The sequence below is a fragment of the Dromiciops gliroides genome, chromosome 3, assembly GCF_019393635.1.
Source record: "Dromiciops gliroides isolate mDroGli1 chromosome 3, mDroGli1.pri, whole genome shotgun sequence".
Taxonomy (NCBI): Eukaryota; Metazoa; Chordata; class Mammalia; order Microbiotheria; family Microbiotheriidae; genus Dromiciops; species Dromiciops gliroides.
Genome location: NC_057863.1, coordinates 256,047,365 through 256,191,543, shown reverse-complemented (window position 1 = coordinate 256,191,543; position 144,179 = coordinate 256,047,365). Strand labels below are relative to the sequence as shown.

General features: G+C 35.0%; 1 long non-coding RNA gene across 2 annotated transcripts; it reads right to left on the bottom strand.

Moving 5' to 3' along the window:
- Nucleotides 1-24,514: 24,514 nt before the first annotated feature.
- On the bottom strand, nucleotides 24,515-140,316 carry LOC122745512. 2 transcript variants are annotated; one of them, XR_006355471.1, is made up of 4 exons: nucleotides 139,987-140,316; nucleotides 135,022-135,063; nucleotides 27,728-27,819; nucleotides 24,515-24,947 (listed from the first exon to the last, which is right to left on the bottom strand). It is a non-coding gene; the product is annotated as an uncharacterized LOC122745512 (long non-coding RNA). The 2 variants fall into 2 exon arrangements; XR_006355470.1 differs by lacking the exon at nucleotides 24,515-24,947 and adding an exon at nucleotides 27,043-27,156.
- Nucleotides 140,317-144,179: the final 3,863 nt, after the last annotated feature.

Here is a 144,179-nt window from a genome sequence, read left to right as displayed (position 1 = left end):
CCAAATATATTGAAACTTCAGTAACAAAATGCAAATCTAACATAAGACTGAGTATGTTTGAATCATACTTTCTTTTAATAACTTATGAAACTCGTCATATGTGTATTTGTTAAACACTTAACAATTTGTGCTATAATACAATCTTCTTCATTAAGTAACAAAAATACTACAATGTGGTTTTAAGGTAATAATTTTAAGATGTCTAGAGGAAATCCAGTTTGATATGTATAAAAGCAGCTGAGGATATGAGACTGGAGGTGAGATCTTAGAATCATCTCTGTATAGAGATGATTATTGAAAACATGGGAGTGGATGAGATAAAATAGCACACAGAGAGAAGAGAAGAGGGTCCAGGAGACAGCCTTAGAAAATACCTATAATTAATGGGCATGACCTTGATGAAGATCTAACAAAGGAGACTGAGAAGGAATGGTCAGATAGGTAGGAGGAGAACCAGGAAAGAACAGTCATGAAAACCTAGAGACTACCAAGAATAGGGTGATCATCAGTGTTAAAGGAAGATAAAAAAGGATGAGGAATGGGAAAAGGCCATTGGATTTGGCAATTAAGATTACAGGGAAGAACATAAAAGCAACAAGATGGAGACCTAGATATTTCTCTGATCATTATGACCTCTAAAACCTCTCCAAGACAGAATGCACCAAAGACAAAGTAACTTCAACCATCTCCATGATCTATGACATCTGGATTCCAAAATAAGGTTAAAAAGACCCCAGGAACTCATGCCAACCCTGAGCTCATCCACACCCCTCCATCATACCCACTTTACCAGCAATGAAGCTGTACCAGTGACCCAAAGACACAACACATGGGTTTGCAGCAAAATACAAACAAAAAAACTTCACACTCCAGTGTCATGGAGCTTCTGGCTCTAGGCTGTGGAAGTTATGTGGAGCACAGCAGCCAGAAAATTATCACAACAGTATTCCATGGGTAGTGTCATGATGGGCAGTGGTCTGTGCTACAAAAGATTTTAGCAGACGAGCAGAATAGAGGGACGGGACAGAATATGTCTCTAGGTTTGAAATAGAAGTCAACATCACACACACACACACACACACACACACACACACCCTTCTCATAGAACCTCAGAGATGCAAACTACAGAAATCAACATGGCAGCTCTTTGCACTGTTGGTGCTGGGCAAGAGAAATAAAAAACACAGAGAAAGGGACAGGACAACATGTGTGAGGGAGTATGAGGCTAGAGGAGGAGGTTGTGCAGCAATCCACTAAGCCTGAAGAAAAGAGTTTAATATCCAACTGAGGCCAATTCTATCCACCCAGAAGTCAGGTGGGGCAGAAACCTAGTGAACCATGAGTTGCCCAGCATGGGAAGAGACTGAGATATTTTAAAATCCAGGCCCAAGGAAAACCATTAAATAGGAGGGAGTCCAAAAGAGAGTAAAAGGGGAAAATAATGGAGAGGAAGGTGACTAAAATTACCATTGATCTCAGGAAGAAGAAAATTAAAGGTCACGAACATAAGCTAATAAATCAACAGGGAAAGTATTAACAACAGAAATATGGTCTTCAGATCTATAAATATTGCAAAACAAGGGAAAATGATTCAACACTTGATGAAACAGAGAACACAGTGACATGTAAGTAAAACATGGAACCAAAATAAGATGTTACCAAGTGGCTCAAAAGAGAAATGAGAATGATGAGAGCAGAATTTATGACAAAAGTAATGAACCTAATAGAAAAACTGGAATCTATGATGGTAAGTCTCATCAAAGAAATATGAGAGAATAATAGATTGGGAATACAAATATATAGAAATAAAGTACAATGTAGAAGAAACAAAAAGCAATAGTGCCAAAATATGCTCACTATCCAAGAAAAATGTATTGATCTTGATGACAGGATTCACAGAGATAATCAAAGTATTTATTGTATATCTCCCAAAAGAACATGACAAGACAAAATGTCTGAGCACCACAATACAAGAAATAATATGAAAGAACTGCCAAGAACTTCTGAAAGCAGATAATCTAAGTGTAAATTAATTTTGCAATTTTAAAGAATATACCAATCAAATTACCAAAGGAATACTTTATAGAACTTAAAAAACAATAGGAAAATTCATTTGGAAAAAAACAAGATCTAGAACATCAAGGGAAATGATGAAAAGTTGGGATAAATGAGGCATAGTACTTCCAGACTTCATATTATATTATAAATCAGCAATTATCAAACCAATCTTGAATTGGGTGAAAAATAGAGATAGATCAATGGAACAGATTAGATGGGATAGTCAGAAACAATGGAACTCAATAACTGTGTTTGATAAAATAGAAAACATAAATTACCTAGGAAACAACTCCCTATTTGATGAAAACTAATGGAAAACTGGAAAGCCCTTTGGCAGAAATTAGGCTTAGACCAACAAATTATATCATATTACACAATGCATTATAAATCTATTTGCAACCTTAATATTAAAAATCTATTTAAATAGCTATAGGCATATATCTTAATATGTAGCTATATATTGATAGAAGCAATTACAAAAGAGAAAATAGATAACTGATTACACAAAACTGAAAAACTTCTGCAGAGATAAAATTAATGCATTTAGGGATAAAAAGGGAGTGATGAGGGTTTGGTATCTAAAATATGTAAATAATTCATATAAATATAAATAAGATATATAAACAAAGGTAGATGATGGATAGATAGGAAGATAGATAGATAGATAGGATAGATAACCATTCCCCAATAGAGAAGTGGTCAAAGGATAAGAACAAACAATTCTCAAAAGAAAAATTGCAAAATATTCACAAACACATGAAAGAAAGCTCTTTCACTAATCATTAATAATGGGAAATCTATATCAAAATAACTCTGATATTTTACCTCAAACTCTGCAAATTGGAAAAAATGACAAAAATAGCAATAATCAATGTTGGAGGGGTTGTGGATTGAAAGGCATGCTAATACATGTTGATGAAGCTGTGAAATTGCATAACCATTAAAAAAAAAGATTATTTGTAACTTTGGAGAGAACAGTGTCAGTTGAATGATGCATCAGACACTTAGTAGCTATATGACCCTGGGCAAGTCATTTAAGTCCTTTCAGCCTCAGTGTCTTCATCTGTAAAATTTTAATAATAGTATCTGCGTCACAAGGATGTTGTGAGATTCTAATGAGATAACATATATACAGTCTGCAAATCTTAGTGTTGTATAAATGCTAGTTATCATCATCAACAATTTTTTGAACAACAATATGGGGCATATGTAGTCTTCAGGGAGGACTAACACTTCTGGTGTGAAGGCTTGCTGAGCCCTTTTCAGGGCTACTTATCCACTGCTAGTGTATGCCTGTCCCCCAGCTCTCACCTGTGGCACCAAGATGCTAGAGCAAGCACAGTGGCCACATCCTAGTAAAACCATCTCAGTAGATGGCTAAACCAGATTGAGGGTAACTGATAAGTCTAAAATCAGTCAGTGAGTTAAAGGGATGTCTACTCCAAGCACATGAAGACTTCTCCCAGCAGAATGGGCAGATGAAAACAATTTGTTTGAACAGCCAAGAAATCGGCTGAAGTAGGCTTTGTGGAGAACTTAGAGCTTGGTCACACATCCAAGATGTCAAGGCCATTCAGTGCATCATAGGCCTTTGCCAGTCTTCCTGTCTTTTGTCCTGACACTGGACTTCAATGACTCTGGAAGAGAGAGAGACCGATGATTTTGTGCAACTCTTCCTCACTTAAATCCAATTCATGTGTAAGTCAAAACCGTATCCTGCAAAAATGAAGGATGAACGTCATCATCATCATAACTAGTATGAAATAACATTTTTCTTGTTATTTTCAGTTGTGTCTGAATTTTTGTAATCCCATTTGGGGTTCTCTTAGCAAAGACACAGAAGTGATTTGCCATTTCCTTCTCCTGCTCATTTTACAGATGAGAAAATTGAGGCAAATAGAGCTAAGTGACTTGCCTAGGATTATACTGCTGTTGTCTGAGGCCAGATTTGAACTCAGGAAGATGAGCTCTCTCCATTGTGCCACCTAGCTGCCCATGAAATACTATAGTCAAAAGTAAGAATATTTTATTCATCTTACTCCAAAGATTGCAAAAATATTTTATAAAGAATATTTCATTGAGGAAAACTGATAGGGACTAGAATAGCAGTTTCACTGGTATAGAGAAACCCCAGTTGTGGAAATTATTTTTATCAATGTAGGTGAGAATCTTCTAAATAATTTATAGTTTAGGTGAATTGTCTCCAGCAGAAGTGTCAAACTCCAGGGCCAAAGCCCCAAACTCAGTAAAACTCCCAAGGCCATAAGAATCAAATTAAAATATAATTAGGAAATGTTTCACAAAAATGAATTAAAATACAATAAAACATAGATAATGTTAATTTGTGGTTTTCTAAGTCAATATTCAACAAAAGGGACCCATTTCTGGATATATGGTACTTAGATTTTTTGTTTGATCATGGATTTCCCACCTTTGTTCCTATGGTGACTCACCATGTTATTGCTGAACTTAGTGCTGTCCAGTGATTCTTAAATTGTCTCTAAGATGTTTCCCAGGTTAGTTTAGATAGTAGGTACCTTACCATTTTATTCAATTATTTTCTATCTTTTGACTTGTTTCTGATGTTTCTTGTTGTCTCATGAAATATTTTCTAGTTAATTGAACACTGCGTTATCGAGTTCCATTTCCCCTCTGATTTTTCCTTGTCTACTCTATTTCATTGATCTGCCTCTCTATTTTTTAATCCAATACTAAATGGTTTTGATGACTACTACTTTGTAATATAATTTTAATTCTAGAAAACCTTTTTACTTTCTCAAACAAATTTTGTTATCATTGAATTAAATACTATGAAGTATTCATTTGATAGTTTGATGGGCATAGCACTAAAGCTCTGGCAGTCTTAGAATTTTTATTACATTGATATAGCAAAACCATGAACTCTGAATATTCCTTAAGTTAAGTTGTTCTTTGTTTCATTAAGTATCACTTTGTAATTGAATCTATACAAGCTTTTTGTGAGCTTGAGTATATTAATCCTCAAATATGTTAAGCATTTTATAATTATTTGGATGGATATTTCCCTTTCAATTATTGCCTTTTGAATTTTGTTATTATTATATACAAAATCCAATTGTTTTTGGATGCTTTCTTTTATAGTTTGCAAAATTTGTTGAATCTATTAGTTTCTTTAATGGTATCTTTGCTGATTCTCTGTATTTTTCTAAGTAAACCATGATGTCATAAGCAAATAAGGAAATAATAGTAGGGAGAATGGGCATCCTTGGTTTACTCTGGTATTTAATGGGAGAGATTCTAGTTCAACTCCATTTCATTTCATATTTGCTTTTTATTTTAGATACTTTTTATGATATTAAAAAATTCCTTCTATGCCTATACTCTATAGCTTTTATATAGCATAAATGAGCATTCCACTTTGTCGAAGGCTTTTTCTTCATCTATCAAAATGATCATGTAGTTTAGATGCTTTTATTTGTTAAAAATATGATTATGTTGATAATTTTCCTAATATTGAATCATACTTGTTTCCTCAGTATAAATCCAGCCTGGTCATATAAAGTAATTTCTTGGATGAATTGCTATTGTTTGTTTGAAAGGGCTTTGTTCAAAATTTGTATTCTATATTCTTTCGTGATACTGATCTCTTGTCTCCCTCTTATGCTTTATTCTTCTCCAGTTCAGGGATTAGGAGCTATATATTTTCTCATGGAATGAGTTTGGTAATTTTGTATTCTCAATTTTGAGAAAAATTTCTTTACTATTGGGGTTAATTGTTCTTTTAAAGTTCAATAGAATTTCAGGAGTTTCTTCTTCCCTTTTCCCCATAATAGGCTGTGATATTTTTTTATACCTGATTCCATTTATTTTTCCCCTGAGATTGGATTAATTAAACTAATTAATTAAAATACGTAATTGATCTATTGTTCAGATATTTTACATTTTTGAAGTTATTCATGTTTTTCATTTGTGTTCTCAATTTTGGTAGCATACAAACAAGCATTAATAGGTTCATCAGAACCTATTTTATTTATTCTGGTTTTTAAATATAATTTCACCTTGTTTGTTTGCTATTATGTTGATTTATTTTTCTATCCTTCTTAATCCAGTTGACTAAAGGTAAATCAATCATATTAGCCCTTTCCAAGAAACAGCTTTTAGCTTTATTGGATATTCTATAGGATTTTGGATATACATTTAAAATACCCTATTTTTGCTCATTTTAACTTTATTTATTTACTTTCTAATTTTTTTGTAAAGCATATTCTGGTTCTAGATCATTTAAACAATAAAATGGTAGACAAAACATTTTCTCTAATCTCTATCACCTTTCAAACCTCTCCAAAAGAGAAATTATATATGAAAAAAATAAGACATCTTCAGCTGTCAACATGTTCTGGGATACTCAGAATCCAAAAGAAAGTTCAACAAAAAACTTCCACAAGTAATGCTGCACTGGTAGATCCAAAGACATTATACAGAGTTATAGCAAAACTGAATCGCAGTCCTCCTTTCCTCTTTCCAGTACTTTGTATCTGGGACTTAAATCTGTGGAAGTTTGTTTGGGTCTTGATAGTTAACCTGGCTAAAACCTGTCAGGAGAAAAAGCCTGCGACATGCTACAATCTGGACACACCATTGCTGTTAAGCTCTGAATTGTTAGTGTGAGGTAAATAGCATTGCAAAGCTCTGAACTTTGAGTGCCAAGCCAGAGCAATGAGGAAGAGAGAGAGTAAAATAGGATACCATGAATGTTTGGGGCTGTGTAGCACTCCACCACTCCTGAAAGGACACAGCTTCCAGATTGGGCTACTTCTAACAACCCAAAATAATTTGGGACAGAGATCTAGGCTGATGAACCTAGAAGAAGACTGAAATGAAGAGACTGAAATGCTTTGGGGTCTAGCTCCCAAGAAAACCACAATTAGAGGGTGATAGAGTCAGAAAAACAGTAATAAAGAAAAAAAACGGTGGAAAAAAGACTAAAATAACCAAAGATTTCAGGAAGAACAAAACTCAAAGATCTTGAACATACAGATAAATCAATAGGAAAATAGCAACAACAGAAGGAATTATGCCATTCAGATCTAGTAAATAATTTCAAGCATCTATGAATCAATACTACAAAAAAAGGAAAATGATCCAATTTGATGAGACAGAGGACCCTGTGGGATTTGAGGAGACTATGTTCCTGGGTGATTTGAAAGAGAAATGAAAATTTTGAGAACAGAATTTATATCCTTCACTGCAAAAATAATGAACAGAATTGAAAAACTGGAAATTTCTTTTCTTTCTTTTATTTTTTAAGTGAGGCAATTGGGGTTAGGTGACTTGCCCAGGGTCACACAGCTAATAAGTGTTAAGTGTCTGAGGCCGGATTTGAACTCAGGTACTCCTGACTCCAGGGCCGGTGCTCTATCCACTGCGCTACCTAGCTGCCCCGAAAACCTGGAATTTTCAATGGCAAGTTTCCCCAAAGAAACAGAAAAGAGAAAAATATGTTGGGAATGTAAACACAAGAAGTGAAGGACAACCTAGAAGAGAAGCAAAAAAATAACATTAAGATAAAATATGTTCACTATACAAGCAAAACATAATGATCTCAAAGACAGGTGATGTAGAGTCAATCCAAGGATCATATGTCTCCCAAAAGAACATGACAGGACAAAAATCCTTAAAAAATAATGAAGGGAATAATAGACTAGTACTACTAAGAACTTCTAAACATAGAAAATGAAATCCAATGGAAAAGAATTCACAGATTTCTTCCAGAAAAGAAGCCCAAGGGTACAAACTCAAAGATTACTAGTTGTTAAATTTAACAATTCAATTTAGAAACAAGTTCTACAAGCCACTGAGAAATAGACCTTCAAATACAAAGGAAAGGACATTTGAATAACCCGACTATTCTGCACCTACTAGAAAAAGGAGGAAATGGAATAATGTGTTCCAAAGCTCAGGATGATATGCAGTTTAAGCATACAGGACAAAAGATGGACATTCAATAGTAAAGAAGAGTTTGAAAAATTTTTTAGAGAGAAAACCAGACCTAAAGGTTGGGGTGCTTCTTGAATACCCTAAACAATAGACATTAAAGAGTGAATAAATGCAACAGATAAGGACTGTAATAGAGTGACAACATAAAGACCAGAAAGAGACTTCTTTCTAAATGTACACAAGGAGAAAGGGGTGAAGACAGAAATCTGGTAGCAGGTCTCAGGGAAGAGGTAGACAAGGGGGATTCACTCTGTTTATGCTTCTTTTGGGGAATTACATTATAATATAGGAGAGCACATAAAAGAGAGGAGAAAAAAAGGAGGATAGAGATGAGTGTGTGGTGCTTTATGGTCAAATCAAGGGGTATCAATGTGGGGAAGGTGACCTCTGTAGTCTCAGAAGGAGAAAAGCCTACAAAGAGAGTGGGTGAAAAAGAGGAAAGATTTTAAAAGGATGAGAAAGGAGGCCTTACTTTGGAATTGAATGGGGGTTCTACTGATGAATGCTCCTAAGAGCTTCCTGAGTGAAGAGAGGTCTGAAGGACTGGTGATTGACAAGTCTACTTGTCCTGGGAGAGGTGGTAGTGGTGGTTTGAGACCCTTGGGGATAACCGGACCTTGGAAGAGTGAGAAAGCATGGCCACAGGGAGCAGATTTGAAGGCAAATGTAGGGGAAAAAAGGATATAAATCAGTGTGTGTGTGTGTGTGTGTGTGTGTGTGTGTGTGTGTGTGGTCCCTTACAATGTGTCAGTTTCTTCTTTGACACCTGTAAGGATTGGCATTGTTTTGAATGTGAGGCACAAGGGGAAAGGAGCAAGCTCTACATAGCAGGAACAGAAAGTGCCTGAGGACAGGCTAGAATGGATACCTTGGAAATTTTGACTGCATTAAATATACAGAGAAAGGAGAGAGAGCAGATAATTATAGGGGTCATAAATCAGAGTATGAGGATCTATGAGATTAAACAGAAAGGAAAGATAGATAATGAAGAGCATGATAAATCATTTTTGGAAAAGGGCACCAAAAAAGAAATTAAAAAACCTAATAAACAGGAGTAGTTGAAGAGGAGCAGAGAAAGGGGAAATCTTCTTGAGTAGTTGAGAAGATAAAAGAGAAGGAATAAACATAAACAGATATATCAAGGAGAAAAAAAGAAACTAATAAATAGAACCCTAAAGGGAAAGTGGCAAAAAACAAGAGGAAGGGGTCAGGTGTGAAGGGAAGAGAGCCAGTAGGAACAGGACTGCCTTAAAAAAGATTAAAGGAAAGTAACTGATGGAACATAATACTGTGTTTACAGAAGCAGAAGAAAAAAATAAAGTTGGAAAAAAAATTAGAGACAGATGGAGGAAAATATAAACCTAACTCATAATTTTAAATGTGAATAGATTAAGCAATCCAATTAAACAAGAGTGACAGACTAGATAAAAAACAAAACCCTACCATCTGTTGCTTACCAGACACACATTTAAAAAACAGACACACAAAGTAAAATTTACTATGCATCAAGTGAATAAATATATATGACTAATACCCTTCCCCAATAGATAAGTGGACAAAGAATATAAACAATCAGTTGTTAAAAGAAGAATTGCATAGTATTCAAAACCACAGGAAAAAATTTCTCCAAATTACTAATAATAAGGGAAATGCAAATGTAGGCATACCACACACATCGTTGGTGGAGCTGTGAAGTAATACAACTATTTTGGAAAGCAAATTTAGGATTATTCAAATAGAGTGCCTAAAATGTTTATATCCTTTGAATCAGAGACTACAGTACTGGGCTTATATCGCAAGGAAAACATCAATAAGAAAGAAAGTCTCCATATACTTTAAAATATTTATGGCAGCACTTTTTATGATAGTTAAGAACTGGAAACAAAGTAGATACATATCAATTGTGGAATGGTGAAACATATTATGGTACATGAAAGTAATGGAATATTACTGTGCTGTAAGAAATGTGGGTAATGAATTTAGAGAAGCATTGGAAAGATCTATATGAATTGATGCAAAGTGAAGTAAGCAGAGTCAAGAAAACAATATACACAATAATTACAACAGTGTACATGGAAAGAACAACACCATACCAAAAAAAAAATCAAAGGTAAATCTAACAAAATTATAAAGGTCAAATGGGATTTGAATAAAGACATTTGAGAAGATACTCCCAAACTACATCTTCTTGGAGGTGGACAGCACATATTCCATGTGTTTCTGGGCTCTTTCAATGTATCGATCAGCTGTGCTCACTCTTTTTTTCCCTCCAAAAATATTATTCATTATATGGGATGGCTCTCTGGAAGGGGGTGGGGGAAGAGTACATGAGATACTATGCTTATGTAAGAAACAACATATCAACAAAACTTTAAAAAGCATATTCTGTTCATTAATGTTCTCCTTTTAAATTTTGTTAATGTTTGACTGTAAGTATATAATTTTCTTTTTCTTTTTCTTTTTTGGTGAGGCAATTGGGATTAAGTGACTTGCCTAGGGTCACACAGCTAGTAAGTGTTAAGTGTCTGAGGCTGGATTTGAACTTAGGTCCTCCTGACTTCAGGGCCAGTTCTCTATCCACTGTGCCACCTAGCTGCCCCAAGTATATAATTTTCAACCATTCACTACTGCTTTTGCTGCATCCTAGAAATTTTGGTATGTTTTTTCAGCATTAGCATTTTCTTTCACGTAATAATTATTTTTATGATTCTTCTTTGGCCTGCTTATTATTTAGAATTTCATTTTAAACCTGCCACGTTGGTCTTTGTCTTTTGTTTATGCTTCCTCATTTGATGATTATTTTTATTTTGTTAGTCTATAAAGATTATGTTTAATCATTTTTCCCTTTTCCCACTTCTTTGAAATTTACCTTTGCCTTAGTACCTGATTATTTTTTGTAAATTTTCATGTGGTGCTGAGAAATACATATTTCCTTTTGAAGTCATATTAAAAAAATACTCCATATCTTCTGGCTCTAGTTTCTTCAGCAATTTGTTCCATTTAAAATTTCCCTTTTTGCCTTCTGTCAGATTTGTTCAAAACTTTTATATGATATTAAAATTTCTAGCCACTATTGTTATGACTTTTTGCCATTTAGTTTATTCTTCCTTTATGAAGATAGATACTAAGGTATTTGAGCATATAAGTTTATAATAATTTGGGTATGTTATCTATGTTCCTTTTCAAAATAGTTTCCCATTTTATCTTTTTTTTTTTACTTTGTAATTTTTTTATTTGTCTGTTTTCTTGACTGCAACCTTTGCTGTTTTTGGATTCACTTGATATATAGTAAAAAAATGTTTTCTAGCCACTAATTTTCATTCTGTGTGCATCTTTGAAATTAGGTGTGTGTTTTTTTTAAATTTTAGGTGTGTCTTTTGTGAGCAACAGACTGTGGGATTGTATTCACTTATACAATCTGCCACTTTTTCATTTTCATGGATTACTTAATACAATTACATTTAAAGGTATGAGTTAGGTTTACATATTTTATTCCATTTTTATTTTCTTTTTTTTTTCCGGGGCAATGAGGGTTAAGTGACTTGCTTATCGCTAATAAGTGTCAAGTGTCTGAGGTCAGATTTGAACTCAGGTCCTTCTGAATCCAGGGTCGATGCTTTATCCACTGTGCCACCTAGCTACCCCCTATTCCATTTTTCTAATTTTTTTCTTAATTGGGATTTCCCCCCCTCTTCTAGAAAGATAGTATTTTATCTCTTCAGTTATTTTATCTTATCTGTTCTAAGACAACTTTACTCCCACAGGTTATCTTCTTTTCACTCTCAAGCCCCAGCTCACATCCCCCTTTCTCCAGTTTTGAGTTTTGTTTAACTCTTTTCTCTTTTGTCTTTTTATTTACTTTTCTAATTTGCCCAGCTTTTTCTCTTTTAGTCAAATAAAATCTTTCTTCTCCTCCTCCCCTTAGATTTCTTTTATTAGTTTTAATTGCATTTTCTGTGCTTTTTTTCTAAAAATTATTTCTTTCCTTTATTTTCTTTATTGTTTCTCTCCCCTTTTTGTCTATTCTGGACTTTTTTTCTTTGATCTTAGCCCTTATTTATTGTTTCTTTTGTCTCGGTATTCTGGATGGAATGAAAATTTCTAAAATACTCTTTTATGCTTCTTCTAAACAGTTTCTGTTATTGCTTTGTAGACCTTCCCTCTGCCCCTACCTTTCTGTTGTCTCACACTCTTAGAAATATAATTTCTTTCAGGAGATAGAAGTATTGTCCCATGATGGGGAAGTGAGCAGAACCAAGAGAACATTGTACACAGAGACAGCAATATTGTTTGATGAAGAACTGTGAATGACTTGACTATTCTCAACAATACAATGATCCAAGACAATCAGAAAAGGATATTGATGAAACATACTATCCACCTTCATAGGAAGAACTGATATTGATAGAACAGACTGAAGCAGGCTATTTTTCACATTCTTTCATTAAGTGACAAATATGATGATGTTTTGCATGATTATATATGTATAAACCATATTGGAGTGTTTAGGGAGGGAGGGAAGGAGGGACAGAGATTGGAACAGAAAAATATAAATATAAATGTTTAACCTGAAAAAAAGAGAAAATCCTGTGTTCTTGATTGTGGAGCTTATTATTGCTACACCTTGCCATTTTTTTTGGTGATAATATTTCCCCAATTTTTTATGCAGTCTTATATATGTCCATGCCTTCCCAATCTTCTGTATGTCATTTGCTTCCAGGAAGTCTTGTTCCCCTTCTCCTGTGGCAGGATTCTGTCTTTGGAAACTCTTTCTTGGTAGTGGTGTCTTTAACACCAAATTATTGCAAGTTATATCCTCTGTAAGGTCTCTCATTTCTCATTATAAAATATTTTTCTCCCTCATGAAACACCCTCCCCATTGAATTATGATTTTCATTTCTCTTTCACCCTGAGTCAATCCTTCTCTTTGAATCCTCACCAATTCTTCTATAAGCCCTTTTATTAAATTACAATAGTTATTTTCCCTTCATTATTAATCATTGACTTGCTTTGGATATATGACATTACCCTCTATCCTTTATGTCTCCTTTCCCCTTTTATGTGCCCTCCCTTCTTCACATTACACTTGTTTCCATGTGATTACTTCTGTTTGATTTCTAATTTCTCCCCTTTCTCTCTGTTTTCTTTGGATTCACTGTTGGTTTTTATTTTGTCTTGTTGTTATTAATCCTATAGAGGATTTTCACTCATTGTTTCCCTTTGTTTACTGGGATAATTAATTTTTTTATGGTATTTCCATGGTCTCAAGTTTTTGCAAAGCAAATAATATGCTCAGATCTGATATTCCTTGTAGGAATGTTTCAAATACCTTTTACTCAGATTTGCAGTGTATTTCACCTTGGGATGCATCTTGAGCTCCCTTGTTCTTCAGCACACATTATTTCATCCTCTCCTATTGTTTCTCATGGGTATAGAATAGTTCTGTGCAATTCAAATTTTCTTTCCTTTTTTTTATTTTGGTAAAAGTCTTTCTCTAGGTTATTTGTAGAATTTGTTGTTTGAAAATGGAATTGTTTTGTTGAATTTAACAACTATGTGTTTTGAAGTTTGCAGCATAGTTTTTTTCCCCCTCTTTAAACTGGCACTTTTTATAGTGTCAAAAGTTCTGGGCAGTTTCCTTGTACTATTTCTTACATTATGATATTGATTTTTTTACTTGTTATGTTCTTCTGGTACTTCTGGGCAAGTCACTTAACCCTGTTTGCCCCAGTTTCCTCATTTGTAAAATGAGCTGCAGAAGGAAATGGCAAGGCATTCCAGTATCTTTGCCAAGAAAATTTCAAATGGGGTCATGAAGAGTTAGACACAACTGAATAACAACAAAAAAATCTAGAGATTATTTTATTTTCATGTTATAGATTTTGCTTTTCTTCTTTCAGATTGTCCTTCACTCCTATTCATTTCTATTCCCAGTCCACTGTTCTGTCCAGAATGCACTACCTACTCATCTCTGCCTAGAAGCTTTGTCTTCCTTCAAGGTTTAACTCATGTGCCATTTTTATGATCCTCCTAGTTGGTATCTTAATTTTCCTCATGCTATATTTGTAGGTATACTGAAATTTTTTCTTGGTCTAACTATAGCACCAAAGGAATCCGACATTGTTAATAGATATGTATAATAATAGGAATGAGCAGTAACGGGTACTTTCTGGGTTTGTATGTTGTTTTTTTTTTTTTTTTGGCTCAAACTCAATTATAGCTAAACCAGATAATTTTTGGAGTATCAGAAAGTAATCTTAAATTGCTTATCTATGACAGAAGGACATGATCTCAGTCCAGAAAAGGGGATTGAAAGAAAGACCTAATATTAGCCTTTGACCACTATGGCTGCTTTTTTTGTTAGCTGGATATGGTGGCTATGGCTATAGAGCTATCACTCCTTAACCTTATCAAAGAGAAATTCTAGCTATTTTTCTGGAGTTTACCCAATGTGAAATGGTTTGAATGTCTCTGAATAAATGAATTCTGATCACAGTATGTATTGGCACTTAAGAATTAGTTGAGGGGCAGCTAGGTGGCGCAGTGGATAGAGCACCGGCCCTGGAACCAGGAGTACCTGAGTTCAAATCCGGCCTCAGACACTTAACACTTACTAGCTATGTGACCCTGGGCAAGTCACTTAACCCCAATTGCCTCACTAAAAAAAAAAAAAGAGAGATTTAGTTGACTAACAATCAGAATAGACTATGGGATCAGTAGATCAGTGTGTCCTGAATGAGGGTGATGGCGGTGTGAGGGAAGAGAAGGGAAAATATCCAAGAGCTGTTGTAGGAAAAAACTGGCAACAGATTGGATACATGAGTAGGGGGGTTGTAAGGGTATAGTATGACATTGATATTGCAAATTCAAGTAACTGGAAGAATGGAAGTGACCTTGATAGCATTAAGAATGAAGAGGGATGAGTTCTAGGGAAAAGGATAATGGGTTATGGTTTGGATATATTGGGTTTGAGATACCTATGAGACATCAAGTTTTAAATTTCCAATAGACACTTTGTGATGAGGAGCTAATACTCAGGAGAGAGATTAGGGTTAGATACATTCACATACACATAATATATACATACATATGTACACACTTATATATGTATGTACACAATCCATACACAGCAGTCATCTGCACAGAATACATACATAGGTATACACATACATATATGTGTGCGTGTATATATATATGTATATATATATATATATGTATGTATGGCAGCCATCTACATGGAAGCGATAATTAAATTCATAGGAACTTATGAAGTCACCAAGTGAGACTATATAAAGAAAAGAGGGTCCTTGGGGGACATTTTAGTAATTGTGACATGGATGAAGAACCAGGAGGCAGAACCAGGAGAAAGCAGTATCATGAAATCCCAGAGAGTAGAGCGTATCCTGAAGGATGTGATCAACAATATCAAATGATTCAGAGAGGTCTAGAAGTATATAGATGGTGAAGAGGCCATTTGATTGGGTAATTAAGAGATTGGTAGGTAACTTTGAGGAGAGTAGTTTCATTTGAATGATGAGTAATGGTGATGAATGATGGCTATTAATGATAGTGAGATCCAAAGAGAGTTTTTAAGAATGGTAGAGACTTGGCATATTTTTAGGCAGAAGGAAAGGATCCAATTGATAGGGAGAGAATGAAGATTAAAGAGAGGGAGGTGATAATATTAGGGGCAGTATGCTGGAGAAGATAGAAGGGGATAGGATTAAGGGTACATGTAGAAAGGTTGGCCCTGGAGAGAATGAGGAGAGAGTGAGGGATTGATTATATGAAGAGGCTATGAGATAAGGAGGAATTGTGAATCTCAATTTTGAGAATAGAACAGAGTCAATTAGAGAGAAGTAAATGTTGTTTGTTATACTAAGCCCCATTGTTTCACTGTAGACCAGAGGGTTATTGGAGTTGAATGCACTTCCTTAACTTCACCTCTTAGAATCCTTTACTTCTCTCAAAACTCAGTTCAAATACCATCTCCTTATAAGATATCTTTCTTGATCCACTGAAATAAACCCTTTCTCCTCCCAAATAAGTTACCTTATACATTTTATGTATATTTTATGACTATATTCTTTCTAACATAGGACACAAATTATCTTAAGGGTAGTGACTATATAATTTTATCTTTGTATCTCTATAGTATGTGTTTGATAAATATTTGTTGATTGAATAAATGAATATTGCATATGCTCTCAGGCATAGGGATTTTTCAGTTGGTTTTATATAACTTTTGTTTTATAACTTTCTCAAAAGGGAAGGCTCACTTAATAGGGGAGGGTTGAAAGGGGGTGAATCTGGAAATGACTAAGCAAAACCAAAAGGCATTATGGTTTTTTTTTTCTAAAAGAGTATAGCTTTTATGTTATCTATTGCTGAGGGCTAGGAAGTAGAAAAAGTATATGAGAATATGAAAAGACCCTACATGTTGTCAATAAAATTTTTTTAACACTGACTTAATTGCAAAAGGTATTGGGACATATCAGAAAATACAATTTTTTTTTTGGCAGGGCAATGGGGCTTAAGTGACTTGCCCAAGGTCACACAGCTAGTAAGTGTCAAGTGTCTGAGGCCAGATTTGAACTCAGGAACTCCTGAATCCAGGGCCGGTGCTTTATCCACTGCACCACCTAGCCACCCCAGAAAATACAATTTTAAAATATGAATTGAGAGAGGCCAAAGGCTAGTAGACTACATAGAAGGCATATATCCATATCTATAGCTATGTCTGTATATATTTATCTCTATATCTATGTCTATATCTATCCACATACATCACAAATACTTTGGGGAAAATTATCAAAGTCTTCAGGAAATCACAGTGACAAATCAGATCACAAAAATAAAGTCAATTATATATATTCATTCATTCATTCATTTATTTATCTATTCATTTATGTATTTATCTATTTATTTATTCATCCATTAATTAATTAATTAATCTATCTATCTATTTATTTTTGTTTTGTTTTGGTTTTTTGTTTTGTTTTGTGGGGCTATGGGGGTTAAGTGACTTGCCCAGGGTCACACAGCTAGTAAGTGTCAAGTGTCTGAGGCAGGAATTGAACTCAGGCACTCCTGAATCCAGGGCTGGTGCTTTACCACTGCACCATCTAGCTGCCCCATCTATCTATTTATTTATTTTGTGGGGCAATGAGGGTTAAGTGACTCACCCAGGGTCACACAGCTAGTAAGTGTCAAGTGTCTGAGGTCAGATTTGAACTCAGGTCCTCCTGAATCCAGGGCCAGTGCTTTATCCACTGCGCCACCTAGCTACCCTGGTCAATTATATTTTAATAAATAAGAGATAACTCCTTATTGGCTTAATAGTCATTCCTGAATCAGCTGAGTATGTATGGTTTGACTAGTGATCTATTAAGGCAAATGAGAAATACATTTTAAGATCCCTTAAGCAATTAGAGTAAAAACCAAACAAATTATTGTTATTGATAAAGTTTCTAGAGAGAGTTTTCAAAAGACCATTTCTCTTTCAAGTGTTGCTGCTACAACATGGAATTTTAGTACCATTTACAAATGTCCTTAGTTTATAAAATCATAAATATTTTGAGGTTGTATTTTTTAAATTTCATTTTTAATTTATGGAAAAAACAAGCATTTCCAGAACAGTACAACAAAAAGATGACTGCATAGGAAATGGTAAATCTACTATATACAACCTCCTATTCCTTTGAAATATACAATGAAATTATCATGTAAATTACTTTTTTTCTCCTCCCTCCCCCACCCTAGAGATGGGTATCTTTAGAAAAAAATAAGTATATGTATGTAAAATTATTCTATATATACTTTAAAAAAATCAGTTCTTTCTATGGATGCAGATAGGATCTTTCTTCATATGTCCTTTATAATTAATTTGGCTATTTATAATAATCAAAATAACATATTCACTCAACGTCCTTCTTAAAACAATTTTGCTGTTACTGTATACAATGTTCTTATGGTACTGATCATTTTGTTCTTCATTATTTCATGCAAGTCTTTCCATGTTTTTCTAGAAATCAATTCTTTATTATTCAACTCAATAGACATTGACCAATCTTTTTTTTTTTTTTTTTGGCGCAGCAATGGGGGTTAAGTGACTTGCCCAGGGTCACACAGCTAGTAAGTGTCAAGTGTCTGAGGACAGATTTGAACTCAGGTCCTCCTGAATCTAGGGCTGGTGCTTTATCCACTGTGCCACCTAGCTGCCCCCCTTCCATGTTTTTCTAAGATCACTGAGCTCATCATTTCTTATAACACAGTAGGGTTCCGTCACAATCACATACCACAACTTGTTCAGCCATTTCCCAGTTGATGGGCATCCCCACAATTTCTAGTTCTTTGCTGCCACAAAGAGAGCTGCTATAAACATTTTAGAACACATATTTCTTTCCCCCAATTATCTTTGGAAATAGGCCAAGTAGTGGTTTTATTGGGTCCAGTGTTATTGGTAGTTTAATAACTCATTTTGCATAATTCCAGATTGCTCTCCAAAATAGTTGGATCAGTTCACAATTCCACCAATAGTGAATTAGTGTCTCAGTTTTCCCACAAACCTTCCAACATTTGTCACTTTCCCCTTCTATCTTATCTTTTAAGAATAATTTAAAAACATAATTCATACTTGGGACAGCCTTATTTAGTTGGCAATTTTGCTCATAAAGATTGTCTTAGGTTTTCAAGAATTTCAAAATAAGTTATACATGAGTAGTCATGGAAAACATTCTCACATTAGCTAGGTTGTGAGAGAAAACAGTAAAAAACCTGCAAAACTTCAGATTGAGGAATTGTCAAAGAGGAAAAAAAAATTAAAAAATGTGTTTCCATCTATTTTTAGATACTATTACTTCTTTCTCTGTAGATGGGTTGCCATTTTCATAAGTCCTTCAGAGTTATATTGGATCATTGCCTTGCTGAAAATTACCACATGCTCCCCAGTTTTTAGGTTAATTTAAAACATTTTAGTTTGTTAGACTCAAATACAAATATATAATGCCCAGTGTCTTAATGAGAATAGTTGAAATAGCATCAAAGGGGAAAACTGGTTTTATAGGAAAACCACTGTAAGTGGAAGGCAGGCAGACATTCCAAGGCATTAAAAATTCAAACTTGAGATAAGTTTTATAGAGAAAAGAAAATATAATCTCCAAAACATCAATGCAAGTCGCTCTTCTCCATTCCCACACTTTTCCTTTCTTTGAGTTATGACTGCCCTATTTTTCTTTTTAAAAAAATTCTTGTATTTCCCTTTTATTGTTTTCCAAAATGCATATAAAAATAATTTTTGATATCAATTTTTTAAAACTTTGTGTTCCAACTTCTGTTCCTCCCTCCCTTCCCACTCCCCACCCACAAGAACTCAAGCAATTCAAAATAAGTTATACATGAGTAGTCGTGGAAAACATTACCACATTAGATAGGTTGTGAGAGAAAACAGTTAAGAAACAAAACTTCAGATTAAGGAATAGTCAAAGAAAAAAATATTTTAAAAATGTGTTTCCATGTGTTTTCAGATACCATCAGTTTTTTCTCTGTAGATGAGTTGCAATTTTTATAAGTCTTTCAGGGTTATATTGGATCATTGCCTTGATGAAAATACCCACATGCTTCCCAGAAAATCATCTTACACTATTGCTATAATTTTGTATACAGGACATTTCACTCTGCTTCAGTTCATGTAGGTTTTTCCAGGTTTTTCTGATAGTATCCTGTTCATCATAACCTGTATATAGTACCTTAAACTTGACAAAGAATTTTCTTCATAATAGCTCAGCAAAATAGGTACCATACATTTTGCCATTATAACCAATCATCATAACTGTTTCCCTCTATCCTATTCCCTTTCCATGATATGTACTCAATTTTCTATCTTCTTTTACCCTATTCCTCCTCAAAAGTATTTTGCTTCTGATTGCCCCCTCCCCCACTCTGCCCTCCCTTCTTTCACCCTTCTCTCCTTATCCTCTTCCCCTCCTACTTTCCTGCAGGGTTCAATAGATTACTCCTCTCAATTGGGTGTGTATGTTATTCCCTCCTTGAGTCCACTCTGATGAGGTTAAGGTCTTTGAGCTAATTCTGTTTTCTAAATTTATCTTCTTTCCTCCCTTCTCAACCCTCCCTATGAAATCAAGCAATTCAATATGTCATACTTATGCAGTTATGCAGAACATCTTCACCTTCCTCAAAAGTGTTTTGCTTTTTACTGCTCTCTCCCCCAATCTGCCCTTCCCTTCTTCACCTCTTCTCCACCTCCCCCCCTTATCTCCCTCCCCTCCCACTTTCCCTCAGGGCAAAAATATATTATTATACCCACTTGAGTATGTATGTAATTCCTTCTTTGAGCCAATTCTGATGATATTAAGGTTCACTCACTCCCCCACTTCTTCCCCCTCTTCCCCTCCCCTCCATAAGCTTTTTTCTTGTTTCCTTCATGTGAACTACCTCTCCCCAGACCATCTCTCCCCTTCCCCCTCACCCAGTCTATTCCTCCTACCCCTTAACCCTATTTGAAAGATGTCATCATGGGTTAGTTAGGTGGCACAGCGGACAAAGCACCAGCCCTGGACCTAGGAGGCCCCGAGCCCAAATCCAGACCCAGACATACGACACCCCACCCTGTTTGCCCCATAAAGAACAAAACACAAATGCTTTACAGATATCATCCCTTCATATTCAATTCATACCTATGTCTTCTGTGAATTCTTTACTGAGAAAATTCTTATGAGTTTGAAGTATTATCTTCTCATGTAGGAATGTAAACAGTTTGATCTTTTAATATCCCTCATGAAATCTTTTTCCTGTTTACTTTTTTCATGCTTCTCCAGGGTCTTATATTTGAAAGTCAAATTTTCTATTCAGTTTAGGTCTTTTCATCATGAATGCCTGAAAGTCCTCTTTTTCATTGAAGTCCCATTTTTTCCTCTGAAAGATTATAATCAGTTTTGCTGGGTTTTTTTCTCTCACTTGGCCTGTTCTCTTGTCTGAAGGTAACCTCAAGACAACTTGCTAGTTAACCAGCCAGCAGAGTGCTGTAGTGGTGTTCAGCTTTGATGAGCCTACACCCCTCCCCCACCTGGGCCTCCTGCTGCTCAAGATTTCTTCCTGGTTCCCTGCTGGGGTGGGATACCTGAATTACTCCTCAGGTCCCATAGAAACCCCTGTGTTTTCCACCCCCCAGGCCAGCCATTCAGCCCTCTCACCTGACAGTAAGCTTAGTTCCAGAAGATTCTGGTACTCTGCCCTATTTTTCTTTAAGTAGATTAAGTAAGAGTTTTTGTTGTTGTTTCTTTTGTTTTATTTTTGGAAATGCAGCAAGATAAATAGAAAACTAGCAGAGGTTATTAGGGTTCTCTGCCTGTGCCCAAATGCCACAGATCTCACCTAGAAAAGCTTGAAAGTTTAGAGTTGTATACAAATAAAGAAGAACACCACCCCTCCCCCAGGACTTCAGATCCTTTCCAGGTAAGTTCCATACTCTAGAGATTATTTCAGTGTTTTTTACAACATAATGCCTTTCCCAAACTTCTCTATAATTCCAAACTTCTTCACATAATCATCAGAATTAGATAAACTTAATTCTTAGCCAATAGTTTTGAAATTTGTACACCAGCAGATTCTAATAAAACAGGAGGATCATTTGTCAGCATGTCACAGAAGGAAATATTTTTCAGACCTAGTTTACATCAGATGGCTTCTGGAGTATTTTCCAAACCTAATTATGGATTTTGTATCTGAGATGTCAGACAGTTTTACTTCAGATAATCAAGTAAATATATCTCAGACTTGGTGAACATTGCACATAAGTTATTCTTATCATTTAAAAATGACACTAAAGCACACTTTATATAAAAAAATATAACAATGTTGAAAACGAGTTTCCAAAATTAATCCACTGATACCAAATTCCTTTGTTGTTATGGCATATCAAGGAATTTGACTAAGCATTCATAATGTGTTATAAGTTGAGTGATTTAGACTATTCTCATGATTCAGGTTCAGGATTAGAATAGACACTTAAGGGACCATTTAACTGTTAACAAAAGGAGGTTTAATTAGCTATAATATAGAAAGGATACTAAAAAAAATTACCATTGATTCATTTGAGTGCAGCTTCTTTCCCTCTGTCTTGGCCATGCTAGTACCATGCTATCAGTCAAGGCTGAAATAGAGCCACTTATGCCTCCTCATGGGCAAGCTTTTTTTCTTAGGCTACCAAGAAGCTGTCAGTGGTATGAGATTTGTTTCTCTGAATCAATTCTGAATAGACAAATATTTTAATACTTTTTAAAAATAAGTTTTTATTGATGTCTTTTGTTTTTTATATCATGATAGATTTCTAGAGTATTCCTCACCATTCTCTTCCCAGAGAGTCATCAAATACAACATATAGTATTTTTAAAGAAAAAGAAGGGAAAAAAATAGCAAAACTCATAAATACATTGAAAAAGTCAGAAAACATGTGCAATGTGTAACAACCATGAACCTTCCACCTCCACAAAGGGGTAGGTTGAGGGAGTCCTTCTTTTTATCTTTTCATTTGAGTCATATTTGACCTTTATTCTTTTGCTACATTCACTTTTGATTTTTTTGGATGTGATTCTTCTTTCTACTTATATTATTTCAGTCATTGTGTATTTTGTTTTAATTATCCTTACTCTGTTTCAGTTTATATAGATCTTGCCATATTTCTCTGTATTTATCACACATATAATTTTTTATGTTATAGTAATACTTCACTGTATTCATGTTTCACAATTTGTTTAGCCTTTGTCCAATCAAAGGCATCTACTTTTGTGGCAAATTCTTTGCTATCACAAAAAGTACTGCTATATTACTAATACTTTCTTCTTGTCAGTGGCTTTTTTGGGGACTAAATTTAGTAATAGAGTCTCTGGGTCGAGGGGTACAGGCATTTTAGTCATTTTATTTGCAAAGAATAATTCCTTAGCTTTCACAGGAGTTGATACACTGAAACTATGGGAAATAGGGGGTTAGGTTTTTGAGACAACCAATTGCTGAATATAATACTTTTCGGTATACAATTCTTTATAACAAAACATTAATTCTGAAAACATGCACTTTTCCTAACACAATAACATGAAATAACTCATAACAAAAAATAAAATGGTAATGTAGAACATTTTTTCTTGCTAGTAATTCCCTAGGATACAGGGACTTTTTGTGTTAATATCTCAAAAAAACCCCAAACCCTTTTATTTCAGACAACATTCCCTTTTCATAATACATAAAATCTACAGTAACACTAATATTGTACAACAAAAAAATCTTACACCAAAGACATTTTTTAATTCGAATCTTACCTTCCACTCTGTCAGATGGTGGTATGAGGGCATCGTACTGTATACTATATTATTGTAAACCTCTCTACCTTGGCTGCCCTCTGAAAACTATGGGTGAGGTTGCTGGGATTTTAGTTGCTACTGCCAGAAAAAGCCAAGATTACTGAGGTCTTGACACGACTTTAGATTCCAAAGGACTTGAACTGCACTTTGAGGGCATAATTGTAACACAAAATTTGAGTTTTAAAGGCAAGCAATGAAAATATAAAGAATGCTCTTTTCTCTACAAAGGTAGGGTGAGCAAAACCAATGAAACACCTAGTAGGATATGAGCTGCTTTACAAACTTGCATGCATTGTACCTCTCATTTATTTCTCTACTGCCCATATCTGTATACATGGTTGCTAATAGGAAAGTGAAAATGAATTTACTAATAAAATTACATGAATGCTTGAAGTTGTGAACATTAAACACAGAAATGCTGAAAAGTGGCTGTAATTCCAAATCGTTTTCCAAAATAGTTGTGCCATTTTATAGCTACAACAATAATGTATTAGAGCCCATATCATTAAACAAATCCTCCAACATTGACTATAGCCATTTTTTGGTAATCTTTGCCAATTTGTATGATGTTAGGTGAAACCTCAGAGTTGTTTTCATGTACAATTCTTATTATTTCTGATTTGGAACATTCTTTCATATAGTTGTTACTTCTTTGTAATTCTACTTTTGAGAAGTGTTTGGTCATAGCCTTTTATTATTTATCTATTGGCTAATTTAATCATATGCACACACACACACACACACACACACACACACACACACATATATATATATATACACGCTTAAATACATGTGGGCAGTTAAGTAATGAAGCAGATAGAGTGCCAAACCTAGAGTAAGGAAGACTCATCTTCATATCTTGGATAGCAGACATTTATCAGAGAAATTTGATACTAAGTTTTTTTTCCTATTCAACCACTTCCTAGGTGCATTAATTTGTGCAGAAGTTCTTCAGTTTCAGGAAATCAAAGATACCTGTATTATCTTTTTATGTCATATTTGATAGAGAATATATCTCACTCATAGAAATGAGAGATATGTATTCTGTTTCCATTCCAATTTTTATACTATCATCTTTAATATTAAGATCATGTATCCAGTTATGATATATTGTGGCATATGGTGTAAAATGTTGGTCTAAGTGTAATTTCTGCCAGACTGCTTTTTACTTTTCCATCAGTTTTTATCAAATAAGGAGTTTTTTCCTAAGTAATTCATGTTTCCCACTATATCAAACACTGATTTATTGAGTTCGCTTGGTAATGTCAAACATTTGTAGTTCATAGAGTGTATCCTGATATAAGCAGACCCTTGGGAAAAAAATGACAGAATATGTAGGACAACCAAGAAATCCTTGACTTCATCTGCTTCTTCGGAAGGAGAGTCACAATTCTTAAATATCTGGGTGATGCCAAACATTTGTCACAGATTGTCTTCTGATTTAAAGCTAAGACAAAGATCAGGCGAAGCATCTGGAACATCAGGGCTATGGCATAGATGATGACATGTTCACTGATCGTCATCTCAGGTAAGGGTAATCTGTAATAATTTGGCCAAGAGTTAATTACTCTTTTATATGTAGTCTCTCCCAATATCATGTCTGAGACCAAGAGTTTATCTCTACTATCACTTACTGAATGTTCTATTGTCCATTGGTGAAGACCTCCCACTATATCAGAGTCCCATTGAGATGTAGAAAACAATCTTTGCCTCTTTAGAGGACTCTACTGAAAGACTTGTCCCTCTTTCCTACAGTGGCTAGGTAGATATTTTCACCTCCCTCCTGTCATTAGATAGCCTTATGTTTCATTTCTCTAATCACTCCATTCAAATAAAGTGTCCCTTGACCACTAGAAATAATGGGAACAAAATTGGAGTACTAAGTATGTGTTTCAAACATATGAACCTAAGGCAAATCATTACTGGAATAAACCAGGATTTCAGTATTCTTTCTTTCCTCTTGGAGTTCTTTCCATATCTCAGCTCTTAATTGGCAGGAATAATTCTTCCTTGAATTTATTTTTACTTCTCTCTGGGGCCATGGATCAAACTTTTCAAAGCTGCTCCTAGAGTGAATCTCAATCTCTCTCTCTCTCTCTCTCTCTCTCTCTCTCTCTCTCTCTCTCTCTCTCTCTCTCTCTCTCTCTCTCTCTCCTGTCTGTCTCTGTCCTTCCATGTGTGGTAGAGAATGTGTCTCTTCTCCCTCAGTTCTACCTTGCACTTCCTCAAATTGACTCTCCAATTGCTGAATGGGGTTTTTCCTACTGGGGGAGTAAGTATGGTCCTATGTAACATAGCTGGTGAGGAAGGGGGAAATATCCCCCTCCTCTCCAGCCTCTAGTATAGGCTCAGGAGGAGTCACACTTTACAAAGGTGATTTTCACCTGAACTGTCTTGAACAGACACATTCTTGAATTGTTAGTCTGCACTTTAATGATTGTCACATTTTTACAATTAGTGTAGCCTAATTATAAGCATTTTACTTTTGGTAATTAGATCCTGAGAAAAAAGTTAATTGTAGATCAATGACCCCTACATAAATTCAAGAATGAAACATATTGACCCTTTTTCCCCCTAAAGGGCCTTTCATACTATGGCAGGGATCAGGGGTGGGATGGTGGTAATGGTGGTGAGAACAATCATGTCCATAAAGCAAGTAAAGACAAAATACATATTTTTACATGGAAGAAATCAGCCATAGGCTGGTTTGGCTGGAACAATGAGTGTGTGTGTGTGTGTGTGTGTGTGTGTGTGTGTGTGTGTGTGTGTAAGGGAGGGATATTTTACATCCTTAGCAACAATTAGTGTAAAAAAAGAAAACCTAGATTTCTTAATAAAGCAATCACTAAAATCTTGGGTATAACCAAGTGTGAACAAATTCTACATATTTCCATTTAATCAATCAATCAAAAGGTGTGAACTAGATATTAATAGATTCTGAGTCAATATGGAAAGATTAAAGTACTAACTAAAATCACTATACTTAATCACAGTACTAAAATCACTGACTGATAGATACCATCCAGGGAAATTTTGGTACTGGTTGAAGGAGCTGAGTTAAACATGCCAGCAAGAGGATTCTATCAAGGGCTTTCTAGCAAAAGCTTCCATTTAACAAACTAGCTTACTGGTGTTTGAAGTAATTGTATAGGGCTGGGGGAGGAGTATGTACTTATAGAAGAGTATGTCTCAGACTTCTGGGGATAATGTTTTGTATGAACTCTTCTTACTATATAATTTCAATAAATATCCATTTCTAAAAGCTAATGAAAATTATGTATAACTAAAAAACTGATCCTTGAATATCTGAATTTCATTAGAAATGTAGTAAACTTTGACGGCCTTCCTTTAAATATTCACCATAAAATGCTGCAGCAAAGAAAGATTTTGAAAATTATTAGGAAGAATTTGGTCAAAAAATGCTTAGAACTTTTCACCAAGCAGAAGATAAAAAATATTTTATGTACAGTTTTGTAAGTTTGAGATACATGAAAGACTCTCAAGATCAAAACAATGTTCAGAATTCTTGCAATAAGTAGGGGTGACTGGAGAAAGAGCAATATCACAAAAATCAGAGAGGACTCAGAGGTTAGATCCCAAGGGGAATGGTTTACCTCTTGGTTCAAGGTATTCTATAGGTCTTCATTCCAAACAGTTGTCTATGGCACAAGAACACATGAGCCCCCACTGATGCACTTACCTTAGTAATTGGTCAGAGGACATAATTCATTCTAAGCAGAGATGTTTACTGGGATTGCAGAAAAATGATCAAACAATTAATTAACAATTAATAAAACATTTTCCCTCAAAGCCTGGGGCACACTCTCCTATAGGGCCATTGGGCAGATCTATATAGTACACCTATTGAGAGGTACACACATAAAGAATATGGTACAAATAACTATGATTTCTGGTACTTATGATCCTTTTCCCATCTCATGGTGCTTTTTTGCTGCTCCCTGTGTGCCTGATGTTTCTGTTGAGCAGGTCATTCAACTGGGTTCCCTAGCCTTGTTCTTCTCTCTAGCTCAAATCCCTATGGGTAGGGATGACCTACTTTTCTTTCTTTCTTTCTTTCTTTCTTTCTTTCTTTCTTTCTTTCTTTCTTTCTTTCTTTCTTTCTTTCTTTCTTTCTTCTTTTTTTTTTTGTGGGGCAATGAGGTAACCCTTGCCCAGGGTCACATAGCCAGTAAGTGTCAAGTGTCTGAGGCCAGATTTTGAACTCAGGTCCTCCTGAATCCAGGGCTGGTGCTTTATCCACTACTCCACCTAGCTGCCCCTGGGAATATCTATCTTATTTGACTTCATCTATTACTCACCTAGAGCCCAATTAGCCATGAATCTCAAGCTTGATTATATCCAGAGAACCATCAGATTGCCTTTTGAAAACATTCCCTCCTGCTATATATCCCTAGGAAAAATCAAACAGTTTTTAGTTCCTTGTATACATAAAATGTGTATATAAATTTAAACTGTCAAGGGTCACAGTGAAACTGACCAATAGTCCATAGAGTACTAGAGAGACCAACTTTCAGCACCAACTGTTAGCATCAACTTTTTTTTTTGGTTCTGCCCTATGCAAAGTTGGCCAATTCTTTTTAAAGTTGATGTTTCTTTATTGTCTGAAAAGCAATTCTATTTATTCCAAGTATGAAGGAAGGAATTGACCATATCCCTTGAAAATTATGTTGCCAGTATTTTTAGTCCTTCCCTTAATATTATTTTTTAAAGGATGGTATCCTGAGAAGCAAAGAGAGGAAACCAGTAATAGCTTTCCTGAGTCCCCTTGAGTTATTAAATAGATACTACCATCCTTGTGTTTAAAGAATTTAATATTCTCAGAGTACCAAATACAACCATGTTAAAATCTAGTCAGAAAAATGCACTGCAAATTTACTTGGATTATCCTCATATTTTTCATTTCAAGATGGAGAATTATCATTTGACTACATAGCATAAGTGACAATGTTTACCTTTATTCTCTCACTGTTCTCATGCTTTCCATGCTTGTTTTGTGGAATCTTTATTTTCCAAACTTAAATCCATTAGATTAGATTTTATCTAATATGATGTTTAACATGAAGTTTTTCACTGGAGCACAAATTATGTAATCAAACAAAAATATCTTTTTAGTCACTGGTAGGCTATTACATTTTAGCCTGTAGTTATGATTTAAATCTGGAAATGAAGAGTCTAAAATGCCGTCTCACTCATTCTATGACTTGTTGCAAATCATTGAATTTCTCAAATTTTTTCAGTTGGAAAATGGTGATGATTACAAACTAAAATTTTGGCATATTAGAGTTATGTCTATCAGACACGATCTAGTGCACACCCCATCTGAAATACAAAATCATTTTACAATGTTACAGTCATTCATTCATTCATTAGGCACTTACTTTGTACTAGGCATTATGCCAAGTACTACTAGGAATACAAGAAAGCAATGGCGGGGGGGGGGGGGAAGCAACAAAAAAGTCCCTGCCATTAAGGAGTAATGGGAAAAACAAAATGGAAATAACTAGGCACATAACTAGGAGGCAAAAGTAGCATGAAATGGTTAGCATTAGAACCTGGGAGGAGGCTTTTTGTGTAAGGTAGGATTTGAGCTGTCTTGAAGGAAGTTAAGGAAATTAAGTGATGGAAACAAGGAAACCCCCAAATTTCAGGCTTATGGGACAATGGGTTCAAAGACTTAGAGGCAATGAGAAAGTGAGTGAGTGTCAGGTTCAAGGAAATGGAAGTAGTCCAGTATAGTTGCTCTGTGGAAGGAAGTAAGAGAACTTGAAGTGTAAGAAGGTGTCAGATTATGAAGGGTTTTAATTGACAAACAGAAAACTTTATATTTGATACTATATGTAATAGGGAGTCACTGAAACTCATTTGGAAGTGCAGAATGGTGACATTTTCAGACATAAGCTTTATACAAAATACTACCTTGGAAGCTTATTAGAGCATATATTGGAGTAGGGAGATAATTGAGATGGGGAAAATAATTAGGTTATTGTTGTAGTATACATGAAAAGTGAAGATGGACTGAATTACAATCGTACCTCTATGAGCAGAGGGGAAGGAATGTATTGGAGTATGTTGTGAAGGTAGACAGGATAAGATTTAGCAATGGATTGGATATGTGGGGTGAATAAGAGTAAGGAATCAAGGTCGTCATTGTGATTGGGGCTGGCTTAGGTGACTGGCATGATTGTGGTCCTTTTTTTTTTTTTTTTAAGAATTTTTACTGCTTTTATTACATTTGACTACTTTTGGTTAGGGTTCATAAGAACACAGCAAAGTGCCATGTATTTTTGGCAGTTACAACACTATATTTAGATGACGAAGTCAAGAAGCAAAAAGTCTTTTTTTCATGTTTTAATTAACATTTTAAAATTTAAGAAACCAATTTTATTTAAAGTTTTGAGTTGCAAATTCTATCCTTCTCTTTAACCCTCCCTTCTTTCCCTCTTCCCTAAAGCAATACACAATCAGATATAGGTTATACATGTACAATTATGTAAAACACTTCCATATTTGTCATTTTAAGAAGACTTGAATAAAAGAAAATAAATGAAAGAAAAAGCGAAAAACAGTATGTTTTAACCTGTATTCAATCAAAATTAGTTCTTCCTCTGGAGGCTGTTGGTAATTTATAGAAAAGTTGGTAATATATAAGATGCTGATGATATATATTGGTTTATTTTGTATCCTGAAACTTTGCTAAAGTTGTTAATAATTTCAAGTAGTTTTTTAGTTGATTCTCTAGAATTTTCTAAGTATAACATCATATCATCTACAGAGTGATAGTTTTGTTTCCCTATTGTCTATACTAAATCTTTTAATTTCTGTTTGTCCTCTTATTGCTATAACTAACATTTTTAGTACAATATTAAATAATAAATGCAATAATGGGCAACCTCGCTTCACCTCTGATTGTACTGGGAAAGCTTCTAGCTTATCACCATTACAGATAATGCTTGCTTATGGTTTTAGATAAGTAGTACTTATCACTTTAAGGTAAGCTCCATTTATCCCTATGTTCACTGGTGTTTTTTAATAGGAGTGGGCGCTGCATTTTGTCAGTCTTTTTCTACATCTATTGAAATAATCACATGATTTCTGCTGGTTTGGTTAATGATATAGTCAATTATATTGATAGGTTTCCTAATATTGAACCAGCCTTGAATTCCTGGTATAAATCCCTTTTGATATAGTGCTGTGATCTCCTTGCTAATATTTTATTTAAAGTTTTTGCATCAATATTCATTAGGGAAATTGTTCTATAATTTTCTTTCTCTATTTTGGCTCTTCCTGATTTGGGTTGCAGCACCATATTTGTCTCATAAAAATAATTTGGTAGTACACCTTCATCCATTTTTCCAAATAGTTCATGTAGTATTGGGATTAATTATTCTTTAAATGTTTGGTAAAATTCATTTGTGAATCCATCCGGTCCCTGGGGACTTTTTCTTAGGAAGTTCATTGATGGTTTGTTCAATTTCTTTTTCTAAGATTGGGTTATTTAAATATTTTCTTTCTTCTTCCGCTAATCTGGGTAATTATATTTTTAAGTATTCATCCATTTCATTTGGATTATCACATTTATTGGCATATAATTGCCAAATAGCTGCTAACAGTTTTCTTAATTTCCTTTTCATTGGTGGTGAATTTACCCCATTAATTTTTGATTGTAGTAATTTGGTTTCTTCTTTCCTTTTAAAAATCAAATTAAACAATGGTTTATCTAGTTAATTTTTTTTCATAAAGCCAGCTTCTAGTTTTATTTATTAGTTCAATGTTTTTTTTTTTACTTTTGATTTTATTAATCTTTCCTTTCATTTTCAGGATTTCCGATTTGGTGTTTAATTGGGAATTTTTAATTTGTTCATTTTCTAGGTTTTTTTTTAGTTTTATTCCTAATTATTTGATCAGCTTTTTCTCTAATTTATTGATATAAACAATTAGAGATATAAAATTTCCCCTAAGGACCACTTCAGCTGCATCCCATAAATTTTGATATAGTCTCATTATTATAATTTTTTTAGTGAAATTACAATTCTTTCTATGATTTGTTCTTTGACCCACTTCTTTTTTTAGGATAAGATTATTTATTTTCCAATTTTAATCTTTCCATTGTCCATTACTGAATGTAATTTTTATTGCATTATGATCTGAAAAGGATGTGTTTATTATTTTTGCTTTTCTGCATTTGGTGGTAAAGTTTTTATGTCCTAATACATCATCAGTTTTTGTATAGGTGACATGTACTGCTGAGAGATAGATATATTCCTTTGTATTCCCATTCAGTTTTCTCTAGAGATCTATCATATCTAACTTTTACAGAATTTTCTTCACTTCCTTGACTTCCTTCTGGTATATTTTTTAGTTAGATTTATCCAATTCTGAGAGGGGAAAGTAAAGGTCCCTCACTAGTATAGTTTTATTATCGATTTCCTTTCATAACTCATTCAACTTCTTAAAAAATTTAGATGCTATACCATTCGGTACATATATGTTAAGTATTGATATGACATCATTGTCTATGGTAATTTTCAGCAAGATATACTTTCCTTCTTTATCTCTTTTAATTAGATCTATTGCTGCTTCTGCTTTGTCTAGAATCATGATTTTTACCTTGCTTTCTTTGCTTCAGCTGAAGCATAATAGATTCTGTAATAGCTGCTTACCTTTACCTTGTGTGTATCTCTCTGCTTCAAATGAGTTTCTTGTAAACAACATTGTAGGATTTTTCTTTTTAATGGGTGAGTTTATCCAATTCACATTCATAGTTATGATAACTAATTCTGTACTTCCCTCCATGCAATTTTTCAATTTTTGTATCCCCCTCTCTCCTGATCACCACTTTCCCCAATATACTCTCCCTTTTATCAGTGCCTCCTCCCCCTGTACTTTTTTGTTTCCTTATAGAGTAAGATGGATTTCTATATCCTACTGTGTATGTTATTCCCTCTTTGAGTCAATTTTGATGAGAGTAAGGTTTGAGCTTTGGCTGCCACCTCTCCACCTTTCCCTCCATTATAATAGCTTTTTCCCCCCACCTTCTTTTTGTAGGATAATTTACTCTATTTGGTTTTCTCCCTCCTTCTTCCAGTGCAATTTACTTCTCACTCCTTTATTTTGTCCCTTTGGGTATCATCCCATCAATGTTACCTTATATCCATGCCCTCTGTCTACATAAACTTCCTCCAATTGCTCTTATAAGTAATAAAGGTTGATATAATCCAGGTGTGGGGTCTGACAAGGCATGATCTGTATTAGGACAAGGAGGCAAGGGAGTAAAGGATGTAGGATTGTGCCAAGTTAAGTTAGTTCACCAAGGGGTTGAGAAAGGGAAGGGAGGAGAGTGTAGCCAGTATAGGGGCTTATGGGCTGAGAAAGAACTGAAGTTCTGGTCATGATGAGGATGAAGAAAAGCATTAACATTAGGGGTCAGAAAGCATAGGGAAAGATGAAATTTTTTTTTAAAAAATCAGATGAAGGGATTTTAGAGTTTAAGAACACAGAAATAGAACATTTATGGGTTGTGGCAAGGTCATCTCTATGTGTAGTTAATGTGGAGTAATTCATCGGATGTAAGTTGAGGGTGAATTAGGTGGCACAATGGACAAAATGCTGGGCCTGGAGTTAGAAGACACAAATTCAAATATGGGCTCCGATACTCACTGGCTATGTAATTCTGGGCAAGTCACTTAACCTTAGTTTGCCCCAGTTTGCTCAACTGTAAAATGGGTATAATAATAGCATCTACCTCCCAAGGTTGTGAAGATGAAATAAGATAATAATTGTAAAAGTGTCTGACACATAGTCTGAAACTATATAAATGTTTATTATTATTATTATTAATTACATCGAGGACTGGGTATGTATATATATATATATATATATATATACATGTATTATTGAGGGAGTATAAATATATTTGTTGAAGTCTCCTGGTATGAGGGCAGGAGATACAGAAAAGAGAATGATTATGAACCAGGTAATGAAATCATGTTGCCTTTGTTCATATTGTTTGACAGAAGAATAAAGTGAATGAAGTAATTAAGTAATCAGTACAGCTGGAATTGTTTCAAATCCAATAAAGTATCAGAGTAATTATTCTTCAAACTCTTGAAACAATACCTTTTTGCACAGAGTTTGACAGCATATTAAAATGATGAAGACTTCCTGATGGTTCAAATGTGCTCCAAGGAAAGCTAGAAGGTTGTACAGTTAACTCCCAGGGTATAATTCTAAACCATACAACCTACTACCTCAACCTGGATGCACACAAATTCCATTGATGATGTAATTTCTTCATTGTATCTTCAGATAGCTCCTTCAAATATTGCTTTTATTGTCTATGCATATTGATATAGTTTGGCAAAATGTAAAATACCATATTAAGTCAATATTTTACCAATAAATAGCTTGGTCCCATGGCTAGAAAAGCCACTTATTTGTGAAATACAGCTAGTGTATTATACAGTCTTATAATATTCTTGCTGAAATTTGAAGACAAATGATTATAGTTCAAGTCAATACCATACTGGATTGAAGGGGGAAAAACTATTGGCAGTCTCATAAATTAAGTTATAGATTAAAAATATTAAAAATATTTAAAGTCTGTGGTTATTGTAGTTATTGACACTGATATGCACATATATGTTTTGCTGGTATGTTTTCTATTAATTCCTTTAAAAATATTTAACATTTTTAACAATTGATAGATATGGCATTAGAATTCAAACATATTTTTCAAATGATTAAAAACTAGTTCTAACATATGTAGACATAATATGAATAACAACAAAATAAAAGAGAATCATTTTTAAATATTCCTCCTCAATTTAATAGGATACCTGGTTTAACAAATTTTTCCCCAAATATCATTAAAAGGATTATACTTTAACCTCTTTGAGATTACCCCACTGACACAGACCCAAAGAGGCGAGCTTGTGAAATCAATTTCACCACAAGATCGGATCTACGGGTTTGTAACAGTTGGCAATATCATACACAATCTCCTTATTAATTGGGAATTTGTTATAAATACTTGATAAAATTATTATAGTTATACTGATTACATAGTTATATTAATTTATCAAATTAAACTATTTAGAAGACCTATGATAACCTAATATAAATCCAAGAATACATGACTTGAATGAGATTACTTATGTCTACATTTCATTTAGTTCAACTGATTTTTTCCAATATAAGGAGTGTACAAATATAAATGCATATTTGTGTAGGCATATATATATATTTGTGTATGTATACATATAAAATAAATATTTGCATAGAATGTTTCTGTTTAAAAAGTAGCAAAGGTTTTGTCATGTCAATAATCAGCAGCTTTAAACGGGAGAAAAAAACACTAAACACAAAATCAAGTAAGATATATATAACTAGGGTAGGAATATTGCTTACAAAGTTATAAGAAAAAGCAAGTTTCAATATAAATTTACTATGTAAGAGTGAGAAGTAGATTGTTCAAGACAAGTATTTTAAGAACTAGCTTCAATTTTATGGACTTGGGAGATACTTTCTCATAAAACTTATTTAGAATTTATTGACAATATAGAACATGAGTTAGTAAAGCTACTGTTGATGTCCTAATAGTCTCACAGTACAAATCTATATCATGATAATTTATTTCAGGAAACAACATATAGGTCATTTTGCACAAAATGTAATATTTTTTCAAATAAATTCCAATAGTATAGGAAAAAAAATTAAAAAGCAATTCATCTATTGATAGTACTTTGCTTGAAACTTAAGAAAATATGTAATCATTTTTATTAAAATACTTAACAAGTAAAATATTGTAATTCTTTTTGGCCAATGGTTTCTTTATTGAACTATGATACTTTTTGGAAATGAAATTTGCTCCCAAAAGGAGTTTTAAAATTATGCTGAGTTCTTTGTAAATGACATATACATGATTTACAAATTTACTAGAACCACCGCCTTTTTACTATAAACACAGTATTCTATATAAACTCTAGCTTTTTGCCTGATCAGCTTAGAAATACTTTTTCTTGTTTCATACTAAATAAATAAAAATTAATTTTCTTAGCAAAGAGTTCCTAAATATTCACTTTTTCTTAGGTATCTGAAGCTAATAATGAATGAGAAAGTACTGCCATTTTAATATCTCTGCAAAACTTAGTGTTTAATAATATCAAAAAGATTTTCCTACTCTTTTGCATATATTTTTATTTTTACCTATATTTTTATTGTTAATTAGGATTAGGGAAAAATCAGCTAAAAATAGAAATAAAAGAAAATTGAGTAGCTGTTACATAGAATAAGTCTAAAGTATAAGGATCCCCTTTTATAAAAAACAGAAAAAGAAACAAAAAAGAAACAAATTATTTTATATTAGTTTTACTTGATAGGAAAAATATGTTTCAACCAGGACAAAATATTGTTTATTTTGTAATATATTTTTTTAAAAACCAAAAAATTCAGTAAGGCTCATGTTGTTGTTTTTTAAAAAGCCATATCATGGATATCCACAATTAACTCAGTAGATTTTTTAAAAAATTGTTTTGTTTTGGTTGAGATCAAGAGAGTGTTTTTTCTTTATTTCTTCAGAACTCTTGTATGTAGCACAAACTGATTTGTTTTTTCTATGGAGCTTACTATTTCTAAGAAAAAAGGCAAATATGTTTGTCTCCTTTTATTATCCTCAGAATTCCAGGCAAAAGAGCATTATGCAAAAGCTACACTAAACATTGCCATAAGCAGGATCTCAAGGGTAGAATGTAGGAGAAACTAGGAAGCTCATCCAGCCTGTGTTGACTTTATAAATGGTGATTGCAGAGGTCTGTGAAGCAAAGAGGTAAAAAGCCAGGATGTCAATTCAATACATTATACTGCAATGAGCAGTTCTAGTGTGTCTTCATTAAATGGCAGGGGTGGGGGTGGGGAGGGCAACTGATTTGTAAGCTATTTGAAGGTTTGCTATTAACAACAAAATAAAGGTTTTAGGAAAAAAAAGAAATACTTTTTTCTCATTCACTTATTATCTCCAAATGTTTTGTTTATATTTTCCTTTTTAAACAGAATTTATCAGACCTGAAAGGACCATTTTTTTTTCGTGGTCTGCCCCCCCCCCCAAAAAAAAAAAAGCCAGAAAAAAAAAGTTGTTCTTCCAAGCTCAGTAGCTTGCTGAGTCTGGCCAAAGTTGAGAATTTTCTGTGCCATGTAAGGGAAAAGGGGAAAAGTCTGAACAGGTCGTGCTTTCCAAGTCTCAGTTGGCAGGATAACAAAATCTCAACTATAAGGTCACATGTTTCTCTGCCAAATGTACACTTCATTCCCATAAACCATTCTGCTGATACTGCAAAGGCAGCTATTGTCTCATTTAGATCCAAAGTTTAGCCTACTCTTCATTGAATTAGCTAAAAAACACATCACCTTTGGGGGCTGGGAGTCACGAAAATATCTACCTGGCAAGCTGCCCACTTTTTCTGCCCATCAATGAGAGCTGGAATTGTGCTGCCCAATATAATTATGCTGTGGAATGTTGAAGTCATCAAAAATTAATCTAAATCTAGAAATGCTTGTTTTATTTATACAATAAACTGTGATTTCTTCTGCTGTTTAAAAATCCTTTCTACTAGATATAGCAATTAAAAGACTGAACATTCCTACTTTGCAGTTTTATTTCATAACATAACTAAATGGATCTCAGATGAAAAGACAATGGAATGCAAATTTTTTGAGTTAAAAGTACAATTCTTACTTCTTTCCACATTAGGATATTGTAATATCCTCTAGGCATTTTTTTATCCTTTCATTTTAAGATTCGAAATCTCTGGTCTCTCCTTTCCTTGCATTTTCCCCCCTGATTTTGTCTGTCCCAAATTTTGTACACAACATCCACTAGCAATAGTAGAGATTCATTATTGCTACAATTTTCATCAAAACAGGCTCCTGAGGGGGGAAAAAGCTTTTCAACTATATGGAAGCCTTCCACTCATTCCTCTTGTAGTTCTCATAACATAACATAGCTGGTATTCAAGTTTTGAAAGCCTGACGAGTTTGGGAAGTGCACTTTTTTCTGTTGCCAAAACAAATAAAAGCACTAAAACTATAGGTTATCTGGCAAACTAAAGAAAACATTGGAATGCAGTAAGCATATATATAGCTTGCTTAAAGAGACAGTTCCTTAATCTATAATACAGAGAAAATGAGATTGCTCACCATTCTCTGTAAGACTCACAATCACAATAATATCTAGGGAAAATAAAATGAATGAATTTACTGAGAAAGAATTTTCTTTTAAAAATAATATTTTATTTTCCCCAATTACATGTTAAAACAATTTTAATAGATATTTTTAAAGTTTTGAATTCCAGATTCTATTCTTCCCTTTAGAGCAAACTCTCCTCTTCCCTGAGACAGTAAACAATCTGACATAGGTTACATGTGTGCGAGCATGTAAAATATTTACATATTAGTCATTTTGTATAAGACAAACAAAAAAGAATAAAAGAAAGTAGAATACGTATGCTTCATTTTCTATTCAGATAATATCAGTTCTTTCTCTGAAGATGGATAGCATGAGTCATCATGAGTCCTTTGGGATTGTTTTTGATCAATGTATTGCTGAGAATAGCTAAGTCATTCACAGTTCTTCATTGAAAAATATTGCTGTTACTGTGTACTGCATTCTCCTAGTTCTGTTCACTTCATTTGGCATTCATTCATGAAAGCCTTTCCAGGTTTTTCTGAAATCATCCTCCTTGTCATTTCTTATAACATAGTGATATTCCATCACAATCATATATCACAACTTGTTTAGCCATTCTCCAATTGATGGGCATCCCCTCAAATTCCAATTTTTAGCCACTGCAAAAGAACTGCTATACATACTTTTATACATATGGATCCTTTGTCCTTTATTTTAAAAAATCTCTTTGGGATATAGGCCTAGCAGTAGTATTGTTGGATCAAAGGGTATGCACAGTTTTATAGCCCTTTATGCATATTTCCAAATTGTTCTCCAGAACGGTTAGATCAGTTCACAACTCTACCAACAGTTCATTAGTGTCCCAGTTTTCCCACATCCCCTCCAATGTTTATCATTTCCTTTTTTTTGTCCTACTAGCCCATCTCATAAGTATGAGGTAGTACCTTAGAGTTTTAAAAATTTGCATTTCTCTAATCAATAGTGATTTAGAGAATTTTTTAAAAATATGACTATAGATAACTTTGATTTCTTCATATGAAAACAGCCTGTTCATATCATTTGATTATTTATTAATTGGGGAATGATTTGTATTCCTATAACTTTGACTCAGTTCTCTATGTATTTGAGAAAAGAGGCCTTTATCAGAGATACTGCAAAAAAAGTTTTCTCCAATTTTCTACTTTCCTTCTAATTTTGGTTGCATTGGTTTTCTTTGTGAGGAAAGTTAAATTTTGTCTAATCAAAATTATCTATTTTACATCTTGTAGTGTTCTCTATATATGGTTTGGTCTTAAATTCTTCCCTTTCCCATAGATCTGACCAATAAACAATTCCATGCTCTCCTAATTTGATTATGGCATCTCCCTTTATGTATAAATCCTTTACCCATTTTTACTTTATTTTAGTATATGGTGTGAGATCTTGGTCTATACCTAGTTTTTGCCCTCCCATTTTACAGTTTTCCTAGCAGTTTTTGTCAAATAATTAGTTTTTGTTCCAAAAGCTTGGACCTTTGGGTTTATCATATACTAGATTACTATGTTCATTTGCTATAATGTATTGTGTACCTAATCTATTCCAGTGATCCGTCTTCTCTTTCTTAGCCAGTACCAAATTGTTTTGATAATTAACACCCTATGATACAATTTGAGATCTGGTATGCCTAGACCACCTTTTTCACATTTTTTAAATTGATTCCCTTGATATTTTTGACCTTTTGTTCTTCCAGATGAATTGTATTATTATTTTATCTGGCTCTATTAAATGATTTTTTTGGTAATTTGATTAATATGGCACTGAACAAATAGATTAATTTAGGTAGAATTGTCATATTTATTATATTGGCTAGGTCTATTATTATTTACCCAATTGTCTGACTTTATTGGTGTAAAAAAGTGTTTTGTAATTGTATTAATGTAGTTCCTGGCTTTATTGTGGCAGGTAGACTCCCAAGTATTTTATATTGTCTACTGTTATTTTCTTTTTGTTTTTGGTGAGGCAGTTGGGGTTAAGTGACTTTCCCAGGGTCACACAGCTAGTAAGTGTTAAGTGTCTGAGGCCGATTTGAACTCAGGTCCTCCTGACTCCAGGGCTGGTGCTCTATCCACTGTGCCACCTAGCTGCCCCATCTGCAGTTATTTTCAATGGAATTTCTTTTTCTATGTCTTGCTACTAGGCTTTGTTGGCAATGTATAGAAATGTTTATGATTTAGGTGGGATTATTTAGTATTGTGAAACTTTGCTGAAGTTAATTATTTCCAGTAGTTTTTCAATTGACTCTTTAGTATACTGTCATATCATCTGCAACAAGTGATAGTTTTGTTTCCTTATTACCTATTCTAATTAAATTTCTTTTTCTTCTCTTATTGCTATGGCTAGGATTTCCAGTACAATATTGAATAATAGTAGTCATAATAGCCATCCTTTTTGATATTAGTAATCTGATTTTCCCCTTTTTAAAAATCAAATTAACCGGGTCATCTAGGTGTGTGACCCTGGGCAAGTCACTTAACCCTCATTGCCCTGCCAAAAAAAATCAAATTAACCAATGGTTTATCTATTTTATTGTTCCCCTCCCTCTAAAACCAGATTTTAATTTTATTTATTAGTTCAATGGTTTTCTTGCTGTCAATTTTATAAATTGCTTCTTTGATTTTCAGGATTTTTAATTTGGTGTTTAATTGGAGATTTTTTATTTGTTCTTTTTTCCAGTTTTTTAAAAGTTTAACATCCAATTCATTGATCTACTCTTTCTCTATTTTATTAATGTAAGCATTTCAAGATATCAAATTTCCCCTAACTACTGCTTTCACGATATCCCATAAATTTTACTATGTTGTCATACTGTTGTAATTTTCTTTATTAAAATCGATTGTTTCTATGTTTTGTACTTGGACCCACTTATTTTTTATGATTAGTTTCCATTTAGTTTTTAATCTTTCTTTCAACTTCCTATTATTGAATGTAATTTTTATAATTGTATTGCCTTATGATCTGAAAAGAATTAATTTAATATTTCTGCTTTTCTGCATTTGGTTGTGAGGGTTTTTATGTCCTAATACATGGTTAATTTTTGTGTACATGCCATATAATGCTGAGAAAAATATTGCTTTCTATTTCCATTTAGTTTTCTTTAGAGTTCTGTTATACCTAACTTTTTCAGAATTTTATTCACCTCCCTAACTTCTTTATTATTTGTTTTTTTAAAATTCATTTTACCTAGTTAAATGAGGAGAATGTTGAGGTCCCCCAAAAGTATATTTTTACTATCTATTTCTTCCTGTAACTCATTCAACTTCTTCAAAAACTTAGATGCTACACGATTTGTTATATATAAATATATATATATATATGTTTAGTATTTATATAACTCCATTGTTTATTGTGTCTTTTAGCAAACTGTAGTTTTCTTCTTCCTCTCTTCTGATTAGATCTAATTTTGCTTTTGCTTTGCCTTGGAGCATGATTGCTACCCCTGCTTTTTTTTTTTTTTTTTACTTTAGCTAAAGCATAATAGATTCTTTTCCAGCTTTTTATCTTTACTCTGTTTGAATATCTGCTTCAAATGTGTTTCTTGTAAACCTATTTTAGGATTCTGGTTTTTAATCCATTCTGCTATGTGTTTCTGTTTTATGGGTGAGTTCATCCCATTCATATTTATAGTTATAACTGTGTACTTTCCTCCATCCTATTGTTTCCTTGTCTATCCCTCTCTCTGTCTCTCACTGTCACCCTTTCCCTCCTGACAAGTGTTTTACTTCTACCCCAATTAACCCTCCCTCCAATAAGTCCTGCCCCCTTCTCTTATCTGTATCCCTTTTTACTTCCTTATAGGGTAAGAGAAAGTTCTATATAGAACTGAATATATATGTTATTCCCTCTTTGAGCCAATTCTCATGAGAGTAAGAGTCAAGTTTTGTCAGCCCCCCATTATAATAATTATTTCATGCTTCTTTTGTGTGAATTTATGCCATTCTATCTCCCCCCTTCTTCTCCCAGTGCAATCTTCTTTCTCACCTCTTTGTTTTTGTAGGTGTGTATCATCTCATCAAAGTCACCTTATATTCTCCTCTATTTACATATACTCCTTTTAATTGCCCTTATAGTAATAAAAGGTTCTTAAGAGTTACAAATATTACCTTGCCATATAGGAATATAAACAGTTGAATCTTATTGAATCTCTTATGGTTCCCCTTTATTTTTTTTAAACATTTTATCTTTCCCTTTGGTCTTGTATTTGAAGATCACATTTTTTAATTCAACTCTGGTTTTTTAATTCAGAATGCTTGAAAGTCCTCTATTTCATTAAATATTCTTTTTTCCCCTGAAGTATATTATACTCAGTTTTGCTGGGCAGGGGATTCTTGGTTATAATCCTCATTTCTTTAGCTTCTGAAATATCACATTCCAAGGCCTCTAGTTCTTTAATGTGGAAGCTACCAAATCCTGTGTAATCCTGACTGTAGCTCCACCATATTTGAATTGCTTCTTTTTGGCTTACAACTTTTTTCCTTGACTGGAGCTCTGGAATTTGGCTATAATGTTCCTGGGAGTTTTCATTTTGGGATCTGTTTCAGGTGGTAATCAATGGATTATTTCAATTTCAATTTTGCCCTCTGGTTTTAGGGTATCAGGTCAGTTTTCCTTGGTAATATCTTGAAAAATATTGTCCAGGTTTCTTTTTTTGATCACAGCTTCCAGGTAGTCCAATAATTCTTAAAGCATCCCCCCTGAATCTATTTTCCAGGTTAGTTTTTTTCCAATGAGAAATTTCACATTTTTTCCTGTTTTTTTGTGATTTCAATTTTGTTTTGTTATATTTTGATGTCTCCTAGAATCATTAGCTTCCATTTCTCAATTCTAATTTTTAAGGAATTATTTTCTTCAGTGAGCTTTTATACCTCATTTTCCATTTGGCCAATTATATTTCTATAGAGTTATTTTCCTCAGCAAATTTTTGTATATCTTTTCCCTAGCTATTGACTCTTTTTTCACTGTTCTTTTTCATTCCTCTCATTTCTTTTCCCAAGTTTTCTTTTACTTCCCTAATTTGCTTTTTTTTTTTTTTTTGGTGATACAATTGCGGTTAAGTGACTTGCCTAAGGTCACACAGCTAGTAAGTGTTAAGTGTCTGAGGCCAGATTTTGAACTCAGGTCCTCCTGACTCCAGGGCTGGTGCTCTATCCACTGCACCACCTAGCTGCCCCTCTAATTTGCTTTTAAAAATTCCTTTTAAGCTCTTTCAGGAGTCTGTTTTGGGTCTGATTTTAAAATTACACTTTTCTTTGAAGCTTCACATGTAGCTATTTTGACACCATTGTCCTCTTCTAAGTTTGTGCTTTGATCTTTTCTGTTACCATAGTAACTTTATAACATAGGTAAGTCCTTTGTTTTTGTTTTGTTCATTTTTTCTGCCTATTTTGTGACTTTCTATTTTTATGTGAGAATTGGGCTCTGCTCATGCAATGTCCCACGCTTTTTGTGCTGGGGCTCAGGGACTTGATGCTGACTTTCACTGGGCCTCAGGGGATAGCTGCTGGCTTGTACTAGAGGAGGGGACTCCATGTTGGCCTCCCATGACTGTGGGGTTTCACTGCTTGCTTGCCCCAGGGTTGGGGCCTTGCTGCTGTGTTGCTATGGAAACAGGGACTATATTTTGCCTAGCCATAGGGGCTGTTTCTCTCTGGCCAGCCTAACAGTTGGGGACTTGCTGCTGGTTGGTCCTAGAGGTGTGGTATCATTGTTGGTCAGCAGTGGGGGCAAGGCCTTGCTGGTGACCTGTGCTGGGGTTGGGGTCATATAGGGTGGGGCTTAGTTGTCCTACACAGACTGCTGGTTTGCCTTGGGCCTGCTGGCTTGCAGAAGGTTGGGATGTTGCTGATGGATTGCCACAGGGCTTGGAGCCTTGCTACAGGTACTGTGTTGTGATGCCTGCTGGTGTTGCTCTAGGACCTTTTCCCCTCCCACCCCAAAGAGACAGATCTTTCTAGAAGTGCCAGTAATCTGCTTCCCAACTCCCAAATCAGTTCTGAGGCAGTTTTCAAGTTGTTTGGAGGGAGATTTTGGAGGGCTTCAGGGATTTCCTGCCTCACTGTGCTATCTTAGCACTGGAAGTCCAGAAATAAGAATTTTCATTCACATTTTTTAGTTGGTAATTTGAACATAATATAATATCAAAGAAAATATTTTTATAAATAAAAATCACCTAAGAAACATAAATTGAATTTTATTTGCCATGGTAAATAACCAGAAGACCATTATAGAAAAAGATTTAAATGACTGAGTGTTTTTATCTTATGGATGAGTAAGATTAATTGCTTATAGATTATGAAATATAAAAACATATGATAAGAATTAAAAAATGAAATGCATCCAAAGATGTCAGGTAAATGATTGTCAATGGACTATGAGCAATTGACTGCCACTATGCTACCTTTTGCTCAGTTTACCAGCTTACATTTAACTAGCACTATAAAGATTGCAAAATAGTTTCTATACATTATCTCTTTAAACATCATGACAAAAATATTATTACCCTTATTTGATTTATTCTTATTTTAAAGATGAAGAAATTCAGAGATGAAATGATTCCAACTTTCCCAGTGTCAAAGAAATCCAAACAAAAAATTTCTTAGGCTAGCTTTCCAGTGCTGGGTGTTGCAATAAAGTTCAACCATAGCATTGGAGAACTAAGGGATGTCCAAAAGAATAACCATGCTTGGCTGTGTGACATGTCTGAGGGAAAAGGCCCACCATTCAGTTAGGGTCTATTCTATTCCCCCATAAGTTTTTTTTTTTTTTGGCAGGGCACTGAGGGTTAAGTGACTTGCCCAGGGTCAAATGGTTAGTTAAGTGTCAAGTGTCTGAGGCTGGATTTGAACTCAGGTCCTCCTGAATCCAAGGCTGGTGCTTTATCTACTGTGCCACCTACTTTTCCTTCCCCCATAAGTTTTTGGTGCAGAGCCTGAGACATGCGGACTGTGAATTGCCTGGCATGAAAGCAGGATAGAAAGGCTTTGAAGTCCAGTCTCTGGGAAATTGCCTTTAAAATTGAGGGAATAAGAAAGTAGTAAGGAGAAATAGGGAAAAGACTGAAATTACCAAAGATCTCAGAAGGAAGAAAAGTCAATTAATGACTTTGATTATAAGCAGATAAGCCAACAGGGAAGGTACTAGTAACAGAAAGAAATATGGTCTCCAGATCATGTAAAAGAGTTCAGATATTTGGGAATAAAGATTGAAAGACAAAGGAAATGTGGATTCCTAAGAAAGCACTCAACCCCAGCAAGATATCTCTAAATGGTTTAAAAGAGAAATAAGTACCATGAAAGCACAAATGACTACTTATATGCCCAAAATAATTATCATAACAGAACTACTTGAATCCATGATGAAAAATCACCCAAAAGAAACAAAAGACAGAATAACTTTCTGTAAATGCAAACACATGGAAGTGAGGGATAATTAGAAAGAAAAGGAGAAAAAAAAGCAAAAACCATTGAATTTAAGGATAGAATGCATAGAAACAACCTAAGGACAAGTAAAAAAAATCTCACTTGTACAATGCAAGAAATAATACCACAAAACTCCCAGGACTTCTATAAACAAACAAACAAACAAACAACAACAACAACAACAAAATAAGGGGCTAATAGAAATAATTCACAGATTTCTTTCAGGGGATGGGAAAAAAAACACAAGAAAAAACCCCCTTTGCTGTAAATTTCAAGAAACATTTACATCTTTTTTTGGGGGGAGGGGCAGGGCAATGAGGGTTAAGTGACTTGCCCAGGGTCACAAAGCTAGTAAGTGTCAAATGTCTGAGGCTGGATTTGAACTCAGGTCCTCCTAAATCCAGGGCTGGTGCTTTATCCACTGCATCACCCAGGACACATTTATATCTAACAATTCCATTGACAACAAATTCTTCAAATGACCAGGAGAAAGACCTTCAGACATAAAGAAAAGGAAATTTTAATAACACAATATTATTTTTCACCTACCAGGAACTGTAGTAGGAAATAAAATAATATGTTGTGAGGAGCAAAAGAAATTAATATGCAACCTTAGCTGACCTATCCTGAAAATCCAAGCTTAGCCATTAATGACAATAGATGGAAATTCAATAAAAAGAGATATTTAAACCATTCCTTGAGAGCAGTTCTGAAGAAATTTTATTTCCCCAAACACCTAAGAAATGAAAAACACAAGGGGAAAAAAATGCAGACTGAGTATAACACAAAACAAAATGAAACTCAGAGACCATTAAGAGGTTTCTTTGTAAATGCAAAAAAGGTAACAAACATTAAATCAGAAATAAAATAATAGTGATAGTAGAGAAAAAAATCTTGAAACAGTATAAATTAAGCCTTGCAACATCCAACCGACAGGGACATCAGTGTATTTTTCAGTACTCAATTAAAGAATAGGAGGTATGGGATGAAAAAGATAGAGGGGAATATTTGATGTACCTTAATCAAGTCAAAGGAAAAAATGAAGGGAAAATAATTCTGTACTCACAAAGAAGAAAGCACATAGGAGAATGGATATGGAGACAAAGGGAGGGATTGCAAAGGGGGAAAAGCAATAGGGAAATCTTTTTTTCAGTGACAAGAGAGCATTCACTCATGAATGCTTCTCTGGGAGAAGAGAAATATTTTACAAATTGAGATCAGGACCCCACAATGTGTATAATTTGCAAGGATTTGTTGCTTAGAAAGACCACTCATCCTGCTTTAGAAGAATGAGAATCAGAGCTCCTGGGGACAACTGACAACAGGAAGAGTGGGAGGGCACTGACCCAGGGAGGTGTTTTCAATGGGGAAATGGGGAAATTTCAATGGGAAAAAAATTACCATGGGGGGCAAGAATCAATAATGAGCAATGCAATCACATAGGAAAATTCTTACCAGGAATTCCTAAAATTCCTACTACTATCCTCTGTATTACCTGCAGCAATTGGTATTTCTAGAAGTGAGGCACAAGAAAAAAGGAGAAAGTGATAATATTTATGACAGTGCTATAGAAAGTGTACCCCCCCGCCCCCGCCCTGAAACCCAAATTGGTATCTAAGAAGCTTTACTTCCATGAAGAATCCAGAGATTAAGAATAAAATAAGTATAAGGGCCTCATATGAATCCAGGAACAAAAGTTTAGTTTAGACAGAAAAGAAAGCTAAATAATGAGAAGATTGAGGAAATCTTTTTATAGAAAAAGACACAGGAAATGCATTTTAAAAGACAAATGAACAAAATAAGTTCAAGGGAGGGGAGGAAGGGAGATTTCACTTGACTACCTAATAGGGAAAAAAAGTGAAAGAATTACACTAGATAAAATAAGAAAGAAAATAATAAAACCTCTCAAATTAGAGAAAGAAGTAACAAATGGGAAGAAGGGTTGGATGATGAGTGGAAAAGTCTGTTGCAATAGAGTTGCCTTAAAATAGATTAAGCTAATATAACTGAAGAGACATAGTAATTGCATTGGTAGGGATGGGGGGGGTAGGGAGAGTCTAATCTGAAAAACCTAATATTAGAGAGAAAAGAATAAAAATAACTCCCAAGTTTAAATGTGAATGGATTAAACAATCCCATAAAATGAAAAAAAAAAGAGGAAGATGGTATAAGAAAACAAAGCTCCACAATCTGTTGCTTAGGAGAAACTCATTAAAAAACAAAGAAATAAAAATAACAATGAGTGGTTGGAAAAATTATTATTCATGAAAGGAATTTTAAAAAGAGTTGCAATCTATATCAGACAAAGCAAAAACAAACATTTAAAAGATAAAAATAGATAAACAATGAAATTATATTATTCTGAAAGGAAACTTGGGTAACAAATAGACATCAATGTTAAACTTATATGCTCCAAATACCTTAGCATCCAAATACATAAAGGAAACATTAAGTGAACTACAGGAAGACATAGATAGCAACACAATGGTGGCAGGTATTGTCAGTGTCCTTCTTTCAGGTTTGGATAAGTCAAACAGAATGACAAATAAAATAAAAATATAGAGCCAAACAAATTGTTGAAGAAACTAAAATTGAAAATTTAATGTTGTCTTCTTAATGTGACTGAAAAAGAATAGTTATCCCTTAATATTTATGGGTCTCACATTCATGGTTTTGGTTACTCATGGACTGACCATAGATAATTAAATGGGAATCTTTGGAGATTTGAAGCATACTGCAGAAAATCACAGATGAAGTATTCATGTAAACAAAGCTAAAAAGTAATAAGTCATAAATGTATAAATAATGTATATTATCAATCTATTTTATAATTTATTAGCATAAGTATACACACACAAATTTATTATAAACAGTTAAATTCTGTTAAAAGTTTCAGTGCACTAAAGAACTGCAGGCTACTCACTCTCTTTGAGAATGCCTCCTCTTTGTTTCTCTACCATCCAGACTCAGTCACATGATTTTCTCCCCTACTGATCTTTGTATTGTTTGCTTTTCATAGAAGGAAATCTGTGAAGCAGTTGCTGCAGTTACTCCTGCAGCTGTGAAGACTGCATAGTATGCCAGATACTAATCTCTCTTGCTTAGAAACGGCAATTTATTTATGGGTGCAGTGTATTATTTTACTTGTTTAGTGTGTTAAATAAATATGATCAGAATTATTAAAAATAAAAGTTTGGTTTTTTACATTTGCAAGGGGTCCTGCACCTCTAACCCTACAAATGTTGAGGGAGGACCATATATGGATTGTCAACATTGCATGGAATTTTAACAAAATTTCAGCATGTATTAAAATATAAAGATATTGCCAACAAATGTAATAGACAGAAATAGTAAATGCATCCCTTGCAGACCAGAAGGCAATAAAAACAACAACTAGTTCAGGGAGCATAAACAAAAGACAAAGACACAAATGGATAATAAACAATAACATCTTAAATAATGTGAGAGTATAAGAACAAATCATGGAAAAAAGATAAATACTTGAAAAATAATGATGAAATAATATACCACGGGCAGCTGGGTGGTGCAGTGGATAGAGCACCAGTCCTGGAGTCAGGAGGACCTGAGTTCAATTCTGGCCTCAGACACTTAACACTTACTAGCTGTGTGACCCTAGGCAAGTCACTTAAACCCAATTGCCTGACCAGAAAAAAAAAAAGAAAAAGAAAAAAAAAGAAATAATATACCAAAATTTCTGGGATGTAGAAATCACTGCTCAGGGTACAAACCATATTCCTACAAAGACACATACACTTATCATCTATCTATCTATCTATCTATCTATCTATCTATCTATCTATCTATCTATCTATCTATCTATCTATCTATCTATCTATCTATCTATCTATCTGCCTACCCATCCATCCATCCATCTAATAAAGAAAAGAATATATATCAGTGGACAAGTAAAAATTTATTAAGTGATTGGCACTATTCTAAGCACTGGGGCAAAAGAGGCAAAAGACAGTCCCTGCCCTAAAAGAGCTTACAATTTAATGGGGGAGACAATAAACAAATATGTACAAATAAACTACAGGATAAATAGGAATAATCAACAGAGGGAAGGCACTAAAATTAAGAGGACTGGGAAAGGCTTCCCATAGAACATAGGATCTTAGTTGGGACTTAAAGGAAGCCAGAGAAACTACTAGGTAGAGATGAGGAGGGAGAACATTTCAGACATCGAGGACAGCCAGAAAGCATGCCTCAAGCCCAAAGACGGAGAGTCTTATTTGTGGAACAGCAAAAAGGCCAATGTCATTGTATTGAAGAATATGTGAAAGGTATAATAAGACTGGAAAGATAGGAAGGAACTAGGTTATAAAAGTCTTAAAAAGCCAAACAGAACATTTTGTATTTGATCTTGAAAGAAATAGGGAGTCACTGAAGTGTATTGAGTAGGGGAGAAACATGTGCTTTAGGAAAATCACTTTGGTGTCTGAATGAATGGATTGGAATGAGGAGAGATTTAAGGCAGGTGGAACCAACAGCAGGATTTTGCAATACTCCAGGCAGGAGGTGATGAGTGCCTGCACTAGAGTTGTAGCAATGTCAGAGTAGAGAAGGGAATGTATTTGAAAGATGTTACAAAGGTGAAATCAACAGGCCTTGGCCACAGATTGGATATGGAAAGTGAAAGATGATGAAGAGTTGAGGACAACACCTAGGCTATGAGCCTGAGAACTAAGAAGATGTTGTTTCCCTCTATAGTAATAAGGAAGGTAAGAAATGGTGGGTTTAGGAAGAAAGATAGTGAGTTCCATTCTGGACATACTGAATTTAAGATGTCTACTGGAATTCAGTTTTAAATGTATTAAAGGCAGTTGGAAATGTGAGATTGGAGGTCAGCAGAGACATTAGGGCAAGAAAAGTAGATTTGAGAATTTTCAGTATAGTTAATGAAGTATATTACTCCATACCAGGAGAAGAGATGAGGGCCCAGGACAGAACCCTGTGAGAAATCCATGGTCAAAGGGCATGATATGGATGGGGAACAAGGAAAAAAGACTGAGAAGGGGATTAAGAGAAGTATGAGGAGAAGCACGAGAGAGTGGTGTCCCAAAAACTTGGAGAGAGTATCAAGGAGGAGAGAGAGAGAACAATCAACAGTATCAAAGATTTCAATTTGTAGTGGACTCAGTCAGAATGGTTGTATGACTTTCTCCACTTTCATTCAGCAGCATGCATATAAAAGAATGAAGGCAGCAAATGGTGGGAGCTATACAAGGCTGAGGTTAGACAGAGAAAAATCAGGAAAATAAGGGAGCTAGTGATTCAAGAGGGAGCAGTGTATAGTTGAATTAGGTCACTGAGAGATCAGGATGGGTGAAAGAGGAAAAGGTGGCTAGTGCTAGGGAGATTACATGGGAGAGAGAATTTAGGGGTCAAGGGACTGGAAATCGTGGTGTGAAGAGTACTTCAGTAAGAGAAGGCAAAGTGGTCAAAAGCCATAGTTCATGATCAGATAAGGAGATTGAAGAATTCTTGAACATGGAGGTGGTACACTTGTGAGGGATGGCAGAGATCATGGTTATGAACATCTTTGTGTGTGGTTGAGGTTGGGTAGAAGGTTATGTTTTGCTAACTGAAGATGTGGGAGTAGAATGGTTAGGGTGCTTGAGGGAGAGTAAATATGTATGATGAAATCCTGTAGTATGAAGGCAGGAGTGGGGTAGAGAGAAAAATTGTGAACCATGTACCAAACCCATTGAGGAAGGAAGGGGAGTGACCTGGAGGTCTGTAGACACCAGCTACTAGGATGCTGATTGCGTGGTAAAGATGAATAACATTCACCTCTTGAAAAAGAAAAAGCCAATAAATAAATTAAACCTAAAATAAGCACAAAAGTGGAGATATGAAAAATTAGAGGAACTAAGCCAGAAACAGAAAAAAAACTATAGAAATGATAAATAAAGCAAAAAGCTAGTACTTTGAAAAGACTATTGAAATTGATCAACTTTTAGCCAATCTGATTAAAAAGGGAGAAAATCAAATAAAAATAGCAAACAAGGAGAAATTACCACAAAACCAGAAGAAATAAAAAGAAAAGCAGAACCTATCTTACCCAGTTATAAACTAACAAAACTGAGGACATAAAAGAAATTAAATACCTTTGAAAATATAAAATACCCAAACTAACAGAAAAGCAAATCAAGATTTTAAATAATCACACACAAAAGAGGGAAAAAGAACTAGTAAATGAAGGACTTGGGGAGAGGTGAACTTCCAGTCTTGATGGATTCACAGGAAAATGTGTAAAACAAAAAAAAAATTAGTAACAATATTGTACAAATTATTCTCAAAAAGAAAGAAGGAAAAGAGCTTACCAGACTCCTATTATGAAACAAATATAGTCCAAATACCTATATATAATACCTAATACCTAAACCAGGGAAGGGAAAAAATGAGAACTATTATCTGAGATCATTAATGAATATTGATTCAAAAATTTCAAATAAAATCCTGTCAAATAGACTAGAGTAACTGATCTAAGAAATCATTGTGATCAAGTTGGATTTATATCATTCAAGATTAGGAAAATAATCAATATAATTGAGCGTACCAAAAATAAAGACACCCAAAATGTTATTATTCTCTCAAAAGATGTGGATAAAGCCTTTGACAAAATACAGCACTCATTTATGCTAAAAAAAAAAACAAAAACAAAACACCCAACAACAACAACCCTATGAAGTATAGGCAAAATGACCTTGCTTAAAATTCAATTTTATATTATTTTTAGTTCTAAATTCACTCCCTTCTGTCTCCCTCACCACGTTGAGAAAACGAGAAAAATAAAACCCATTACAAATATATACAAGCAAAAAAAGTAAATTCCTGCAATTTACTGTATCCAGAAAAAAGAAAGAAAAAAGGAAAAGAAAAAAAGAAAAAAAATACTTCAGTCTGTACCCCGAGCATATCAGCTTTCTATATACAGTTATTTAGAATGTTTCATCATGAATCCTTTGGATTTATTTCTGATCATCATCTTGATCAGAGTTCCTAATTCTTTCAAAATTGTTTAACATAACAACATTGTTATTATTTTAAAATTGTTGTTACTATTTTATAAACTGTTTCCCTGTTTCTGCCCACTGTGTCTTTGGTTTGTATCTCTGAAATAATTACTATTTTTGTTTCTTTGTGCTTCCTACGGAATTTATTTACTATTTGTTCATAACATTTCTGGCACATAATGAATATGAATATCTGCATAGATAAATAGTCCAAAGATAGAACAGTTCTCAAAAGAAGAAAACCAAATTGTTAGCTACTATATGAAAGAATGTTCCAAATCACCAAATCAAGTGCAAATCAAAACATTCTTGAAATTTAACCTCACATAATGCAGATTGTGGGAACAGATGATGGAAATAGTCAATGTTGAAGAGGCTGTGGGATGATAAGCTCATTAGTGTATTGTTGGTGGGACTGTAAATCAATATAACCATATTATAAAGCAATTTAATCTAATGCAAATAATGTGACTAAAATGTTCATATCCTTTGACCCAAAGACAACTACTATACATATTGATAAGAAGAAAGTCACTATATACACCAAAATATTTATAGCAGGACTTTTTGTGGTAGTAAAGAACCGGAAACAAAGGATATCTATTAAAAGGGTAATAGCTAGGGGGGCAGCTAGGTGGTGCAGTGGATAAAGCGCCAGCCCTGCATTACTAGCTGTGTGACCCTGGGCAAGTCACTTAACCCCCATTGCCCCACAAGGATATGAAAAGCTCAAAAATACAGAAAAGGGTAATAGCTAAACAAATCATGCTATATGAATGTACTGGAATATTACTATGCTACAAGAAATAATTAATATAATGTATACAAAGAAGCATAGAAAGACATGAACTGATGAAGAGTGAAGTAAGTTGATGAAGTGTAAAGTAAAAAGGCAGGAAAAATATGCACAATGACTATGACAATATAAATAGAAAGAACAACCACCACAAAATGATCAAAAATGAATATTACAGAATTACAAAGTGTGACTCCAAAGAAGAGATATAAGAAGACAACCCAACTCCCCAATCCTTTGCAGAGGTAGGATTTCCACAGGTATGGGAAATTGCAAATGTTTTTAGACCTCTTAGTATTTTATCTAGTTTGCTAATTTTTTCTCTTCTTCCCTTTATTAAAGTATTATTTGTTTTGTGCTTTTATCATTAACTGCTCTCTTTCAAAATGGTCTTAAAGAGATGGAAGTTACAAAGAACTGCAGCAAGTATCACACAAGATTAGTGGCAACAACCATAAAAAAGTGAAGAGCATGGAAGAAAAATGATATAAACATAAAATCAAGAATAATTTACCTAGTTAAACTGAGTATAATCCTATGAATGAAAATGCACATTTATTCAAATGGATTACTTCCAAGCATTGCTAATGAAAAGATCAGAGATGAGTAAAAACTTTGAATTACAAACAACACAGGAAGAAAGAGAAAAATTAAAAGGGAAAAAAAAACTGAGCAATCAGAAGAGATTTTACAAAGATAAAGTGTTTGAATTCTAATGGGGAGGGGGATGATGTATCCATTTCCTCAGAAATCTAATGTTATTAAGCATCATGGAGGGAGTCATAAGATTGAGAATCTGGGAGTGGTTTTCTTGTTTTGATGATCTTAAAAATAAATGAAAGGGAGAGGTGAAAGAATGCACAGGAAAATAAAAGGGAGGGAATTGGGGTGGTGGTGGACATATTTCAAATAATTGGGTGGAACAGGTATCACTTGAAATGTACTCTCTTACAAAAAGGCCAAAGAAAGGTAGAACACATGAACTATACATATATACACAGAAGTTTGGTGTAGAAATACCATAAATTCAACAGAGGAACAGAAGGGAACATGCAGAAGGGATAGGAAGAATAAGAGGGAAGGTAGACTTAGGGACAAATTAGTCATATGCAAAACATACCCTGAATTGTGATGTGTGGTTGTGAAGAGGGGTTTAATAAGAAAGAAAAGACAAGAACCTGTGATTTGTCTCTCAGTGAAGGGAAGAGAAGAGGGGCCAGGAAGTAGAAGCTGATTATATCAAGCATTCAGCATTTATGCTATTCTTCTCTTCTTCTTTATAAAGAAGGAACATGGAACAGAGAGAAGAAAATGCATTAGAAAAAATGAACATAAATAGCAATTAAAATTGTGAATAGGATGTGATGAAGTCACCTAAAACATAGAATACAGTAGAGTATTATTTTCTTTTTTTCTTTCTTTCTTTCTTTCTTTCTTTCTTTCTTTCTTTCTTTCTTTCTTTCTTTCTTTCTTTCTTTCTTTCTTTCTTTCTTTCTTTCTTTCTTGTGGGGCAATGAGGATTAAGTGACTTGCCCAGGGTCACACAGCTAGTAAGTGTCAAGTGTCTGCAGTCAGATTTGAACTCAGGTCCTCCTGAATCCAGGGCCAGTACTTTATCCACTGTGCCACCTAGCTGCCCCTAGAGTGTTATTTTCAAGAAGTTTACTCTGAAATATAATGAAAAACATTTTTCTGGAGCAAATTATATTATGCAGCTAACTTTAAAAATGGCAGAGATAGCAATCACAATCTCAGACAAAGCAAGAGCTTTGTTCAGATTTTACTAGATCAAAAATGAAAAAGGAAACTGTTAAGATTAAAAGCACCATAGACGGGGGGCAGCTAGGTGGCGCAGTGGATAAAGCACTGGCCCTGGATTCAGGAGTACCTGAGTTCAAATCCGGCCTCAGACACTTGATACTTACTAGCTGTGTGACCCTGGGCAAGTCACTTGACCCCCCTTGCCCCACCAAAAAAAAAAAAAAAGACAAAAAAAAAAAAAGCACCATAGACAATGAATTTATTTCCACATTATTTTATTTAAACTTTGTGTTCCAGGGGGCAGCTAGGTGGTACAGTGGATAAAGCACTGGCCCTGGATTCAGGAGAACCTGAGTTCAAATCCGGCCTCAGACATGACACTTACTAGCTGTGTGACCCTGGGCAAGTCACTTACCCCTCATTGCCCCACAAAACAAACAAAAAAACAAAACAACAACAACAAAAAAACCTTTGTGTTCCAAATTTTCTTCCTTCCTCCCTCAATTCTCCCTAAGAAGTCAAGCAATTCAATATAACTCATACGGGTGCAGTCAAGCAAAACATCTTCACATTAGTCAGTTTGTGAAAGAAAACAGACAAAATAATTTTAGAAAGAGGAACAAATAAAATTATAATTCGATCTGTATTCAGATACCATCAGTTCTTTCTCTGCTGATGGTTTGCACTTTTCATATGTCCTTCTGATAGCATCCTGCTCATCATTTCTTTCACAGTTACTATTGCTAACTGTATTACCATCCATCCTATTCCCTCCCCTTGATATTTACTCTATTTTCTATCTTCTTTCACCCTATCCCTCCTCAAAAGTGTTTTCCTTTTTACTAACCCTTTACTAACCCTTCCCACATTCTTCCCTCTTTTGCCTCTTCCCCCCTTATCCCCTTCTCCTTCCACTTTCCCTCAGGGAAAATATATATTACTATACCCATTTGAGTGTGTATGTTATTCCATCTGTGAGTCAATTTTGATGAGAGTAAGGCTCACTCACTCTCCTGTTCCTTCCCCATCTTCCCCTCCACTCTATAAGCTTTTTCTTGTTTCTTTTATGTGAGCTACTTTATCACCTTCCACCTCTCCCTTTCCCTTTCTTCCAGTGCATTCCTCTTAACCCGTAACTTTATTTGAAAGATATTATCATGGATCAGCTAGGTGACACAGTGGACAAAGCACCAGCCCAGACCCAGGAGACCCCACAAATCTGGCCCCAGACATAAGCAACTCCACCCTGCCTGCCCCACAAAAAACAAGGATAAGGGGGCAGCTAGGTGGTCCAGTAGGTAGAGCACTGGCCCTGGAGTCAGGAGTACCTGAATTCAAATCTGGCCTCAGACACTTAACACTTACTAGCTGTGTGACCCTGGGCAAGTCACTTAACCCCAATTGCCTCACTAAAAACAAACAAACAAACAAAAAAACCCCAAAGATAAAGAAAAAAAATAAATTCTTTACGGATGTCATCCCTTCATAGACAATGAATTTATTTCAATAGTAAATGTAATATGCACCAAGTGATATAACATCTAAATAGTTGAAGAAAAAAGACTAAGCAAATTAAAAAGAGAAATCTATACCAAAACTATTATAATAAAGAACATCAATGTACCCTTCTTCAAATTTAAACAAATATAACCAAAACATTTAGGACTTGAATAGAAATATAATGGAACTCTGGCATTTGTTTAATGGGAATAGAAAGGAGTATGCATATTGTTAGTTCCATGGCAATTAAAAATTGATCACATATTAGGATATGAAAAGCTCAAAAATACAGAAAATCAAAACTATTAAACACATATATATGTGTGTGTAACAGAATGTACATATCTTCATAAATACATACACATATGCACACATTTATGCAGTATACATACATATATACATATTTATATATGTTCAACAATGAGTCACTGAAGAAAAAATAAAGATTAAATAACTTAATGCTAATGAATTTTTGTCAAAGAACAAAAATAGAAAATATAGATTTCTTACAATTACAATAATGACAAATTACCTACTTTGATTTAAAAAATAAACCAAATTGCTAGTTTCAAAACATGAAAAAAATTTACAACAAATTGAAAATGAAATAAAGTCTTTTATTAGAAACAACTTTGCCCAACTATATACAAATAAAATAATTAGTTAAATGATATGCATATGTGCACAAATATAAATGTAAACTCTGTATAGAAAAAGAATATTTAAACAGTTTAATCTTGGGAGAGGGGGTGTGAACAATAAGAACAAATCAACCCAAAGAACAAAATCCCAGGGCCAGATGGATTTATAAGCAAATACTATCAAACATTCAAAGAAAAATTAATCACAATATTATATAAAAATATTGTATAACTAGGAAAAGAAGAGATCAAAACATGTATTCCTATGATACAAATATGGTCTTGGTAGCCAAACCAGGAAGAGTTGAAACAGATGAAAAAACTATAAACCACTATCTCTAATTAAAATTGAAGTAAAAATTACAAATAAAATTTAAGAGAAAAGGCTACAGCCAGGTACTAAGATGAGCATATACTATGATCAAGATGATTTATACCTGAATTCAAAGGTGAATCAATCTCAGGAGAAATATAAACATAATTGACCATTATAATGAGAATAATAAAAATAGTATGATTATATTAATAGATGCAGCAAAACTTGTGACAAAATAAAAGTAACATTTATCTTTTAAAAAATCTCTAGAAAACATGAATGAATGCACCTTCCTTAACATGGTGAGTAGAATCTATCTATAACCAAGAGCCAGTATTATGTGTAATGGGGACAAAATAGAGTCCTTTCCAATAAGATGACATGTTATTTGACTATTTGACATAGTCCTAGTTATAACAAAAACATAATAAAAATAAACAAGCATAGGCAAACAACATTGATCACTTTTTGCATATAATAATATGATGTTCTCAGAGATCCCTTGAGAGTGAAACAATTGAAACAATAACTTTAGTAGAGTTGAAGGATATAAAATAAAAATGCACAAATCATCATCATTTCTGTATATTACCAATAAACCCCAGTAGAAAGAGATAGAATGAAAAATATAATTTATTTTAATTTTTTGCCAATTTCTGCTTTTATTTTTTAAAAAATTTCCCCCAAATTACATGTAAAGTTTTTTTTAGTTCCAAATTTTTCTCCCAATCCTCCCTTCCCTCCTCACTCCCAAAGCCAGCAAGCAATCTTATATAGGTTATATGTTGTAATTATGTTAAACATATTTCCACATTAGTCATGTTATAAGAGAAGAATCAGAACAAAAGGAAAAAATGTAAGAAAGAATAAACAACAACAAAAAGCAACAACAAAAGTGAAAATTGTATGTATCAATCTGTATTTAGCCTCTATAGTTCTTGTTCTGAATGTGGAGAGCATTTTCCAGAGGAATTTCATTTAAAATAACTACAGGCTCTTTAAATCAAGATGCACAAAGGAACTATATAAACATAAATACAAAACACTTTAAGGAAATAAGCACAATCTTAAATAATCAGAGAAATATCAGCTCATGGGTAGGCAGAGCCAATATAATAAAAATCACAATACTACCTAAATAGACTTATTAATTCAATGTCATACAAATGAAAGAATAAAAGAATTACTTTATGGATTTAGAAAAAAGATAGAGCCCTCTGAGAATTAATTTTTAGAAGTGGGAAAGAAGGAAGCCCATTAGTATCAGATCTCAAACTATACTAAAAAGCAGAAATCATAAAAACAATTTTGTATTAGTTAAGGAATCAGTGGGACAGAATAAATACATAATACACAGAAACTAATGAACGCAGTAGACTAGTGCTTCATAAACCTATAGACTTAATATATTAGGGTAAAAGGACACCATTTAACAAACACTCCTGGGAAAACTAGAAAAAAACTTGTAGAAATTAGGTTTAGATCAAGATCTCATATGATATAACAAAATAATCTTAAAATGGGTACATAAAGTGTGACATAAATAATTAGAACTTCTGTTTTATGGGTGAGTTTATGTCATTCACATTCATAGTTATGATTGTTAGTATTTTCCTTCTCCCCCCCCATTTTTTTACCTTGTCCCCTCCTCAAGAATCTATTTTGCTTCTGACTACCATCTCCCTTAATATATTTTCCCTAACTCCACCCCCTTTCTCTTTACTCAGCTAACTCCTACTTCCCTGTTAAGATGAATTTATCTAACCCTCAGTATATATGTTCCTTCCTCCTTGAACCAGTTTAAATGAGTGAGGTTTAAGTGTTGCCCATTCCCCTTCCATTTTCTCCTCCATTATATATTATATCCTCCTTCTTTGTGCATCGAGATAATTTCCTGTATTCTTCCTCTCTCTTCCCTCCTTTTCCAGTGCAGTGCATGTCAAATTCCAACCCCTTTATTTTTTCATAGTGATAGCTGCTAAATCTTCTGTGTCTTGGGCTCCATAATATTTTAATCTAATCAACCAATAAATATTTATTACTATGTGTCAGGTACTATGCTAAGTGCTGGGGATTCAAAAGGAGGCAAAAGACCTGAGAAAAGTTCCTGCCTTTAAAGAGAGAGAGACCACATGAGAGGGATCACATGCAATCAAATATATAAAAAACAAGCTACATATAAAATAAATAGGAAATAATTAAGAGAAGAAAGGCAATAGAATTAAGAAGGGTTGGGAAAAGCTTCTTGCAAAAGATTAGATTTTCTTTTGGACTTGAAGAAACCAAAGAATCTAGTAGGCAGATATAAGGAGAGAGTATTTTAGATATGGGGAACAGCCAGGGAAAATATCTAGAGATGAGAGATGGACAGAAAATAGGACAGTGTCATTGGATCAAAGAATTCATGGCATGAAGTAAGGTCTAAGAAGACTAAAAGTACAAGAGGACTAGGTTATGAAAGGCTTTGAGTGCCAAACAGAATTCTTTCTTTCTGGCTGCTTCCAGGATTTTCTCCTTGACTTGGGAATTCTGGATTTTGACTGTAATATTCCTGGGAGTTTTCATTTTGGAATTCTTTTAGTAGGTAATCAACAGATTCTTTCCATTTCTATTTTGCACTCTAGTTCTAGGATAGTTTACCAGTTTTCCTAAATAAATTCATAAAATATTATATCTAGACTCTTTTTTGTTGTTGTTTATGCCTTTCAGGTAGTCCTGTGATTCTTGAATTTTCTCTCCTCAATCTAATTTTCAGATCAGTTGTTTTTTCTATGAGATAGTTTACATTTCCTTTTCTTTTTCTTTTTAAATTTGATTTTATTGTTTCTTGTTGTCTTATTGAGTCATTAGCTTCCACTTGGACAAATCTAATTTTTAAGGAGTAATTTTCTTCAGTGGTTTTGTACCTCTTACTAAATTGCTAATTCTCTTTTCATAATTTTCTTGCATAACTCTCATTCCCTTTCCCAATTTTTACTTTACTGCTATTGTTTGACTTTTTAAATGATTTTTGCTTTTCTTTTTGACTCTTTAGTTCTTCTAAGAATTCTTGTTCAGTTTGTATTTAATCTGTATTTTTCTGTGAGAGTTTGCATATAGATGTTTTCTAGTTGTTGTCTTCTTTGTTTATATCTTCAACTTCCTTGTCTCCATAGTAGATTTTTGTGGTTAGATCCTTTTGTTGTTTGTCCATTTTCCCAGACTACTTCCTGATTATATGTTAGTTTTGGGTTCCGCTCATTTCTGAGAGAGTGAGTGAATGAATGTCTGGTCTAAGCTTTTGTTTTTTATGTCTTTCTGCTGTTTTCACAGCTTGCTATGTGGGCTTGTATGTGGTATGATCTGGGGAAAGGTCTCTTTACTGTCCTCCTAGCTTGTGCTTTCCAAGTTCTTGGCTCTGTTTGGGTCTCTTTGCTTCTGAGGGGTTCAGTTTCTCTAAGGCTGATGATGCTGGACTTAGTCACAATTAGCCCTCTTGAAAGTTCTGCAGGTTCAGAGCAACTGAACTGCTGGCCCCCTATTGGTTTTGGTTGCCAACTGTGGTTTATTCCATTTCAGGTTTATGAGCAAGGCTCAAAGTTAGAATTGAGATCCCACTTAGCTCTTGGGCTCATAGTCACACTCTGCCCTGTGACTATGATCTAGGATGACATAATAGGTGACAGAGCTGCCAGATGGTACTCTTTTTCGCTCCCAGGGCTAGTACAGGTGGCCCTGGGATCTCTTTCTGCCCAGGAGTTCATTTCCCTTCCTGTTCCTGGGTACTGAGCTTCTTTCCACCACAACCCACTAGCCCTTCAACCTCCCATACTGCTGCTTCACTGTGCTCCTGGTCAGACCCCCACCCCAATATCTGCAGATCTCTCACTCGTCCTAATCTTCCCTGAGCTGGAAAAATGACTTACTCTGATTTTTTTCTTGATTTTCCTAATCAAAATTCAGTTTGGTGCACTTTCTAGGTCATTGTGGAACAAATTTTAGAGGAGCTAAGTCCAAATTTCTACCTCTCATAATGCCAACTTCCCTTACATCTCCTAATTTCTTACCTTGGCTGCACAACCCTGGAATTTCATAGACTTCACTGCCATGCCTCAGGAAGCTCATCATTGAGAAAACACCACCCTTCAGCCTTGGTACTCCACCTCATTGCCACTTTAGGTCCCTCTGATTGGAGTGTGGTGCCATTTACTCTAAAATTTCTATTTAAAGACGGACCTGGGGGCAGCTACGTGGTGCATCGGCACTGGATTCAGGAGGACTTGAGTTCAAATCTGGTCTCAGACACTTGACACTTACTAGCAGTGTGACCCTGGGCAAGTGACTTAACCCTCATTGCTCTTAAAAAAAGAGGGACCTTGGCTCAGAATCTCTCCCCATTTCTCACCTAGCTGTATTACTTTAGTACTGACTTTTTCATTATGTTCCCAATTGTGTACCTTCACCAGGTTTTCTCCTCTCAATCCTACCTCCAGAAGCTTTTCAGCTTCCTTTTGATGCTGTTTCCCCTCATTAGATCATAGGCTTTTTAAGGTCGGAGACTGTATTTTTTTATGTATTTATATCTTTTCCCTCCTAACTCCCACCCCACCCCCTGCATTTAGCAGAGTGCCTACCTGGATGGATATCTATCAGATTACCAGAGTTGACAAAAATGGAAAATAACAAATGTTAGAGTGGTTGCAGGAAAATTGGCATATTAATATATTTTGGTAGGACAGTGCATTGGTGCAGCTATTTTGGAAAGCAATTTGGACTATGACCAAAGAATCATTAAATTATAAAAACACTTTGTCCCAGTAATACTATTTCTAGACCTATTCCTCACACAAGATCAAATAAAAAAGAAAGGATCCATGTAAGTATAAAAATATTTATAGCAATTGTAATGAAAACCTAGAAATCTAGAAACTGAGGGGTACTCATCTGTTGGATAATAGCTTATGCACATTAATGTAATTGTCATGGGGCGCAGAGCACCCCAGAATTTCTCTGGGGCACACCGAGGAATCTTCTCCTTGAGAAACTAAACCAGAGGACAGATAACGCCTAGAGGAACCAAATCAGACTGAGCTAGCTTGGGATTCCTACCCTTCATTCCGGTCTCCCTTATCCTGGGGAGATAAGTTTGGGTGTGGCTTCGGCCTTTGTGTCCTGAAGAGGGATCCGTAGCCACCCCTCACCCAATTCCTCTAGTCACTACTAGTGGGGGATGGTCCTCCACTCCTCACCCAATTCCCCCAGCTACCACCAGTGGGGGATGGTCCACCTTCATTAAAGGAACTTTTCACGGGCAGATGGTCCACCCCCATCAGTCCTCTATAAAAGTACCTTCCGGTCTCCTGTTCGACGAGATTTGGTACCTCTGAGCCATGTGCTTTATGCCAAATCTCCCCATGAAAAGTCTAAGGATTTCTTTCATGGTTTCCCTCCCCCCACCCTTCCCTTCCCTTGCTCCTAAATAAACTATCACCTTGTTCTAACTAAGTTTTGTGTGCAAGAGGGTGTAATTCTTTAAAGAGGAATTCCCAAGAACCCCAACTCCCACCAACCCGTACCCAATTTCCACTATATCATAATGATGAAATATATTATTTCAATGAAAACTGGAAAAACTTGCATGGACAAGTACACAGTGAAGTAGGTAGAATAAGAACAACTTATTCTATAGCAGGATCCCTGTAAAAAATAACTCCAAAAAACTTAAGAACTCTCATCAACACAATGACTATATAGGATTCTGGAGGACTGCAGAAGCATGTCCCCACTTTCTAACAATATGGTATGTGGGGGGGGGCGGAGCCAAGATGGCAGAGAGGAAGCAGCAAGCTGCCTGAGCTCTCCTTCTGTTCCCTCAAAACGAACATTAAATCAAGCCTCTGGACGGATTCTGAAACTACAGAACCTGCAAAGAGACAGAGAGACACAGTCCTCCAACCAGAGATAATTTAGAAGACTTCAGGAAAAGGTCGGTCTGACTCGGGCAAAAGGGAGGCCCAGCGTAGGGCAGCAACCCAGCGCCGAGGGGGTCGGGGCAAGTCAGCAGGAGCTGCGGGCCACAGCCAAACAACTGAGGCCCCTGGAACCTGGTTCAAAAATCTGGTGGCCAAGAAGGACAGTGGAAAAACCTACCTGCACTGGCTGAGAGGGCCATGAAAAGGTCAGGCAGGATCAGACGCTGCCGTCCGGCGCCTGGCTGGCCGAGCACAATCAGACAGGAAGTGCAGGGCAGGGGATCTCCACACACCATAAAGGCCTCAGAGTAAAAACCCGGTCACACAGCACCTATACCCCTGCACAAGAAGCCCAAAACAGGGTCCCTGGTGCCCCCAGAGCAGACCTCAACTTAAAAAATAAATAGATAAGTTGCAATAATGAGTAAGAAGCAAAAAAGAGCCCTCTCCATTGAGAGCTTCTGTATCAATAGGGAAGAAGCCAACACAAACTTAGATGAGGACAATAGCCTCAAATTGCCTACATCTGAAGCCTCACGAGGGAAGGTGAATTGGTCTCAAGAACAAAAAGCCTTCCTGGAAGAGCTCAAAAAGGATTTTAAAAATCAATTGCAAGAGGTAGAAGAAAAAATGGGGAGAGAAATGAAAGCAAAACAAGAAAGCTATGAAAAAAGAATCAGCAGCTTGGAAAAGGAAGCACATAATTTCACTGAAGAAAACAATATGGTATGTGGAATGGGATGCATGTTTTTTGAACATGATTAATTTGGGAATTTGTTTTTGTTTGATTTGTATATTTTTATAAGAGTTTTCTTTTTCTTTTCCTAATAATGGAATGGAAGGGAGAGAAAACTGATTTTTTTCAATATAAATAAATTAATTTAAAATAAAAAACAAGTGACCTTTTTACCAACTTCTCTAAATTTGCCCCATATTCCATTCTCTCCTGTCTTCTTTAGTATATAGCCACCACAAGCATTTTTCTCTCTGATTTTTCTATCTGTTTTTCCTGATTTTTTTTTGGATGAATACAAATGCAGTAAGGCCCCTGAGACTTAAAAAAAGAATTCTCACGTGATACAACTATCCCCTTCAATAATTATCTAGCACCTCTTTTCCTTTCATTAGCCAAATTCCTAGAAAAAATTGTTTATGCTGTCTACATTTCTTCTATCCTTGCTCACTTCTCAACCATCTGTAATCTGTTTTGAAGCTTCATTGTTCAGCAGGGACTGTTCTCTTGAAAGTTAGGAATATTATCCCCAGAGCAAGAAATCCAGCTTTATGGTCTGTCATGAGCTCCAATCCCTTACAGCTTGGCCTTTCCACATTTTAAATTGGTATCTCAGAGCAGCTCAAATCTACCATGCCCAAAACAGAACTCTTTCTTATTCTACCCACCTATCTACTCCTCTAAACTTCTCATTTTTCTTTTGTGGAGGCAAAAAGAGACATGAATATCATCATCTTAAAACTATGTATAATTACATTAACCCCCTGGTAATTCTTTCCTTTTCCCTAGCTCCTATGCTATATAAACCACTGAGCTAAACAAAATTACTTTCTCTTTTCTTCTCTAACTCATTACACAATCATTAGGTAAGCTTCTGCTTCACCTCTAGTCAGCTACATACTTAGACTTTTAAAAAAATTTGTATATGTGTATTTATCTATCAATCTATCATCATCATCCTCTCTCTCTCTCTCTCTCTCTCTCTCTCTCTCTCTCTCTCTCTCTCTCTCTCTCTGCAGTTGTTTATATATAGATTTCACTAAGCTGAACGCTGACAGCATAGGAATGATCACTTCCTGCCATGTCTTGGAATAACAATAAAGCTTCTCTATTATCTAAATTAAATATGAACTGTGGCCCTTTTATCATAACAATTTATGGTGCATCAGGTAGGAAATGCAAAAACATGAACTGAGGATAAAATATGGATCTTGCCTGCCAAGACCATTGATAATCCTGTTTGTGTTTCTGACTTTGATTTTTGTTTCATACTGGTTGATTCCTAGGAGGAGTAGCTTTATAGGCTGAGAGAGACTCTCACCTTGGCAGAACTCCTTTTCATAGTCAGGGCTATGTTCTTATTACCAACATAACTATAGGCTGCACCTCTCATCAGAGTGCCTATCTTCCTGCACAGGGCAAAAATGCAATTGAAAGATGAATGTATGAAATTGACTGTTTCATCAAATTAATGCAAAAGCCTTTCTTTCTAATACTTCAGAGGAAGTTATACTTCAAGTCAAGCCCCAGCTATATCACTGGAAAAAAGGAAAACATTCTCTAAGCACTTTGAAATGGGTTCTAACTCTTCCTCCCAAGCAAGAGAAAACGCCAAACAAGCCTAATGTAGGACAGAGTGCTTTCCAGAACTCCTGGATGGGAAAAAAGGGAGAGTCTCTAAATATGGCATGAATTTCAACAAAGCTGTGTTTCTATGTGATTGTGTATGCTGGTAAAAGTGTTCTTCCATTGTTTACCTGTACCTAATCATGTATAATAAGCTTAGTTCAGTGAGAATAGGAGTTTTTAATTTAGCTGTAGTTAATTTTAAAAGGAATGAGAGTGTTCATGAAAAAGGAATTGAGGTCAATCATCAGCACTTACTTTTTTTTTCCTCCTCTCAGAACAAGCCATCCAAGACATGGCCAAAGCAAATAAATGAGAAAAAAATACCAGAGAATAAAAAGGGAAAATCTCTCCCACTTCTGAGATTTCTTGGTTAAAAGAAGTTAAACTGAGTAAAACTATGATGCAACAAATAAACTCACATAAACGTACCCCACAAACCAGGAATGATCTTTGGAAAATAAACTTGTAAAAAAACCCCAGAAAGCATTTATTTACTTTACATATGAAATCTCATGTTGATATAATTGTAGATTTTCACACCAGGCATGAAGAATTTTAGTATTTGTGGTTAGTCCCAGAAGGGGTAAAAATGCAACTATTTTTGTTATTTTTTTTATTGGCTCATTTTTCTTGCTCTCAAAATTACTAGAAGTTGGTTAATCTAATTCCTTAATTCTGTTTTCTAACTGATGCAACCCATTTTTTTTTTACTGAGCAATTATCTACCAGTCCTTCTTTGAACTAGCTTTAATGGGGAAAGGGGCATGTTTTCTATTTGAAAAAAAATGTTCACTTTATCATTTTAAAGATGTATCTAGGGGGCAGCTAGGTGGCACAGTGGATAAACCACCAGCCCTGGATTCAGGAGGACCTCAGTTCAAATCTGGCCTCAGACACTTGACACTTACTAGCTATGTGACCCTGGGCAAGTCACTTAACCCTCACTGCCCCACAAAAGAGATGTATCTATAAAAATATAAATTGCACATATGAAGAATCTATTCAAAGTGGATACAGATTGATCAAAAAATTGAAGTGGTAGCTTTATGATTGCACTGACAGTATCACCCTGACCTATTAACCCCATTGTTTTGTTTCTCACTTTTTAATGGTACAAATTTCTACCTGTTATGTAATATGCTAGGCATTATATTCCTTGAATAATGTGAAGTTATAAATTGGCTATTCTAAAAGCATTTCTGGTCTATTATCTTGGATCAGAGTTTAAGGGAATTTTTGACTGCATATCTATGGCTGATCTGTAACTTCTAACTCACATCAAGTCAACAAGCAATTTATTAAACACTTTCTATGTGTTAGACACTGTCCTAAGTGCTAGACATACAAGAAAAAAAAAGAAAAAGAGACTGCCAACCAGGAGCTTACATGTTAATGGGGGAGACAACAAATAAAAGGAATATGAATGGGTGGGGCACCTGTGTGGGAGAACGATGGTATAATTCAAAGAACAAAGGATGGCTAGTTCCCTTCCTCAAAATGGAGGTTCTGGAAAAAACTCACCACTGGAATAAGGGCCCTCAAGGGGAAGAGGCAGAGGATAGATGAGGCATATATGTATCTGTCCTTCCAGACTTAGACCTTCTATTCCTAGACTTAAGTTATTGTTATAACACCATTCCACTTCTCCCTCTTCAAATATATTCCTTTATTACAGAAGATGCCTCAAAAATCTTATGATAAATTTCAATGTTGCTATTGTCAACTTGAAAAAAAACCCTCAGGCCAACTAGGTGATCAGTAAATTGAAGCATTTATTCAGCATCAAGGAATTGGAATTCAGGATAACACACTGCCTTATTCAGATAAGGATGCCTGGGGAAGAGGGGAGAAAAGTGTCCTTATAAGCCATAGTTGTGGGAAACAGCAGGAGGGTGTATACTCCAGATACACTGAACAGCTGAACTGCAGGAAGGGGGCATTGATGACCTTGAGGAATTACAAGAATAAGGTTGCAGAACTGTCCTTGGAACTGTACTTGTTCAGGAACAGGGACAGTTAGAAACTGTTGGTTAGAGCAGGATAGGGGCCTAAAGTTTCCTCAGGGTTTGACATTTCCCCCTTCTGTTTAGGGTAGACAAGGATTCCACTCTAGACTAATGAGGTTTTAGGTTAGTTCCAGGTGCTGCTGAACCAGGACAGTGTTAGTAACATAAACCTCAGTATGAGAAGACACCTGTAGGCAATATTTGATTCCCCAAAAGAAGAGCAGGCACATACAAGAAGAGTGAGGAGTTCCTGAAAAGGGGGTGGATAACATTTCCAATGACAAAAGGGAACCAACTAAAAATACCCCACCAATCCTAGGATGGGAGAGCTCAGATTCAACTTTGCAATGGAAAGAAACCTCTGAGCCAAAAATGCCAAATGCCAGATCTTTTCATCAAGGGGTTATAGGTTGGGAGTGACTTTCCCCCAATATTCATTTAATCAGCACATTTCATCTTGAATATCAGATGTTCTACATAGTTATTTGCTCTGGGAGTATCTTTTCTGGGACATTTTGGAATAGGTGATCTCTTTCTCAGGGTAGCTCTGAAGGGGGACTCCTCTTCAGTAGGTTTGCATCTCTGGTGCCATTATCACTTGTAGATCCTTAGATGTTCTTACTACAGTCTTTTGCAAAACAGTTTTCAATACAATTTAGTACAACCTCATAAAATTTTACTTTTCCAATAACCAGTTCATATGGTGAAAACCATATGAACTCAACCTTGTGGGTCTAATAACATTGAACTTAGAACCTATACTTTACTTAAAACTTCAGAGAATTTCAGTTCTTAAATGCCCCCTGCAGTTTTTAGTTTTATCTAACTAAACTTTGTACATGACAATAAGCTAACAAGCTAAAGGAAGAATCTTAAGAAAGTATTTATGAGAAGTTGACTCAAAAAACAAGTCCTTCTGGTTAAAGATTTAATATTGACCAAAGTAGACATATAAGCTTAGGGCTGAGTACTTTTCTAAATTTACATTGACTCCATTATCATTTGGTTTCCTATGATGTAAGTTAGTAAACTTACATTGATACATTTAAGAAATTCAAATACCATTTGAAAAATCAAGAGCTAGATGTTTTAAAATACCATAGCAAGCAGATTTATTAAAACTTTTAAAATTACACATATTCATCTAATCTTGTTGCTTTCTTAAAATTTTACTCAATTTTTTCTTCACAATTATTTAGAAACCCAAATTTTTGAATTTATTCCAATTTTTTTTCCTTTTTGAACTCCAGTTAATTTCAATTCAATCCTCCTCCTTCACCAGGGGAGTAGAGACTAAAATGGATCTAATCCTCACATAAAACATAGGTAATAGAACACTTTTTATAAGAAGATAATTTCTAATACATTAATTAATTCACTTAAAAGTTGCAAATTTTAATTCAATTATAGCAAAAACATACAAATATACTAAGTAATTAGTTCCAAATTTCATACAAAGAATAGTGCATATCAAATGAGTTATCTGTAGTTAAAACATATTGGCACCACAGGCCATGCTCTACAAACAGATTTTAATTCCAGATTAAATAATAGACCTAAATAAATTGTATTTCCCTTTCAGGTAACACAAGATAGTATATGTTATTAATATTTTAGAATGTAATCTTCAGCCAATTTTTCCCTTCATTTTGAAAATTCACTGACACAGCCCTCCCCACCTATTTATAATAAATGAAACAACCTTCTTCTCTATCTTTATTTGATTATTTTTTCCTCTACCTTTAAAATAAATAAATCCGTCATTCCCTCCACATTCCTTGAATCTGGAAACAATTCAAGGATGTAAAGGGAAAGGAAGAATCTTTCAGAAAACTTATATAAGTTCACATTCAGGAAAAGACACACACACAAATTTGATAGCAAAGTGTTTTCCTTATAAATTCTATGCACACAATTCCATTCATGGATTGAGGAATACACAAACATAGGTACAGAAAAACACACAAATAAACCAGCAGTTGTGAGACAGTGGCCCTAATATTAAAAGTTACTTCTCGGGGGCAGCTAGATGGCGCAGTGGATAAGCCCCAGCCCTGGATTCAGGAGTACCTGAGTTCAAGTTCGGCCTCAGACACTTGACACTTACTAGCTGTGTGACCGTGGGCAAGTCACTTTACCCCCATTGCCTGCAAAAAAAAAAAAAATTATAAAAAAAAAAAAGTTACTTCTCCTTGCCTGCTTACCAGATGTCTTCAGAGGCTGTGCTGTCACACCCACCTTCCCCCCAGAGCCTAAAAAATTATTACCCTTTTCCCCCATGTAAGCAAGGGAGCTCTTCTTAAACAAAATTTTAATTCTTTACCCAAGGGAATTTTCACATACTACGTCACACTTAACACAATAGTACTCTAAACATACAAAGACAGACTGAAAGCTGCAGCTTTCTGGCTTCTTGTATATTCAGATCTAAAACTTCCTTTACCAGTCATTCCAAATAACCTTCATTTCACTGAGTTTTTCCTCCTCTATCTCTCACCTCCCAGCCCCTGTATATCCACTGCCAGAAAGGGATGAGGGAAAGGGAGAGAAAGAGAAACTTTTCCTATTCTTTTCCTCTATACCATCCTCTGTCTTCCCCAAAACTATTCCTAGTCACCTCTGTCTTTTATCTAAAAGTTGTTTTATTCTTTGTCCTATGGAAATAAGGTTGATAGCCATTTCAGTGTCTCCCATAATGGCACTGAAAGTTCTCATGTTTGCCTAAGGTATAAATCTTCCATTAAGCAACAAAAACAGCCAGTATATGGAATTTCTTCTCACAGAAGACTGTCAAGGCATAAGTCAGCATGAATTTTCCTAAAGGAAGACTAATTGAGATCCATATTTTTGTTTACCAAAGAAAGAATGCATTATATTGGGAAATCTTTGATGGAGGACTCCATCTTGTCTAGACATGATCTCAAATATAATATTTTATTATCCTGTGCTATTATTGTAGGTACGTGCAGTTGCAACCATATAACTGGTTGCTGTCTAGGAACGTGTACCTGTACCTGTACCTGGAGCTAAATCACCCTCGAATAAATCCTTAAAGAACTCAACCAAAGTGGGAGTTCAGAGATCTGAGAGGGGACTTACTGAAGGACAGTCCAGATCCTGGGCCTTGGATGGACACAGTGGGTCTGTATGGATACCATACTCATAGGGCTGAATTAAAAGTCTGTTCACAGCTAAGTAGGAAATGTAGATGTGGCTAGCTTGGGAGCTGCCTTTGAATGGAAACTTTGGGAGAGGCTTTTTGCTTTTTGATTCCTCACTCTCTTTCACCCTATCCTTTATCCAATCTCTTGCCAAGCCCTATTCTTTCTATTATTTCTTTATGTCTCAGATATGTTCCCGTGTGTCCTCTAATAGTACCACCACTTTGGTTTAGGCCCACATCACCTCATGTTTAGTTTATTGCAATAGCCTGCTGGTTGTTGTTCCTATTCCAAATTCTTCTCCACTCTGCTATCAAATTGATCTCCCTAAAACTAAAATTCGACTATGTCAACCTCCACTCCATTTGATCAATTCCAATAGCTCCTTATTGCCTCCAAATTCAAATATAAAAATCCTGTTTGACCTTTTTAAGTCTCCATAACCTGACCCCTTCCTACCTTACTTCCTACCTCTTACTCTGTTATCCAATGAAACTGGCTTCCTTGTTATTAATTGCAGAAGACATTTCATCCCCTGACTCTTGAATATTTTCATTGGGTGTCATCTGTACCTAGAACAATCTCCCTCCTTAGCTTTGTCTCCTGGATTCTTTGGCTTCTGTCAAGTGTCAGCCAAAGTCCCACTTTTAGCAAAAAGCCTTTCCCAATCCTCCTTAATCTTTATCTTGTTTGTACATAGGTGTTAGCATTTTGTCTCTGCAATTTAACCTGTGAGCACCTTGAGAGCAGGGATTTTTTATTTGCCTTTCTTTGAAATCTCCAGTATTTAGCACAATGGATAGCATGTGATAGGTACTTAATTGACATTTATTGATTTGACTTGATGTACAAAAAAAAGGTAACTATAAGACACACACATATAATGGGACATGGGAGATCACTGGAGGGCTTTATGTTTATCTGCTGAGCATAAGAGGACATATAATTTCCTCATTCTTAAGGTATTGAAAGTCAAAGAAGGCTATGAGAAACTTGGTTAGCTGGTGCTACTACCTTCTCCCTGACCCCAGTGACCTTGAAGGAAAGAGTGATGAGATAAAAGGGAATACAGTACCTAGACTGTGGCATAATTATTCCAACAGCCACACTAGTTATATATAAACTTTTTCTTACTTTCACCTTTGAGTTTTCCTGGGAGAACACTGAACTCTATTGACAGCCTTTGTTCTTCAAGAATCTGGCTGATTTGTTTGCTTGTTTTTGCCACTTTTTGTAAAAGAAATAAATTTCTCCAATCTAATGTTTCTGTTTAATGTCTGATAGCTTGTTTGTGTGTGTGTGTGTGTGTGTGTGTGTGTGTGTGTGTGTGTGTCCTATGGGGTTAAATGCAGTGGATAGAGGTAGGCAAGTGTGCAGCAGATCTGTGGAGAGAGATTAGATGTGGTTGAAGCTGAGCAGTATTTGCTGGCAAAAATATGGAGCCTGGCTAATCAGTAGATAGAAAGATGTATTTTATGTGCATATTTTGTAATTCTCCAAGAGCAAAGAAAAAGATCCTATGAATCAGAACCAAGGAAATCAAGGCACTACGAGAGCCTAAAACAATACATGTTGAGGAAGCAAAGAGAGAGCCAAAGTCCCTTCTTTCCCAAGTCCCAGGAACCTTCTGTCCTTTTCTTCACCCCAGGAAAGTTTAGTGAAATACTTCCCCTGAAGGAGAATCCAAGGGGAAGAACTAGGAAAAAAGTGTAGCATGGTTGCTTCTGGCCATAATCCAGGATTGTTAGATTTTACCTTCCTCAGAGGAGTGAATTGTGGGGTTATTAGGGATTAAGGAGTCTTTCACTGCCATTGACCCAATCCCCTAGTGGCTGCTCCACCCATTTTTAGGCACCCAGTAACTAGCATCTCAATTCCATTTAACATCAACATAGGGTTGATTTTTGCAAAGGGATATTTACTTCAAAGATATAGCAAGGATGACCATACAAACACTTCCTCTGAATATCTTGTGACCTAATCCCTCCTACACCACCCTGTCCCTGGTTGGAGTCATTAAGTTCTCAGTGTGGTTCAGTTACTACATAATATTGGTATCAACAAGTTCTAGTCCAAAACTGGCAGTGTTGGCCTTTGTTGGAGATACTCAAGGACCACATTTGTATTTGGGATTCTTCTGCATAGAGATGGCCAGACAAATAAATTTTTACAATTCTTTGTCATGTGCAATATCTTAGGCTAAGAAACCATCACTCTTGTGCTTTCTGCTGTGGTACAGAAATTCATATTCTATTCTCAGATATCATATTTTAGCCAGTTGTTTATATATCACATACACAAATGTATACAAAACGGTCATTAGCCATGAAGTAGCTATATGAAGAATTTCTTGATTGTTTTGTATACAACAGGTATTTAATATGCAGTTGTGAATTATTTAAGTTGTCAAGTCAACTATCATTTACTAAATGTTTACTATGCTAAGCAAAAAGTCTTCATAGCTTAGTTTTTAATGGAGGAGATATAAAAAATTAGATATGTAGGTAATATATACAGAAGAGATGAAGATGAGACTGGAATGGAAGTCGTTTGGCTTAGAAAGAGCCAGGATATGACACTGTGACACCATTTAAGATAAAGCTAAAGCTCATCTTCTACATATACATGCACATATATAAATACAGATACACAGATACATATGTACATACATACATATATACATATACATACACACACACACACACACACACACACACACACACACACACATATATATATATGTTTTGTCTTTGGCCAAAGACCTGCTGGATGCCCCCAGCTTCACTACAGAGATGTATGCAAGTGAGACTTGAGGGCTCTGGGAATAGATACCAGCAGCTGGGAGGAGATGGCCAAGGACCACGCCCGATGGAGTTCAGTTCTCAGGAGCAGCTTGAGTGCAGCTGAGATGGGCCTCCAAGCCCTGGGAGGAAGAAAAACAAATGAGATGCAGGAACTGAGGGGCAACAGAGAGCGCAGTTTTCTGTTGTCCTCCTTGCGGCAGGAGCTGCGGCTCCCATATCAGACTGCACAGCCATACTGTGGCCTGTGGCTCTTCAAGGCACTGATTCATTGTCATCCACGAGTGGCGGAAGCCTACTATATGTTTTGTGTATTATAGATAGATATAGGGATAGGTATAAATATAGATATATCTCCTTTTAATGACTTTCTTGTTTTGGTGGCATTATTTTCTTGGTTCTTCTTTGACCTATTTAACTGTTCCTCCTTAGATTCCTTTTATGAATCTCCATTTTTAATCCAATCTTTAATTATGGGTGTAAATGAAGACTTTTGGGGGGGGGCTCGTCTCTCTCTACATTCTTTCTAAGTGAACTCATCACCTCCCAAGGGTTTAATAATCATGATTGCAAGATCTATATAACCAGCTCTTTTCAGTTCCAGTGCCAGATCACCAGCTGCCTGTTGGACATGTTGAATTAGATATCTAGTAGGCATCTCAAATTCAACACAAAGGGAACATGATACAATAGATAAACTGCTAGACTTGAAGTCAGGAAAACCTGGGCTCAATTTTCACCTGAAATAGTTACTAGGTTTGACCCTGAGCAAGTCACTTAACCTCTCTGTTACTCAGTTTCCACATCTATAAAATGAAGATGTTGGACTAAATGCCCTATCAGGTCCTTTTCAGCTCTAAATCTATGATTCTATGATCCTGAATCCAAAATTAAACTCATTATCTACAATTATACAAGTTAATAGTTTATTTTTTGAGAGAAATCAAGGGAATGTTTTATGCAAAAATAGGCATGATAAAAGACAAGAATGACAGGGACTTAACAGAAGTGGAAGAGATTAAAAAGAGGTGGCAAGAATATACAAAAGAACCATAAAAGAAAGATCTTAACATCACTGATAACCACTATTGTATGGTTACTGATCTAGAGCCAGGCATCCTGGAGAATGAAGTCAAGTGGGCCTTAGGAAACATTGCTAACAATAAGGCTAGTTGAGGTGATGAAATTCCAGCTGAGTTATTTAAAACCCTAAAAAATGATGTTGTTAATGTGTTGTACTCAATATTACACCAAATCTGTAAAACATAACAGTGGCAATGAGATTGGAAAAGATCAATCTATGTAAATGTCAAGGAATATAAAAATTACTGAATGGTTGTATTCATTTCTCATGCCAGCAAGATTATGCTTAAGATTCTGCAAGCTTGGCTTCAGGAATATGTGAACCAAGAATTAGCAGGCTAGCAGGCTGGTTTTTGAAGAGTCAGAGTCAGAACTAGAGACAAAATTGCCAACATTCATTGGATTTTGGAGAAAGCAAGGGAGTTCCAGAAAAAAAATCTACTCTTGCATCATTGACTATACTAAAGCTTTTGCCTGTGTGTATCACAACAAAATGTGTCAAGTCTCAAAGAGATGGGAACACTAGATCATCTTACTCGTCTCCCGAGGAACCTGTATGTATATCAAAAAGCAACAATTAGAACCAAACATGGAACAAATGATTTATTTAAGATTGGAAAAGGAGTATGACAAATCTGTATATTGTTACCATATATATATATTTGGTGAGGCAATTGGGGTTAAGTGACTTGCCCAGGGTCACACAGCTAGTAAGTGTCAAGTGTCTGAAGTCAGATTTGAACTCAGGTCCTCCTGAATCCAGGGCCAGTGCTCTATCCACTGCACCACCTAGCTGCCCTTTGTCACCTTATATATTAAACTCTATGCAGAGAACGTAATTCAAAATGCCAGGCTGGATGAATCAAAAGCAGGAATTAAGGTTACCAAGAGAAATATCAAAAATCAAAGATGTTTAGATGATTCTACTCTGATGGCAGAAAGTTAAGAATAATTAAGAAGCCTCTTAATGAAGGTGAAACAGGGGAGTATAAAAGCTGGCTTGAAATTTAACATAAAAAACCCCCAAACAAACCACAAATTAAGGTCTTAGCAAATGGTCTCATTATTTCCTGGTAAATCAAGGGAGAAAAAATGGAAACAATGCCAGATTTTATATTCTTGGGCTCAAAGATCATTGTAGATGGTGATGGCAGACATGGAATTAAAAGATGATTGCTCCTTGGAAAGAAAGCTATGGCTATTCTGGATGGCATACTAAAAAACAGAGACAATACTTTGCCCACAAAAGTCCATATAGTCAAAAATGGTTTTTCCAGTAACAATGTATGGCTCTGAGAGTTGTACTACAAGGAAAGTTGAACACTGCAGAATTGACCCCTTTGAAGTGTGGTGTTAAAGAAAACCTTTGAGAGTCCCTTGGATAGCAAGGAGGTAAAATCAGTCAATATTTAAAGACATTAATATAAGCTATTCAATGGAAAGTCAAATACTGAAGCTAAGGCAAATACATTGGCCATGTATTTACTTATATATTGGAGGTTGGTTGTATTTTGATACTGAAGAGGACCAAAATGACATCACTAGGTTGGAATAACTGTGTCCAACTGTGGCTGATCAGACCAATATAAGCATGGAATGTTCTACCACAAGTTGGGCAAAGATAGTCTACATAAACATTTTGAGTGGAAACATCTCCAAATTTGTGCATCTCATGTTTCTTTTGAGCTACTGCAGTTCTACACCACTCATAAAATGCAGTACCTTCTTTGATGTAGGCATACCATGATGGGTGATGCTTTGTCAGTATTTCTCATGTCACACAATCAATATCAAAGTTTTTCAGAGAGACCTTGTGAGTGTCTTTGTATTGCTTTGTCTGACCTCTGTGTGAGTTCATGCTTTGTGTGAGTTCTTTGTAAAACAGTCTTTTAGGCAAATGTAAATGTTGCATTCAAACAATGTGGCCAGCCCATCAAAGTTGCACTCGGCAGTAGAGTTTGGATGCTTGGCAATTTAGCTTGAGAAAGGACCTCAGTATCCACATCTTTCCAGGCAATCTTTAAAATTTTTCTAATATAATTCAAATGGGAGTAATTTGGTTTCCTGGCATGTCACTGGCATACTGTCCAGGTTTCACAGGCATAAAACAATGAGGTCAACACAACAGCTCTGTAGACCTTCAGTTTGGTAGGCATTCTACTACTACATCTCTCCCACACTTTCCTTCAGAAGCTTCCAAACCCTGAACTAGATCTGGCAATACATGTGTCAATATCATTGTCAATCTGTACATCCTTGGAAAGTATACTGCCAAATTAAGTGAACTTATCCACAGCATTCAATATTTCTTCATTTGCTATAAATGATGGTTTTATTTATGGATGGTGTGTTGTTAACCAGTAGAAAATTTCTGGTTTCTTGATGTTGTTTGTTAGACAAAAATTAGCATGAGCAACATAGAATGGATCCATACTTTGTTACATCTTGGCCTCAGAGGCTGCATTAAGTGCATACTCATCTGTAAACAAAAAATAATGTACCAACTCTTACTACACTTTAGCCTATTGTGTCATGTTCCCTTTGTGTTGAATTTGAGATGCCTACTAGATATCTAATTCAACATGTCCAACAGGCAGTTGTAGGCTTTTCAAATTAAATAATTTACCATGAGTGCAGTAGTTGATTTTGATGCCATTTTCATCTTTGTTGAACACATCCGACAACGTTACTGAAAACATCTTGCTAAAATTCATGGGAGGAGGGCAGAGCCAAGATAGTGGAGGAAAGTCAGTGACTTCCCTCAGCTCTCCCCAAACACTTCCAAACACCTTTGGATAATGTCATAAGACAATTTCAAGAGAATCAAAACCCACAAAAGGACAGGTTGAAATAGTTTTCCAGCTAAAGACAACTTAGGTTGGCAGGAAAGGTCTGTTGTACTGGGGTGAGAGTGGGGCCCAGTCCAGCATAGGCCATGCCTACCAGCATATAACAGGTTCCAGCAAACCAGAAACAGGCCTTGGGAACCACTGAATCAGTGGTAGCAGCAGCTGCTTCTGGAATTCTAAGCCTACAGATGGTAAGGGGTTTGAACAATTGTGCAGGAGGAGATTACGGGGTGCTAGCACTGAGGCAGAACTCTGTTACTTTGCCCATACTCAGATCCAGGTTACAATCCTGGGAGGTAGTTGGGGGAAGAGGGGGAGCATTACCACACCAGACCTTATAGCCACAGTAGAGTGGGACCCTTGTCTCAGTTGCAGGCCAGAAAAGAGGGCTTGTGGTCTCTCACAGACCAGAGCACAGGCTAGTGGAGTAGTAAACACATCTCCTTAGATCACACCACCTTGGAAGAACTGAAAACTTACAGGTCCTTAGAATTATCTCTGAAAACATCTGCACAAAAATCCTGAAGCTTGGGACAATATGTCCTCCCCGCTGGAATCAGAGCCCTACTTTAAGAAAGTTAAAATTCAAGAAATAGGCTGGGAAAGAGATCATAAAAAAGGGAAGAGGACCCACAGGTACAAAAATATTTATAGAAGGTCTCTTTGTTGTGGTAAAAAATTGGAAATTGAGGGGATGCCCATCAATTGGGGAATGGCTGAACAAGTTGTAGTATATGAATATCGTACTATAAGAAATGATGAACAGGCAGATTTCAGAAAAACCTGGAAAGACTTAAGTGGACTGATGCTGAATGAAGTGATCAGAACCAGGAGAATACTGTACACAATAACAGCAACATTGTGTGATGATCAGCTATAATAGAATTAGATCTTCTCAGCAATATAATGATCCAAGACAATTCCAAAGGAAAATGTTCTCTACGTCCAGAAAAATACTGTGGAATCTGAATGAAGACTGAACCATACTAATTTTATTTATTTATTTTTCTTTCTTGAGGTTTTTCCCTTTTGTTCTGATTCTTCTTTCACAACATGAGTATTGTGGAAATATGTTTAATATGATTATACATGTATAACCTACATCAGATTGCTATCTTGGGGAGGGCAGAGAATGGAAGGAGGGAGAAAAATTTGGAACTCAAAATCTTGTAAAAACAATTGTTGAAAACTAGCTTTACATGTAACAAGGAAAAAATAAAAATATTTTTAACCTTAAAAAAAGAAAAGAAAAGAAATAGGCTAGGGAAATGAACAAACAACAGAAAAATTCTTATCATAGAAGGTTACTATGGTGAAAAGGAAGATCAAAACACACCCTCAGAAGCAGATAGCAAAGTCAAAACTTTTATATACAAAGCCTCCAAGAAAAATATGGATTAGTCTCAGGCCATGGAGGGGCTCAAAAAGGACTCTGAAAATAAAGTAAGAGAGGTAGAGGAAATAATGGAAGAGAAATGAGAGTGATGTAAGAAAATCAAGAAAAAAAGTCAACTTGGTAAAGGAGACACGAAAAAATACTGAAGAAGATAACACCTTAAAAACATACTAGGCCAAATGGTAAAAGAGGTACAAAAGCCAATGAGAAAAAGAATGCCTTGAAAAGTCAAATCGGCCAAATGGAAAAGGAAGTACAAAATCTCACTAAAGAAAATAACTCCTTAAAAATGAGAATTGAGCAAACAGAAGCTAATGACTTTATGAGAAATCAAGAAACAATAACACAAACCCAAAAGAATGAAAAAATAGAAGTCAATGTGAAATATCCTATTAGAAAAACAACTGGGGGTAGAGCCAAGATGATGGAGGAAAGGCTGTGACTGTCCCACACTCCTGACAAATCCATCCACATACCTCCAAAAATAATGCCATAAGATAACTCCTGGAGCAGCAAAACCCACAGAGTAAGATTATTTTCCAGCCAATGATGACTTAATTAGGTGACTGGGATCATCTATTTAGGGTAAGAGAGGTACTCAGTGCATGGCCCAGATCCAGCCCCAGGCAGGCCATGCCTCCAGAGCCTCAGAAGTATAAAAAAGATAAACAGGAAAAAGAAATTATGAGGGATATTAAAAGGTTAAACTGTTTGCATTCCTACATGGGAAGATAATATTTCTAACTCATAAGAACTTTCTCAGTATTAAGGCAGCTGAAAGAAATATATTTAGACAGAGGGCACAGGTCTGAATTGAATATGAAGGGATGATATCTGTAAAACATTTATTTTTTGTTTATCCTTGCTTTTTGTGGGGCAGGCCGGATGAATTGGCTTATGTCTGGGGCCAAATTTGGGCTCAGGGCCTCCTGGGTCCAGGGCTGGTGTTTGTCCACTGTATCACCTAGCTGACCCATGATGACATCTTTAAAATAAATTTAACGTGTAAGAGGAATTCACTGAAAGAAAGGGAAAGGGAGAGGTGGAAGGTGATAAAGTCGCTCACATAAAAGAAACAAGAAAAAGCTTATAGAGTGGAGGGGAAGATGGGGAAGGAACAGGAGAGTGAGTGAGCCTTACTCTCATCAAAATTGACTCACAGATGGAATAACATACACACTCAAATGGGTATAGTAATATATATTTTCCCTGAGGGAAAGTGGAAGGGGAAGGGGATAAGGGGGGAAGAGGCAAAGGAGGGAAGGGCAGAATGAGGGAGGGGGCAGTAAAAAGCAAAACACTTTTGAGGAAGGATAGGGTGAAAGAAGATAGAAAATAGACTAAATATCAAGGGGAGGGAATAGGATGGATTCAATGAAAAAGAAACCTTTCAGGCATTTTTGATGAAAAGATGAGAGCTGAGTAGAAAATTTCACTTTTGAATACAAGACTTAAGAGCAACATAAAAAGAAAATGATGAGCAGGATGCTCTTAGAACAACTTGAAAAGATTTACATGAGCTGATACAAATAAAATGTACTGTCTACAAAGTAACAACAATGTTGTAGGATGATCAGCTGTAAATGACTTGGCTATTTTCTGCAATATAATGATCCAAGGCAGCTCTGAAGGATTTATGATGAAAAATTCTATACATCCTCAGAGAAAGAACTAATGGTGTTTGAATACAGACTGAAGCATAGTTTAAAATTTTTTTCCTTGAGTTTTTTTACTGTTTTCTTTCACAACATGATTAATATGGAAATGTTTTGCATAACCACACATGAATAATGTACTGAATTGATTGCCTTCTCAAAGGGGGGAGGTTGAGGGAGGAAGGGAGAGAATTTGAAACAGAGTTTTAACAATTAATGTTAAAAATTGTTTTTGCACGTAATTGTGGAAAAATAAAATGCTAAATTAAAAAAATAAAAAGAATGTGAGCACACACATAGCCCTGCTCCACTCTGCTAGTGACTGGAAAAGCTCAAGAGCATCATCCATTATCCAGAATCCAGGCAAGCACACCATTATGGAACTGATGTACAATATTGATGAACTTATCTGGGAATCAAATTTTTGACATAATTTTCAACAAGCCCTCATAACTGATAGTATCAAAGGTCTTGGTGAGATCAATAAACATTGCATATAGACCTGTGTTCTCCTCCTGGCATTTCTTCTGTAGTTGTTGGGTAGCAAGCACCATTATCAACTGTACCTTTGCCCTTTCTGAAGCCACATTGGCTATCAGGTAGAGGACTATCTTTTAGGTGAAGGATTAGCCTATTAAGCAGAACTCTGGAAAGAATCTTGCTGACAGTGACTAATAGAAAGACTCCTCCTATGATTTTCTCAGGACAATCTATTTCCTTTATCTTTATATAGATGAATAATTGAGCTATCCTTGGGAAAAACCTCCTCCTGTTATATAGCTAAGAAAATTTCAGTTAGCTTTTGTATAAACAGTGGACCCCTTGCCTTCTAAATCTCAACTGGAATAGAATCAGCACCAAGCACTTTGCCACATCAGAGGTACATAATGGCTTTCAAAACTTCTTAAGTTGGAAGTTCAACTAGAGAGGGATTGACTTCAACCTGAGATATCTATATCTATATCTAGATATAGATATAGACACACACACACACACACACACACACACACACACACACATATATATATATATATATATATATATATATATATGGTCAATGGCTTCAGCATTGATTGATGAAAATCTGTTGAGAACACTATGAAAGTGTTCGGCCTATCTCTCCAGGATCATATCCTTGTCACCAATCAATATGGCTCCATCAATACTGAGTAATTGAGATGTGCTATAGGTCTTTGGCCCATAAGTAGTCTTTAGGACATAATAAAAGCACTTTGGATGGATACTAACAGTATAAAACTGAATTTCATCTTTCTTCTTACTGAACCAAGCCCTGCTTCTCTCTAAGCTTTCTTTGCACTTTACTTTTGATAGAGTTTAATGCTTCCCTCTTAGAGACAGATGAACGAACCTGCTAATCCAGCTGTGGAATTCTTTTTTTCCCCATTTAGCAGCTTCTGATTTTCCCCATCATTTTCATCAAACCAATCTTGATATTTTCAAGTGTTCTGACCCAGTAAATGAATTTAAATTAAGTTAATTTATTAATCTAATTAATTAAATTAAATTAAGTGTTCTGACCCAGCAAATGCAGTGCATTTGTACACCAAATCTCTAAAAGCTGCCTATTTTTTTCTGTTCCACTGTTGCCAACCATGTATTAGCTCAGCTTTCCCTCCAAGTCAGCAACAAACTGTTCCAGCTCAGAGAAGTCTCTAATATGTTGACCTTAAGCCTTCTGATAGTCATTTTGCTTTGGGGCTGCTGCTTTTGTTGAATGCAAATATTTAGCTTGGAGAAAATGTGTATATGATCAGTCCAGCACTCTGTACCACACTTTGCTGTCTTTACTTATATCCTGTCTGTCTCTTCTCCTTACAATGACATAGTCTATTAAAAGCTAATTTTTAAAAGAAAATAATGCTGATGTTTGCTGCAAGGGTGAAGTTTCATTTTGTTCAGGTAAATGGAAGACACTGTTGGAGATAAAAAGGTTATGAGGTACATAAGTCTTCAGTAATAAGTGACCATTCCTGTTGCTGTTTCCCACTCCTTTCTATGGACTCCCTGCCATGTCTGGTAGTCTGTGCCTACTCTTGCATTAAGGTAATTAAGAATTACAACTTTTTCCTCTTTTGACACGTTGATGATGAGAGTTTCCAGGTCTCCATAAAATTTTTCTTTGACCTCATCAGAATTCATTATGATAGGAGCATACACATTAATGATGGTGGAGTGGAGCTTTCCTGCAAGTGGCAGTTGCATCATCATAAACCTGTCATTTATGCCTTTCAGTAAGCATCCAAGTTTCTTGACTGGATTAGTTTTGATTGCAAAACTTATGCCAGCTTCAAGGCATTCCCTTTCACTATGGCCACTAGAAAAATGTGTATCCAGCTCTGATTTAGGTAGGCCTTATTTCACTCAGGGCTGCTAATTAGATGTGATACCTGCTGAACTGTCTTACAACAAGAACTGTCCATCTTTCAGGTCTACTAGGTTTTGTGTTGCCCCTAAGTGTGAACACTTAGTCTGGTATTATTATGGTGAGCCCCAGGAGTGGGGAGGGGGAGAACACCAACATGCCTGGGGGGCGAATCATTTCAAGTTGGAAAAAAAAACACATCAAAGCTTCTATGCTTGATAAGAAGTATGTTTGAGTATGTGAGTAGCTACTGTATTTCTAGTGTGGGTGAAATAAAGAGATCACATCTCAAAAACAAAAACAAAATAATAGAAAGTAGATCAATGAAACAGAATAAACAAAAATAAATCAGAAATAATCAAACTTACTAATCATCATATAATTGGAGGGTATTAAAGAAAGATGGACACACTATAATAGTGTTTCTAGAGTTATTGATTGGTCAATTATTCAAAAATAATTTGGAGTTATGCAAATAAGATGACTAAAATGTACATATTCTTTTATTCAAAGATTCTACTGCTAGGCATATATACCAAAGAGGTTAATGATTTGCCTTAAGGCAAAGCAGCAAAATATTTATAGCAGAATTTTGATCATGTTGTAGTAGCAAAGAACTGAAAACAAAGTGGAGGCTCATTAATTGGGGAATGGCATGACAGGTTGTAGTACTTGAAGTTAATGGGATATTTTAATAAATTATGGATATCATGAATATAGAGAAAGCATATTAACTGACAAATTAAACTAATCATAAGTGGGAAGACTACATTTATATGTTTAATGTCTACAACATAAATAAAAAGACCATCAAATATAAAATAATCAAAACTGAATGGTGCAAACTTATAAAACCCAAACTTGGTTCTAAAGAAGAGATATGAGAAGATACCTCCCATCCTTTAATTTTTTTTTAGAGGTGGAAGATTATGTATATGGAACACTATAATGACAGACATTTTTGATGTATTGTTAATTTTTTGGCTCTTTTTTGGTTTTTGTTTTAGAGATGGCTCTTTGGGAGAGGGAAGGATACATTGTAAAATGCAATTTACATAAAAATGAAAAATATCTATAAAATGTATTTTAAAAAACTATATAAGTAGGAAAATATCTAGAAGATGCCCTCTAGAAGGCTTAGATCACCTGCCACAGAGTTCATGGGAGGACATACACAAGAATAACACATGATGCAAAGCTATGGATGGATTGCAATTTTCTAAAATGTCTGCAATGTAGCTTCTGACTTTGTCATTTATAAAGCACCTGAAACTCAGATTGCCCAAAACAAAACTCATTATCTTTTACCTCAAACCAAGTCCTTTTCTGAACTTTTCTCTTTTTGTTGAAGGTACTCCCATCCTTTCAGTTATCTCTAGGATCACAACTTCATCCTCATTCTTCACTCTCATTTTCACTCACCCCATATCTTATCATTTCTATTTCCACAATATCTTTCATATATATCACCTTCCCTCCACTTTACACAGTTAACACCTTAGTTCAGTGCCTTAACACCTTTCCATTGGTCTATTGCAATAGACTCCTAATTGGTGTCCCTGCCTCATCTTTTCCCATTTCAATCAATCAACTACCAAGCTGCCAACACAATTACCTGAAGTGCAGTAAGATGTCACCCCACTCACATACTCAGAAAACTCTCATGGTTCCTTACTACCTCAAGAATCAACTAAAATCCCTTTGACATTTAATTTTTTCCACATTTGGCTCCTTCTTTTATTTCCAGTGTTTTTACATTTTATTCCCCTCCAAATGTTCCATGGTCTAGGTATATTCCCCTACATGTTATTCCTGACATACGATGTGTCATCTACGCTCCCTTGGCACCGGCTATTCTCCATACCTGGAATGCTTTCTCTTCCCACATTTTCTCATCAGAATACTTGATTCCTTCAAGATTCAGCTCAAAAAACAAACAAACGAACAAACAACCTCCTATAGTATGCTTATATCAGGATTCTAAGATTCTAGTGCCTTCCCTTCTGTCTCCTCTATATATCTTATACATTCTTATTTATATACATATCATCTTTACCCTTTAGAATATAAGCTCCTTAAGGGCAGAGCTTTTTTTGTCTTTATTATTTACATTGATGTACAGTTACATTAATGCACAGTGCCTGGAGAAAGTGCTTAATAAATGGTTCTTGACATACTGAATGATCTATTGAAGAGTGTTGCACTCCTATGAGATTACAGGCAATCCTAGTTTTATAGTACTAATTATCACATTTTTTTTTCAGGAAAAATAAGTGCATTTTCTTATAGCTGAACATGGAGCAATTTTTTTTCTAGAACTTTAGCCTATTCTCAAAGTAATTATTATTTCAATATCAATGCTCTAATGTCCAAAATAATTCATTTTAGTACATAATGTTTTAAGACCTGTAGTCTTTAGGTAATAACTACAAGTTTGCAGTCATTATAGAAAGAACAACACAACCTTCAAAGAATCAAAATTGTGAATAAATTAAAGAGCAGTGGAAGATGATTAATAGAAAACTACAGTGGAGGATGGGAGTGGCTTGGAGCAGTTGGCAATAGCACTGGAGAGAGAGAGAGAGAGAGAGAGAGAGAGAGAGAGAGAGAGAGAGAGAGAGAGAGAGAGAGAGAGAAAGGAGATTAAAATACACAGAATGGAATAGAAGGAAGTCTAAAGGAAAGTATGGAAAGATGGGAAAATTTTGAAAATAATATGCTGAATTTACTACATATTTGAAAAATAAAGCAAGCTATAAGTAATAGAGTTTAGCTTTTCACATCACCTTTTCTACTTTTTATATAGAAATGCTCCCTTCTTTATTGTTAATTATGTTCAGACATTTAAAAAAATGTAAGTAGATCAGTTTATTACCAATGTTGATTTTATATATATTTATATATGTGTGTATACATGATATGTATATATGTGTGTATATATAATATGTATATACATATGTATCTATGTATTTATCATCTATCTATCTATCATCTATCTAATTTAGAGGAACTTACAACATTTTGGATAGATTTTCTATGAAGAATATATCAGAGTGGTGGAGTGAGGATGGCAGACTAAGAATATTTTTGCCTGGCTCCTTCACAACAACCTAGAAAATTTTCCAGATTGAATACCAATCAAAAAAGTCAAGAAAAAGTCAAAGAGTAATTTTTCCAGCCTAGCACAGCTTAGTAAGACAGACAGAGAGGTATGCAGATAATTGCGATGTGGGCTGACTAGTAATGTAGCATTGTCATAGTGGCAAAAGCAGTGGGACAGGAACAAGCACAGAAAGAGAACCCAGGGGATTTTCAGGTCATGTGGGCTTCAAGATGGAGACCCATGACCTCCCAAACATCTACACAATACCATTTATGTGCCAAAGATAGAGCAACTTCAGCAATCTTCATGGTCTTGACATTCAGAATCTAAAAGGCTAAAAAACCCAAACAAACATGAACTGAAACTCACTCAGCACCCTTATCTCACTTCCTACTGTACCAGAATCTGGTTACCCTAGAAGATGCAAAAATAAGACATAGGTTTACAATAAAATGTACCCTTACACTTTGGTACCCCCTCCATATTTACAGTGCCATGGAGTCCTTGACTCCAGACTAAGGAAATTTTCTTAGACTTCAGAGACCTATTGGCCATAGCCCTCTAAGAGCCAAAGGATGCCAGGGGCTGTAACCCCATAGCCCAAAGAAAAAAAGATCTGAACTTCCAGTGATGAGGCAAAACAGCACTTCATAGCTCTCAACTATAAATGTCAGGGCCAACAACCCTGTAGCCCTAGGACTACAAAGCTCTGAACTGCTGGCACTGTGGTCAGCAAACTCCTACCATAAGCAGAGATTGGAGCCAGGTCAACAACTGTGTAACACAAGCAAGAACCATTATTGGGGCAGACAACCCTGGGGAAGAAAGCACTGCAAAGCATCAAAATGCCAATGCAACACCAAAGACCTAAGGAATAAAGGGAGAAGGACAGAACAGCAGGACAGGATGCCATGTATGTGTGTGGGGGAGAAGTGCAATACTGCACCAAGCCTGGGGGAAGAGCACAGCATAAATCTGGGGCTAGTTCTGGCTCCCCAAAAGTCAATTGTGGCAGAGAACTAGGCTGGTGAACTTGAATAATGAATTACTCAGCACAGGAAGAGACTGAGATGCTTTGAGATCCAACTCCCAAGGAAACCTCAATCAGAGGAGAAAGAATGAGAAAATGAGTGATAGGGAAACTAAGGTTGTGGGGAGAGGGAAAGATGGAAATAACCAAAGATTTCAGGAATAAGGAAACTGAAACACCTTGAACAAAACAGATGACTCAAAGGAAAAACAGTAACAACAGAAGAAAAGATGACCTCTAGATCTAGTAAACAAATTCAAGCATTTATGAATAAATGGTGACAAATAAAAGAAAATGATCAAATACTTCATAAGACAGAGGACCTTGTGCATTATCAGGTGAACGTAGAACCAAAACATGTTGCTCCTGAGCAGTTCAAACGAGAAATGAGAAATATGAGAACAAAACTTATGGCCTGTACAGCAGAAATCATAAGCAGAATAAAAAACAAAGAAATTGGAATCTGCAATGGCAATCCTCACCAAGGAAACAAGAGAGTAATAGGTTGGGAATGCAAGTACACAGAAGTGAAGGACAGAAGAGAAGCAAAAAAAAAATAACATTAAAAGAAATGTTTGATATGCAACAAGATATACTGATCTCAAAGACAAGATGTGTAGAGACAACCTCAAGGTCATAGGTCACCAAGAAGATTATGACAAAACAATCCTGAACACCATTATGAAGGAAACAATAGAACAGAACTGCTCAGAACTTCTGAACATAGAAAATGAAATTCCAAAAGAAAAAATTCCCAGATAACCTCTGGAAAAAAATATACACTGCTACAAACTCTAAGGCAGTTAAATTTAACAATTCAATTCAGAAACAACAAGTTCCACAAACTGTCAGGAGAAGATCTTCAAATACAAGTTAAAGTACATTTGAATAATGCAAAACTATTGTGTACACACTAAATAACATAGTAGGGAATGAAATAACATATCCTGAAGGGCAATAGAATGCAGGATGGAGTCCGGAGTAACCTAGCCTGAAAATCTGAGCTCAACACATGGATTAAAAAAAGAACATTCAATAATAAAGAAGAGTTCAAAATTTTTTTAGAAAAGAACCAGAACTGAAAAGATAATTTACTTCCTGAACATCCAAAACAATAATGCAGGAGGAATGAATAAATGTTGTAGGCAAGGACAGAATCTGCAAAAGAGTTACTGCAGAGAGATCAGAAAGAGACAAGGAAATCGGGTGAAGGTGGAAATACAGTAGAGGTAAAAGAGAAGAAACAGAAAGGGAGCATTATGGACAGAGCCCAGTGATACCTTTTCTACAAGTGAATCAATATTTTTCTTTTTCTTTTTTTTTGTGGGATTATATTACAAAATGATGAAAATGGAGAGGGGAGGAGCAAGATAGAGAGGCATGTGTGATATACTGGGGTCAAATCAAAGGCTAACAATAATGGGAAGGTAATGTCTGTCATCTCAGAAAGAAAAAAGCTATAGGAGAGTGAATGAAAAGTAAAAGAGGATTAAGAAGAGTGGTATGAAAGGAAGGAGACCATCCTATGATGGTTGGAGGAAGTTCCAGTGATGAATGCTCCTATGGATGAAGAGGGATGGTCTGTGAAAAGAGATGTGGGTCTACATTGGGTGTAGCATGGGGGATTTGATTCTTGAAAGATCTGCTCATATGGAGAAAGGGTAGTTGGAACTCTACAGGATAACTGGCAGCTGGGAGAGTGGGAGAGCATGGACACAGGAAGGAGATTTCAGGGTAAATGTGGGGGGAAAAGGTAACCAGAAGAGGGTATAGTTTGCATAATCTAGAACATGAGTGGGGACAGGCCCTACCATTAGGGAGTGTCCTCTCTGATACCTGCATTAATTGACATTGCTCTGGGAGTAAGACATAATGGTAAAGGGCATTCCATGGAGCCAACTCTGTGGCAGAAAACACCTAAAAGGCAGAAAATAAAAGGGATATCTTGGAAGTTTTGATTGCACAAACAATACAGAGAAAATAGAGAGACCAGATGATTATGGGCATCATAATCAGAAAGAGAGTCTGGAGTAGACAGAAAATGAAGAGAATGAGAGAAATTCTTTTTGGAAAGGGGCACAACAATGAACTCAACTACCTGAAGGGAGTGGAGGAAGGGGGAATCCATCTACTTGACTAACTGATAGGAAAAAAGGGGAATAGGAATTATACAACCTGATAAAAGCTGGGAAAAAATAATAAATAGAATCCAAAACTCTTATTGCCTACAAATATGGCCATGGCTCCCCTATCCCAAAAAAACCCTCAATTGATGCTTTCATAACTGTGATCCTATTTCTTTCCTGTCTTTTGTAGCTAAACTCAAAAAGGCCATCTACAAGAGGCACCTCTACTTTCTTCTCATTTTCTTCTGACCCCTTGCATTCTGGCTTCTGACCTTATCATTCCACCAAAATTACTCTCTCCAAAATTATTAATGACCTCTTAGTTGCCAATTTTAATGGCCTTTACTCAGTCCTTATTCTTGATCTCTCTGCAGCTTTGACACTAATGATCATGTTTTTCTCCCTAATGCTCTCTCCTCCCTATGTTTTCAGGACACTACTTCTTCCTGGTTTTCTTCCTATCTATTTTTTTTTGATAGAACAATGAGGGTTAAGTGACTTGCCCAGGGTCTCACAGCTAGTAAGTGTCAAGTGTCTGAGACTGGATTTTATCCACTGCACCACCTAGCTGCCCCCTCCTATTTGTCTACTCCTTTTCTCCCTTCTTTACTAGATTCTCCAGATTATACTCTTGAATTGCAGGTGTTCCTCAGGGTTAAGTCTAGGGTACTCTTCTCTTGAGGCATCTAGGTGGCACAGTGGATAGAGCACTGACCCTGAAGTTGGGAGAACCTGAGTCCAAATCTGCCCTCAGATACTTACTAGCTGTGTTACCCTGGGCAAGTCACTTAACCTCAATTACCTTAAACATCCAGGGCCATCACCAGTTGTCCAGATAATATATCTTGCCACAGGACCTAGATGGCTCTGGAGGAGAGAGGGAGGCTGGTGACTTTGTATAGCTCTTCTTCATTTAAATCCAGTTCATTGCAAGTCCTGATATCTGTCATGGTCCTCTTCAAGAATGAAGGACAAACAACAGCAACACTTCTCTTACTCCTTTATACTACTTCACTTAGTGATATCAGTTTCCATGGAATTAATTATTGTCTCTATGTTAGTGATTCTCAAACCTACCTTTCCTGCCTCAATCTCTCTGCTGACCTCTAATATTACGTCTCCAACTGCCTTTTGGACACCTTGAAGTGAATGCCCAGTATGTATCTTAAACTGAATATGTCCAAAAGTAGAACCAAGATGGTGGAGGAAACGCAGGAAGTTGCCTGAATTCTCCCAAATTTCCCTTAAAACAACTTTAAATCATACATCAAAATGAATTCTGGAACAACAGAACCAAGAAAAGGATGGGGAAAAACAATTTTCTAGCCCAAGATAATTTAGAAGGACTATAGGACAGATTTTTCTCACTTGAATAAAAAGGGAGCACAGCCTAGTGCAAATGGTGCCCAAGAAACCTAGCAGGAGGTCCTTAGGCCCAGCACAGACTGGCAACCTATAGGCCTGTGGTCCCAGCTCAGTAGACCAGTGGTACTTCAGGTTACCTGGTAGGCCTCCAGTCCTGCCACAGAAGGCTAGTGGCCAGGCCTATCAGGTCAATGTGCAGCAAGCAAGTCATCAAGAATGGAGCCTCTGGCCCAGGAAGCCAGTGGCCAGATGCCATGGCCCCTGGTCCAAGAAGCTTGAAATAGCTACCCCTGTACTCCAGGAGCAAAACTCAACTTTAAAAGTCACAAAATAGGCTGGGAAATGAACAAAAAACCCAATCAAACAAACAAAGCCCTAACCATAGAAAGCTACTATGGTGACAGGGAATACCAAAACTCAAACTCAGAAGAGGACAACAATGTCTAAACGTCTACATTCAAAGCCTCAAAGAGAAATATGAATTGGTCTTAGGCCAAAAAGACGTCTTGGAAGAGCTAAAAAAAGTTTTTTAAAAAACCATTAAGAGAAAGAGAAGAAAAATTGGGGAAAGGAATGAGATTTATATAAGAGAATCATAAAAAAAATCAACACCTAGGTAAAGGAAGCACAAAAAATGAAAAAAAATGTACAAAAATTCACTGAAGAAAACAACTCATTAAAAATTAGAACTGGCTAAATGGAGAAGGAGATAAAAAAGCTAAGTGAAGAAAATCATTCCTTAAAAATTAGAAGTGGGTAAATGGAAGCTAATGACTCTGAGGATGTCAAGGGAATCAATGAAAAAATGTGAAGGAAGGTAGTCTAGCCATACCGGATTTCAAACTGTATTACCAACTGGTAATTATAATATATGTATGTATGTATGTGTACATATATATACACACACACACACACACACACACACACACACACACACACACACATTACTGGCTAAGAAATAGTGGTGGATCAGTGGAATAGATAAGGTACACATTACATTATAGCAAATGACCATAGTAATTTAGTATACAATAAACCCTAAGAGCCAAGATTTTGGAGCAAAAATGAATTATTTGATAAAAACAGCTGGGTAAACTGAAAACATATGGCAGAAGCTAGGTATAGATCAACATCTCACACTTTATACCAAGATAAGGTCAAAATGGGTACAGGCAATACCATAAGCAACTAGGAAAGCATAGGGTACTTTATTTGTTAGATCTATGGATAAGGGAAGAATTTAGGATCAAACAAGATATAAAGAACATTACAAGATGGTAAATAGACAATTTTTATCATATACAATTAAAAAAGTTTTTGCACAAATAAAACCAATGCAATCAAAATTAAAAGGAAAGCTGAAAAATAGGGAAGATTTTTTATAAGAAATATCTCTGATAAGGGCCTCATTTCTCAAATATATAGAGAAATGGATCAAATTTATAAAAATACAAGTTATTCTCCAATTGAGAAATGGTCAAAGGACATGAACAGAGTCTTCAGACAGAAATCAAAGCTATCTATAGTAATATGAAAAAATGCTCTAAATCACTGTTGATTAGAGAAGTCCAAATCAAAACATCTCTGATATACACTTTACTCCTATCAAATTGGCTAATATGATAAAAAAAGAAAATTATAAGTGTGGGAAGGGATGTGGGAAAACTGGGTCACTAATGCACTATTGGTGGGACTATGAGCTGATCCAACCATTCTAGAAAACACTTTAGAACTATGCACAAAGGGCTATAAAATGGTTTGTTTTAGCTATATCACTGCTAGGTTTATATACAAAGGACATAAAAAAGGGTGAGTGGGGGAAGGATCTATTTGTACAAAAATATTTATAGCAGCTCTTTTTATGATAGCTAAGAATTAGAAATTGAAAGGATGTCCATCAATTAGGGAATGGCTAAACAAGCTCTGGTATATGGTTGTAATAGAATATTATTGTGCTATAATAAATCACAAGCAGTATGATTTCAGAAAAAAACCTGGAAAGACTTAAATGAACTGATGCAAAGTGAAGTGAGCAGAACCAGGAGAATCTAATACATAGTAACAACATTATTGTATGCTAAAGAACTGTGAATGGTTTTTTTTTCTGTTCTCAGCAATACAGTAATCTAAGACAATTCCAAAGGACTAATGATGAAACACTATCTGCCTCCAGGGAAAGAATGGATATTATTTGAATACAGACTGAAGCATGCTATTTCTCATTTCTTTCTTTCATTCTTTTTATTTTATTCAAGTCTTCTTGTACAAAATGACTAATGTGGAAATGTTTTATATGATTGCACATGTATAACATATCTGATTGCTTACCATTTCAGGGAAGAGAGAGGGGAGGAAGTGAGAAAGGAATAGAATTGAAAACTCAAAACACTAAAACATTAAAATGATTTTAACATGTAATTTATGAAAAATAATATATAACAACAATAATAAAAATAATTAATTCAATACAATCAAAAGAATTTTAAAAAATAAAATGTAAAATATCTCACTGGAAAAATAAGCAACCTGGAAAATAGATCCAAGAGAAATAATCAAAGAAATTAACAAAAAATGCAAAAGATTCATAAGTCTAAATGCTATTTTAAAAAAATGCTATTTTAAAATGAATAAAATAGACTTGCCTAATGTGATAAAGATAAAAAATCAAATTGTGATTAGCAAACGTGAAAAAAAAGAATTCATTACAGATGAAGAGGAAGTAAAGAAAATCAGACATTATTTTACCTAATTCTTTGCCAATAAAACTGATAATAATATTCACAAAAACAGAATGAGAAAAATAGAAGAAATAGATACTTTAAATAGCCCAATCTCAGAAAAAGACGCAAAAATTGCTTGCAAATATAAAGAAAAATATATCTGGCCAAACTCCTACTCTGAAACAAATATGTTCCTGAGAGATAAAGCATATAAAGAAAAAGGGCAATATCCTATACATGCAATAATATGAAATACTGAACATAATAGTAGCAAAGAGGCTATAGCAGCAATTTGGAATATTGACATTATGATCAGGTTTTATTTATACCAAGTGTGCAGGGTTGGTTCAATGTTAGGAAAACTATAAACAAAGGCGGTATTAATAACAGAAATAATTAAAAGACACCTTAATGCATTTAATATGTATATGCAATGTACAACATAATAATTAAAATCCATTAAAGATATAGAAAAGGCTACTGACAAAACATGCTGCTTATACTAAAATCATGATTAAAGGCATAGGAATATGGGGCAGCTAGATGGCACAATGGATAAAGCACCAGCCCTGGATTTAGGAGGACCTGAGTTCAAATCTGGCCTCAGACACTTGATACTTACTAGCTGTGTGATCCTGGGGAAATCACTTAACCCTCATTGTTCCGCAAAAAAAAAGCATATGAATAAATCGATTTTTTTCTAATATAGTAAATATTATCTAAAATTAAGGGTAAAACAAAGACATTCATTGTCACCACAATTATATTACACAGTTCTAGAAATGCTACCAATTGCAAGAAGACAAGAGAAATAAATTGAGAGAATAAATTTAGGCAAAGAATAAAAACATTTTCTACTGTTTAAAATAGAATTTTTTAAAGAACCTTAGAAAATAAATTAAAATGAAATAATAATTTTGATCAAATAGTAAGGTATAAATAGACCTAGACAATAAACTTTTCTCTATTTTACCAGCAAAACATCCCACCAAGAGGAAAGAAAAAGCCAATTAAATTAAAAGTAACCATGAATATATAAAATATATAAGAGCCTTCATACTAAGTAAAAAAAAATGAATTGTGTAACAACTACAAAACTTTTGGAGAGAGATAAATTGCTCATGACTGGAACATGCTAATAAAAATACTACCTAAATTAATTTACAGATTTGATGCCAAACTACCCTAGGATTACCCTATAGAAATAAATGTAGAAATTTACAAAGAAGGGGATAAAGGTAAAGAAAAACAAATGGGAAGGAAGATCACATAGCAGTACCAAACCAAAGCAACAATCATCAAAACTATTTCATACTGGTTACAAAGTAGAAAAATTTATCAATAGAACCAATGGGACAAGTAAGATCCAAAATTTATTCAACAGAGTAGTATACCATTTGATAAATTCAAGGACACCAGCTACTTTGGTAAAATTTCCCGACAATTTTGGGTTAGTTATTCGAATAAATAGAAAGCAATCTGGCAGAAATTAGATGTAAACCACCATTTCACAGCACATATAACATTCAGTTATCAATGATTATGACCAAAATATAAAATATTATATCACAAACAAATTAGAAGAAAAGGGAAGGAAATACCTCCTGTAATTATGAAGAGGTGGCAATTCTTAAATGAAGAAGGAATAGAGAGAATTAAATGAAATCCTCTTGATAATTTTGATTAAATAAAATTGAAAGGGTTTTGTACACATGAAAACAAGAATTGGAAGGGGAAATTAACTTGAAAAAATATCTGTGGCAAAATTTTCTCCTAAAGCTCTGATATTCAAAATACATATGGAATTGGTGCAAATATATAAGGAAAAGAGACACTTTCCCTAAAGATAAATGATGAAAAGATATATACAGGCAGTTTTTGAAAGAGGAAATACAAGTTGTCAACAATGTTAAGGTCATTTTCCTTCATCTGCTATAATGGATTATTCAGAGTCAGTGAATTTAAACAAACAGCTCTTTTATGAATAATATTCTCAAGGCAGTTTGAAAACAGTGCAGTGAATAAAAACAAATTAACATTGCTGGCAAAAATGACTTAAAGAAAATACAGTCAGGAAGGAGGTTTCTGGGTCTCAGGAACTCCCACTGAAAGACTCAAAAACTGTTCATACTCTCCCTAAAGAGCTCACAACTAGGTCCCAATTCTAAGTGGAGAGTTAGCCTCAATTGTCCCTGGTTTATACTCTCTCGGCCTTGCTTGCACAGTCCTTTCAGGGGTATAAGAGCATAGGGATACAGACCTAGTAGTGGTATTGCTAGGTCAAAGGGTATACATAGTTTTATAGCCCCTTTGGGCATAGTACCAAATTATCCTACAGAACAGTTGAATCAGTTCACAACTCCACCAGCAGTGCATCAATGCCTCATTTTTCCCACATCCTCTCCAACATTTGTCATTTTTTTTCTGTCCTATTAGCCAATCTAATAGGTATGATGTACCTCAGAACTGTTTTAGTTTGTATTTCTCCTATAAATAGTGATTTTGAGCATATTTTCATATGGCTATAGATAGCTTTAATTACTTCATCTGAAAACTTCATATCCATTAAATATTTATCTACTGGGAAATCACTCCTATTTCTATAAAGTTGAATCAATTCTCTATATGTTTGATAAATGAGGCCTTTTTCAGAGAAACTTGCTTCAATTTTTTTTCACAGTTGTGATTGCTAACTGTATATCCCTCCATCCCAATTCCCCCTTTGTTCTATTCTTTCTCTGATTTCACCTTATCCCTCCTTGAAAGTGTTTTGTTTCTGAGTACCACCTTCCCCAATCTGCCCTCACTTCTATTACCACCCACCCCCTCTTCTCTTATGCCCTTCCATTTCTATTTTCCTATAGGGTAAGATAGATTTCGATACCCAAATGAGGGTTATGTTATTCCATCTTTAAGCCAATTCTGATGAGAGAAAGGTTCACTCCCTCCCTCCCACCTTCCCCACCTTCCCCTTCACTGGAAAATAATGTTCTTCCTTCTTTTGTGTGAAATAATTTGTCCCATTCTACCTTTCCCTTTCCCCTAGTGCATTCCTTTCTCACCCCTTAATTTTATTTTTAAAAATATCATTCTTTCATATTCAACTCACACCTGTGCCCTCTGTCATTATATACTGCTTTTATCTTTCCTAATAATGAGAAAGTTTTTAGGAGTTAAAAGTATCATCTTCCCATGCAGGAATGTAAACAGTTTTACCTTATTAAGTCCCTTATGATTTCCCTTCCTTGTTTACCTTTTTAGGCTTTTCTTGAGCCTTGTATTTGAAAATCAAATTTTCTATTCAGCTCTCATATTTTCATCTAGAATGCCTGAAAATCCATTCAATAAAATTCATTGAATGTTCATTCTCCTCCCAAAGGATTATACTCAGTTTTGCTGGGTAGGTGATTTTGGTTATAATCCTAGCTCCTTTGCCTTCTTGAATATCATATTCCAAGCACTCTGATTCTTTAATATAGAAGCTTCTAAATCTTCTGTTATCCTGACTGTGACTCCATGATCCTTGAATTGTTTCTTTCTGGCTGCTTGAAATATTTTCTCCTTGACTTGGTTGTTTTGGAATTGGACCATAATATTTCTGGGAGTTTTAATTTTAGAATCTCTCTCAGGAGGTAATCAGTGGATTCTTTTGATTTCTATTTTACCCTCTAGAATATCAGGGCAGTTTTTCTTGATAATTTCTTGGAAGAGGATGTCTAGGATCCTTTTTTGATCATAGCTTTTAGGTAGTCAAATAATTTAAAAATTATGTCTACTGGTTCTATTTTCCAGGTCAGTTATTTTTCCAGAGATATTTCACAGTCTTCTATTTTTCATTCTTTTGGTGTCATTTTATTGTTTCTTGATTTCTCATAAAATCATCAGCTTCCATTTACTCAAATCTAATTTTTAAGGAATTTTTTCTTCAGTGAGCCTTTGTACCTCCCTTTCCACTTGTCTAATTCTACTATTTTTTTTGGGGGGGGCAATGAGGGTTAAGTGACTTCCCCAGGGTCACACAGCTAGTAAGTGTTAAGTGTCTGAGGCTGGATTTCAACTCAGGTTTTCCTGAATCCAGGGTCAATGCTTTATCCACTCTACCACATAGCTGCTCCCCCCCTGCCAATTTTACTTTTTAAGGCGTTTTCTCTTAAGTGACTTTTTTTGTGCCTTTTTTCTATTTGACAAATTTTGCTTTTCAGTATATTTTTCTCCTCATTGGCTTTTTGTACCTTTTTTTAAAAATTTTTTTTACCATTTGACCTATTCTTTTTTTTAAGAAGTTATTTTCTTCTGTATTTTTTTCCTTTACTAAGAAATGATAAGCAGATGGATTTCAGAAAAACCTGGAAAGAGTTACATGAACTGATGCTGAGTAAACAGAACCAGGACAATATTATATACAGTAACAGCAACATTGTATGATTGATGGAGAAGGCTAAAAAGGGTTAACAGATACCTGAGCTCTAAGACCTGAACTCTAATCAATAGCAGTTAAAAGGGATTAATAGATAAACTAGGGCATAAGTTCTTATCAGCTGTTACCTGGAGATTTGAGTTTCTATCAACTAACACCTACAACAAAAGCCTTAAGGAGACAGAAGCTAGAGACCTTACCAAAATTTTAAAATTGGTATTCTTATATGACAGGAAACCAGATCTTAAGTAAAGAGATACATTTAAACTCCAAAAACACACCTCCAAGGAAAAAAGTACCCATTTCAGGGGTTGTCTTAGGACTCCAGGAATTTCAAATTAGGATAAGCCCTCCCCTGTACCTACTTAGAGGATATTAGTTTAACAAGGAGATAACCTACTTTTTCTAACTATAAATATAACCATGGGGGCAGCTAGGTGGCACAGTGGATAAAACATTGACCCTGGATTCAGGAGGACCTGAATTCAAATCCCATCTCAGACACTTGACACTTACTAGCTGTGTGACCCTGGGCAATCACTTAACCTTCATTGTCCTGCAAAAACAAACAAACAAGCAAATAAATAACCATCTTTCTTTCCCCTAGAAGAGATACCTTTTCTTTTCCCCTATGGTATTCTCCCTGTGGCTTCACAGTATTCTTTTTTTTTTTTTTTTTTTTTTTTGGTGAGGCAATTGTGGTTAAGTACTGAGTCACTGAGTCTTGTAATTCTTTGGGACACCTCATGATCTATCTGATCAATTAAATCCATTGCAGTTATAGCTACTCCTTCATGATGATCAACTGTGATAGAATTAACTCTTCTCAGCAATACGATAATCCAAGGCAATTTCAAAAGACTCATGATAGAAAATGTTCTCCACATCCAGAGAAAAAACTATGGAATTTGAATGCAGATCGAAATATATTATTTTCTCTTTTTTTTCTTTCTTGCTGTTTTCCCCATTTGTTCTGATTTTTTTTCATGACATGACTAATGTGGAAATATATTTAATATGATTGTATTGTATAACCAATATCAGATTGCTTGCTATCTTGGGGTGGGAGAAAGAAAGGGAAGGAGAAAAAATTGGAATTCAAAATCTTACAAAAATGAATGTTGAAAACTATCTTTAAATGTAATTGGGAAAAATATGATTAAGTGAAAAAATAAATTTTTAAAAATAGCTAATAGTGAGCATTTATTGCTAATTAGTCACTATTAATACTAAATAATATTAACTTGTTAGCTATTAACTAAAAATAACTAAAAGTGAACTATTGTGAGTAACTCATTTCATCCCAACACTGAAGATGAACTAAGAGTGCTGGTGTTAAAGCTGAATATCTGATATGGCCCATCTTCCCATCTTCCCATCTCCGCTATTATTCCTGAGGGTACTACCATTTCCTGCACATTAAGCCTCACAACTTAGTTTCATCCTGAATGCTTCACTCCTATTCATCCTACATATCCAATATATTAACAAATCTTTTCATTTCTATCTTTACAATATGTTTTAAATATATCTCTTTCCTCCACTCATACCACTCTGGTGCAACCCCTTGTCACCTCACACTTGGACTACTACAATTGTATTTGGGTTGATCTACCTGTCTCCATTTTCTAGCCATTCCAATCTATTTTTGATTCAGCTACCAAAGTGATTTTCCAAAAGTATATTACAATGTCATCCTCTTACTTGATAACTTCCAGTCTCTCTATTCCTTCCATGATCAAGTATAAACTCCTCTGTGTTTGTCATTTTAAGCTTTTCACAACCTCATCTCTTCTTGCTTTTTCTATCATACACTTTACTCCCTCTCCAAACACTGTAATTTACATATGACTGGCCTACCTGCAGTTCTTCCGATTCAATGCCCTAACTCCCATGTTTTTGCCATAGCTCTCTTCCTTCTCTGCTCTTTCACCTCTGCCTCTTTATTTCCCTGACTTCATACAAGATGTAGTTTAAATCACACCTTCTGTAAGAGACATTTCCTGGTTCCTCCAGAAGTTAGTGACTTTTCTCCTTAGATTATCTTCCACCCACTAAATATCTTGTATGAACCTAATTATTAACATGTTGTTCCATTCATTAGACTGTAAGCTCCTTCATGGCAGGGATCATTTCTGTCTTCCTTTATATACCTAGAACTTGGCATGTTGCCTGAATAAATACTTGTTGACTGATTGAATGATTTACTTGGAGATAGGACAATTAAGAAAAAAGTATACTGTATTATAAAAAAAAAGAACTGAGCAACACAAAACATTCATAACTATAAAATTTAAATTAATTTTAATAGTAAAAGAAGATTTGAGTTTTGCTGTTTTGTAATTCTCATGAAACTTTTTTTTTTTCAAACTGGACTTTTGCATTTTGTCTAATATGCACTGGGCATAGTCAGGAAGACCTAAGTGCAAATCTGGCCTCAGACACTTACTAGCTGTGTGACCCTGAGGAAGTCACTTACTTTCTGTTTGCCTTAATCCAATGGAGAAGAAAATGGCAAATCACTCTAGTATCTTTGCCAAGAAAACCTGATGGACAACATTGGTGTGCTATGGTCCACAGGGTTATAAGGAGTAGGATTTGATGGAATGACTGAACTAGTATTGAGAAAGTCTGCCTGTCTTCTTCCTCTCTCTTCCCCTATACTTTATTTTGGTTCCTTAATCAAAGGAGACTAAACTGAAAGTCTATGCTTGTTTTTTTGGCCTGACTTAGGACTAAATTTTGTACTATAAATGTATTCTGTATTAATTCTAAGTTCCCTAGAATTTAATATTGACTAACTACTGTGTTCTAAGACCCTCTAGAAAATTAAGTACTTTTCCTAAGAACAAAGCCATTATTCATGATATAGGATTTTATTTTTATTTTAGATGATTTTAAAAGAAGGAGAGTAATTATCAACTTTCTAAGCTATTGGTAGCATATATGTAAACTTGGCAGTTTTCTTGTTTCAGTATAAATATTGTCTTTAGTTATTTTTGAAATTTAATCTAGGAGTCATTTTAATATGGCAGGTACTATGCTTCATTATCCCACTTTCTTTTATCTGCATTCCTCAATACCATATTTTTGTTAGAATTGTTCCTCTAGCCAAATGTCAACAATTAATCAAAATTTTACTCTAAACAATATCAGCAGGAAAACCTTATAAAACTCATTCATTATTTTTCTAAGGGAAAGAATATGAAACTAACATAAAAATCCTTGATTGTTATTCCTTAATATTTTATATTCATACTCATAATTATGAATGTTTATAATATAACATTATACTCCTTTGGTTTCTATCCAAATTTCTTGATTAAATTTTAAGTCTTTGAAATTGTATACTTAAATAAAGTACTACAATCTATTGATTTAATTGGTCATCTTTCCCTCAATATGTTCCTTTATATTTTAATTGTAAAACAACTTATTTTCATGAGTAGTCTGGTCTTTAGCTTCATAGAAGAGGCTGATTAGAAAGAAACAAATATGTCTTAGATATGACATCAAAATGGCAGCCTTGATAACTATAATTTGATGATAAAGTTGTATTGCATGATTTTTCACTGAAAATTTGTCATTCATGATTATTTAGTGCATAATACCACATGTAACTTGTTTTAAGACATTTATTTCAAATACTTATTTTGCTACACACATATATACAGATCTATTGATACATATATATATACATATATACATACATACACACACACACACACACACATATATATATATATATATATATATATATATATATATATATGTTCTTTAAGGAATTATCTACTGAAACTTTGTTAGGCAAGAAATGAGAGTTGTGGGCAGGAAGACTGGAAAAAAGATCAGTAAGGGGAAAGAATTTAAGAGTGTGTTACATTTTAAGAGTGTCATATATGACCCATATGAATAGGTCACAGATTACCCTTGCTGGATTTAGAGAGTCACTATTCATAAATTAAGAGTTGCATTCACGGGACAAATTGTGGGCTTTGTGTAAGGAGATTCTAAAGTAGAGATATAGTCTTGGATTAAGAGATAAGAATTGTTATATAACATCTATAGTTCATGATTTTCTTATGATGACATTGTTCTTAAGTTGTAATACACTTTTTGGCAATATATTATGGTACTCAGATCATATATGTTTATATAAACATAACTGATATGTACTATATCTTGCCCATTCAAAGTAGTGCATGTAAGATAAATTAGATTATAATCAGAAAATGTAAATTATAACATGCTTTTTTCAAAAAAAAAAGAAAAATCATTGGCAAAATATTTTATTAGAGGTAGCAGATATTTTAAAACATATTAGGTTTAATACCTAATTCAGTTTCATATTGTGACATGTAAAATTTAATGTGTGGTCACCTTATTTCTGTCCCAAGTTTGGGGAATATTATCTGAGGTTTCTAATATATTTGTTACTTATAAACTAGAAGCTTTTGCACCAGTTTGGTGGGCATTAAGCATTTATTAAAGCATACCAAGTATTAGTAAAAAAGAGAACACCTGGGTCAGAAAGTTAAGAGAAGGCCTATCTAGCCTAGAGCTCCAGCCTGGCCTTCTTCTTCCTCCAAGTCCTCCATCATGAGCCTGTTTGAGAGCCAAACTGAGAGTGGAAGCTTCCTCTGCCTCTGGAGGAGAGGCGATCCTTACACACTGCTTCAAGCTAATTGGCTAGCATTACCCAAATCCATTGGTTCACTGGACTTGAGGGTGGTCCTATGTTGAGGTCAGAGTTCACACCCTCTGAGAACACACCTGGCTTGAGGGCCAGGCAGGTGTTGTTTTAATTGAATTAACTTTAAGTGAGTTAATCAGGCAAGTCAGTCAATCCAATCAATCTTAACATAATTCCCCGGGGAGCTGGGGACTTTGGGGCCAAAATCCATTATTTTCTCACAATAGCAAGATTAAGAAACATTCTAAAAGTCCTTCTCAGAGAATCAACTCTTGAAGAATTCCTATTTAATAATATAGTGCTTTTAAGTTTGCAAAGTGCTTTACAAACATTATTTCATTTAATCCTCACAAAAACCCTGGGAAGTTGGTACTACTGTCATGTACATTTAAAAGTAAGGAAACTGAGCCTAACAGGGGTTGAATGAGTTGTTCAGGCTCACACTATTAGTAAATGTTTTAAACTCTATTTGAACTCAGGTCTTTCTGACTCTAGTTCTAATGCTCTATCAACTGCACCACTGTTTTAAGAGTATAACTTCATTTTTAAAAGAAGGCATTTCTTTTCCTTCTCATCAAATTTCTCACAATACTTTGGCCTTTTTTTGTGGGGGGGGGGCTTGGTGAGGCAATTGGGGTTAAGTGACTTGCTCAGGGTCACACAGCTAGTAAGTGTTAAGCGTCTCAGGCTAGATTTGAACTCAGGTACTCCTGACTCCAGGGCCAGTGCTCTATCCACTGCACCAGCTAGCTGCCCCAATACTGTGGCCTTTTTCAACATTCATGGCTTCTGTTAAAACAACTCAAGAAGATGAAAATATTTTTATACACTAATAGATTCTTTGAGATAAACATTAGTTTATAAACTCCATGAGGGAAAGGAACTGTTTTTTGCCTCTTTTTGTATCCCAGCACTTAGAACAATGACTGGCACATAGTAGGCACTTAATAAATGTCAATTGATTGATTATTATTTCTTAACTCATGAAATTCAAGACTAAGAAATAGATTTGATAGTTATATTTTATAAGTTACTCTGTGTTTTATAAATGTAAAACAAAAGTTTATTGAAAGGTATATTGAAAAGAAATCCTATGAAAAAGAAAATTGTTTTTAAGGCACAGTGCTTAGGTATAGTATGCATTTAGCAATATTTTCTTATCGATTTTCATTCATTACAGGACTTCAGCAGAAGATTTTAAAATTTTCAAAATGTTTCAAAGAACTAGACTATCCCATCACCATATTTTGCTCTTGAAAAAATAATTTTGTACTTAATTCTCCCCCCTAGTATGCAGCCAGGCACTTTTCCAATGCATAGAGGAATATCCATGTTATCTCCCTTCATTATTTCTTATTTTTGTAGTATTACCTAAACACATATGAACTACAAGACTCTCCTTGTCATCATGCTCCTCACTAGGCAGTAGGTAGGAGGAGAATTTTTTTTGAGAAGTTGCATTTAAAAATTTTTATTGGAAATGGTTCTAATTCAAAACTTCACTATTTCTGTTAAAGACACCAACATTATTCCAGTCAATCAGGTTTGTTACCTCAGGATTAAGCTTGACTCCTCACTCTCCCTTATCTCACATACTTAATCAGTTGTCAAATCTTTCCATTTCTCATACCTCATACAATATCTCTCATACCTGACCTTTTCTCTCTACTCACACAAGCATCACATTCTTTCAAGCCCTCATCACCTCTTGACCACCTTTCTAATTGATCTTCCTGCCTCAGATCTCTCTTCACTCCAATCTATCCTCCACATAGCTGCCAAAGTAATTTTCCTTAAGTGTAGGTTTGATTATGTCACTGCCTTACTCAATAAACTGAGGTGGCTCCCTTTAACCTTTGGGACAAAATATAAAATCTGTTTGGCTTTTTAAAGCCCTTCAAACCCAGCCCCAACCTATATTTACAGCCTCATGAATTACTCTTCTCCCAATACTCTGTAATTCAGCTACAGTGATAAAATCTACTTGAAAGAGACGTAGGAGATTTTATACTGACATATATATATATATATATATATATATATATATATATATATATATATATATATATATATATATATATATATACTAATGATGGAGAAATAGATTATTTTATTAATCCCTGGGGTAACTTCACAGTTGGGTATTCAAGATAACCAAGAAAAGATATTTTTTGTTGTTTTAATTTTTTTTAATGTGGAACATAGAAAAGTAGGGATCATATAGCAAGGATCTCCCTAGGCAAGGGAATCAGGAGTCCTTTTGGGGGGAAGAAGTTTGCAAGTGAATAGCATTTCTAAAACAGTTATCTCAAGTACTTCATGTTCTAATTGTTCTTCCCATTGATGTTTGTATGTAAAATCATTCCTTGTGAGAGACAGAGCCTATGTCCTATAGAGAAAACTATGCCTTATCCTAGCTCCATCTTTCAGGATAGAATCTCTTCTGTGGAGTTTTCTGCATAGCTGATCAAGCTGAGCTGGCTCTCATCCTGCCTCCCTGAAATCCATCAGTAGATACATGTCATTCTTCATCTAATACCTACCTTAAGAAATGGGAAGGGCTGGGTTCTTCATATATTATAAATACTGATGAATTACTGGCCTCCAATGTCTGTTTGTTTATGCCTGGAAAGCATTCTCTCCTCAAGCATTCAAAGAATCTCTCATTGTTTTCAAAATGCAACTTAAGCATATAAAATCTTTCCTGATCTTAACTCTGGCTAGTCCCTTTCTTCTCTAACTAATACATATTTAATTACCTTATTTTTGTTTTGAATTTATGCCATACATATATGTTCTTTTGTTGTTGTTCAGTCTTTGTCCAGCTCTTTGTGACATCTATGAACTATACTGTCTATGAGTTTTTCTTGACAAATATAATTGGAGTAGTTTGCCCTTTCCTTCTCCAGTGGATTAAGGCAAACACAGGTTAAGTGACTAGCCCAGGTTCACATATCTGGGAAGTGTCTGAGACCAGATTTGAACTTGGCTTCCAAGCCAAGCACTCTATCCACTCAGCCACCTAGCTACCATCTAGGCAAACAGAAGTTAAGTAATGTGCTGAAGGTCACATTAGCTAGTAAGTATCTGAGGCCAGATTTGAGCTCATGAAGATAAGTTTTCCTGAATTCAGGCCCAGAACTCTACGAACATATTTCCTCCAATAGCATGCAAACTCACTGAAAATAATTACTGTTCATTCCCCAATTGAGAAATGGTCAAAGAATATGAACAGGCAGTTTTCAGATGAAGAAATCAAAGCTATCTGTTGCCATATGAAAAAATACTCTAAATCATTATTGATTAGAGAAATGAAAATTAAAACAACTCTGAGGTACCACTTCACACCTATCAGATTGGCTAATATGACAAAAAAGTAAAATAATAAATGTTGGAGAAGCTGTGGAAAAATTGGAACACTAATGCATTGTTGGTGGAGCTGTGAAATAAACCATTCTGGAGAGCAATTTGGAACTATGCCCAAAGGGCTATAAAACTGTGAATACCCTTTGACCCAGCAATACCACTATTGGGTCTTTATCCCAAAGAGATCATTAAAAAGGGGAAAGGACCCACATGTACAAAAATATTTATAGCTGCCCTCTTTGTGGTGGCAAAAAATTGGAAATTGAGGGGATGCCCATCAATTGGGGAATGGCTGAACAAGTTGTAGTATATGAATGTAATGGAATACTATTGTGCTGTAAGAAATGATGAGCAGGCAGATTTCAGAGAAACATGGAAGGACTTACATGAATTGATACTGAGTGAGATGAGTCAAACCAGGAGAACATTGTACACAATATCAACAACATTGTGTGAAGATCAACTGTGATAATAGACTTAACTCTTCTCAGCAATACAATGGTCCAAGATAATTCCAAAGGACTCATGATGAAAAATGCTCTCCACATCCAGAAAAAAAGAACTGTGGAATCTAGATGCAGATTGACCCATACAGTTTCTAATTTTTTTGTTTTTGTTTTTTGAGGTTTTTCCCTTTTGTTCTGATTCTTCTTTCACAACATGATTAATGCAGAAATATGTTTAATGTGATCATACATATATAACCTATATCAGATTGCTTGCTGTCTTGGGGGAGGGGGCAGAAAAGGGAAGGATGGAGAAAAATTTGAAATTAGAAATCTTACAAAAACAAATGTTGAAAACTATCTCTACATGTAACTAGAAAATAATAAAATACTTGTAGGATTTAAAAAATAGAGACTGTTTCATTATTTTAAGTTATATCCCAAGACAAACATGGCAAACAATAAATGTTTGTTGATTAATTGATTAGTTAATGAATATTTTCACTTTTATTTTTATATAGCTGCACTTTTAAAAAAACCATAATAATTTGGCTATAAAACTAAATAAATGGTAATATAAAGAAATCTTTATAGATCATTTGAAGGTTGACTGTAGTTTATAAAAATCAATAATTAAGAAACCCATTGAAAAAGAATGACCTAAATTTAATTCACTATCTGGGTTATGCTGTATTTTACACAAGATCTTTGAGAAGCTAAATCTTTTTTTGTGTCCCAGGTCAAAAAATAAATGAGTCAAATATGTAACTAAAGGATAATAACTACATTAGCTTTAGAAACCCAAAGGCATAGACATTGACACTGATAATTAGGTGATTTGTCCCACATGGTGTTGCAGTACCTACTAATTCAAAGCAATCTCAAATTTTCTTTTCCATTTACTTGTAGGCTCATCAGATAAATCATTTCTGAGACACTAAAAGGTTTACTTAGTCCTATTGATTTAAAGATAGTTGTAGAGTCCATGATAAAAAGAATTATTCATTGGCAAGTAAAAATAAAGCCCCCAAACCTGTAGAGCTACATGTCTATTCAACCAGAGTCTTTTAGACATTTGCTTTGATAGAAAATGCCAAAATATATTAGTTAGGTGTTATTGTGAATTATGGAGGTTCTGATAATTTCCAAATGTCCACTTTGGATTGATAATGGTTCTTCATATAATTATAAAGCATATATATGGTCATTGAAAGCCAAGTTCCTTTTGAAACTTGATCCTGGAGGTAACAGGAGGCCACTGGAGTTTATTGGAAATAAAGATGACATGATGATCAATTTGACAATCTATAAGCTTCATTAGACTACCAAGGTGTCCGTGACACATTAGAAAAAGTAAAAAAAAAACACATTGAGATAACTAGTCAAACTAGTATGTATTAATCAATATGGTGGTAGCCAGGAAAACAAATTATTGCCAAAAACTTTACTTGATGATTATAGAACTAGAGAAGAAATAAGAAACAGGAATTTAGGGTATTTTGAAAGTTTTTTAAACTGGGTTTTGTAAAACAATGGACATCCCGTCTCACTATAGAGGACATGCCTTTTAACTTATGTTCAAATACAGCTTGGCTTAGGGTTTGCATTTATTAATAGTAATGGGCCTTATGGAAAAGAGGGATAAGTAAGGACTTTAAGAATTACAGTTATGTGGCATGAAATTGAAAACTGGCACCCTATTTCATTCAGGCTTATTTATTAGTTATTGATTGAGAATTGTATCCAATCACTAGAAGCAGGACTGAAGGTCTATAAGATGGTTGGATTTCTTAATAAGTTCCCTATTTCTTGTGGCTACAGGCTAGACTCATTGACTTGTCATAGTCATAAGATGTTCTGCCTGGTTACAAGCCTAACATAGGACCTCTGTGGCATAGGGCTTCTCTAACAGAACTTTCCAGAGGACGTTGACTAATTCCCAGTTTTCTACATTGCCCTGGACATTGGAAACCTCTTTGTGCAAGTCAGCATGATTGTGCCAAATGTAAGCTCACCTTATACCTTTATTCTACCTCTACTATTGACCAATTACAATCCTAATTTAGCATTAATGAACCTTATGTAACTACTTATAAAAGACTGCTTTGTCTGCTCTAAAGGGTCTCTGGTCACTGAGGGATCATTGACCTCTATTATTGACAACTGCTAGTTTTGTCAATAAAAGATTATACTAGGAGCTTATGTTACTCAGTTTCTCTTAATTGTAGATTTTTATCATTATTGGTATTAATTTGTAAGGATTTTAGGGTGTCAATATCTTGCCTTCTTTGTCTTATGAATTCAGCTATTATTGTTCTATATCTGACATATAATTCCTTTTTGTTTTTCTGGGTTACAGAGCTAAAGGGATCTGGAGACAGTGACAAATTTGTCATTTTGCAAGCCATATGACCCAAAAGTCTTTAATTGTTCATTTCAAAACTTTTAAATGGATATGAGTGCAGTACCAAACATAAACATTTAAATGTCTCCCTAAATGACTTTCCCCAGGCCTTAAACACCCAATCAAGTTTCATATGATATTTCTTTGTATTAAACAATAGAATTTAATTCAGAGAGAGAAGCAAGGAAATTTGAACATACTTGAACCTTTTTTTTAGCTGTAGTCAAGGTATATAGAATTGTTTTATAAAAGAATTAATTAAAAACAAAATTATTTTAGGAAAAAAGTTCAGAAAGTGTGTTTCAATATCTCTCAACTGAAAATCATACTTGAATATTAACCTTGATCACTTTGAAATATTAAATGAAGATGAATTGAAGTGGCTTGATAGGAGTTTTGCCTTTATTGTAATTAATGTCACTAAAGCTTTCTCAAGTTATGATTTTTAAAAATTGAAGAATATAGAATTTTAACAACTTTTTTAACCTTGATGTTGACAGACTAGTAATCAAGCAATGATTTAAATGTTGAAATTTGTAGAAACTACTGTATTTTTCTAAACTTTCAATATTTCCCTAAAGTGTTATGATTATATTGAAAGTCAACATATTTCATAAATGATTTATGAGGGTACAGTTCTTTATTAACAATTCAGTCAACAGGTTGTGATAAAATTGATGAAAACTGATGCTAATAGTTAAAAAAACTTTTAGAAATAAGATGTCTTAACTTATTAGATGTGCTATGATAATGTCTCCTATTGTTAATATTATTTTATGCCTTTACGTGTGAGCACAACTTAAAGCTTAAATTTTAAAATGACTGCCTGAGGAAGTGAAAAGAGCAATGAAGTTGAAGTCAAAAGGAGCTCATTTCAAAGCTAAACCCTGCTACCTATTATCTCCGTAACCCTAAGAAATAACTATTCATACTTCTATATAATGTTGAAAGTCATATATAGAAGCATTTCCTTCACAAAACTAGGTAGTATAATATTCATGTAATGCTTCTTAAGTAGTAACAGCATCAGCATCAGCATCATATTAAGATGAAGCTTTCCTTCCTCAAGTCCACAGGTATTCCTAATGTGGGGATACAGTTAAAAGGTTTCAGATGACTTTTTCTTAAAGCTGATATCATTATCTGGTAGTTGAAGTATTGGCAAAGAGCAAATAAATTGAAAGGAATGTGGAGGAATTGGCAGTTCTTAGAAGCCTTCTACTGTCCTATTTAGGCTAGGCATTACTTGAGCCGAGATCTGATTGATCTCTTTAAAGTTGTATTTTCCAGGGCACAGTGCTATTACTTGGACTTCAAGGAGGTCTTGAGGCCAGACCCCAGACTCTAAACAGAGTCAGAGTCCTGTTATTGACTCTGGATAAAGGAATCTAAGACTCAATTCTTGGGCTGAGGGGCCATGGTATTGTAGCTACTATCACTCTAAACTAGAGAGTGGATATTGCATCCAGACCCTGGGTTAAGAACAGAGTTAAAATGTTGCTCCTTGAAAACAGTAGGAAGACACCACATTAGATAGAATAGGCCATGATAGCCCTCCCTGAAATACATGGAGTCCATCCCTAACTTAAAGTCTTAATCTAGGAAGCAAGGCTGGAAGGATAAGTAAACAAAGATAAAGAATTATTATAATGCTAAGACACAAACCCAGAAGAGAATAATTCCAAAACATCTATGAGCAGAGGCTCAAAAAATAAAATACAGCTTAACCACAAGATCAATTTGAATCCCTAGAAGAAAAACAGCAAGAGGGTTGTTTTTTTTTGGCTTTTTAAAAAAGAGCTAAAATGATATAACAAATGAAGCAAGTTAAAGAGAGGAAAAACTTAAAAAAGAAATCAGACTTTTTTTGGGGGGGGGGCAATGAGAGTTAAGTGACTTGCCTGTGGTCACACAGCTAGTAAGTGTCAAGTGTCTGAGGCTGGATTCAAACTTAGGTCTTCCTGAATCCAGGACTGGTGCTTTATCCACTATGCCACCTAGCTTCCCTGGAAATCAGTCTATTGGAGGTGAAACTTGGAAGATAATTAAAAACTAAATACAAGATGTACAAGACCTAAAACAAGTAACAGATGCCATAAAAATTAATAATGAACCAAAAAGAAGCTAATGATTTTATGAGACAACAAAAGATAATGAAACAAATGAAAAGTTTGAAAATATAGAAGAACATATAAGGCATCATATCAAAAGCTACTGACTTAAGAAACATCAAGATTAAGGAGAGATGACCTAACAATCATTATATTACCTGAAATTCTTGATCACAAAAAAAGGAGCCTGGATATTATCATCAAGAAATTGTGAAAGAAAACTGCCTATACATATTAGAACAAGAGGGAAAGGTGAAAATGAGAAGATTAACAACCTCTACAAACAAAGCAAAACAAAACAAAAATTCCCAGAAACATAACTAAAATATAGAATTTCCTATACAAAGAAAATAATATTTCAAGTATTAAGAAAGAATTAAAAGGGGCAGCTAGATGGCGCAGTGGATAGAACATTGGCCCTGGATTCAGGATGACCTGAGTTCAAATCTGTCCTCAGACACTTAACACTAACTAGCTGTGTGACCCTGGGCAAGCCACTTAACCCCAATTGCCCTGCAAAAAAAAAGAAAGAAAGAAAGAAAGAAAGAAAGAAAGAAAGAAAGAAAGAAAGAAAGAAAGAAAGAAAGAAAGAAAGAAAGAAAGAAAGAAAGAAAGAAAGAATTAAAGCACCAAGGAATGGTAGTCAGGATTACACCTTTAAGGAGAAGTGAACGTGGACTACTATATCACAAAAGGTAAGAGACATAGATCTACAACCAAGAATATATTTCTACAGGGGAGAAATGGATCTTTGATGAAATAGAGTGTTTCTATTAATTCTTGATGAAAAGAGTAGGATTGATTGGAAACTCTGAACCACAAACACAAGAATCAAGAGAAACATAAAATGATAGATAAAAGTGAGCAATTGGATAGGGCTTTATAAAGATGAACTATTTAGATTCTGAAAGGGAAGGAATGATAAGTCTCTCCTGAATCTTATTCCTTATAGAAGGAATAAAATAAGATGAAAGGCCTGGGAATGAGTTTGTTATGTTTTGATAATCTTAAAAAGAAAGAAAAGGGAGGGGGAAAATACAATAGGGAAAAGGGTTAGAGGGAAGAATAAGAGAGCTTATCATTGCGCATGATAATATTAGTGCACATTTAGAATACTATAAAAATGATGAAGGGGTCTGGAGAATGGGCATTACCTGAACTTCACTTTCATCTAAACTGGTCACAGGAGCGTAGAACATACATGCATACAAACAGAATTTGGTGTTCAACGAAGCAAAGAAACGAACAGGGACAGGAAAGAAGGTAAAGGAAGAATAAGAGCAAGAGTAGAGAAAAAGAGGAATTAGTCATAAGCAAAACAAAGTCTAACCCCCAGAAAAAGTATCACGAATAAGCATTTAAAAGAGAAAAGGCATAAGAAAGATACAGAGGATATGGGGGGCAAAGAGAGAAAAAATATTAGAGAATAAAATGGAGGAAAATACATAAAAAGGATGGTAACTGTGAATGTGAATGGGATGAACTTATGTATAAAATGGAAATGACTGGTTGAATTAATTGAAAGCAGAATCTAGCAAGCTATTTACAAGAAACACCCTTAAAAAGACTTGCACAAAGTTCAAATAAGGAGGTGGAGTAAAATTCATCATGTATCAGCTGAACTTAAGGAAACAGAGGCAACAAGCATGACTTCAGACAAGATAACAGAAAAAATAGACCAGTAAAATGAAAAAAAAATCACCAAAGAAATTATATTTTACTCCATAGGTGCCATAGATATCAACAGCATGTAAATATTTAAAAGAAAAGTTAAATGATTTAGAGGAAGAAATAGTGAGCAGAAGTGATGGACCTAAACAAATTAGAATATTAGAAAAGTTAGATATGGTAAATCTCTGGCAATTGCTGAATGGGAAAAGAAAGAAGTGTACATTTCTCTCATCTGTACATGACACCTTTACAAAAATCAACAAAGTATTGGGGCCTATAAACCTCACAAACAAATGCAGAAAAGTAAAATATTAAATATACCATTTTCTGGATACAATACTATATAAATACATTTAATAAGTGACCATTGAAGAAAGGATTAAAAATCAAATGGGGACTAAATAACTACATGCTAGAGATTAGTAGGTCAAAGAACAAATGATAGAAATGTTAATTTCATTAAAAATGATGAAAACATTGAAACAACATACCAAATTTTATGGATGTGGTCAAAACCTTTTCTCCTAAGGGGAAAATTTATATCTCTAAACACTTTCATCAATAAAAGAAAGAAAGAACATTTCACCAATTAGACATGCAATTAGAAAAATTAGAAAAACAATGTTTTTTAAGATAAATCCCAACATAGCAATCCTAAAAATAATGATATTAAGAATGAAATATTTTTAAAAAAATGAATAAGTAGGAATCTTTTAAAAATAACTGATGAAAGACCAGTTAGTATTTTTTGAAAAATAACTGATAAAAGATTAGTTATTAGCATTTTTTTAAAAAGAGGAAAACCAAATTAATACTGTCAACAATGAAAAGACAATCCAGAACGAATGAAGAAGAAATAGAGAATCTTATTACTACATATATGTGTGTGTGTGTTTTTGTGTTCAGGTATGGATGAATGGATAGGTACTGGGCTTGGAATTTTATTGGTATAGAAGGATCCTGGGTGAGGAAATTCCTTTTTCTAATGTAGGTTGGTACTTCTGATATTTAAAAGTTTTGAAATTTACGTAGAGTTCTGAGAGTTTAAGTGACTTGCCCAAAGTCACAAAGTAAGTATATATCAGAAATGGAATTTGTTTTTAGCTTAGAGTCCGGGTGTGTGTGTGTGTGTGTGTGTGTGTGTGTGTGTGTGTGTGTGTGTGTATACATGTATACATACACATTAGTGAAGTAGGGATACGTAGTATACCCATTTTACAAATCAAGAAAACCATCACAAATTGTTTTCCTATTGCTCTGGAAAATGAAGAATTTCTCAGCCTACAAATGAGCAAACACAGAGAAGACTCGGCAGCTCCATTTTCACTTTTATTTTGCAAGCAACAGGAAAATGGGGGGAAGTAATCACTGCTGCCATGGCTACTGTTACTATCACAATCAAGAAGCTATGGGAAGCCACCTGGGGCTGAGACAATAGAGACTCTGGCTGCTTAAGTCGGCTGAGAAGGATGATGGTGACACTTTCTTCCCCCTCTTTTTTTTTCCTCTTTGCCCCCTCTCCCATTCCTCTCTCAATTCCCATTCTAATATCTGTCTCTTATCTTTAAAATTACGTTCTGTTTAATCAGTTTGAATATGCAGGCTATATTTAAAAATATCATAGATGCTTCCAATCTCTGCTTTGTTTTCGAGAATAGAGAGTTAAATAAAAAGATGGGAACAATGATAGCAAAGTGTACAGACAAAAGTGAAAGGGAACAGAGAGCATGGAGTGAGTCTTAATTGCTTTGGAGCTACTTCAATTGGTAACTTCTGCACAATCTGAGAGAAAACCTTGATTTTTTAAAAAAGAAAATATTTTGTATAACATCCCAAAAGTAGAGTCAAAACTAAATCAAGTGATACAGAGTTGAAGAAGGCACACAAAACATTAAATTTTTGTTGTATACTTCAATTAATTTAACTTTAAACCAAGTGAATACAGAATGGGGTTAGGTGTATGGGGGGGGATCCTTTTAAAACATGAATATTGTTTCCTAATTAAATATACATTATGGACATTGGTTTTTTAAATTGTGCTTTTGTGAAAATAAAATTTGAGCATAAATGATTAACTCAATGGATAGGAACTGCACTGTAAATTCTATACGGAGTTATTTAGTGCTTTTCTCACATAAAGTTACAATTATTTCTGTGAATTTTAAAATTGAGAGAACTGAAAAAATTTACTTCAGTATTTGGCATGTGGTTCATATTCTTGTTCATGTACTGAATATTTTGCTCTTTAGTTTTCTCTTTAGGAGCTTCTTTTTTAATGTTTGAATTTCCAAACTAGATGTTTTTGTTCCAATCCAGGCTCTGTTACATACTACTTTGCATGACTATTCCTATCTCTTGTCATCTTTGTCATTTTGCTAGATATGAGGTGAAAATTCTGAGTTGTTGATTTATATATCTCTTATTAAGGATTTTTAGCAGTTTCCATTTTTTAAAAAAAGAATACCTCATATCTTTTTTTTTTGTTACCACTAGAAGAATGCCCTTTGGCTTGTATATTTCTATTAGTTCCCCATACAGCATACCTTAGATATCAGGCCTTTATTAGAGACGAATAAAGCAACACCCCGCCCCACCCCCCATCAATTCAACAACTTCTCTTATTATTCTGGTTTCATTGATTTTGCCTATTCAATGTCTTTTCAATTTAATTGCCCTTCCTTGAACACGATACTCTACCTCCTGATTCTGGGAATTTTCACTAGCTATCTTCCCTGCCTGGAATGCCCCCTCCCTTAATCTCTACCCAGTTTCCCTGACTTCCTTTGGTTTCCAGCTAAAATCTCAGTTTATACAGGAAGCCTTTACCAATCTCTCTTAAATTTACTGCTATTCCTCTGCTGATTATTGCTTACTTATCCTGTATATAGTTTGTTTGTACATAGTTGTTTGCATGCTGCTTCCCCCATTAAATGTGAATTTCTTGAGGGTGGGGACTGTCTTTTGTCTTTCCTTGTAGCCTCAGCACATAACCTTGAACCTGAAACACAGTAGGCAGTCAATAAATGCTTTACTCTCACTGACAGTCATATCACAATAAAAAGAATAGAGTAAAAAAGTCTTAGTAAATATTTATTGACTGATTATACTAGTGCCACCTATTGACCCATCAATACCAATATTAGGTCTTTTTTCCCAAAGAGATCATAAAAAAGGGAAAAGGACCCACAGTCACTGTAGGCAGGATAAACTTGTAAAAGAGTTTGTAAAGGTGTTATTAAAGAGGTAAGAGGAGAACCAAGAATAAGCAATGTCAGAAAAAACCCAGAGAACCATTTTTGGGAGGAGATATTCATCAGCAGTATCAAATACATCAGATAGGTCAAGAAGGATGTGGACTAAGAAAAGACCATCACATTTGGCAACTTATATGTAATTGTTAACCCAGAGAAAGTAATTTCATTTGGAAAATAATAGTGGAAGCCAGATTGACAAAGTTGAAGAATAATTGAAATAGGAAGGGGAATTAATGAGTGTAATTTTTTTTGCATGGCAATGAGGTTTAAGTGACTTGCCCAGGGTCACACACCTACTAAGTGTCAAGTATCTGAGGATGGATTTGAACTCAAGTCCTCCTGAATCCAGGGCCAGTACTTTATCTACTGTGCCACCTAGCTGCCCCAATGAGTCATATTTTTTTTGGAGGGGCAAGTGAGGGTTAAGTGACTTGCCCAGGGTCACACAGCTAGTGTCAAGTGTCTGAAGCCGGATTTGAACTCAGGTCCTCCTGAATCCAGGGCCGGTGCTTTATCCACTGTACCACCTAGCTGCCCCCCAACGAGTGTATTTTTAATGAGAGCTTTTGTCCCTAGGAAATTGGGTGAGAGAATGAGGGGAGATATAGGATATAGGATAATAATTTCATCTAATGACTTTTTTTTTAAGGATGGGGAACATTTCTTTCTTTTTTAAAGGATTACGTTTTTGAAAGAAGCAGTGTTAGTCAATAGATAGGAAAAGGTTGGAGATTAAAAGTGGGGGATAATTGAGGCTACAATCTAATGGAAAAGATGAAAAGGAATAGAATCATATGGAAGTCTTGACCTTGACAAGGAAAAGGAGCAGCCTTATTGTCAGAGGCTGGTGGAAAGGAGGAAAGGCTGGAGGATGATGTTGGGGGGGGCATTGCAATGAAGACAGAGAGAAATGAGAAATTTAATTACAGATGGCTTCTATTTTCTTAGTAATTCAAGAGGTGAGGCCCTCAACCATGAGAGAGGGGAGAAGAGGAGTTGTGCATATGTCATAGAACTAATATCTATAAGTTTTTTCCCTACAACAAGAGTAAGCCCCCACCCCTTTTTCTCTCCTGACCCCTAACATAGGTTAGGTCCACTCCTTCACTTTGCCTCCAGAAACAGGAATTAATTTTCTCTAAAAAGCAATGAAACTCTCACTAGAATTTGATTGGCCCTGCATCACTTGACATAGTATCCGGGCCCCCAAAGGGCATAAAAAGTCCCACTCACATGAAATCAGGGCTCCTCTAACTTTGTGGATTTCTGAAGACCATGCATATAACTGTACTCTATTCTGATGACCAGATATGTTTTCATATAGAAATAGGGGAGGTGATCTAGAGAAACTAAATGCTTCTATATGCCTGCTGCATATCCATGCTGCATCAAGAAAATGTAAGCATACTTTTGATAACTGTGAATACCTCATTTTATCCCAAAATAAAACCTGAACTGAGATAATGCTGTGGTGTTAGATACCTGTAAGAAACGAGGAGAAAGTCTAAATTGCTTTGGGGAAGGTATAAAATAGGGAAACCATTAGGGATTAATAAAAGGTTTTCCATATTTCAGTTAGTACCTAGTATATGACTTCCTCTTGCCCTGTAGCACCTGAGAAGGATTTACTGGAGGCAGATGGGGGTGGTAATATGAGAAGGAGGTTTAGCCCTTTGGCACAAAGGGTACTCTGTCAGAGCAGGGTTAACATCTATTCAGTAATTATGTGAAGATAGATGGTTTCCTTATATCATAAATATGAACAAATTAGCATAATTATTAGCATAGATATTAGCATAATAACCTTTCTATAGAACTCTAAGGTTTGTAAAGTGCTTTGCATATATTATCTCATTTGAACAGGATAAAACACAGAGACTTCATTAGTAAAAGACTTTCCAATAAGAAGATATATACTAGGGGGCAGCTAGGTGGCGCAGTGGATAGAGCACAGGCCCTGGATTCAGGAGTACCTGAGTTCAAATCCAGCTTCAGACACTTGACATTTACTAGCTGTGTGACCCTGGGCAAATCACTTAACCCCCATTGCCCCACAAAAAAAGAAGATATATACCAAACATCTATGTATGTCACAATCCCCTCACACAGTTCCAAATATCTTTGATATTTCTAAGATTATTTTTAAAAGAACTATAATTTCCTCAATATGTATATTTCTTCCATCAGTATGGATGGCATCCCATCCTTGCCTTCTCATTCTGTTCAATGGTACTCCCAGAAATCCTTCACATAGCATCCACTCAAATGAAATATTGAGGGACTTTCTCTAGATTGCTTGACTATATATTAGTGTAATATATGGACTGTTCATGATTAATTTCTCTCTCACCCTCTCCTCCCCCACCTCTTACTACACTAAAGGACCACCTTATTTGTTTGTCATATATCTCTCAGATGAATTTCTTTATGCTATATGTTCATATTTTTTTTCTTTAATCTTATGATGCAGCCCATTCATGTTTACCAGGCTTCTCTCCAATGTCCTTTGGGTGACCTAAAACTTTAATTCTTTAGAAATTCTGTGTTATTGTATGAATTGCAACCATACAATATTACCAATCAATTACTGTTATTTGAAAAAGATAGTATTTTTTTTCTAGGAGAAGCTTGGGATCATTAAAAGCACTGTACAACACTGCAAAATAATCTGGCCTATTCATCTATTCCTATTCAATTCCACATCTGGTTTATTGTCAATCTGCAAAATCTATCTAATATATATGTACTAATGAGCTAGCTGCACATCTAACTGCACATACTAGCCTGAAAACAGGCATTCTTATGTTTTTGTTTCCAGTAGTTAGACTATACCCTTTTGAATGACTATATCTCTCGCAGAATTTGGGATTTTTTTTTTTGGTGGGGCAATGAGGGTTAAGTGACTTTCCCAGGGTCACACAGCTAGTAAGTGTCAAGTGTCTGAAGCTGGATTTGAACTCAGGTCCTCCTGAATCCAGAGCCTGTGCTTTATCCACTGAGCCACCTAGCTGCCCATGACTATATCTCTCATTGGAGCCTCTGCAATGTTCTGAGACAATCAACAAGCTGTCATCTGCAAATAAATCTGGAAGATCTTACCATATATAGGGAACCAGATATCTTTTTTAAATTGTTATCAATTTGGCCTTTATTCTTTGTGTCTTATTTTCTCCATGAGCAATCTAAATATTCCAATTTGAATGAACAGATTATAAATTTAAAGATTAAAAAAAATAGAAACTTCTAGGTGGTAAATATTTCTTTCAGACTATTACAATATTTTTGAATGTCCGAAGTAAAGGAATTCAGAAACCACCTAAAAAAGAATCCCATCTCACTGCCTCCTCAAATAGCTTTTGGATAGCTCTAATTGTTAGGATTGTTTTCATTATCCCAAGCCGAAATCATCTCTTTAATTTTTTTCCATTTCCATGCTCTTAATTCTTCTTTTGTCCAAGAAAAGATGAAAAGAAATCTATTCCTTTCTCCATCATCTGGCTTGTCAAATACCTGAAGAGGTATTCACAGGTTGCCCCAAAAGACTTAGTAACTGCACTAAGACTTTTGGGGCAGTCTATGTCTAACCCTCAAGCAACCTTTAAGTTAAATATCTTTATTTCCTTCCAGCATTCCACATATGGCATATTCTTAGGGCCTTTCCTAGTTGCCCTTCTCTACATACTTCCCGAGTTATCAATGTCCCTTAAATCGAGACATCCAGAACAGAACACAATATTGCAGATATAGTCCTTCTAGGAGGGATTACATTGTAAATATGATCTGTCTAGTAAATTAAACCCTTTGGAAAGAATGGTAACTTTATATCAGTAGGACACCATTTAGGAAATTACTTTTCAGATAATTTAATGATACTGCAGTGGCCTCGAAGAAGTATTCACATTCCTCTCAAACCATTCTATAATTTTTCTTAGAGTAGTGTATATATTAAACAAAATGAAACTCTACATAGCACATTATACAACTATTTTAAAGAGACCTATATATAGTAAGGATTCTCACATGTCATTTTTCTGCTTTTCTGGGGGTTCCTTTCAGGGGGTGGAGAGGAGAGATGAGATATTAATACCTTAAATGAGTTTCAGAGAAGAATTAACAAATTTTGCACAGGTATTTCTTTTTTGTGTGTGACGCAATTGGGGTTAAGTAACTTATCCAGGGTCACACAGCTAGTGTCAAGTGTCTGAGGTCTCATTTGAACTCAGGTCCTCTTGAATCTAGGATGGGTGCTTTTCCCACCGTGCCACCTAGCTGCCTCTATTTCATTATTTTTAAAAAGTTTTTCTTAGAAAATAATTTTGTCCCTCATAGACTTCTTTATCTCTTTCCCCCCACCTGTAATATATTAGAAATTGGTATTAAAGCTAATTCCAGCCTAAGTTCTATGTTCTGAGAGGAAAAGGAGTTAAAGTAAGAATAAGCTAATTCTTCCTGGTAGAATGAGCCACTGGTTTTCATCTTTTCCAATGGACTGATTTTTTCTTTTTGTTTTAATGTATTTTGCAAACTTTTTGACCTATCATATTTTTCCTACTCTTATTCTGAAATTAACATCAAACAAAATGAGTATGTCCATATTCACGGAAGAGGATAGTATCATACATAAAACCGTGACTTCCTATTATATATAAAGCTTACTTTTAAAATTACATATATATGGGCAGCTAGGTGGCGCAGTGGATAGAGCACTGGCCCTGGAGTCAGGAGTACCTGAGTTCAAATCCGACCTCAGACACTTAACACTTACTAGCTGTGTGACCCTGGGCAAGTCACTTAACCCCAATTGTCTCACAAATATATATATATATATACACACACATATATATACATATATATATACATAAAATATATGTATATATATACATATATACAAATATACATAAAATAGTAAAATCATCACATAAATTTCAAAGCTGTTGTGCTTTAGTGAGAATCCTTTGGCCTTCCTTCTTTCCCATGCATTTAAAAATGTTTCAATGACCATCTTTTCTTTTCTTTTTTTTTTTTTGAAAACTCTATCTGTTTTTTTCCTTTTCCCTCCCATCTCTTCTTCTCCACTGAAAAAATGAAAAAGAAAATCTAATATGCATTCTGAAAAAATCAATAATTGTCCTTTGAATACTTGATAAATATTATGGCAAATCATTGGGTCTTATTTTTATTTGTAAATTTATTATGTGTCATCAAATTTAAATTTAGTATTTTTTTGTTCTGTTAAACCAATCATGTCATATTTTTGTAAATATCCATCTAAGTACTATGTTTTGACATATAATTTGCCAAAATATTTTATATTTCTTTTTTTTATCTTCAATGGTCATCCTTTTGTCATTTTTTAAGACAATTTCATTTCTTTGCATAATTTTTTTTTGTGGGGCAATTGGAGTTAAGTGACTGCCCAGGGTCACACAGCTACTAAGTGTCAACTGTCTGAGGCTGGGTTTGAATTCAGGACCTCCTGAATCCAGGGCCAGTGCTCTATCCACTGTGCCACCTAGGTGCCCCTCCTTGCATAATTTTAAATTACATTCCAAATAGTTGTACTGATTCACTGCTCCACCAATATTTCACTAGTGTGTCTATCCAGTAATTTGTTTATATTTATATATTTTTGTTTATAAATTTATGTTTTGTTTATCTTTCTGTTAGATGTCCAAAACTGATACAAGGGCACCCAGTTCTCTTGGTACTATTATATTACTATCTACATCTCCTTGTAATTAAGTTATTTTTACTTTATAAATTTAGATATTAACAATTTTGGAACAGCATGTTTAAGATTTATGTTAATTTGTTGTGTATGGTTTCTTTCAGTATAATGTAGTTTTCTTGTTTAGCCTCTTTTATATTGTGAATGCATGCTTTTATTTGTATGATAACATTATTGTAACTCCTGTTTTTTTTGGATCCTCCTGATGCCTGGTAAATTGTGTTCTAGTCCCTCAGTGATATTTTAAGTTTGTCTGTTTACCTGTGTTCCTTATAAGCAACCGATTGTGGGATTTTGCTTTCTTTTCCATTCTAACACTTATTTTTATTGGACTATTTAATGCATTCACATTCAAATTTAGGAGAGTTAGGTTGATATTTTCCTCTACTTTCTATATTATTTCCCCATATTCTTATGTTAACAAAGGAGTTTGTCTCCAGCTATTTTAACTCAATTTACTTGAAGGCAATCCTATTCCTACCAGCTCTCTTCCCCTTACCTTGTTTCCCTCACACAGTTTGTTTCCCTAGTTTTGCCCAACCTATTAGTTGTTTTTTCTTTCTTCCTTTTATCTAATTATAAAATTTTCTTCCTCCTTTACCCCCTTGGTTTAGTCAACTAAAATCTCCCTTCCTCTCTATTCATCTTGCTTTGTTCATTAGGTTTTTATATGTGTGTATGTGTTCATTAGGTTTTAAATTTTTTTTCATTTTCTATAGTTTTTCTCAAATTTTTTTCCTTCATTTCCTTCATTATGTGTTTTCCTTCTCTGTAAATTCTAGACTTTTATTCATTGACACATGATCTTTATGCTAATTTACTTCTAACTCTGAATTCCTTATGGAATTAAATCTTCCAAGGAAGGTAAGAATATGGGGTACCTTCTTCTAAGGGTAGCTAGGATAAAGCACTGGCCCCATAGTCAAGAGGACCTTGAGTTTAAATCTCACCTCAGACACTTATTAGTTATGTGACCCTGGACAAGTCACTTAACCCCAATTGTCTTAAGCATCTGGGACCATCTCCAGTCATCCTAATATGTATCTTGCCACTGTACCCAGATGGCTCTGGAGGAGAGAGTGAGCTTGGTGACCTTGCACAGCCCTTCCTCATTTAATACATATCTATCCCCTCCCACTCTTCTTGGTGTTAGTTGCCCCCACAAACTCTGATTCTCCTCCTGAGGCAGGATGTATGGTCTTTCTTTTTCTTTTTCTTTTTTTGGGCAGGGCAACGAGGGTATGAGGGTCAAGTGACTTGCCCCAGGTCACACAGCTAGTAAGTGTCAAGTGTCTGAGGCCGGATTTGAACTCAGGTCCTCCTGAATCCAGGGCCAGTGCTTTATCTACTGTGCCACCTAGCTGCCCCCTGTATGACCTTTCTAAGAATCAAATCCTTCCTGATTATGCCCCTTTTGAGATTCCCATCTTCTTTTATAGAAAACATCTCTTCTTTTGCAGGAGCATTCATCAGTTAGACACCCCTTTCACCAGTAAAACAAATTTTTTTCTTTCTTTTCTCCTATTTTCATTTCTCCTTATATCTATTTATTCATTCTCATGTAGGCTCTTTTCTTCTTGAGAGACTAGGGGAGTTATTTCCCCTACATTGTTAACCTTTAACTTCATTAGACATTATATTTTCCCATCTTCCTTCTTCCTTCCCTCTCCCATTTTATGTGCCCTTCTATTCTGAAATGTGGTCTCACAAAAAATTGATTCAATTCTATTATGAATGTCCATTATATTTTTCTATTTCTCAACTATAATCTTGGTTTGCCTTCATATTTCACTCTCAGTCTAAGGGTATTTAAAGCCAACAATTTGTTCAAGTTTGTTTTTCTTTCTAGCAATGCCTCAAATACCTCTTTTTAGTGTGTTCATCTTGTTTCATAAATGATTAGGCTCAGGTTTTCAGGATGTCACCTCAACTTGCATCTTTAGCACCTTTGCTCTTCAGAACATATTATTCCATTCCTTCCTGCAGCTTCTGATGGGTACAAAATAGTGTTTTGTTGCTTAAACTTAATTTACTTTAAATTTGAAAATTTTTCTCCTGATTATTTGCATAATTTGTTATTTAGTCATTGTAACTGTTCAATTTAACCACTATTGTTTTTAAGTTTGCAAAATGGGATTTTTATCAGCCAGAAAATGATCTATGAATTCTTTCAATTGTTATTTTGTTTTCTGTGCTCAGAAATTCTGGTCAATTTTCTTGTATTATTTCTTATATTATGTTCCTGAGTTTCTACATTATTTTGTTTTTTTCTCAGGAATGCTTGGAAATCCTCTATTTCATTCAAAATCCATTTCTCCTCTGTGAGATCATACTCACTTTTGCTTGATAAATAATTATTGGCTACAAGTTTATCTTCTTTATCTTCTGGAATATGGTATTTCAGGTTCTCCACTCCTTTATAGCAGTGACTGCTAAATCATATGGTTTATGTCTTTAGCACCTCAGTCACCAATAGAGATTTTTAAGAGCAGAACACTTTTTTTGTTTGTTTTCCCATTCTTCCAAACTTTTTCATGACTCTTAACTTGATGTTAAGACTGGTCTTTGGGCATTTCTATGGGGAGGTCTGGACTGGTTGTGTTGTTTCTTTCTGGGGGTATTGAGTTTTGTGTTGTTCTAGATATCAGGGACCATGCAGACTTTGGACCTGCAAGCTTTCAGTGCTTCCAAAGTGGTCTGGTCCAGGCAAAGTATGACTGCTACCCACTTCATCTCAGCTCTGCAAGTTCTTGACCTGAACTTCGGTCTAAGTAATAGTAGAATACTGTTGCATTCAGTTAGTGTCAGCCAGCTAGAAAGCTCTGCTGGTTTAGTTACAAATCTGTAGTCTAGGATTTCTGCTCTGGTTATCATCTGTAGGCATCAGGCTGGGCTGGAGGCTGGAGGCTGGAATTGATACCCTATTTTTTCAGGACTGAACCACACCACAGCTCCTTGATGCTACACATACTCCTCTATAAGTTCAACACTTAAAGCTTGAGATCACTGGGGAAAGGGGTGAGGGTGGGGTCACATATCCCCTTTTCAGTCCAACTTTTGTCTGTGATCAGGAACTGAGTAGTGGGCCACAAAGCTTCTAATTCACATCTGTTCCTGTCACAGTGCCCTAGTTTGGGTCTGGGACTCCTTGCCCTAGTTAACAGCCTCTTTCTAGACCTTGGTGTCCTCTGGGTCTTGCTCTAGGTTCCATCCCCAGCATCTTTAGTGTCTGCAGACCTTTCTATTTTTCTCCCTGTGTCAATATGTGTTGGGAAAATGACTGACTTTTTTCTGGAATTTCCCAATCAGTATTTAGTCTGGTGCATTTTCATTTTTTTTTTTTTTTTGCGGGGCAATGAGGGTTAAGTGACTTGTCCAGGGTCACACAGCTAGTGTCAAGTGTCTGAAGTCAAATTTGAACTCAAGTCCTCCTGAATTCAGGGCTGGTGCTTTATCCACTGTGCCACCTAGCTGCCCCCATCTGGTGCATTTTCAGTATTCGTATTGAGGAGTTTGGAATGGGAACTCCTTGCTGCATTACTTTCTGATAATTGGCTATCTTGGCTTCCCCCTCTTGAATTATTTATTTATAGATGTTTGGGATCATTTAACTCATCTGTTTCCATCTTTCATGAATATTGTCTCTTGGTTAGTCTGCTTGTGCTCAACATCTTTAAGTGTTATTTTGTCTCCTAAGATTTATAGTGATTTCAGTAACAATAATATTCTTTAAAGAATAGCTTTGAGTGACTAAGCCATTTTGACTATTATAAATATCCAAATTAACTACAAAGGACATGTGAAGGAAGAGTCTATCTGCATTCAGAGAAAGAACTGATAGAAGTATGTATAGAATAGTTTTACATACACATATATTTGTGTCTAATGGTAGACATCTCTAAGGTGGATGGAGGGGAGAAAAAAGGGAAAAAGGTTAGATGACAATTTTATTATATATTTAAAAGGAGTAGCAAGTTATATATATATATATATATATATATATAATAAATTTGCAGTTTTGTGTACAATCATCTTTTTTCTATTGTCTTATGTTATGGAAACTGTGGGAATTTATTGGAGACCCTGCCTGTGGGCTGAGATCAAAAAGCCTTAGGCCCTCAGGGGTTTTTTCTGTGTAAGAGGGACTGGGGTCCCTCCCCATCCACTTCAGCCTAAGAAATACTGGCCAGTTAGACAGAGATCCCAGGCTTGCCCTGCTTTTCCTGGGCATGCAGCAGGGAGCACGGCCCTGGGTGTGGTGCGGCACAGCACACTATACCCCCCCACCCCCGGCTGTGGCGTTAGGGCAGCTAACAGATTAGCTTGGCATGTGTGTGTGTGTGGGGGGGGCGGTGCAGGGAGCCCGAGGTTTGAGAGAAGGAAGATATATACCGGGGTAGTTAGACTGAGGAGGGAGGATGCTGGAGGACATAGGAAGAGAACACAAGGAGAAGCAAGTTGGTTTGTCACTGTGGCTGACAGAGACTGAGAAAGAGCTAGCAAGAAGGTAGAGACACTGAGGGAGGACAGACAGAAAGAGGACGCCAGAGAACCAAGAGAATACAAGGAGGTCTGTGAGAGAGTCTCAGGGTTTCAATGTGACAGTACAGAAAGGGGGTTTGCAAAGGAGATTGAGTAGGAGAGGACGGACAGAAGGAGGACACCAGAAGGATGACAGAGGACTAAGAAAATGCAAGGAGGTTGGTGAGAGAAGGCTAGAGACATTGAGAGGTCAGTGAGAAAGGGACGCCAGAGACACTGAGGGGGGTGGACTGACAAAGAAAGTAGAGGAGACACAGGGGGTGTCGAAAAAGTGAAGGGGGCTTGGAGTTAGAAGAAAGGAGCTGAGCAGTGAAAGCGAAGCAGGGGAGCTGGAGTGAAGGAGAGAAAGAGTGAAAATTGGAGAGGACTGGAGGTGAAGAGGTCCAAACAGCATACCCTCAGGCAAGAGGCAGCAATGGTCCTTATTATATTATAAGCAGACAGGTCTCCTATAACTTTGCATTTCTTATCTCTTACATTTATTTTTATAAATAAGCCCTGCTTTGATTGTTTAATTAAGAGGCTTCTTAATTGTTTGCTTATCAATTTGAGAGCAGAGCAGTGTGGGGAATTTTATAAACGGCCCATATTATATTAATAGCAGTCAGATAGCCGGTCAAACATCCACAGATTAGACCCCCCAGTCATATTAGACTCCAGCTAGCAAGCTAAAATATTCTCACATTCGAATGGCAACCACGAAGGGACTTATGACCCAATTATAATTTTTCTAAAGTTATAATTTTCTTATACTTATGATTTTTCCATATAAGTCCAGTTATATAATTTTTCAGATTAGTAGATATAGTTAATTTTTTTTTACAAAATTCTTGAATTATTCCTCAAGTTCAGAATAAAATAAATAAAATTTAAAAACATTATGGTGATTTCAATTTTCCCCCTTTTATATTCTCCCATAGCTTCAAAGCTATCTCAGTCTCTCTCCCATGCTGACCAATTCATATTTCGCCATATTCAGTTTCAGTACTGAGTGACTTATGGGGGGCAATATTGGCCCCAGATGAATATTGTTCTTTTCCTTCACCTTCATGGAGAGCCTCATAATCACACATCTTGCCCCAGTTAATTCTGTTTCTCAGTTTAATGGCTGAGCTTCATTGCACCAGAGTGATAGTATCCTACTCTACCAGCCAGAGCAAAGTTCTGCTTTTTGGCTTTCATAATTGGGCATGGTAGAATTGTTGGTGGGAGTGGGCAGAGTTGACATATATGGAAAACCAATGGGTTGACTTGTATTTCCCTGCCAGTGAGGTAGGTGGTGGGGAGGGGGTACTAAGTGCCTTAGGAATTAGGGATTAGCCTTCTTTGTTCTTAGTTTATTGGGTTATTACATTATTAGGGTTCTTGGTTTCCTCAACCATAGAGATACCTGAAATTTCTTTATCTCTTGTGCATAATTCTATTTTTCAGAGGTTTCAGAGGTCATGAAGATCGAATAAAGTGTCTAATCCTCCATCTTATTGGTTATATGATGTCCTCATTTCTTCCCCTTATTCTTAAACACCCCTATCACTCTTTCCCCATTTTGTATACTTCATTGTGTGCCTATATGTATGTATATGCTCAACTTTCTTTGGTTTACTTCAGATTCCTGGAATACTCATTCCCCTTATAATTCCCTCCAAGTTTATATACTTTCATCTAAAGTACCCCTATAATGTGAGATATTCAGTTCCCTCCTTTCCTCTTCCTTTTTCATCCTTACTTATTCCCCCTTTCTTCTCATTTCCTGTTTCCAATAAGCCCATAAAAATAGAACAGAACTATGTTCTGACTGTTCTCTGTGACCCTTGAAGACATTTGGGTTGTGAGAAGTCACTGGTTATCCTTTCAAGAGTTAGACAGTTTATCAAACTTTTTGATTTATCAAATGTATTTACCCTCCTATGTTTCTCTCAGTTGCTGCATTTGTATTGCAAAATTTCTATTATTACTGGCCTTTTAAAAAAATCAGGAATGCTGGTAATTTCTCTATTCCATTAAAGATCCATTTGAATATCTTTTATGATGGTACTCAATTTTTCTAGATGTGCCATTCTTTGATATGTCTTTTACCTTTGCCTTTTAGAATATTGTATCCCAATCTCTCCACTCCTTTATGGTGGCAGCTATCAAGAATCGTGTGACCTTTTCTTTGACCTGGAAGTTCTGGCTTTTAGCTATGATGTTTCGGAGAACTTTTATTTTAGAGATTAGCAGTATATTCTATTTTCACTTTGTTGTATATATAGGAAATTTTTATTTATGGTTTTAATAACTGTTACATGAAGGCTTTATTATGATTTAGGTGTCTGCTTTTTACGTCAGTTGTTTTTGATAATATATACTTTGCATTTTTTCTGGTTATTTTTTCAATTTTTTGAGTTTATTTTAAATATTTTTTATTTTTCATGGAGTCATTGCTTTCTGTTTGGCCTATTCTAATTTTTAGGGTGCAAAATTCTGTTCTAAGCTATTGATTCTACTTGCCATTCTTTTTAAAAATATTACATTATATATGTCTTGTATCATTCCTTCCAGGTAGTCTTGTAGTACTTATGGTTAGAGTATTCTTTTCTCTGATGTTGTGTTTAGATATACTATGGAGTTAAACTATTTGTCTGAGTTTAGTTCTTGAGCTTTTCTCAGTCTACAGTAATTTACTGTGTTCAACATTTTCTTCTCTGTACTCATATTTCCAGCCATAGTTTCTGGATTGGAGCTTTGTGTTTTGGATTCTACTCCTTCCAATATTACTAGGGTCAAAAGGACCTGTTTGGACTTACATGTGTTTTTGGCTAACACTATATCCCACTAGGCATGAATTCCTCGTCTTTGGTTCAGTCTTGTGGTGGCTCAAGCTAGATTTTTTTTATTAGATCCTTCTTTCCTTTCTTCTTCTTAATAGCTGGCTATTAACAAGTATGTTGATTCACTTTATACCATTTGCATTGCTATTAGGTTTTTTTGTTTGTTTGTTTGTTTTTTGCAGGGCAAATGGGGGTTAAGTGACTTGCCCAGGGTCACACAGCTAGTAAGTGTCAAGTGTCTGAGGCCGGATTTGAACTCAGGTACTCCTGAATCCAGGGCCGGTGCTTTATCCACTGTGCCACCTAGCCGCCCCCATGCTATTAGTTCTAAATTGGTACATGAAAAAGTTAGGAATATTGTTTTCTATCATCTTGCATTTGTTACTCTTACAATGAGTAGAAGAGGACCTATTTTAAAGATAGGTGCTTTTATGAAAAAACAAGTCTTACATACAAAGAAATAGAGTATGCTTACAGGTCCATGGGACCCTAAACTATATTTCAGATAGACAGTAATTTTCATTCTTGGATTTATGTAGTGGGTATTCTCATTTTCTTATAGCTGGGGAAGACAAAGTTGCTTTTGTATCTACAACTGTATTTTACCAATTTGAATGTATGCATAAAGGCATCTTCAGGGACCCTGCCACTTTCCAAAGACTAATGGGAGAAAGTAGTCAGAGATGCAACTTATGGGAGAATGTTGGTCTTCTTAGATGTGCATATTGTGTTTAGAAAGCCAATGGAAAAACATGGAGAATTTTAGATTATTAAATTTAGAGTTAGATTAGAAAATTTTAGATTGACTACAGAAAGCTGGCTTGAAGCTGTCAATTATGTGTCAGTTTTTGCAAAGCCTCTGTTAATGAAGTGTCATAAAGTATCTCAACAAGATATGAATATCATCCAAGGAAAGACAAAAGTGCTAGAGAATTTTCCACATTCACAGTATCTTCAAAATCTAGATATTTTCATGACCAACAAGATGGAGGACTTTTCCTGAAGCCTACAACTTTTAATACCTCTCCAAACTAAGAATTATGTAGATAAAGCATCTCTTTATTTCATCTATTCCTATAGCTTAAAACATCAAGAACCTCAAGGATGTAACAATCTGATGAATTAATGGCAGAGAAGGCTCAGTCCCTAATATATTCACTCAGCACTTTCCCACATCAACCTCCATGATCTGGCAGGGCTGCACAAGCTAACCCATAGGCTTGTAACAAAATTCAGCTGTGCCTCCATGCTGGGGCAGCTAGATGTTGTAATGTATAGAGCACTGAGCTTGAGTCAGGAAGTCCTGAGTTCAAATTTGTCTCCAAACAAAATAGTTATATGACTCTGGATAAGTCCTGTAACCTGCCTGCCTCATTTTTCTCAATTATAAAATGAAAATCATATTAACACCTATCTCCTACATTTATTGATAAAATCAAATGAGATGTTTATAAAGTGTTTAGCACATTGTAGGCCCTTGATAAATGCTTATTATATTCCCTTTTCCTTCCTTAACTATCCCAACCCCCTGCTCTCCTGCTATTGAAAATTAAAAGACACAAACCTGCTTTGTCTGAGACTGCAGTGTAGCAGCAGTTTGAGATGCAACAGGGTTCAATTAGAAAACTGAGAAATAAAAACAACTAGGGCATGATACCAGGATGTGTGTCTAGATTCATAAGGACTGAATCAAAGAGCACTGCTATCCAAGTGGAACCAGTTCTGTTCACATAGAAGTAACTTTGGGCAGGGATCAAAGCAGGGGAATCATGAATTGCCCAGCATTGAAAGGGACTTAGTTATGAGCCCTCAGAAAAGCCAGCAAAGGGAAAAAGAACTAGAAAGTGAGTTACAGAGGAGTATAAGGCGAAAAAATAAATTAAAAAGATATCAGGGGGGCAGCTAGGTGGCACAGTGGATAGAGCACCGGCCCTGGAGTCAGGAGTACCTGAGTTCAAATCCAGCCTCAGACACTTAACACTTACTAGCTGTGTGACCCTAGGTAAGTCACTTGCCAATTGCCTCAGTAAAAAAAAAAAAAATTAAATTAAATTAAAAAAGATATCAGGAGGAAAAAAAAGAAACTTGTTTAAGACCTTGAGCAAAGGCTTATAAAACAACAGGGAAGTATTATTAAGAGAAGGAAAGATGACCTCCAGCTCAGCTAAATGCATACAGAAATTGATGGACAAATAATGTAAGAAAACTGATTTATTCCTTTATTTTTGCTGCTTTACATTTATTTCATGATGATTTTCTGTCTCTTTGTGAAGGTATTATGAAGAACCTAGAAATTTCTGACCTATTCCCTTTTACACATAAAATTATTACATCAAAAATGAAAGTTTAAAAAATCATATGATTATATCAATAGATGCATAAAAGGCTTTTGATAAAGCATAACACTCATTACTACTAAGAAAACTTGAAAGTATTGTTATAAATGGATTTTTCCTTAAATTGATAAAAAAATCCCATATATCTAAAACCATTGGCAAGCTTATTTGTTTGTTTGGGGGGTTTTTGCAGGGCAATGAGGGTTAAATGACTTGTCCAGGGTCACACAGCTAGTAAGTGTCAAGTGTTTGAGGCTGGATTTGAACTCAGGTCCCCCTGAATCCAGGGCCAGTGCTTTATCCACTGTGCCACCTAGCTGCCCCAGCAAGTATTATTTGTAATGAGGATAAAGTAAAAGCCTTCCCATTAAGACCAGGTTCAAAAGAAGGGTGTTCACTATTACCAATATTATTCAATATTTTATTGGAAATCCTAGCAGTAGCAATAACATTTGAAATAACTCTAGATAGTATAAACTATCAGGGAGTACACCTGCTAAAATAAACCCAGGAATTATATAAACAAAGTTATAGAGAGCTTTTTATACAAATAAAATCAGATTTAAATAATTGGAGAAATATTAATTGTTCATGTGTAGGCAGGGCTAATATATTAAAAATGACAATTTTACCTAAACTTATTTATATATTCAATTCCATCCCAATTAAATTGCTAAAAATATTTTACTGGATTAAAAAAAAATATGGGGCAGCTGGTGGCACAGTGGATAAAGCACCGGCCCTAGATTCAGGAAGACCTGACTTCAAATCTAGCCTCAGACACTTGAAACTCACTAGCTGTGTGACCTTGGGCAAGTCACTTAACCCTCCTCATTGCCCAGCTTAAAAAAATAATAACAAAACTCATTTGTAAAAACTAGAAGTCAAAGAAAATATCAAAATATCAAAAAAAAGAAAATATCAAAATATCAAAGAAAATAATGAAAAAATATAAAGAAAAGCAGTTTAGCAGTAGATCTTAAACCATATTATAAGGTAATAATTATCTCTTTAAATTTTTTTAAATGTGCAGGACAATGAGGGTTAAGTGACTTGCCCAGGGTCACACAGCTAGTAAGTGTCAAGTGTCTGAGGCCGGATTTGAACTCAGGTCCTTCTGAATCCAGGGCCAGTGCTTTATCCACTGTGCCACCTAGCTTCCCCAAAGGTAATAATTATCAAAACTACCTGGTACTGAGTTAAAAATAGAAAGGTAGATCAATGGAAAAGAGTAGGGACAATTTATAGTAGCAAATAAACATAATAACCTTGCATTTGACAATACTTTGAGATAAGAATTCATTATTTGGTAAAAAAAAAATGTTGGGAAAAATGGAAAGCAATATGGTAGAAACTGGGTATGGATCAATATTTTACACCATCTATAAACATGAAATCAAAATGTATACATGATTTAGATATAGAGATTTTTTTTATTTTTATTTTTTGGTGAGGCAATTGGGGTTAAGTGACTTGCCCAGGGTCACACAGCTAGTAAGTGTAAAGTGTCTGAGGCTGGATTTGAATTCAGGTCCTCCTGAATCCAGGGTTGGTGCTCTATCCACTGTGCCACCTAGCTGCCCCTAGATATAGAGATTTTACAAGAAAATTAGACATGGAACATATTACTTATCAGACTTCTTATGGATAGGTGAACAATTTATGAAAAAAGAAAAGGTAAAGAGCAAAGTTAGGTATAAAATGAAAAATTTATATCCCATTAAATTAAAAAGGTTTTATACAAATAAAATAAATGTAGCCAAGATCAAAAGGAAAGCAGAAAATTGGGAAAAATCATAAAAAGTTTATCAGATAAAGGTCTCACATCTAAAATATATACAAAACTTTGCCAAATCTATAGAAATATGAGTCATTCCTCAATTGATAAATTTGCAATGGCTTTCAAGAGGCACTTTTCCAATGAAGAAATCAAAACACTTTATAGTCATATAAAAATGTTCTCAATCATTATTGATTAGAGAAATGCAGATTAAAACAACCCTATCAAATTTGCTCAAACAATTGAAGGGGGAACCAAAAAATGTTGGAGGGGATATGGTAAAATTGGGACACTAATTCATTTTTGGTTGATTGTGGACCGATCCAATCATTTTGTAGGGCAATCTGGAATTATGCCCAAAGTGTTTTTAAACTACCTATATACTTTGACACAGTAATACCACTACTTGGTCTATTTCCAAAGTTAACTAGGGAAAAAGGGAAAGAACCTATATATTCCAAAAGGTTTATAGGAGCTCTCTTTGTGGTGGCAGAGAACAGGAAATTGCAGGAATGCCCATCAATGGGGGAATGGCTGAACAAGTAATTTTATATGATGGTCATGGAATACTACTATGTTATAAGAAATTATGAACTCAATTATTTTAGGAAAACATGGAAAGACTTGCATGAAATACTGAAGAGTGAAATGAGGAGAACCAAGAGAATATTGTTTTAAAAATGACTTTTAGTGAACAGGTTATTTTGACTATTCTAAATATATAAATAAATTATAAAGTGAAGACATATGAAGAAAGACACTATTTGCATCCAGAGGAAGAACCGATAAATAGAAATATATATAGAATAATTTTATATATACACATGTATATACATACACACATAAACACATATTGGTATCAAATGTTAGCTATTTGTAGGGCAGGGGGAAGGGGAGGATAGGAAAAAATAAGAAAAATAAATTTATATGATAGTTTTGTTGTATATTTGAAAGGAATAACAATTTTTGTTTAGTAGATTTGAGGTTTCATGTACAATCACCTTTTTATTGTATACTATGTTATGAAAATGCCTGTTTTATTCCATAAATATGTATTAATATTTAAAAAGGTGGGGAGAGACAATAGAAAATGAATAAACACCTGAAGATACCAAAGACCCTGTGGATTCTCACAAATTCTAAGTGATTTGCTATAAAAGTTGTGGGGGTTTTTTTTCCTAGAAGCAATCTGTTCATTGTTTTAAATGACAGTTTTCTTTGTTCAGAATTTTTGGACAGTTATATTATTTATTACATTGTAGTTTTCAGGTTTTCTCTCTTGTCATTTTCTCCTAAAAGACCAATGATCCTAAAGATTTCTCTATACATCCTGTGTTCAAGATCAATATGTTTTGCTTGCAAAGTCCTATATTATATGCATTTCCTTTCTTTTACATTTGAAAGGTTTTATCCTTGTCTCTTGAAGAATTTATTGCTTGTCTTTGGAACCAGGACAATTCAGTGTCCTTCAGAAACTGTCTTAAATTTATAAGCTCAAAATGCCTGAGCATAGAAATTTATAAAGGAAAACTTAACCAAATTACAAATTGGCATGGACAGCAATACAGCAATGACAAGAGATTTGAATGTTCTCTCAGATTTGGGAAAAAAACCAGGAAAATTAAAAAAGAGAAAATATAGAATTGAAAACATTTCTGGAAAAACTTCTAGAAAGACTTATGATATATTCTAAATGGATCTATTAAGAATACATGTAGGGGGCAGCTAGATGGCACAGTGGATAAAGCACCAGCAAATCCGGCCTCAGAAACTTGACATTTACTAGTTGTGTGACCCCGGGCAAGTTACTTAACGCTCATTGCCCTGCAAAAAAACAAAAACAAACAAACAAACAAAGAATACATGTATTTCTCAGCACCATGTGGAAAAAATTGATCATTTACCAGGACACAGAAATATTGCAAATAAATATTAAAAGGGCAGAAATAGTATATAAATAATGATATATAAACCATAACAAATAAAAAATGGGAATAAATTCATAAAACTGAAACGGAAGACCCAGATCCAAATGAAGGCATAAGAATGAAATCCTAAATAATGAATGTGTCAAAAAAAACAAATAATAAAGAAAAGTAAAAGTAGAAGAAATAAAGTAAAAGGAAGTTATGAAACAATATATCAAACATACCAAAGTTTCTGGAATGCAGTTTTAAAAATCCTCATAAGAAAAATAAATTCCTCCAAAGTATACATTAACAAAATGCTTTATTTTTTGTATGTGATTTGAAAATGATATTAAAAAAACTGCTCTGTGACTTAGATACCACATTCATGATCTTGAATTGGGTTTAGCAGGGACAATCGAATGCATGCTTAAATTTGAAGAACTTACCAGAGAAGACATAATAAGTTCCTTAAGTAGACATGGCTCATTCTGAAAAGGAAAAAGTTATTATTCTTACAATTATAATTTTTAGATTATTGGAAATTAATATGAATTTTAGAAGCACTATAGAAATGCTTCATATTTTATCTACAAACTATTAATTTTGCAAATCGTTACTTTGTCTTAAATCAAGCATTTAATAATACTGATAACTTGATATTTGTTGCCTTCAGGTAATGATTTATCATTTTCTAATTCAAACATCTTTGGCATAAAACCCTATCATTAGGAACTCTGCTCAAGACAATGGAACCAACCACACACAGTTCCAGAGGATTCAGGATGAAACATACCATTACGTCTAGATAGAGCAGAGATGGGCTCAAGAGTACAGATCAAAATTTGAGGGGGAAGAGGGGAAATGGCTACTGCAGGAATTTGTTTTGTCTTGTATGACTATAAATATTGGTAATGTGTTTTATTTTTCTTGCTTTCTCAGTAGCTAGGGGAGTAGGAGAGAGAATTGAAAACTGAAAATCAAATAAAACTAAATTTTTAAAAAGACAAAACAAAAAACTCAGTTAGTGATAGGAAAAATATTATCAGGGTAACTAGATGGTACAGTGAATTGAGGACTTGACTTAGACTCATGTAGATCTGAGTAAAAATTCTCCCTCAGACACACATAAATAATGACTGTGGGCAAATCACTTAACCTCTGCTTGCCTCCATTTCCTCATCTTTAAAATGGGGATATTAATGGTACCTACCTTTCAGGATTGTTATAAGGATAAAATGAGATATTTGTAAAGTGTTTTGCAAACCTTAAAGCACTATATAAATGCTAGCTATGTAATCAACCTATAATGATTACTATTCTTTCTTCTGTGAAAAATTATAAATCAACAGTTTTTTAAAATCACCATTGATTCATTTTCAGATCATGGTTAAAAGTTAGATTGACAAAAATCATTTCTGAAAAGCAAATACTTACTGAGTGAGAAACTGCTTTATGTATGTGGGACTATAAACAAAAATAGGTATATATGATATCTATTTCAGGAGAGAATACCTTGCGAGCTGATTATATCAATGTTTTCTCAGGGAGTCTTGGAAGTCCATATGGCATATTTTTGTCAGAAATGGTTTTGTAGGGGGCAGCTAGGTGGTGCAGTGGATAGAGCACTAGCCCTGGATTCAGGAGGACCTGAATTCAAATCTGGCCTCAGACACTTGACACTTACTAGCTGTGTGACCTTGGGCAAGTCACTTAACTTTCATTGCCCAACAAAAAAAGGAAAATAAAGAAATGTTTTTGTAGATATATTTATAAATGTATTCTTAAGAACATGGATTTAGAGTTAGAAGGGGTCTTAGAGGTCTTTTAGACCAGTCCCCTCATTTTGCTACTGCACCATTTTGCCTCTTATACATATCAAACTATCTATATCTATTTGTCTATCTAGCTGCAATATATATATATATGTATATATATATACATACACATAGAAGGACATATTTTCTATATGACTATATTCAGATTATACATGAACATGAGTAAATAATTGCATACATACATATATACAAAAATAATGCATGTAATTAAAAACAGCTACTTTCAAAAAATTGAATTGCTGAACTCTTTCAAGAAAGCTACTATGTAATACACATAAAAATTAACATAAAAATGAAACACTTTTCTTAAGTTCAGATCCACAAATGTACAGATGTGATAGTTTGTCGCATCTATTAGAATTTTGGAATTAAAAGACCAAGTAGAGATCATTTACTCCAAGTCTTCAGTTTATAGATGAAGAAATTGAAACCAAGGCCTGCCCCAAGTCCAACAGTTAGTGTTAGCATTAGGAACCAGATCCCTTAACTCCCAGTCTAATAGACTTTCCAAATTAAAAAAAAATCTTATTATTAAATAGGTGTGAAAAAAAATCTGAGCATGTAAGCGAATAAAAAAAAATGTTTGTTTTGAATCACTGACAATAGTGATAAGGGGTTATATTGGGCCCCGTGAAAAACAGCATAAATTTATTTGTAAGAAGACTACTCAGGTTTATGCATGAATATAAAACTTTCCTTAAAAAGACAGATTTGGGAGGCTTTAGTGTAGAGTATAAAGAACTTAGAATCAGTCTAAGATCAGAATGACACTTGCTGTGTAAATTTGAGTAAGTCAATTAACCTTTCTGCACCTCAGTTTCCTCACCTTCAAAATGTGAATAATAGTTACCCAACTATCCTACAAGATTGCCATGGGGTAAGAGAGCTTCAAGAACCTGAAAGTGATGTTTAAATGTGATCCATTATTATTATTATAAGTAAATCTTACACCAAAATCTAAAAACTGCTGTCAGGGAGTGATATTGTCATTCTGTTGTATTTAGTTTCTAAAACAAAATCCATAGAAACTTCATTAGTCCATAGAACTTCATCTTCCATGAGGAAACAAGCAAATGATGCATTGGAATAATTAATTTTATTATATTCTAACATCCATTTGTATTAATGAATTGAAAAACATTACAGTACTTCATTGTAAAATGACATCTATTTTTTGCACATATTTCTCCCTTAAAAACCAAGATTGGAGTCTTTTATTTGCTTCCCTTATGTAATTTGTTCATTCACAACTAAGACTTCATTGTTTATTAATCTTTTATGTTAACAGCTCACTGAAGTTCTGCCAAAATTGGATAATTATGTTCTATTTAATGTAACAATTTATTTGCCTCATTACTTGAATTTAAACCATTTAGAGCTAGGCATTCTTTTTTTAAAAAAATCACATTGTTACATAATTACTCACATCTTGAAAGTCAAGGGTCAAATACTAAAGAATTAATCCCTTTATTCCCCCAAAACAGAAATAATGCTGCTCTAAACATCCAAAAGTCTCTAAATAGGAAAAAAAAGTGCTTCAGAGGGTATTACATATTTAAATCAAATTAGGTCATCATAATATTTTTTATGATTTGATGAGGTATTTATCAATGTGTTAGAAATGGAAAAGTTTCATAATTTCCTTAAGAGAGATGTACAAATAATAATCTTCCTGAATAAAGAAAACATAAATTCAAAATGGAATATCATTTTTGAAAACAAAAGTTAAGTCAAGAAATATGAAGAAACACATTGTTCTAGTAATTCTTATCTGTGGTAAATTCATCAAGTATTTTAAAAATGAATATAATAATACTATAACAATAGCTTTTTTAAAAAAAGTTGGATAAATTAAGAAATTAGAAATCCATATTTAACATTTAAATTCCTTAAAAATTAATTAACCAACCTGTTGAAATGACTATACCATTGCAATATTTCACTATAATTAAGTGTCATCACTAAAAAAGCAGGCTTTTTATGTACTTCCATTAATCTTGTGACTTAAATTTGCCTGGAAATTGATATGTTTTTTATTTTACTCAACTAATATTTTGCTACCACCTCCAGTTGAATTTACATTCTTTGGTATATTGTCAATGTTTGTTCTTCAGGTCTTTAGATTTATAGTTTCTACTTTAAACCACTCTAACGTATTCTCTATTTAATAGACAAATGACAAGAACAGAATGCCATCAAATTCATTGAGTAATACTTGTGTTAATTGGAGAATTTTGGGGGTAAAATTTAACATCTGACTATCAACAGAAAAATTGTAATGCCCTGACACAAAGTTTTCTTTGGGGGCAAAGAGTAGGAATTTGGAGAATTGTGGCAGGGAAATTTATGATGAAAAGTCTTATTTTAATAGAGATTCTAGTGCTAAGTGCTATTACTTATACTGTTTTCACTGAACCTATTTTTATGAGTAAATCATGTATAAAATTTATCTTTTTTCAAATTATCTCCCATATACTCTGAAATTCAGTGATTGACCTTAATATATAATTAAAAATTTCTTCAAAAGCTTTTATATTAAATCAGCCCATAACCAAAAAAGACAGGTTCTGGTTCACAAATATGACAATCACTTTTTAGTAATATTAATGCTGCCAATTTATCATTTCTACATTTTTATCTTGCTGATAGTGTTATAAATGCTATAACTCAAATGTTGGCAAAGAGTATTCTAATATTCTAATTCAATATACAATAAAACAATAATGAATTCTGTACTGAAATAATAATTTTCAGGTCACTGTGTCCCTAAATTTCCTCAGGTTGTTGCCCATCCCTCAAGTTAATGACATCTTGCACTGTATGTTAATAAAGAGAAAACAATCATATATAGCAAAAATTGATTAAATAATGAAAGATGCCTTGTATAAGAAGAATAGAACTAGTTTACTCTGATGATTTATATGAGAAAGGACATGATTACTTTCAAGTCAGTAAAAATATAGCAGTATAAAAATATAAGGAAATGGAAACTAAGATAGTGAAATTGTTGTTACATGTGGACTTTTTAAAAGAAAGCTGTCTGGAGACTCCATTTATTGCTTATAAATTCAATTCTCTCTAAAATATTACTATCTTTGATGATTAACAGCTCTGCTGAAATCTATTATGTGAAATATGAGTGCATAGTTTCTGATTACTGTAGTGCATTGTTAGAAAATGTGATTTAGCTCTTGAACACTGAATTTTACATAATGAGATATCTGCTTACAAGACCATTTTTACTAATAAAATATAAAAATTAATTACAATAGAGAAAATAGGTACAAATGAATAAAAACTTCAGATTCTATTTAAAAATTGTAAATTTCAGTTTTGACTCAAGAAAACTTAAGCATTTTCCTTGTAAAAAGCCAAGCAAATACAAAATCTCTAACATATTTAAACATTTTAAAGTGTTTGCCAAGAGCAATTCCAAACTAGATATGATTAATTTGATCTTAAGTAATATCAACATTTTAAAGTCACACGTTTCATCCCACTTAAACACATAAAAGATCTCATTAAAACAGGTTAACAGTGCACACAAGGAAACTTTTAGAAGACTTCATTACTTACTGTTCACAGAATCTTGCTTTCAGAGATTAACAGTTTTAGCAATTCACTTGTTATTTATCCTGGAGTGTGAGATGATTAACCCTGCTTTGGTTGGCTAAGGGGAGAAAAAAAATAGTACAAATCTCCCTCCTTTAAAACTATTCTCCATAACCTATTTTAGGTGGCATGGAGCAAGGAAATTCATGATAACAATAATTCCATACATTAGGAAAAAAAACAAACAAAAATAAGTTTGAAATCTACAGTATAAAGTCATTTTGATATGCCTACACAACTGGTTGTGGCAGTTTTCAGACATGATTTCTAATCACACACACTCACACACACATACACATGCTCTGGGTTCTTTTAGAGAAAGCTTGCTGCTGGGAAGTTGATTTTGGCAAAACGCCAAAATCATGTGCAAAAGGGATTCATTACTGATTCATGGCAGCATTCTGCACTTATAAAAAATGTGACCCAACAGGCTAAATCTACCACTAAACACAAAAACTAAGAAACAAAGATCACTTACTTAATATTCTTTCCAGAATGACATTAAACTTTTGTGGAGGTTAAATACTTGTTAGTTCAATGCCATGTTTTGTTGCTTTCCAACGATTGTATGGTGCCCTGTAAAACTTGTCAGTATTTCTTCTACAACAGTTTTACCCTATAGTAATCTAGAAAGCATTTTTCCATATAACACATCTTTAGGGTCAGTATAATAATTGAATTTTCAGGAAACAAAATGATGCAAACTAAGCCATTTTTAACTACTTTGAAGTTTTTTTTTTTAAGTACACAATAGTCTGCTATCTTTTAAACTTCTAGAAAGCTGATAGACACTGCAAACTTAGAATGACTGCAGTTAACCAAGCTCAACACCTCTCCCTACCCCCACCTTCTTCCCACCCCCAACTTTAACATAGAAGTAGATGCAATGTACAGCCTTACCAAGATGTCTTCTGGCTTTTTTTTTCCCCCTGTGGATCAAAAACTTTCCTCTTTAAGCACAGATAGCCTTTCACAAATCAAAGGCCCCTTTTATTAATCTAACACTGTAACAGACTGCTTTTTACACTGGATTGAGATCCCAGTTCTTCAACTTTCAAGATAAAATACACTCGTAATACATAATTAGTGGGAAGAATTGTATAATACATTTTTCCTAAAGAAGAAAAAGGCATTTTTTTTTAAAGCAAAGAGGGTGGGGTCAGATGTTGAGCTATGCCTGAGAAAAGAAGCCCACACTGCACTAGTACCTAAGTACTAGCAGAAGCTGACTGGGAAAGGAGCCAGTGGAATGACTTTGTTTGACCCAGCTGCCAATCTCTCTCCAAGCAGTGCGCCAGACTAAACACTCACACTATTTGAACTCAAATCAGGCTACAGCAGCTGTTTGCTTTCCAGCTCTGAGCTCTTCACCCACCATGGCCTGTGTAACACATAAGATATAGTTAGATTGGTTGTATGGCTAAAACAAGTTCCATTTTTTATTTGTTATTAAGGAACAATTTTAAATGCCATTCTGAAGAAGAAGAATGATGGGATTATAATTCCAAGTAAACTCTGTGTCTGGGTTTCAGGATTATTTTTACTTTTAAAAGAACATTAACAGTTTATTGCATGGAAGAAGCCTGTGGTATGAAGTAACAGGGGCTCATATACTTTGAAATTGTAAATTAAAGTGCTTACAGCAATGTTGTTGGTATGTAAACAATAAAATATTTTTAGTTATTCTATATTTATGATTTGATAAAATGAACCTTAAATATTTGTGTTTTTAACTTTATAGACACAGAACAAAAGACCCAATTCAATAATACAAAATAAATATAATAATACAGCATGGAAATTGATTTACCATATGTGTTCTGAAAATAGTCCAGAAATAAATATAGAAGATTCCATTGGATTTGATATACTACCTGGGCAAAGTTTGCTGAAGCAAAAACTCACATTAAAATCAAACTGAAACACTGTTAAACCTTCTCTTTTATGCTATAAAAATTTGATTACTCAGCATGTCTCACTGGATGAACAGTATTAGAATTACCTAGACAAATAATTACTTCCTACCATTTTACTGTATATATTTCTCCAGAAGCTATAAAACAGTGGTACCATTCTGGGCTTTGTTGTCAACCAACCTGAGTAACTCTCTGCTGTGGGGATTAAAATTGTCCAATCTCCAATAAAAGAGACTGAAGTAGAGCTCTGAGTCAATGACGTTTTATTAAAGGGTCCATGGTTCCCTCTAATGAAGTGGACCTCAGATCTTCCTTATTATCTGAGCTGCCTCCTGCTTCCAGAACCTTGTTTTTATAGAATTTGATACCCAAATAAATATGCATAATAGGCATGGTGAAATACAGAATCTCATTGGTTTTGAGGGCCAAAAATGACATATCAGCAGATGAGTCACAAATTGGGCGAAGCATGGGGCATCTTCACTCACTAAGTGGTAGTAAAAGGGTTACTTGCTCATGTTGTACAAGAGAGAGTGAGAGAGAGAGGTCCAGAGGTAAAAAATAAGTTGAAGGACTTTCCATGTAATTTAGTCACTTCTTCCACACTGGGCTTGGTCACCATAACAAGGAAAAACATGAAGGACCTCTAGTTAGCTTCCCATGATTAAGCAAGTCAACTTATAGTCTGCAGTTCATAGATCTGGGGCCTAATATAGACAACTTATTATTACTATCCCTAAGGAACCATATCAAACTGATTAATACCGATTGGAAAAGAGTAGGGCTCCAAATGAATTATTTCTCACACTATATCCATACCGTATTGTCCTCAATGACATCTGTCCAAATGCATAGTGCCATTTATTTAAAATTGTTTCAAAAGAAAAAAAAAGGAGAAAGCAGGGCTTGTCATTATTAGAGTCACCCTTTGGGGGTGTTTCTATGATGAACTATCATGGCAAATGGATAATGAGTTAAAGTATTTTTGGATGAAAACATATTTTGTTGGCATTTTAAGAAATAAAATAATCATATGGATGTACCATAAATTCTTATACAAAACCCCAAATAATTAACATTAATCTGTGTGAACAAAAGAAACATAACAAGCACTTCCATAATATCTGAATTCAGTTAAAAACTTCTTCTTCTTCTTCTTCTTTTTTTTTTAGTGAGGCAATTGGGGTTAAGTGACTTGCCCAGGGTCACACAGCTAGTAAGTGTTTAGTGTCTGAGGCCAGATTTGAACTCAGGTACTCCTGACTCCAGGGCCAGTGCTCTATCCACTGCGCCACCTAGCAGTTACAAACTTCTAATAGAAGAATGATGTTGTATCTAGAATAATGCCTTGCACATGATAAGAGCTCAATAACAATTTATTGATTTTTATTTTGGAAATTATATTTGGATGTTATCCTGGATGTTATTAGTTTGTGAATCTATCAGTAAAAAAAATTATTAAAGAACTAGTAGAAAACAATTAATTAAAAGGTATTTCTTAAAATTCTACCACAAGGGGGACAGCTAGGTGGTGCAGTGGATAGAGCACTGGCCCTGGATTCAGGAGGACTTGAGTTCAAATCCAGCCTCAGACACTTGACACTTACTAGCTGTGTGACCCTGGGCAAGTCACTTAACCCCAATTGCCTCACCAAAAAAAAAAAATTCTACCACATGTCTGGCACTATGCTAGGCATTGGGGATACTAAGAAATAAAGAAAAAAAAAGATGAAATAGTTCCTGTCCTCAAAGTGTTTATATTCTAGGAGAGGAAGTAATCTGCATATATATGTACATAAAATATATACAAAATAAATAATAGGTAATTTTGGTGGGAAGAGAGAGGACTAGTTTTGGGAGATCAGGAGAAGCTTCATGTTGAAGATGGTGTTTGAGCTGAGTTTTGAAGGAAACTAGGGATTCTAAGGTGGAGATGAAGATAGGCTGTGTTACAGGCAAGGAAATGTCAAGTGTGAGGAAAAGAGTTTTTATCTGGTTTTCAGAGTGTATAAAGGGAGTAGTATGTAATAAGATTAAAAAGATAGATTGGTGTCAAATTACAAAGGGCTTTAAAAGTAAAATAAAGGACAATGTGTGCGTGTGTGTGTATTTTCAGCAACCACATGGTCAATATAGAAATCAGATTGATTATATACTTTGCCTCCAAAACTGGAGAAGCTCTATACAGTTAGTTAAAACAAGGCCTGGAGCTGACTGTAGCTCAGTTCATGAGCTTATTGC